Source organism: Manis javanica, chromosome 6 (assembly GCF_040802235.1).
Source record: "Manis javanica isolate MJ-LG chromosome 6, MJ_LKY, whole genome shotgun sequence".
Taxonomy (NCBI): Eukaryota; Metazoa; Chordata; class Mammalia; order Pholidota; family Manidae; genus Manis; species Manis javanica.
In genome coordinates this window covers 10,477,720-10,621,898 of record NC_133161.1, presented here as the reverse complement: position 1 = coordinate 10,621,898, position 144,179 = coordinate 10,477,720, and the positions used below count along the sequence as shown (strand labels likewise).

Genomic DNA, 144,179 nt, shown 5'->3' with positions numbered 1-144,179 from the left:
TTTTCCTGCCTTCAGATTCTAATGGAAACGGGCTCTTCCTGGGTCTTGAGTCTGTCGGTCTAAAGACTGGAATTCCGTCATCAGCTGACCTGGGTCTGCAGCTTCCCCACTCACCCTGCTGATCTTGAGACTGACCAGCCTTTATAATCACCCGAATCAGTTCCTTAAAGTAACTCTGTATTAATCAACCAATCTATACCCTATTGGTTCTGTTTCTCTGGAGAACCCTATTATGGCTCCCCACCCTGCCCTGATTACTCATTTGGAATTTGCTTCTCTCAGCTGCTCTCAGTCTCCACTGGTTTTGCTGTTGGTCACTACCCCGAACTCCTGAATACAAACCCACTCACACTGGGGCCTCTTCTTTATTTACAGATATGGAGGGGGAACACACATAGGCCTCACACCAAAGGTTTCCCTAAGCTTTCTTTCTATCTCCTCACCTCCCCTAAAAGCTATGTTGCATAACAAAGAGATTTTTGGTGGGGAAGGGGACATTTATGTACCCTGAAAGGATCTCTTCACCAATCTAGGATACAAGCCCTCAGGAAAATAAATCTACCACAGGACCTTCAGGACTGCATCCCTCTCTGGCTTTTTCTTCCTCACCTCAGCATATTTCCCTTCCTGTGGGCTTTTATAGGACGAAAATGTATTTTTTAAAAGGAATTATTACAAACGCAAATGTGAAGAAGAAAATTTTTGAGGCTTATGCTTGGAACATTTTGTGTTTGGAAATCACGTTTGCTCAGAATCTTAAGTAGGCACGGCATTGAGCAATAACTCTAATCAAAATAGGAACAGCAAGGATGGAAGAAAATGGAAGGAAAACTGATTAAGTTGGAGAATTTTTTAAAAAGAAAGGTTCATGGGGTGTGTGGTGGGGACTCAGTAATGGGGGGAATCTAGTAACCATAATGTTGCTCATGTAATTGTGTATTAATGATACCAAAAAACAAATAAGAAAGGTTCAGTCTGTCTTCTCTTTTTAGGACAATGGCTTCCTGATTTTTATTAGAGCAATGCAGTGCACGAAATAGATGGAAAGAAAGGAAGAAGGAAGGAGGATCCTACTGCACATCATATTTTTAATTTAAAAGGTATTTGTCTTAGTCACTTTGGGCTGAAAACTCAAGCTGAAGGCTGGACCAGAGGATACTGCTGTGGACAGTTGGGGATAACAGGGCCAAGGGGCTGAGAGAAGAGAAGGTAGAAGGTGCCCCATGAGGAATGTTTGCTGCTGATTGCAGGGCATGCTTGCGATAAACTTTGAGAAAATGGAACTAGGAGCCTGTGCTCATGGGTGGAGTTTGGAAAGAGGTTGAATACAAAGAAAAAAAAAGAAGTCGTTCTAAAATCTCTGTGTGGATTAGAATCTATCACATATAATTAACCTATCTCTGAGATTAGGAGCATGTGTTTGGCTGGCTAACAGGAAGGCTGCTTGTGTGGCTGTGCCCTGCCCGACGATGTTTGAATGCTGTCAGGTCATAGAACTAAGCCAAGGGCATTGCTTAACCATGGGGGCTAAAATGTTAGAAAACCAGTTTCAAGGAACCAAGCTAGACCCTGAGAAAGTGGTAATGATCACTTAAAATGTGCTCGCAAGGAGAAAGAAAATGCTGTAATCTCCATTCTAAAGATCAAATCTGTAATTTAATAGCTTCAATCACAGAGTCAGGATTATTCTGTATTATGAAAGTGACAGGGAATGGTAGTTCATAGAAGGGTGGGGAATGTGTTTTGGTGAGACCCATTCCATATCAATTAACATGTTTACGGGGATAGAAAGTAGATTATTTTTGGAGGAAGAAGTTAGATTGATAGGTGAGATGATTGTGCTAGCTGAGAAACCCTAACAGAATGGGATTCGCTGGTTTCCTTTCAGAATCCTGGGCTTTTGGATTCTGATGGGGAACAGGGCAAGCACTCACATCCATGTGGTGTGCTACCAAGGCCAGAAAGTCAAGGGTGCAGAAAAGACAGTGCAGAAGAAGGGAGAAGTTTAAACTATGGATTGAATACATTAAGAGTTTGAGAGACAAAGGACTATTATGTCAGCAGAATCTAAAGGTGGTCCTGAGTTGAAAGCTGTGAAGCCAATAGCTCAGTGCATTTTTGGGTACTGGTCTTCGAGTCCTTGGAAGGGTAGAGAGGAAATACATGCCAGATTTCTGATTATCAGGGAATGGGGGAAAAATTCTGTCTATGTAATGAGATTACAAAAGTTTTCTGTAAGGCAATAATATAGGACCTGAAAATATGGCCAGTTCAGCCAGGCACAGATAAGAGTCAGAGTCAAGAACGACGGACTGACTGATTGTATGACCAACCTGAAGGCTGCCTGGGGTTCTCTCTGATAATGGACAGCTGAGGTGGAAGGGGATGGAGGTCAAACACAAATTGGAGACTGAGGATAGAACGGCTGAGATTGCATCGTGGACCCAAGCTCAGGTCTCAGAGGATGAGGCATAAGCTGACAGGTTGAATTGATGGTGGCTCTTGTCTTCTACAGGCAGCGAACACGGAGAGGCAGCAAACCTCATTTTGGCCAAGGGAAGATGCAGGTGGAAAGGACACCTCAATTTTTGTTGCTCATGAAGACTAGACGGGCATGAGATCACAAACTTTATTCTCCTCTGGGGATTTCACTTTAATGTTGAAGTTAAACAAAATGTCTTAATGGTCAATTGGATGATTTTGATGGATAGATGTTAAACACTTAAATCAGAGTCCTGCCCTTTTCATTATTGATCACACAACCACCCTGACCTTTGGAGATGCCATTATCTCCTCTGAAGGATCGGGCAGTGTCTACTCTTTTAAATGGAATTATTGGAATGTGTGACTGGTAATACTTTTGCATGCATTTTGATGACAAAATGAAATGTATCTTTATCTGCAAATCTACTTCTATTTCATCCTGTAAGCACTTGGAGTTTCTTTACAAGAAAATATGGAAGTTTGTGAATTTTTCTTCTTATAAACACTTGCTTCATTTATAATCAATTTATACTCCACAGTCTAGTTAAATATTATTCTATGTAGATGACACTTCATTTCAGTTCATATTTTTACTAAAAATTGAATTTCAGAGCAATGTATCTGAAGGAATGTTAGCTACAATTAGGCTTCCAAATTGACTTGCCCATGTTACTATGTGAAAAACTCGACTAAGATGCAAGCCACCTTCCTGCATGATTAAATTGCCCAGGTAACCCTAACTCCAGCAGTTTGCTTCCCTGCCTAGAAGACAGCAGGTGCTTTTGCTGTTGAGTACCTCAAAATGTGGAGAAAACCAACTACCATTTTATTAGAAATGCAGAGGACAAAAGAACATGTAAAGTGGCACCAGAGGGATGCAATCAACCAATCCAAATTGTGGAAAACTATAGAAGAGCTTAAAATGCACAGAAAAAAATTTTTTTTCCCTGAACCACTTGAGAGCAAGTTGCTAATGTAATGCTCCAGTCACCCCTGAGTATTAAGGAGACTTTTTTGTATAAGCACCATACAACCATCACAATCAGAAAAATTAACACTGATGCATCACATCAGACCGCATTTAAATTTTGTTATTTCCCAGGAATGGTGTTTACAGCTATAGGATCAGGTCTAAGGGCACATGCGTTGATTTAATTGTTGTCTCTAATCCACAGTCAGGAACAGTTCACCAGTTTTTCCCTCACTTCATGAGCTTGACACTTTTGAAGACTACAGCCAGTTATGCTATATACCATCAGTTTGAATTTCTCTGATGTTTTCTCATGATTGGTTTTAGGTTATACATTTTGGCATAGAAGCGATGCTGAGTTCTTCATTCTATCCAATGTCACATGATTTTAATTTATCCTCTTACTAGTCATGTTCATGCTTATTACTTGATTAAGGTGGTATCTGCAAGCAGTTGAGAAGTTGTTTATTTAGCAAAGTCCCCCATTTAGCTCCCTTATAATACGGTCCTCTAGTGCTATTTAAATTTAACTAACCCCAATTTATAATCCCATAAAGTCACTTTTTCCAAATGTGGTATAATCAAGGCCACTGAGCTAGCTTTTTTTTTTTTCTGGTGTCTGCACAATTTTTGTGTCATATAAGCCCTCTTTATGTAATTATTTAGATATTTCTTTTACCTCTTGTCTTGGTTTGCAGTAACACGTACCCCTAATTTACATGCAAGAACACTGTTTCCCAGCATCTCACTTTGAACATACACATCAATATGCAGAAAGTATATTTCTTTAGCCTTATACAACCTTTTACATAGAAGACTAATCAGAGAAATCCTTTTATTCTGTATAAAAACAAAATAAATGATAAACACTAGAATTATATGTCCAAGTATTAGGTTGTTGGGAAATTAAATATAAAATGCAATTTTGATTTTCAAAAGAGAAGAAGGAGTTGATAGAAGGGTGAGGAGAAGGTGGGATGGCAAAAGTATGCAAGACAGCAAGAGCTGTGTCCCTATTTGCCACCAGGAGTCACACCTGCACCCAGGCCTAGGTGCCAAGCGTATGTGTGCTCAGTGGTGGATGGCCACCTTCTGTCCCCCCAACGTGGGTAACCAGTGGGTGGTGCACTCAGCTCCAGGGGCTGTGTGGCAGAAAGAACAGATGGACGGTAGAGATCTGGGGAGTTTTCCCCTTGCTCTGTCCTCAGTTTCTTGTGTGATGCTGAGCAATACTTTCTCTCTTTTGGACCTTTCAGTTTTCATATGTAGAAATGAGGAGAGAGAAAGCCCTTTCAACACAGTCACGGAGAAAGGGGGTAAGTCAGGACTGTGAAGTTCTGGGAGGAGAAATAAGGCATGGGGTGATCCAAGTGGGTTAAAACAGAAACAATCCTGCAGAAAACTTCTGCCCCCTTTGGGCTCACACAGAGTCTTTAACTTGCAGACGCTCAAGTTATGTCTCACGCATTGACCAGTTCTGCCCTTCCTACCACCTACCCCCCTTATGACTGCTTCCATCCCTGCCCCCGGCCCAGGGAACTGCCCATCTGCCTTCTCATCCTGTTGGTGATACCTGTTAAGCTAGACTCGCCTTATTCCAGAAACATTTAGAGGTAAAAACTCCTCTCTTTGTGCTATTGTTTCAGTTCAGAAAGTGCCAGAAGGAGAGTCCTCTTCAAAGTGTGAGGAGACAGATCAATAGCCTGGAGGTTAAAAAAGTAGGAAAAGGGAATGAAAAAGAGAATTATTTTCCACAGAAATCTCCTTCCTTCCTTCTGGCTTCACTGGAGGCCCGGGGGACTTTGCTGTGGAGGTGTTCCTGATTCAGTAAGATTTATAGATGAGGCTCATTTGAGAAGTATGAGCAGGAAATTCATAGAGCTGGGTGAAAAGAAATTTCAAAATCATTTAACAATGTTTTAGTCTTGTTAAAATGTGCTTTTTTCTTCTTTTGAAGGGTCACATTCTTCAGCCTTAGTTCTGCCAGCTTTCTCCCCTGAAGTGCTGCATGGCCCTGCGCAGCTGGAGGCTGCTAGTTCCAACAAGCTTTTGAACATTACGACCGAGGGACTCTCAGGTAAAGAAGCTGGAAGAGAAGGAAGGAGCTTGTTTGCATTAAAGTAAGTAAGTACCATTTAAAAATCTGAGGTCCCTTCTAGGCATGGAAAGAAGTTCCCACGGGCATGGGCTTACCCAAGACCTTAGGAGCACCTCACCATTACATACCACACAGCCTCTCCCATAGAAGCACTACTGTGAAGAATTTGCGGAAGTCATTGGTTACTAATTGTAAAGGTTTTTGAGAAGTATTTTTAAATATCAATGAACATTAAACAAGCAGTAGTAGAAAAACTCAAATGGCAAATGGGAGTTGCATCTCATTTCTTTAAAAATAAAATAGAAAACCCAAGGGCCTTCAGGACTGGAAAGAACGAGGCATGGGTGTGTGCGGGATTTTAGGAACGGCACGCCTGCACACATCCAAGGAGCTTCCCTCTGGGGTTCAGGTGGGTGGGTCAGAAAGATTGAGAGGATTGAGAGAGAGGGACCGACTAAAGATTTTCCCAGAATATAAAGGTAGCTAGGAAAGCAACCCAGTCTATTTTTTCAATTATCTCTAAATGCTTAAGCTAGGAAAATTGACCCTGGTGAGGACAGAAGACTGGCTTTGAAAACTGTCCAGAGAGGCAATTGCTGACAGACAAGTTGAAGTGCTTTTCTTGTTTATCTGTGGTGAGTCATCCTTTCACAGGGCAGAGCCCTCATCTTGGTACAAATCAAGTCAGGGCAGGAGAGTGAACTAAGTTGTACTTTTTAAGAGTTAATCTTTGTGACCATACTTCTAGTGTGGGCTCCCTGCGGTTATAGCCTGGGGCAAGTTTTAAAAGCAAAATCAGATGAGTAAGCAAAAAAGGAAACTCATTTTTTTTCCTTTTTCTGTCACGATAGTTAAACAGAAAAATGGAAAGAAGAAAAAAAGCATACATCACACCACATCTATTATTTACCAAGTTTCCATATATCACCATTAAGGGGTCATAGCTGCAAGCAAGAGATGCGAACTTTGGCTAATTTAGGCAGAAAACGCAGTTATTAAAGGCTACTGAGCAGCTCACAAAATCTCTGAGAATCCAGGTTGGAGCTGACCAGTGTCATGAAAAACAGTCGAAAATTGTGCAGACCTGGTTCAATGAGGACCTCATTGCCCTTTCCCCTGGACCTGGACCATGTAACACGTGCTGCAGATTTCCCAGTGCAGTTACCACTACCGCTTCCAGCAACTGGAATCACCACTGCCTCTACTCAGCCTCACGTTTAATTCTGGGCACTTCCTCCCCCTTTGCCTCACGAGTCCTTGTACCAAATCCTGGCTCAAAAGTACCTGAGTGATAGCCGAGGTCACAAGCTTGTGCCCCTGCTAAGGGGATGCTGAGAACATTTCAGCCTCTCCTGAGAGAGGGTACTCCAGACCTAAAAGAGAGATTCAGTCGATGGGTGAAAGAAGTTATGACAGATACATTTCACACCTTAGCTACCTCAAACCAACATATTTCCTTCTTCCTTCTGTCCTTTGAGGAGCTCTCATCTAATACAATGTGCTGCCAGAGCCCACCAACTGACTTCTGAGATGGTGTCAAGGACTCATCCATCTTGAAGACCAGAGTTCCCAGATGGACTTTATTCTTCCTGTATGAAGTCAAAATCCTGTACGAATATTCTGTAACCCGCATCTCTTTTTCTCCGGCTACCTCCAGGATTTTCACATTTTTTAAAAGCAGTTGAAATATGATCTCTATACTCATTTTTCTTTGCTCGCTTCTTTTCTTACTTATCCTGCTTGGTATCCTCTGAACTTCTTATATTTATGGCTTGATGTATTTCATTATTTATGGAAAGCCTCCTGTCACTCTGTTTAGATATTTCTTCTTTCCTATCTTATTTCTATTCTCCTTTTGGGATTCCATTTGCATATATATTAGTTTGATATTGTGTCTTTGCTCTTTCATGTTCTCTTCTTGTCTTTGTTTCCCTTTACTCTTTTTAGTCTTTGTTTTTTAGTCAGGGTGAATTTTGCTTACCTCTGTCTTCATGTTTAGTTTGGTTGTGCTGAGTCTAAGCCCGTTGAAAATATTCATCATCTATGCCATTGTGTTTTCCACTCCTAGAATCCCACTTGCTTCTTTTTGAATTAAATTTCCATCTCTGTGCTGAATTTCCCCATGTGCTTACGCACATCGTTCAGTCTTTCCACTAGAATCCTTAGCATATTTATCATGGTTATACTAAATTCCATATCTATAGTTCAAACATCTGTATCTGATTCTGGTTTTATAAATCACTTTGTCTCTTGAGAGTAATTGTATTTTCTTGCTTTTTCTGTGATGTATAATTTTTTGGTAAAATATGCACATTATGTGTAGGATAGTAGAGACTAAGATTACTTGCTTTTATTCCTTGAAATGAGCAAATACCTCCTCTGCTAGGCCTGCAGTATGTATATATGTTGGGAGTGAATCAGTGCTGTCAGGAGTTGAACTGAGTGTGGGTTTTGTTGTTTCTGTGGGCAGTCTTAGTGTGCAACCACCTTCAAATTCTAAAGTCAACTTGTACTGAAGATGGGGGTGTGGGTTATCAGACTATTTTTCCTTCATGTTGCTGTTCTACCTTAAGCTTTATGAATTTTAAGACTGCACCTCAGAGAGGATGTTTTTCTGCACACTTGTCCTCTGCCATGACATATTGCTGTTCCTTATTCAGATCTTGCTAGGTGGGTAGAGGTTTCTTCTCTGTTGTCCTGGGGCTAAGTTCTAGGCTCATCATTAGTTCTTGGGTCTCAGGGGAGGGGCTTCCTCAGTGAACCCTAGAGCCCCCTGCCAGGGTAGTGTATGGTGACTAAGCAGGGTGCCGTGGATTTCATGCTAACCAATGACGAGCCCCCTCCTGACCTCAGTGTCAGTGGAAACTATGCGGAGAGCCTACACTTGCACTCCCACCTCTTTGTAATGAAGTATCCTCCCCCTTTCAATTAGGAAAATTGAATTTATAATTTAAAACTCTCCAAAAAGAACTTTCCAGGCCCATATGGTTTCACTGGAAAATTCTACCAAATAATTAAGGAAATATTAGCACCAATTCTGCCCAATATTTTTCAGAAATAGAAGAGGAAGGAACATTTCCAAATTCATTTTATGAAGACAGTATTATCCTGATACCAAAATAAGAGAGATGGTAAACAAAAAAGAAAACCACAAACCAATATACCTTTTGCAAATGGATATAAAATTCTTAACAAAGTATTAGCAAATAGCACTCATAAATATATAAAAAGAAATATACAGCAAGATCAAAGTTGAATTTATTTCAGGAATGCCAGGCTGGTTCAATATCCGGAAATAAATCAAGGTTGCTTAGACCATATTTACAGACTAAGAAAGAAAGATTACATTATTATGTAAGCTGATTCAAAAAAAACATTTGATGAAACTCAACACATATTCATGATAAAACATCCTCAAAAAAATAGGAATAGAGGGGAACTTCCTCAACTTGACAAGAAGGATTTATACTTCTCTGCCCCCATTAGCTAACACTATACTAATGGCAAATGTTTCCCCCCTAAGACCAAGAATAGGGTGATGATACATGCTCTCAATATTTTTCCTCAACATAGTGCCTCACATTCTAGCCACGCAATAAAGGGAGGAAATAAAGGCATATGCATTAGAAAAGGTGAAATAAAGAGATCCCTGTCTGCAGATAACATGATCATCTACATAGAAAGCTCCATGAAACCCAGGAAAATCTCCTATAATTAGTGAAGCAAGACTATAGGACTCAAAATAAACATACAAAACTCCATTTTACTTCTCTATATTAGCAATGAGTGTGTGGATGCTGAAATTAAAGACATAGTACCAGTTACAAGAGGTCAAAAATGAAATAATTAGTGTAAATCTGACAAAACATACAGAATTTATATGCTTAAAATGACAAATTGCTAATGAAAAAAATAAAAATAGATTTAAATAAATGAAGAGCTATACCATGTTCATAGATTGGAAGACTATATAGTAAGATTTCAGTTTCCCACAAATTTACATACAGGTTTACCATGATTTTTATCAGAAGTCCAGCAGGCTTTTTCTGTACATATAGGCAAGATTATTTTAAAATTTATATGGAAGGACAAAGGAAGTAGAATAGCTATAAAACAATTTTCAAAAAGGACTATGAAGTGGAGGGAAATCTATCCAATTTTAAGATTTAAAATTTGTATCTACAATAATAAAGATTATATGGTAGTGACAAAGGGACAGATGCATAGATCGGCAGAACACAGTAGAGAACCCAGAAATAAACACACATATATATCCTACAAATTTTTGACAAAGGTCCAAAAACAATTCAATGGAGGACATAGACTTTTCAACAAATGGTGCTAGAGCAATTGGCCATACATAGGCGGGGGGAAAAAAGCAACTCCATTGATTTACAGATTATTAAATCATTAAACCTAAAGTGGGTTGTGAGCTTAAATATAAAATGTAAAACTATACATTTTTAGAAGAGACATAAGGAAAATACCTTGGGATCCAGGGTAGGCACAAAAATGCATGGCCCATAAAATGAAAAATAATAGGACTTCACCAATATTAAAATATTCTCTGAGAAAGACTCTTTTAAGAAGATGAGAAATCAAGCCACAGACTGGGAACATGTATTTGCAAACCATATATTCAAAGAGGGACTAATACCTAGAATACATAAAGAATTCTCAAATTTCAACAGTAGAAAGCAAAAGATCCAATTAAAGGTCTAGAGACCTTTTATAGAGCAAGACAGACAGATGGAAAATAAGCACATGGAAAGATTTTCATCATCATTAGCCTTTAAAAAAATGCAAATAAAAACCATCAGAATGGCTAAAGTTAATATAGTGAAAATACTGATGAGGATGAAGAGAAACTGGACCGTGTATATTTTGCTGTCTGTAATGGATAATCCTGTAGCTGCTTTGGAAGGTGGCTTAGTGATTTCTTAAAAAAAAAACAAAACCACAATCATAAGCCATTGCACTGTTGGGCATTTTCCTAATGAAATTAATGCTTATGCTCACACAAAAACCTATGCATGAATGTTTATAGAAGCTTTATTTTTAATAACACCATCTAGATGGAATCCAGGTTGTTCTTCAAAATTTGAATGGCTAAACAAAAGGTGATACCAACACACCATAGAATACTCATCAACAATAAAAAGAATAAACTATTAATATGTACAACCTGGATGAATCACCAGATAATTATGCTGAATGAAATAGTCAAACCTGGAGAGGATACACTATAGGATTCCATTTATACATAATTCTTGAAATGCCAGAACTATGGATAAGGAGAACAGGCAATGATTATCAGAGGTTAAGGAGAGGGTAGAGGCTGGATGGAAATGGGTGTGCCTATGGAAGGAAAACAGGAGGTGTTGTGGTGAATGGATGTTTTCGGTATTTTGACTTTATCAATGCCAATATCTTGTGATATTACATTATCACATACTAAATAATATGATTGTAATTTGTTTATACAATTACATTTGATTGTATATCATACTACCTTATGATATTGTAGAGTAGCTTTGCAAGTTGCTACCATTGAGGGAAACTGGGCAAAGGATACAAAGAGTTACTTCCATATTATTTCATCAAATATGTATAAATCCACAATTTCCATAAGATTAAGTACAAAGTTTAATAAAAGTTTGAAGAGGTGTAGAAGTTTCACCCTTCTGTGTGAAGGATTTTGAATGATTTTATTTTCCATTGTTCTTTTATAGTAGCTGCTAATATTCCCTTTTATCAACTTCTTCTAGATTTGGATTTTTAAGTCTCTCTATATGATGCTGTTATTTTTGAAGCTGAAACAGTAGCGTGAGAAACGTACCAACATGTCCATCATACTTGCAGTACTCACGGAAGTCCGTTAGACTCTGCACATACATCAAGGGAGCAAAGCCCATCTCTCCTGTCTCTACAAAGAGAAGTAAGGGCACCTGGAGCCTAAAGGGCAGAAATGCTCTTCACCCCAGATGTAGATGCAGCCCCAGTCATGTTCCCCAGACTGGGGCACTGAAGGGTGAGGTTGGTTTGGGCTGAGGAGAACATGGTAAGCTTCAGGAACCTGGCTCCTCTGAGGTTTTAGAAACCTAAGGCTCTAATGAAGATGTCAGAGGCAGAGGGAGGCAGGGGAGCAGCCTTCCACAGGGAGGAGGAGGGCAGCCCGGAGGTCCTGCGCGTGTGCATTGGGAGTGGGGGCGGTGATGAACATTCTAACGCCTGAGGCTCCTGAAGGGGCTCGTCAGCCCACGTTGCCAAAGGCAGCTGCTGCCAAAGTCCACAAGGGCTGTGCTTGGGCTGCCTTGGAGCTCTTGTCGCGTCCTCCCAGTAGTGTCCCTAACAATTGCAGTTAGTCCCAGGGGATATGGGTCCTGGAGCCCAAGAGATCTGGGGCATCTGTTCCGTGTGGCCCGTCACTGTGTTGGAGGGGAGAACTCTTTGGACCAACTGAAACCCAGCCCGCAGCAGGCACTGGTTAATATTTGAGAGGCATCAATAGCGTGTGTGTGTGTCTTTAGAAGGGACAGAAACAGACAGGATGTGACTAGTTAGGGGCTTTGGATTGGGATATGAAATGTGACTGCTGAAAGCTTCTCATCCTTTGCATTGTCGCAAGTGTAGTAAAATAACTGCTTTGCAGAAGTGCGAGGCTTGGGTGCACTTCTTCCAACAGGCTTCTCAAATCCAAGGCTTAGTCCTGATGTAGAGAGGTGAAGACATAGAGGGAAGAAGCCCAGGAGCAGAGAATTGTTAGTTCGGTATTGATAATGATGAGCAGGTTGTGGGAATATTAGTATATAACATTTCCAGACTAGATAAACTGTCAATCGCTCCAGGCCTCCGATTTCAGTTATTTTTGAAGGGTTTGGTACATAGGACATTGTGGTTTTAAAAAAAATAGCACATATGTCAAGATATAGGCCAATTAATGTCTTATTCAAAGAGCTTCAACATTGAGAGTGAACTGGAGCCAAGATTTAAGTCTCCTAAGTGATCCCGGGTGGGTTCCCCTGGAATTGGCTGTGGGGATTGCCCTCTGGAGATTTGCCAGGCCAAAGGAATTTTACTGTAAAGAAAACCCTACTCTTAGCGACCAGGGAGAAGAACTGTAAAGGTCTCACACAATGAGGCCATAATGAAATATGTCACCATAGTGAATGTCCAGTTGCACTTGCTTGAGAAACCGTGTTTCTAAAAATCGGGCTCAGATTAAGTGAATATTGTGGTGACCAAATCAGAGTACAAGAACTTAACTAGACCACTAAGAAAAAATGACTTGTTCTTCCAGGATGTCCAGGCCCTGGGTTGTGTGCCCACGCGCTGGGATGACGCCAGTATTCCTGCTCAGGACGGATGCACTAGGTGTGCACATCCACCAACTCCACAGTCACGAGTCAAAGAAATCTTTCTCTGAATGAAAGCGCACTTCCACGGACGGTTCAAGTTCATGAAGGTATGGCTGTGAGTCACACTGAGCAGCACGAGAGAAACATATCTGCAGGTGAGGGACCTCCCTTTCTGTGTTCTGCTTCGGCAGAACTTTCACTTGTCCCAGTGAAGATTGTTCAGAACCCCAAATACAGAAGGTCAAATAGGTTAAGGCATAAAGGGGCAGATTTTCTTTATTTAAATGGGAAAATTGTAACTGCCTTAAGCTGAACTTCCCAATTAGTTGTCTTACATGAAATAAAACATGTTGTGTTAGGAATCTAAAGTCTTATTTTTGATTCCTTATCTCTGTCATAGAGAAAAGGCATTTATTTCCACTTGCTGTAAGTATTAGTACCTGGATAATGGGAGAGGGCACTGGGGGCCGCTTTTAACTGGGGTCAGCATCAGCCGGAATGAACAGCGAAGAGTTGGACTTTGCTGTCTGTAAGTCATACCTGATTTTTCCTATAATTTCAATGGATTCCTCATCCCTCCCCCATTTGTAAGGGACTCAGTTTTCTTCTGTCATGCGACCTATTTTAAATGGCCACAATAAGGACAGGTAATTAATATTTTAAAATCATGTTTAGAACAATCACATTTAAAAAATTCACAAGGAGCACAATCTCAACATAAGGGCATTAATACAGACGCTCTTTATATTTTCTTAACCCACCAGGATTCCAAGAATGAAATCTGTTGAAAACACAATTATTTGGGTACTAATTAATCAAAATTTAAATGATTTTAAAATGAAAGCAAATACTTTATAAATGAAAACACTCTTTGATGGATTAAAAGTAATTAGCTGATAAATCCATGAAAGATATTTAAGTATTAGCAGGATATTATAATAGAATACTTTGCTCTAAGTCACACACATGATAGATAACAACTATACTGTTAATATAATAGAAGGGCAGTGTCTAATGTATAAGTATTAATCTCCTGTCCAGGGTGTACTTATTCTGGAAGCAATTAAAAATCATCTGTATATATATAAATGCTAGGATGAAGTTTTGAATATTAGAATATTCTGTCTGATGGGGAGTATTGGCTTGGATATGGGTTTGCAAGGGTATAGGTTTAGAGTGGGCACAGGCTGAATCATGAGATTCTAAAAGAAGTTGCACTTTGTCAGATGGAAGTTGGTAAGGTATGTATTAGGATATTAGCAACTTGAAGGAAGTCTGAGGGAGAGGTTGGAGATATGTAATAAAACAATGAAAGAAGATGACTTATCCTGTGGAGTGTTGAGGAACAGGGAAAAGTTAAACATGATATTTTGGGATAGTAGGATAACTTTAATCTATTGACAGCAATAAAGGAATCATGAGGGAATACAGTGTGTAGAGAGATGAGTTGATGGTGAGATATTTAGGAATCATTCGTTAAGCTGTTGCAGGCAGCATCTGGACATTTGGAGAGAAATTTAGGAGATAATTACAGAGTTGAGAGTGAACCATATAGAGTTGATTACAATTATTGTAGTGAAGAGATAAGTCGTCCAAGGAAAAGCTGAAAAAAGAGAAAAAAAGAGTGCAAGGTCCGAGCCCAGAATCTTAGAAAATCTTTACAGTAACCAAGCAGAAGAATCAAAAATAATTATCAAAGAATACAATAGACAAAGAAAATCAGTTTGTAAGAAAATCCAGAGTTGAGAATTTGAAGGAGCAAATAGTCAAAATGTTTAAATGATAAAGAAAGAAATGACGTAGAATACAAGTCTCTGCATCTGATGGCTGGAAAGCCAGGGATGACCTTCCGGAGTGCTGCTTCCGTGGATCGGAGAAAGTGGGAACCACATTTCATGACAGTGTGGATGGGGTGAGGACACAGACCCAGCAAGTGGGCCCCGATCACCTGAGAACTCCGGGTGTGAAAGGAGGGGCAATTAGAATGGTGACTATGTGACAAAGATCTCTCTCCCCAGATTGGGTCTGTATATTGTTACAATGAGGGGAGAAGGAATCATTCAGGAGCGAGAGAAGCCCAGAACGGTAGAGAGAGGGAATAAGTGCAGGAATAAGGTCCCGAATGTGATAAAGAGCTTGTCTTTATGAAAGGTCAATCAGTTGTCATCACGACCTGATGGACACCTGCCCTAATTCCGTCACTAAGGTAGGAGCTTTTGGCCTTCAACATATTTGAGTTCACCAGCGACCCTCTCAGTTGGCCGGTATTGCCCACATTTTACAAATTACTACATGTGACACGGAGAGAGGCTAAATATCTTGCTGTAGGCCTCCGGGAGCAGAAGAGAATAGATTCAAAGCAGGAACTGTTAGGCTGTAAAGGCCACACGTTCTCTAGGATGTGACACTGCCACCAATTGGTAATAAGACGTGGGCTGTTGTAGAGACATGCAGGGTGGGCAGGAGGAGCACAGTGGGTCCCCACAGGCACGGTCTCCGGGCAGCTTGCACAGCGCAGCAGAGGAACTGGTGATGCGACGGCCATCTGTTCTGTGTCTTTTTCTTCTGCGTGCATGTTACGAGCACAGGGAAGTATAATATTCACCCTTGAAACCCCAGCATCTAGTACGTTTGCCAAATTAATCAGAAATGAAAGGTCTACTTCTTACCCAGATCCGGTACCTAGTCAACAAACGTGAACAGATTTGTTTTCTCTTCCTCCTTTCAGACCGCAAAGCCTACGCAGCCATTTTCATACTGTTGACACCATACCCAAGGACTAGAGTTGTAGAAAAATAAAAAGAGCAAGTTAGAATGAGTAAAAAAAAAAAAGATTAAAAAAATAAAAAGAGCAAGATAAAATGACCACTCTTCTCTCTCTCTTTCCAAAGACTCAAAGTAACCAAATTCTCAAAAAGACCCATCTTTCCCTGGAGTTTCAAAGCATCCAAACCAGCTTTCAGACTTTAAATCTGTTAAAGGATTTGCTTCCTTTTTTATTTAAATGTCTGAAGAAATTGTGGTAGGGGTATGAGAGGAAAGCCCAGAATTTGTTACTGTATCTCTGCCTGGGCTGGACTCATGCTGCCGCGATACCCGTCCCACTGAAGGACTCCTACCACAGAGAGTTTATGAAGCACTTTCCCATAGTTATCTCGGTTTGGGATTAAATTATTGCAATTACATAATCTGTAAATTATGCAACACTACCCCATTTTGTATGTAAAAGTTTAAGTCTCTAACCCAATCACACATCTGGTAAGTCATACAAACAGGATTTCTCATCATGTTCTGGAAATTCCAGATTTCCATGAGATACTAGCCTTACTTGCAGCATGTATCTGCCTCTTCCAAATCTCTTTTGTTTTTATAATGTGTTTATACATTTAATCATGTTTTGTGTGGTAGATACATATAGGCTTGTCCTTGAACTTTGAACCATGTTCATTCTCATTGCTTATCATTTTGCCTCCCATTGTCATCTGCAATTTTCTCCTGCCCTGGAAATGGAGATAAGTTGGAAAGATACAGAGCTCCAAAAATTGCTCTGCATTATCTCCAGTTTCTGACTCTCTCAGACCACATATTGTCCTTATGAAGGTGCTATCCTGTCTTGCTTTCTGTAGACTAGATATAAGGCATACTAGCCTCATGATCAAGCCTGTCATCTTGGCCCATAAATGATCTGAAAAATCTAGCTAAGGCTGGCAGGATATGCATTCTTACAAGAAGTTATTCTAATGGCTCTTTAATTCAGCAGCTTCTATTATTTCTGTCTCTCTGCAGATTAATAATCTGTTCTTTAATGGACACAGATAACCAGACATGGGTGAGAGAGTTTATTCTGCTCGGCCTGTCCAGTGACTGGGACACTCAGGTCTGTCTTTTTGTCCTGTTCTTGATCACATACATGGCGACAGTGCTGGGGAACTTCCTCATTGTCCTTCTGATCAGACTGGACAGCCGACTCCACACTCCCATGTATTTCTTCCTCAGCAACCTCGCACTTGTTGATGTGTCTTACGCCACAAGCATCGTCCCTCAGATGCTGGTGCATCTTCTTGCAGAACATAAAGCTATCTCCTTTGTGAGCTGTGCAGCCCAGTTATTCTTCTCCCTGGCCTTGGGTGGGATTGAGTTTGTTCTACTGGCAGTGATGGCCTATGACCGCTATGTGGCTGTGTGTGACCCCCTGAGGTACTCAGTCATCATGCATGGAGGGCTCTGTGCCAGGTTGGCCACCACGTCCTGGGTCAGTGGGTCTGTCAACTCTGTCATGCAGACCGCCATCACCTTTCAGCTGCCCATGTGCACAAACAAGTATATTGATCAAGTATCTTGTGAAATCCTAGCTGTGCTCAGGCTGGCCTGTGTGGACACCTCCTCCAATGAGGTTGCAATCATGGTTTCTAGCATCATCCTGCTGATGACACCCTTCTGCCTGGTTCTCTTGTCCTACATCCAGATCATCTCCACCATCCTAAAGATCCAGTCCACAGAGGGGAGGAGGAAAGCCTTCCACACCTGTGCCTCCCACCTCACAGTGGTTGCCCTGTGCTATGGCATGACCATTTTCACTTATATCCAGCCCCGTTCCAGCCCTGCTGTCCTTCAGGAGAAGTTGATCTCTGTCTTCTATGCTATTTTGATGCCTGTGCTGAACCCCATGATTTATACTCTAAGGAACAAAGAGGTGAAGGGGGCCTGGCAGAAACTATTAGGAAAATTATCTGGATTAAAATCTAAACTGTCAACGTGATGAATCATGAGCATCATTTGGAGAAAAGAGCCTTGCTTGTGTGTTCTCCCACTCAGCTCAGATACAACAGGCGTCAGCTGCATTGCCCTGGCAACCAGGAAAGAGATGATGAAACATGTGCTGGTGTCGCTGAGTAGGAGGCTGAGTGGCTGGGTTGGGGGGTGGGATGTGTGGGTATTTTTATGTTACAGGAGCTGTTCTGTGGGGTTGAGCACTGTTGTAATAGAACTTCTCCTCTTTGCTCAGTCTCCATTCATCTGGCTTGAGTGTAATGAGAAAAGGACCATTTATTATTTTGATTCACACACTGTTTGTAATCACGGACCTATTCATGAATCTTACTTTGGATCCCTGGTTTTTATTCATCTAAATTTTGTACAAGGTTATCATGTTTCCATTGGGAACAAAATTATTTTCACATTTTAGACTCACTTAAAACAATGTTTGTTGGATAGTCACATCCAGTAACTGTGTGAGCCACTGTTCTGAGGAAAATGTTGATATTAAGACTGATTAAAATGTTTTTGATGTGGACCTAACATGTGTGGACATAATACGTGTGTCTGAGTGCTAGAGGTAACTCATTGGAGAAGCATCAACTAAAGGTCTAATTTTCTACTGGTAGGAATGTAAAAAAGGGACTTGTACATTATTACTGGGCAAGGAAAAGCTGTTTCAAGTTCTTGATAGTATAAAATATTTTGAGGATTTTTATTGCATACATAAAGATGCCCCATTTAAATGCAAAAATTGTTCAATTTCTAAGAGAACTATTAGCTCTTTTCCTAGACTTTAGATACAAAAGCAGCACATAAATTTAGGATAATGTAGGAAACATCAATAGAAAGAACACATCCTCACTCAGAGCCAACAAAAAATAAGATGATTTTATATGGACTTGATGGATCAGGATCGTTCAGCCAGCTCTGCAGATGTCATTCTCGATTGCCCATAGATTTTTTTTCAAGTCTCTTTCTCCCACTGCTGCTCCTACATACACAGCAGGGCCCTAATTGATCTTTGTAAACCTAGTGAGATGGAGTAGTCTGAGAAAAAGCCTAAAGAAGGAAAAGGAGGGGGGATAAATAATTGCACAAGTGATAAGGATGGGGGAAGAGGAGAAAGAGTGTGACAGCACTGCCTCTTGTCACTCCCTTGAAGAAGTCTCAGAGTCCTTTCTTTCCGTTGTATTAAGTTATTTGAAGTGTAGTCTGCCACTTGTGAATGCATTCCCACAATCCCAGTGCTGAAGCAGAGTGGAAGGCTCATATAATCCAGAGCCCATACACTAGTTTAATTCTGCCTTAAAAAAATCCTTCCTAAAATTCATGATAAAGGCAGGCATCCCAAAAGATGTCAATGCTCGTGGGCTAAATTTTGCTTGACATTAATTCAAGAAATATTAAGAGAGAGTCAGTCCACTCTGTGTGTGATAAGGAATGGTTTTAGAGACACAATGATCAGTAAGACACTGTCCTAAAGATAAGACTGTGGTATATCAGGGATGACAGATGACGAATCAACTAAAATGCAGCATTTTAAGTGTGAGCCTTTGGGGGTGACAGCAGAAGTCTTCTGTGTATGAAAGGACCAAAAAGATCCAGGTGGAGACCAGGAAGGTGAGAACAAGTGATCCAGGTGACAGCAACCCAAAGAAAGGAACAGCTTGTGAAAGGGGCAGAGCTGGAAGGGAAGAGGCGAGTTCCAAAGTGTCCTACAGCTGCACTTGCAGGGCAGAGATGACTAGGGAAGCGGTGAGGATGAGTCAGGTGGGTAAAGAAGGGTGTGGTCTCACAGGGCACTGAATGCTGCATTGTCATTTAACTTTATCTGATTGCAATGAGGAGATTTTTAAGCAGGAGTATAATTTGATAACATTCACATTTTTGAATTATTTCTTTGGCAAGTAAGCCACAGGAAAAAGAGGTTAGAGGCAAGGAGACCAGCTAGGGGGCTGCTCCAGTGATACCACTGAGACATTAGAGGATTCTGATCTAAAGTGGTAGCTATAGGGCAACAGGAAAGTCAAGTGAAGTCCCATGATTGAAAGAGATTTCAGAGGAATGTTTCATGTTCTTCCAGACTGCACTTCCTATGTTTACCCCATACCTCTTCTAAGATAATATTACAATGTTATGTGAATTGTGGAGTAAATGGCAAAATTTACCTCTATGAATACTTTCTATATAAAATGGTAGGGGAAAGAAATGAAAGAAACAGAAAATTAGCCAAAACCCCAAATATACCCAAGACACTTGAGAAAGGGAAGAGTGTGAAGATGCTGTGTCCTCCTCCACCTGGTTACAGTGTCTGTCACTCTTGTCCACCATGCAGGGCTCCATCCCTTAGCCTCTCCTGGCCTCACTCCCCTGCTCATTGCCCTTCTCCCATCTTCAAGGCCAGCAGCCTCTCTCTGCATCTTTTCCTTGGCCCCCGTTTTCACATCTTCTAGCTCGTTTCTGAGGCTGAATAGATGTAATTCATATTGGGTCCAAGCTTGGTCATTTTGTACAATGAATTATCTGAATATCTCAGCCTGGCCAGTTATATACAGCATTGCATTCATAAAAGCTTATTTGTAATGGTTCTTTGATTGAACAACTTCTGTTGTATCTGACTCTCTCTGAACATTAATATTCCTCTATTTTTTTAATGGGAATGGAAAATCAGATATGTTTTAGGGAATCGATTTCCTCATCCTGTCCAGTGAGTGGGACACTCAGGTTTCTCTTTGTCTTGTTCTTGGTCACATATCTGACGACAAGCTGGCAACTTCCTCATAGTTCTTCTGACCAGACTGGACAGCCGACTGCACACTCCCATGTATTTCTTCCTCAGCAACTTCTCCCGTGTTGATGTGCCTCATGCCACAAGCGTCGTCCCTCAGATGCTGGTGCATCTTCTCGCAGAACATAAAGCTGTCCCCTTTGTGAGCTGTGCAGCACAGCTAATTTTCTGCCCGCACTTGGGTGAGATTGAGTTTGTTTTATTGGCAGTGATGGCCTGTGACTGCTGCGTGGCTGTGTGTAACTCCCTGAGGTACTCGGTCATCACGCACAGAGGGCTCTCTGCCAGGTTGGGCACCACATCCTGGGTCACTGGTTCCAGGAACTGTTTCATGCAGGAACTCAAAAATAAAATAGTTATGTTTGAATCTAATGAAATTTATACAATTTGTATGCTGAGAATAACACCATGTGTTTTACAGTTTATGAAAATTAGTTCAATATAACCACAGATCTATAAAGCATAATAGTATGAAATTTTATAAGAAACTTATGAGAAAATATGGGATCTTGGGTAGGCAAAGTTTTCTTCATTTAGTGCAAAAAATGGGCTATTAGATGAATAATGATAAATTGGAGTCACCAACCTTATAAAATACTCCTTTAAGAAATACTCTGTTATGAAAGTTAAGGTAGAGGGTGAAGAAAATACTTACAATCCAGCTAGAACATGGACAAGAGACCTGAAGGCACATTGTACTGAAGAAGATAGATGACATATAAGCAAATAGAAATATTTTTAACATTATTAACTTCAGAAAGTATCAATGAAAACTATCAGAATAGCTAAATAAAAATAATGACAATACCCAATGCTGATGAGGATGAGGAGAAACTGAACATCCATACATTGTGGTTGGGAATGTAAAATAGGTAGACATTCTGGAAAATGCTTCATAGTTTCTTAAAAAACAAAGTAAAAATCCAAAAACACTCCATCATGCAACTACATACAGCTCAACCTTTGCATTCCTGGACATTTTTCCTTGTCAAATGAATACTATACTCACAGAGAAACCTGTAGAGGAATGTTTATAGCAACTTAATTTGTAATAGTGTCAGACCAGAAACAACTTAGATGTCCTTTAACCTGTGAATGGTTAAACAAAAGGTGATAAGAACACACCATAGAGTACTCAGAGAGTACCCATCAACAATAAAAAGAATGAACTGTCGCTATATACAACAACATGGATGAATCTCCAGAGAATGACGCTGTGAAAAGGCTAAACCCAGAAGGAACATACTGTATAATTCCATTTATATGTAATTCTTGAAATGCCAAAATTATAGTTATGGATAACTGGTAGTGGTTATCAGAGGATAAGGAGAGGGTAGGGGTTGGACAGAAGTGAGTGTACCTATGAAAGGACAGCAGGATGGTGATGGACGTGTTCTGTATTATTGTGATTTTTCAATCCCAATCTTCTGATACTCTATTATCACATATCATGTAATGTTATAATTTAACTGTTTATAAAATGATATGCTGTTATATATCATACTACTGTATGATAATTATAGTAGAGGTCTGCAAGATGGGGTAAACTGGACCAAAGGGACAAGCGATACTTGGTATTATTAAGTATAATAGCTTGTAAATCCACATGATCTTAAAATACAAAGCTTAATTAAAAATGACGTTTGAATCCCTTTACAATATATATATCTGCCAAATCACCACATTGTGCACTTTCAATATTTTACAATCGTGTTTGTCAATTATAAGTCAATAAATCTGAAAAAAAAGTTTGAGCAGGTGTAGTTTGAAGTTTAACCCTTCTGTGAGAAGGATTTTAGATGATCTTATTTTCCATTGTTTTTTTTAATACTAGCTGCTATCATTCCCTTTATCAGCTTGTTGTAGATTTGGATTTTTAGGTCTGTTTATGTGATGCTGTTACTTTTGGAGCTAAAACAGTAGCGTGAGAAACGTACCAGCATGTCCATCATACTTGCAGTACTCACGGAAGTCCGTTAGGCTGCACATACATCAAGGGAGCAAAGCCCATCTCTCCTGTCTCTACAAAGAGAAGTAAGGGCACCTGGAGCCTAAAGGGGAGAAATGCTCTTCACCAAGATGTAGATGCAGCCCCAGTCATGTTCCCCAGACTGGGGCACTGAAGGGTGAGGTTGGTTTGGGCTGAGGAGAACATGGTAAGCTTCAGGAACCTGGCTCCTCTGAGGTTTTAGAAACCTAAGGCTCTAATGAAGATGTCAGAGGCAGAGGGACGCAGGGGAGCAGCCTTCCACAGGGAGGAGGAGGGCAGCCCGGAGGTCCTGCGCATGTGCATTGGGAGTGGGGTCAGTGATGAACATTCTAACGCCTGAGGCTCCTGAAGGGGCTCGTCAGCCCGCGTTGCCAAAGGCAGCTGCTGCCAAAGCCCACAAGGGCTGTGCTTGGGCTGCCTTGGAGCTCTTGTCGCGTCCTCCCAGTAGTGTCCCTAACAATTGCAGTTAGTCCCAGGGGATATGGGTCCTGGAGCCCAAGAGATCTGGGGCATCTGTTCTGTGTGGCCCGTCACTGTGTTGGAGGGGAGAACTCTTCGGACCAACTGAAACCCAGCCCGCAGCAGGCACTGGTTAATATTTGAGAGGCATCAATAGCGTGTGTGAGTGTGTCTTTAGAAGGGACAGAAACAGACAGGATGTGACTAGTTAGGGGCTTTGGATTGGGATATGAAATGTGACTGCTGAAAGCTTCTCATCCTTTGCATTGTCGCAAGTGTAGTAAAATAACTGCTTTGCAGAAGTGCGAGGCTTGGGTGCACTTCTTCCAACAGGCTTCTCAAATCCAAGGCTTAGTCCTGATGTAGAGAGGTGAAGACATAGAGGGAAGAAGCCCAGGAACAGAGAATTGTTAGTTCGGTATTGATAATGATGAGCAGGTTGTGGGAATATTAGTATATTACATTTCCAGACTAGATAAACTGTCAATCGCTCCAGGCCTCCGATTTCAGTTATTTTTGAAGGGTTTGGTACATAGGACATTGTGGTTTTTTAAAAAATAGCACATATGTCAAGATATAGGGCAATTAATGGCTTATTCAGAGAGCTTCAACATTGAGAGTGAACTGGAGCCAAGATTTAGGTCTCCTAAGTGATCCCGGGTGGGTTCCCCTAGAATTGGCTGTGGGGATTGCCCTGGGGAGACTTGTCAGGCAGAGGGAATTTTTCTGTAAAGTAAACCCTAGTCTTAGCGACCAGGGAGAAGAACTGTAAAGGTCTCACACAATGAGACCATAATGAAATATGTCACCAAAGCGAATGTCAGGTTGCACTTGCTTGAGAAACCGAGTCTAAAAATTGGGTTCAGAGTAAGTGAATATTGAGGTAACCAAATCAGGCTACAAGAACTTAACTAGACCACTAAGAAAAAATGACTTGTTCTTCCAGGATGTCCAAGCCCTGGGTTGTGTGCCCACGCGCTGGGATGACGCCAGTATTCCTGCTCAGGACGGATGCACTAGGTGTGCACATCCACCAACTCCACACTCACAAGTCAAAGAAATCTTTCTCTGAATGAAAGCGCACTTCCTTGGACGGTTCAAGTTCATGAAGGTATGGCTGTGAGTCACACTGAGCAGCACGAGAGAAACATATCTGCAGGTGAGGGACCTCCCTTCCTGTGTTCTGCTTCGGCACTCACGACTTTCACTTGTCCCACTGAAGATTGTTCAGAACCCCAAATACAGAAGGTCAAATAGGTTAAGCCATAAAGGGGCAGATTTTCTTTATTTAAATGGGAAAATTATAACTGCCTTAAGCTGAACTTCCCAATTAGTTGTCTTACATGAAATAAAACATGTTGTGTTAGGAATCTGAAGTCTTATTTTTGTTTCCTTATCTCTGTCATAGAGAAAAGGCATTTATTTCCACTTGCTGTAAGTATTAGTACCTGGATAATGGGAGAGGGCACTGGGGGCCGCTTTTAACTGGGGTCAGCATCAGCCGGAATGAGCAGTGAAGAGTTGGTCTTTGTTGTCTGTACCTCATACCTGATTTTTCCTATAATTTCAGTGAAATTCCTCATCCTTCCCCCATTTGTGAGGGACTCAGTTTTCTGCTGTCATGTGGCCTGTTTTAAATGGCCACAGTAAGGGTAATTAATATTTTAAAATCCCATTTGGAATAATCCCATCTAAAAAGTTCACAATGAATTGAATCTCAAGATAAAAGGAGTAAGTTACTAATATTGGAGACTCAAGCCTTCTGGGTCAGGAAGAAGGAAATAATTTTGAATAGAATATTGCAGTGACACCTTCATATTATATCTCTTTTTACATTCTGTTAGTTATGGTCACAGTAATTGCTCTATATCTACCACAACTCTTAAGACATAGGCATCTGAAAATTATTCCTTCATGATATTTATATCTAAGGAGCTGAAGTACAGGGATATGTCATTTTTCAATATTATGTTCTCAACAGCCAGCCTGCATTGTTCAGTTTTGAGTAGACCAAGAAAGCTCAAAACATACAGATAGAGTAGTATGGTTTCAGGTTTTGCATATTAGGAAGAAACGACCCAGAAGATGTGAAATAGGGTGGTATTATTTATTAAAGGACCAGTAGGTACTTAGAGAAAGAGCAGCTGGAATTGGGATGAATGCTGAGAACACACACAGTCTTACACAAGAGAAAAATCTAACAGGACTGACTCCACTCCATTGCTCATACCTGACAGTGAGCAAGAGCTGTCTTCCTAGTCCTCCAGGAGAAGGATTTCGGCTTCTTATGTCTATTGAGAAAAGTGGAATAAGTATTCTCATGAGCCTGTCTTACCTGTTGACATGAATGAAAAGCACAGGTTGGGGAACAGTGTCAAACATCCCAAGTCTATTGGAAATGAGAAGACCAAGCTTTAGGTGATGCCACATGTTTAGCTATGCGGCACATTGCCCACCACTTCCTTCATTCTGTGAAATAAGACAGACTACGTTTGCAGCTCTGTTTAGCTGAAAGCTGACCTGAGGAATGTGGAGATGGTGTTTGCTGCAGGCATATAAAATCTTCCCAACCAGGTTTCCTCCTTCATTTGGTGTTTTAAAGTGCACACGCTGTATCTATTTTCTTGATCTAGAGGAGTCGAAGAAGGGACTCTATATGAGTGTAGAAAACAGAAGTATTTGAATTATCAGTTATTTTGAATTTGAATTATTTTAAAATCAAGGTAAATGCCTTTCAAAATAAATATACTCTTTGATGGGATAAAAATAATTAGATGACATATCCAGGAAGGGCACTTATATATTAGCAGGATATTTTAGTAAATTTTTTTGCTCTGAAACACAGGCATGATAATAAACACTAAAATTAATAAAATAAAAGTCATGACAGGTCCTAATTAATGAGTATTTGTACATTCCCCTGCCCCTGATGTTCTTAATTCTGTAAACAGTTAGACAACATGTATTTGTTTGTGTATGAAAGTAGTATGATTAAATTTGTGTTTTAGGGTGATCAGTCTAGGAGGAAGAAAAGCACATTTATTATTGTCTTTACCAGGGAGGGGCTCCTGTTAGTACTAATACCTTTATTGCTGAAGTACCACTTCCATTAATAAGTTATAACTAACTTCCTTGTAAGTTATTTCTACATTTGACCTTGCCATATACTTGTGAGTTATGGAATAGTATCATATTTTGTGTATAAAAGTTTACACATCTTGTATATCATAAAAACAGGATTCATATCCAGTGTATCTAATTCTGATCTATCCAGGAGATATTAGCTTTGTTTGTATTGTGCATTTGCCACTTTGGAATCTCTCTCCCTCTCTTTTTGTAATTATTTATTCATTTCATCATGTTTGGAGTAATAGGTACATGTAGGGTTGTCCTTGACTTTGAATCATGTTTATCTTCATTGTTTACCACTTTACCTCCCATTGTTACCTACCATCTTCTCTTGCCTGGAAACTAAGGTAAGTTGGAAGATATACAGCCCCTAAAACTATACTGCATTATCTCCAGACTTTAAGTGACTCCCTGAGACCATCCTGTCCTTTGAAGGCATGAGCCTGTCTCTCTTACGCAGAGAACATGAATGCATCTTAGGATCAAACTGTCATCTTGGCTCATAAATGATCCGAAACATCTGGCTAGGAGTGGCAGGTTGTGTATACAATATTCATTCTTTTTAGAAGTTATTTTAATGGCTCTTTAATTCAGCAGCTTCTATTATTTCTGTCTCTCTGCAGATTAATAATCTGTTCTTTAATGGACACGGATAACCAGACATGGGTGAGAGAGTTTATTCTGCTCGGCCTGTCCCGTGACTGGGACACTCAGGTCTGTCTTTTTGTCCTGTTCTTGATCACATACATGGCGACAGTGCTGGGGAACTTCCTCATTGTCCTTCTGATCAGACTGGACAGCCGACTCCACACTCCCATGTATTTCTTCCTCAGCAACCTCGCACTTGTTGATGTGTCTTATGCCACAAGCATCGTCCCTCAGATGCTGGTGCATCTTCTTGAAGAACATAAAGCTATCCCCTTTGTGAGCTGTGCAGCCCAGTTATTCTTCTCCCTGGCTTTGGGTGGGATTGAGTTTGTTCTACTGGCAGTGATGGCCTATGACCGCTATGTGGCTGTGTGTGACCCCCTGAGGTACTCAGTCATCATGCATGGAGGGCTCTGTGCCAGGTTGGCCACCACGTCCTGGGTCAGTGGGTCTGTCAACTCTGTCATGCAGACCGCCATCACCTTTCAGCTTCCCATGTGCACATACAAACATATTGATCACGTATCCTGTGAAATCCTAGCTGTGCTCAGGCTGGCCTGTGTGGACACCTCCTCCAATGAGGTTGCAATCATGGTTTCTAGCATCATCCTGCTGATGACACCCTTCTGCCTGGTTCTCTTGTCCTACATCCAGATCATCTCCACCATCCTAAAGATCCAGTCCACAGAGGGGAGGAGGAAAGCCTTCCACACCTGTGCCTCCCACCTCACAGTGGTTGCCCTGTGCTATGGCATGGCCATTTTCACTTACACCCAGCCCCGCTCCAGCCCTGCTGTCCTTCAGGAGAAGTTGATCTCTGTCTTCTATGCTATTTTGATGCCTGTGCTGAACCCCATGATTTATACTCTAAGGAACAAAGAGGTGAAGGGGGCCTGGCAGAAACTATTAGGAAAATTATCTGGATTAAAATCTAAACTGTCAACGTGATGAATCATGAGCATCATTTGGAGAAAAGAGCTTTGCCTGTGTGTTCTCCCACTCAGCTCAGATACGACAGGCGTCAGCTGCATTGCCCTGGCAACCAGGAAAGAGATGATGAAATGTGTGCTGATAGGAGGCTGAGTGGTTGGGTTGAGGGGTGGGATGTGAGAATACTTTTATGTCATTGCAGCATGTTCAATGGAGTTGAGCACTGATATAATAGAATTTTGCACCCTGATTCATCTCCATTCATACCGCCTGAGAGCCATGGGAAAAAAAATCATTTACTGCTTTGATGGGTCATGTTGTTTGTAATCATGGACCCATTTGTGGATCTTACTTTGGACCACTGGTTCTTGTTCATCCAAATTTTGTACAAGGTTATCATGTTTCCATTGGGAACAAAACCTTTTCACATTTTAGACTCACTTAAAATAATGCCTGTTCTATGTAGACACATCCAGTAATTGTGTGAGTCACTGTTCTGAGGAAAGTGAGCTGACCTAACGTGGTGGATGTAATGTGTTTGTCTGAATGCTGGAGGTAACTCAGTAGAGAAGCAGAAACTAAAGATCTTATTTTACTCTAATAGGAATATAACTGACTTTTGTTTGTTTATGAGGAATAACTACATTTTAAGCTCTCCTTGATAGTATACAAACAATTTGAAAGGAAGTTTCTTGCATACATAAAGGGCTACCATGTAAATGTTAAAATTGTTTAATCCCTAAAAAAATCTCTTAACTCTTTTCCTAGAGTTTAGAAACAAAATAAGCACATAAAATTTAAGATAATATATAAAATATTAAAGCTGTCATTAATCTTAGAAAAGACAAATTCTTCAGTCAAAGCCAAGGAAAGATAAGGTAAAATGAAAAATTTTGTGAATCAGGATAGTTCACCCAGCTATGCAGATATTACCCTCAATTATTCATATTAAAGGCAATGCCCCATCTGTCTTCCTACACACACACAGGGCTGTAGTTGATCTTTGCAAATCTAGTGAGCTGAAGTCTCAAGGGTAGATGCCAAGTCTGACAAAAGTCTAACTAAGGAAAAAGAGGGTGAAGAAATAATTGTATAATGGTTAAAGAAGGGGAAAGAGGAGAAAGAATATGATAGCAGCTCATCTTTTATTTCCCTCAAAGAATTCACAAATCTTCTATTCTGTCTTCTTAATTTAGTTGATTTGCAGTTCTATTTGTGATCACATTATCAACACAGTTCAGTGTTTGAGTGAGCTTAAGGTTTATGTAATCCAGAGCCCGTTTGATATTTTAATATTGCTTTAAAAATTCCCGACCTAAAATTTGAGATGTATGTAAGCCTCCTAAAAGTTGTCAATTCCAGTGGGTTAAATTTCTCTTGGTGTTAATTCAAGAATTATTAATGGAAAGTCTATGTGTGTGTAACAGTGAAGGGTTTTTGAAACAAAATGGTCAAGAAGATAAAGGCCTGACAATAATAGGATAATGAGGTCTGATAGAAAATGAAGCAATTAAAATGCAGCATGATAAGAGTCACAGTGAATAAGACTTTGGGGGTGACAGCAGAAGTCTTCCTGTATGAAAGGACCAAACAGACCCAGGTGGGAGGGTGAGAACAAGTGATCCGGATGACAGCAACCCAAAGAAAGGAACAGCTTGTGAAAGGGGCAGAGCTGGAAGGGAAGAGGCGAGCTCCAAAGTGTCCTGCAGGCTGCACTTGCAGGGCAGAGACGACTGGGGAAGCAGTGAGGATGAGTCAGGTGGGTAAAGAGGGGTGTGGTCTCACAGGGCACTGAATGCCGCATTGTCATTTAACTTTATGTGATCGCAATGGGGAGCTGGTAGAGATTTTTAAGCAGGCATATGATTTGATAAAATTTATATTTTTGTATAGTCACTGTGGCAAATAAGCCAGAGGAAGAAAAGATTATAGAGGCAAGGAGACCTGCTTTGGACTTCTCCAGTGATACTACTGAAACACTAGAGGCATCTGATCTACACTGGTGGCGATACAGAAAGAGAAAAGTCAAGTCAAGCCACTTGATTTGAAAGAGATTTCAGAATTGCTTTTAGAATGTGTTGAAACATAGGCAACTATCACTTGACAATACACTGCTGTGTATACACACACACACACACATATGGATAGATAGATAGATATGCCAATGTATACGAACCTCATGGTAACCACAAATCAAAAACCTATAGTAGACACACACAAAAAGAAAGAGAAAAGGGCCCAAACATGAGCTAGAGAAAACCATCAAACCACATGGAACGAGATCAAGAGAAGAAGAAAGGAGTAGAGACAAACTACAAACAACCAGAAAATAATCAACAAAATGTCAGTGAGTACAAACCTATCAATAATAACTTTAAATGTAAAGGGGCTAAATGCTCTAACCAAAAGACAAAGCATAACTAAATGGATTAAATGATGAGACCCATCAACATGCTGCCTGCAAGAGACACACTTCAGATATAAAGATATACAGAGGCTTCTAAGGAAAAGATATTCCATGAAATGGAAACAGAAAGAAAGCTAGTATAGCAATACTCACATCTCGTAAAATAAATTTTAAAACAAAGACCATAACAAAAGACAAAGAAGGGCATTACATAATGATAAAGGGGTCAATCCAAGAGGAGACTATTATATTCATAAATATTTATGTACCCACCATAGGAGCACCTGAATATATAAAGCAATATTAATGGACATAAAACGTGAAATTGAAAGTAATACAATAATATTATGGGACCTTAACACCTCCCCCTCTCCAACTTATATCAATGGATAGATCATCCAGTCAGAAAATCAATAAGGAAACCTTGGCTTTAAATGACACATTAGATCATGGACTTAATAGATATGTTAAGAACATTACATCAAAAAGCAGCAGAATACACATTCCTCTTATCTGCATATGAAACATTCTTCAGCACAGATCACATGTTAGGCCACAAAATTAGTCTCAGTAAATTCAAGAGAATTGAAATCACATCAAGCATCTACTCTGACCACAACCACATAAATCTAGAAATCAATTACAAGAAGAAAACTTAAAAAATTACAAACATATGGAGTTGAAATAACATGGTACTAAATAACTAATGAGTCAGTAAAGAAATGACAGAGGAAATTTAAAAGAATACCTTGAGAGAAATTAAAAACAGAGTTTTCCAAAATTTGTGGATGCAGTGCTGCCAAAGCAGTCTAAGAGGCAAGTTCGTAGCAGTACAGGCCTACCTTAATAAACAAGGAAAATCCCAAATAAATAATCTAAGTTTATACCTAAAGGAACTAGAAAAAGAACAAATTAAGCCCAGAGTTAGTAGAAAGGAGGAAATAATAAAGGTCTGAGTGGAAATAACGAAATAGGGACTAACAAAACAAAACTAAAACAATTGAAAAGATGAACAAAATTAAAAACTGGTTCTTTGAAAGAAGAACAAAATCAATAACCTCTAGAGAGATTCATCAAGAAAAAGAGTGAGATGTCCCAAATCAATAAAATCAGAAGTGAAAGAGGGGAAGTTACCACTGATAGCACAGAAATACAAACAATTACAAGACACTACTACAAACTATTAAGCCAACAAATTGAAAAACTAGAAAAAATGATAAATATCTAAAAGCAGATATTCCCAGACTAAACCACAAAGAAATAGAAAATCTGAAAAGACCTATTCCAAGTAATGAAATTGAATCAGTTATTAAAAAAACTCTCGAAAGACAAAACACCAGAATCAAATGGTTTCACACATGAATTCTACTAAACATTTAAAGAATGTTTATACCTATTCTCAAATTATTGCAAGATTCAAAGAGAAAGGAATGCTTCCAAACTCATTTTACAATGCCAGCCATACCCTGATATCAAAACCAGACACATCACAAAAAAAGAAAATTACAGGCCAATATCCCTGCTGCAAGATACAAAAATCCTCAACAAAAATTAATTAAACAAATTCTACAATCCATTGAAAGGATCGGACCCTGTGATGAAGAGGGGACTCTTCCAGGGATCCATGGATGGTTCTGCATCTGTAAATCAATCAATGTAATATACCACATTGACAAAGCAAAGATAAAATTCATGATCATCTCAATAAATACAGAGGAAACATTTGACAAAATTTAACATCCACTTATAATAAAACTCTCAACAAAGTGGATATAAAAGGAATGTACCTCAACATAATAAAGGCCATATATGACAAGCCCACAGCTAACATCATACCCAATAGTGAAAAGTTGAAAGCTTTTACTCCAAGATTAGGAGTAAGACAAGAACACCCAGTTTTATTCTTGCCACTTTTATTCAACCTAGTACTAAAAGTCGTGGCCAAGGCAATTAGGCTGGAAAAAGAAAAGAAAGGCATTTAAATTGGTAAGGAAAAAGTGAAATTATCACTATTTGCAGATGGCATGATACTATGCATAGAAAATGCTAAAGACTCCACCAAAAAAACTATTAGAACTAGTAAATGAATTCAATAACATCACAAGATACAAAATTAATATAGAGAAATCATTTTCATTTCTATACACTAATAATGAGCCTATCAGAAAGAGAAATTAAGAAACAATCCTATTTAAAAATTGCATCAAAATAATAAAGTACCTAGAAATAAATTTAACCAAGGAGGTAAAAAACCTATACTCTGAAAACTTTAAGACATTGATGAAAGAAATTGAAAACACAAGTAAATGGAAAGATACTTAGTGCCCAGGGACTAGAGGAATTAGTATTGTTATAGTGTCCATACTACCCCTAGAAATCTATACCCTGTGCACAGTGAAATAACCCAGCAAGAAGAAAAGACTGAAGGGGAGAAGATATTTGCAAATCATGTATCTGATAAGGGGTTATTTTTCCAAAATATATACAGAACTTACACAGCTTAATTAAAAAAAACTGATTAAAAATTGTCAGAGGACTTGAATAGGCAATTTTTCCAAAGAAAACTTGGATATCCAACAGACATGAAAAGATGGTCAGCATCACTAATCATCAGGGAAATGCAAATGAAAACCACAGTGAGATATCACCTCATGCCAGTCAGAATGGCTATCATCAAAAAGTCAGAAATAACGAGTGCTGGTGAGGATGTAGAGAAAAGGGAACTGTGCTACACTGTGAGTAGGAATGTAAATTGATGCAGCCACTGTGGAAAGCAGTATAGAGGTCCTCAGAAAATTCAAATAGAGCTCCTGTACAACCCAGCAATCCCACTTCTGAGGTTGTTTGAACCCCCTGTGTGATGGTGTGATGGTTCCTGTGTCCAAGTCTGTCCGATTCTGGTTAATTATTTCAGTGATACTGTAATTTTTCTTGCCTTTTCATCTGACCTTTAGTTTTGATTTGACACTCAGACCTTTTGCATGTAGGATGATGGACTGTGAGATACATCGCGTCAGGCCTCGAAATGGGCGCATCTCTTCTGTTTGTCCTGTGGTCTTGCTTGGCAAGGAGAGTGTGAGAATCAGAGCAGCTAGGACTGCAGTGGGTTTCACTTTGGTTATTGCTCTGCTTCTCCTCAGCGCACCAACAAATTCAATTTTCTCTCTTATTTCTTGTGCCTCGGGTGAGACGCTCAGGGGTGGAGGGTGTTCCCTGGTGTTGCTATTCCACCCTTGGTGTTCCGCCTTCCCTGTGAGACTGCGCATCAGAGAGCATGCCTTTCCAGTGCCGCCTGTGCCCCGTGCAAGCTGCTGCCTCCAGCTGCTCATCCCTGCTAGCCTGGAGATGGAGGGTGAGGGTTATTCTCACAAATTTTGATTCCCCAAAATTTGAGGAGTGAGTTGAGAGTCTATGGAGTCCTTGTCACAGGCTTGGCATCTGGGAGTTTATCTTTGGTGTCTGCAGATGATAAGGAGACGCAGTATTGATGTGACCTTCTGGGTACTGTGACTAGAGCCCCTTAGCCATGGAATTTTCCCAGGTTTCCTCAGAAAAACTATGCAATCGATTCTGCCAATTCTGTGTGAGTTCCGAAATTCAGGGGAGGAATGAGAAGCATCTCCGCTTCCCTCTCTATTGCGTGGAATATCTCAGGACCTCTGTCAATGTCCTCAGGTGCCGTAGTATCTGAGCCCTGGTGAAATGATGGCATACATGAGTGGGTGGGCAGGAGGATGATACACTGGGTGAATCTGGAGAACTTTGGGTATAATTTTTAATGGATTTTGGGGAAACAGGTGAGTCGGCCTGTGAATGAGCCCGTGGGTGAGTGAGTCCTGAGATAGCTCTAACAGGAAAAGTAATGGTGGTGCTGAGAATCACTGGGTGTTTGACTTGGTAGACAAATGGATAAATAATTCACTTGAAGTGTGCATGATGCTTCAGTAATACATCAGAGGTGATAATATGTCTGCATTCTGTCAATATTACATGGAATCCTAAACATTAAAAATCTGAAGAGGTGTGTACATATTTTACTTTCCTTATTAAGGATCTTAGATCCTCTTTTCCTTTTTTTCCATTGAGATCATAAAACTATTTTTATAGATTTTATTTGTGTCATAAATATTTCTATCTTGCTATTATTTTGGAACTTGAAGAGCAGCATGAGAGATGTGTTCGGATGTCCATGCACAGTTGCAATGCTTTCAGCAGCCCAGTACCCTCTGCACATATCCTAGGAGAGTGGAAACAACTCTCCTCTCGGCAGACGGAGAGGTAAGAGTGTCACGGAGCTGAGGAGGATAGTTGGTGCTATGTTTTGTTTTGTTTTTGTTTTTTTCACCAGGATTGGTGCAGGTCTACTTACTGCGCAGTACAATAGGGACACGAGTGCTGAGTGTCAGGTTGGGCTGTAGGGGACCATCCTATCCCCTCAGAAAAGGGTTTTGAATGCCCATAGGCTCCAGTGGATTGTTGCAGGTTGAAGAGAGAGACTGGAGAGACTAGCCCACCTCAGGGAGAAGAAGGGAGGCATCCAGGCCCTGCCCTTGAGAACTGGGAGCAGTGACAGCAGGTGACACTCTCCTGAATGGAGCTCCCGCGGGGATGTGTGAGCCCCGCACACCAATCCAGCCGCTGCTGCTGCACCTCATGAGGTTTGCGCTGGAGCCAATTTTGGGGCCCCTGTGAGCTTCCTCCCAGCAGTTTTCCTCACGAGCTAAACTCATCCCAGGGGCGTTCTCATCCCTGGAGTCTAAGGCATTTGGGACCGTTCATCTCTGAGGTCCATCACTGCGTTGGTGGGAAGGTCCCCTCAGAGCCCAACACAGAGCTGGAGTGAAGTAAACATGCCCTTTGTGTCAGGCACTGATCAGTGTCTGAGAGCTCAAGAAGAGGTATGAACAGAGGGTGGGTGTAAACAGGTTTTTAGGGCAGGAAAGGGAGAAGGGATCTGATCTGCCAGGGCCTTTTCAGGTGAAATCTCAGCTTGAGTAGTAAAGCAAATGTGAACGAATTCTGCTTTCTTGAAGCTGGGGGCCATGGTACCTTTCTCTTCTAAGAAATTTCAATTCCAAATTGACTACTGGAATAGATAAAGAGAAAGAAAAGAGGCGTGATAGGTGGAAGAGAATGATTAGTATTTAGAAAGTGCAAATACTATACATGAATTCTACATCATTTTTGAGCAAGACTTTTTTGTAAAGGACAAGTCCATATCTGTACAATGATAGTTTAAGGAACTAATATGCATCAACATGCAGTAGGTGTATATTCCATTTCCTAAAAGATAAATTGTTAATTATTCTGAAGTCTATCTCAATTACTGCCCTCATGGTATGTATACAGAGTATTTTGATTTTCCTTTCAGTGTTAGAAAATGAAAATGTCAAATGATTAAATGGATTGTGTCATGTGTCTCTCAGAATGTGAACCGGAAACTCCGGACTCATTTCTGGGGTATGCCCCTGAAGAATGGGCTGTTGTGGTTGCACTGTGGAAAAATGATAGATTGAGGGAATTTTATTGCAAACAAATGCCGTAGTCTTCTCTTCAGGGGGCCAGACATATAAAGAAGATGGGCGTTTACAGAATTAAATCATGAGAAAATATGTCATCATAAGTGATTTTGGGATTACACATACTGGAGAAACTGGGCTTCAGTAATCCCTGATTATGTGTAAAGCCAGGAAACCAAATCCAGATAGGAAGTAGAAAACTAATTGCATTTTAAGCATAGAAAATGAGGTTTTAGAAATGACCCACTGAAGCGGTCTTTGGGTTCTCTGTTCCAAACATTAGGTGATGCAGATATTCCTGCCCATGATGGGTGAATTCGTGTACAGCATACACATGTTCAGTCACAGGGCAGATGAATCTCTCTAAATGAAGGTGCCTTTTTCATTCACAATTCAACTATGTAAAAGTAGGGTTTTGATTTATTGTAACCAGCATGAGGTAAACCATATCTGTAGGTTGTGGGACTTACCTTTGTGTGCTCTGCTTTTGCACACTGGAGTTGTAAAATTTGTCTCACCTAAGATTGTAGATGACTCCAGAAAGGAGCCCAAACATGAGTGAGACTGAATGTGAGCTTTAGAAAAGACGAGGCACAAACTTTCCAGGGAGGAAGGGCTTTTGGCTTTTCAACCCTTAGCTATAGGGCTTCATCTCTATACAGAATGGAAGATAATTTGGGTAGTGAGCTCACCCCTAAGCTCACTGTATTTCAACTTGGCTATTTGAGGCTGATCCAAGATTTTGTGCTTTTTGAATTGGCATGAATAGTGGAAAGGAATATTATTCTAAAATATAATTCTTGGAGGTGAGATAGGGAGGAAACCCGCCATAGTGTGCCTACTTCCTGAGTTTTTCAAAATTAATACTTCTCTTTTCCTAATGTAGGGCGAGAGGGAGAAGATAATTTATTGAAATAGCCGAGAGAGTTGGAAAGTGTTAGTTTTAAATGTACAGTACACAGGCGTGGGATCATAAAATGTAGCAATGAATGTTGTAGCAAATGGAAAAGACACCCACATGTGAAGCCCTGGACACTTCCTTCCTTACAAAAGATAATGGAATATTTGGGAGTGTTTGCCCATGCAGCAGCAAAAAAAATAAATGCAATTAGAAACTGATTAATAAATGTGAACATTATCCAAAGACATTTCCAGAGAACCACAGATAATCCTGTCTGTGTAGCACCAACACAGTGAAAATTTTGCCAGTGTTCATTTGATTTTGTCCATAGGTCAGATTTCATTCCTCTTGCCGATCAGTTGCTCGTAGTTCTTCAAGGCCTCATCAACACTAAGAGCAGGAATATGGGGAGGATGTGGTAAAGGGCTGAAAGGGCACCTCATGTAGAGAAGCCATATTGTTACCTGGGCAATACCCTTCCCTCAGGCATCCTGCAGGGCTGCGGGGAGCTCAGCATGGGAGGGGTTCCCCCGGGAGGGTCTGCTGGTAGGGCTGCAGTAAGTCATACAGACCAGGTGGACATGCCTGATCTCCATGACTCCAAATCACCAGGTGTTTGCAGATTTTACTAGAAATTACTGCCTGAGAATTTACCCTTAGAAATATGTTTAACTTGCCTTAAGATCTTGACTTTACTGATATTCTTTTTAAGATGGGGAGAGGAAAGGGCTATTTTAGAGTGTGGGCCATTTCATTTGTACTGGAAGGCAGGCCTTGGTGCAGAGTCACGGAGATGGCAGGGGGCCATTTGTTCAGAGATGAAGGGTTAGAAGGCAACTCAGATAAAGGGGGAATGTGCTAAAGCGAAAGTTCATGTTTACACACCCTGCCCCTATAGACTAGTCCTGGTATTAGCATCATCTAGCATAGTCGTTTGAATTATTCAGTCTTTACTCTTTTGTTCAAGTGATATATTTTCAGATGAAGATGTTGTCATGTAGTAGGAGATTGAAACAATAGGAAAAACTATTGTGGTTGAACTTACGGAGATAAAAAAAGTTGAAAAATAACATTCAACCTGTTATAATTTCCATTAATTTTTATTATACAGAAAATATAACAGTTTCCATGGAATCAATGAATAGATTTGCTTTTTCTTTAAAGAAAGTTATAGTGATTGACTAAAATTTAACTTTTAAACTAGGCATATTGTGTCATATACAAGTGGTTTTGTGAGAAATGTGTTTATCTACCTTTTGTCTTTCTTTGTCATCGTGAGAAGAACATGTCATTCCTCATTTGTGTAGCTTGTAATTACTGGAAAATGGGATAAGGCACATGGAGGGAGTTTCAGCTATGGTCTGGAAAGGTAATACTTTGAGAAAATTTCCTCTTGCTGTCCATACGTCACTGTTGACTTTTCCTGCAATGTCAGTGTCATTACGTACAAGTTCACAGTAAAGATTAGGTACTTGATAATTTAAACCTCTATTTGATATTATTTCATATGTCAGCAGTTCACGAGGAGGACAATGGTTAACATAAAAGTAACAGACTTAGGGCTTCAGTAGAAGTACTTTAGAGAGATAATAAGCATGGTATATTTCAGTGGTGCCTTTCATATTAAGTCCCATATGAGCTCTATTCACTGTGGCCACATAATTGCCCTGCACCCTCTGTAGTTCACAAACACAGGCATGAAGTCCTGCCTTCATGGCGCCATGTCTGAGGAGATGCACCACAGGGTGATGTTCTGCAATACTGTGTTCTGAGCAGACACAACTGTTTGGTTTTGAGTAGGCAAAGAAAGCTCAAACAGAGAGAGAGGTAAGGTTTGAGACTTGTTCAGTATGAGCACATTGACCCAAAAGATGTAAAATAAGAAATGTGTCCACATTTTCATATTTACTGAAGGAGCTTTATGGCCCTGGCATTACGGTAAAGCAGCCAGAGTGTGGACAAGTCCTGGGAAGGGAACGGAAGCCCACTAGTGCAGGAGGAGGAGCTAGACGGACCTGCCTCTGAACTGTGGTCTTTGTCAACACGGACTTTAAACATCAGCGGCATGCCTAACCTGGCACGATGAGGTTTTTGTTTTCTTGTTTGTACGGACAAACGGAGCCACTATTCCGACATTTTCCCCTCAGCAATCTGACTTCCAGGAAAAACACATGATTAGGGAGAGCTACAGCCCCTACACGTTAGTTAGATCTGAGAAGACCCGGCTCTGGCTTCCCGACAGCAGTGGTGAGGTGTGAAGCATGTTGTCTGGTCCCGCGTGCACTCCCCACCTAAGCCAGGATGGGAAGCCAGCTCTGCTCACACGGAGCTGGTCCCAGAGCAGCCGGGATGGTACTCACGGTAGGGTGTGTTAAAGGCGTCTGCCGGAAACAGGTTCCCTTTGTTTGACTTTCCAGATGCTGATGCGACTTCTATTTTCTTTAATGGGCATCGCAGGTGGGACTATATGAGTGTGGACAAAAGGTATATTTGGACATTACTGATTTTGAAATGAGGCAGTGGTCCTTGGATAATAAGGAGTAGTTTGATGGGATAAAAATAATCAGGTAACATATCCATGAAAGATATAATATTGATAGTTTATTTTAATAAAATGCTTTGCTGTAAAATACACAGTTTGATAATAAATGTGAGAGATAATGAAATCAAAAGGTAGAAACAGAACAGAACCAGGTTGTGGAACGTGTGGAAATTTCTCTGTCCAGGATAAACTTACTTCTGCGTATATTTAGACATCACAGATCTGTTTGTGCATGAAAGTGATGTGGTAAATTTGTATTTTATGTTTGATTTGGAGGGAGTGTGTAGGAGGTGTGGTGTGTGGAGGTTGCATCAGGGAAATTCACAAGGAAGCCCTTGTGCTGCATAAAATGGGAATGGCGAGGGCAAGTGTAACTGGTGAACACTACAGGACTGATGAGAGACGCGTAATAAAACAAGTAAAGAAAGAGGATCTGTTCTGTGGAGAGGTGAGCCAGAGGGGAGATTCTAGCCCGAGGTGTTGGAGAGTTGGAGAATTTTAGTTCCAGTGGCGGAAATGAAGTCGGGAAGAAATAGAGTGTGTGGGGAGGTGGGTGGAGTCGTTTGTTGGGGACAGATTTATGGGATATTCAGTAACGTTGTTGGGGAAAACACCTGGACCTTGGGAGGGGGGTCTAGGAGGCAGACACAGAATTGAGAGTGAGCTAAACATAGTCAATCAGAATTATTGCAGTTAGAAATCACAAGCTGTTCATGGGAAAAAAAGAAAAAAACTATAGATAGGAGAGTACCGAGTGTGAGCACAGCACCTTACAATATTCTCCCAGTAACAGAGCCGGCGGACTTAGGAAGATTACCCAAAGGTGCAGATGAGGAATAGTTCAGAGGATAATTGGGAGTGAAAGCTGTGGTGGGGCTGAGAGTCTGAAGGAACAGATGGTTACCACTGTCAGAAGCTCAGCGGCCAGTGAGAATCCGAGGACAGTGTCGGGCAGGATGACTGGAGTCTGCAGTGACCTCACAGAATACCATGGCTGTGGATGGGTGGAGAGGAAATCTATCTTTCCATGACTGAAAGGGTGAATGTGAGGAGGAAATAACCCCAGCTAGTGGACAGCAATTATTTGAGATGTCTGGATGTGAAAGGGAAAAACAAGTGGAATGATAAATAGCAAAGATTCCTCTGCCCACACTGAGAACTGTATTTTTTATAATGAGGGCTTTGGAAACTGACTAGTCCCCCTAATAATTGGAGCCCCTGACGTGGCATTCCCTCGTATAAATAACATAAGTTTCTGACTACTCCCTCCCTCTTTCCTGCTTCTCCTGGCTTCTTCCATGGTTGAAGCCGGAGCTGGAACCGGGTGAATTGTATATCCTCCTTTAGCAGGAAACTTAGCACATGCAGTAGCATCGGTAGACCTGACTATCTTTTCTCTTCACTTAGCAGGTATCTCATCAATCCTAGGGGCTATTAACTTCATTACAACTATTATCAACATAAAACCCCCTGCAATAAACCAATACCAAACCCCACCATTCGTATGATCAGTCCTAATTATAGCCGTACTTCTGTTATTATCTCTGCCTGTACTAGCCGCCGGCATTACTATACTATTAACTGATCACAATCTAAACACAACCTTCTTTGATCCTGCTGGAGGAGGAGACCCTATTCTATATCAACACCTATTCTGATTCTTCGGGCACCCCGAAGTATACATTTAAATTCTCCCTGGCTTTGGAATAATTTCCCACATCGTAACTTACTACTCAGGAAAAAAAGAGCCTTTTGGGTACATAGGCATGGTTTGAGCGATAATATCTATTGGTTTTCTAGGCTTTATTGTATGAGCACACCATATATTTACAGTCGGAATAGATGTTGATACACGAGCCTATTTTACATCAGCCACCAGAATTATTGTAATCCCAACAGGTGTAAAAGTATTTAGCTGATTGACAACCCTGCATGGAGGAAACATCAAATGGGCCCCAGCTATATTATGAGCCCTAGGTTTTATCTTTTTATTTACAGTCGGGGGTTTAACTGGCATTGTATTAGCCAACTCATCCCTAGACATTGTCCTTCATGACACCTACTACATAGTAGCCCACTTCCACTACGTCCTCTCTATGGGAGCAGTTTTTGCTATCATAGGGGGCTTTGTTCACTGATTCCCACTATTCTCAGGATATACCCTCAACAATACATGAGCAAAAATTCATTTTACAATCATGTTTGTAGGCGTAAATATAACTTTCTTTCCTCAGCACTTCCTTGGACTATCAGGAATACCTCGACGCTACTCGGACTACCCAGATGCTTACATAATGTGAAACACTGTATCCTCTATAGGATCTTTCATCTCACTAACTTCTGTAATGCTCATAGTCTTTATAATCTGAGAAGCATTTGCCTCTAAACGAGAAGTTCTCATAGTAGAATCAACAAACACCAACCTCGAGTGACTACATGGCTGCCCACCACCCTATCACACATTCGAAGAACCTGCCTTCGTAAATTTAGTCAAAACAAGAAAGGAAGAAATCGAACCCTCAAACAATGGTTTCAAGCCAATATCATAACCTCTATGTCTCTCTCAATCACAGAAGTATTAGTAAAATTCACATAACTTTGTCAAAGTTAAGTTATAGGTTTAAGCCCTTTATGCTTCTATGGCGTATTCACTCCAATTAGGCTTTCAAGATGCCATATCTCCAATTATAGAAGAACTACTTCACTTCCATGACCACACACTAATAATCGTCTTCTTAATTAGCTCTCTAGTACTATACATCATCTCTCTCATACTAACAACCAAACTTACCCATACAAATACAATAGATGCTCAAGAAGTAGAAACTATCTGAACTATCTTACCTGCAATCATCTTAATCCTCATTGCTCTGTCCTCCTTACACATCCTTTACATAATAGACGAAATTAATAATCCTTCTTTAACCGTAAAGACAATAGGCCATCAATGATACTGAAGCTATGAATATACAGATTATGAAGACCCAAGTTTTGACTCATACATAATCCCAACTCAAGACTTGAAACCTGGTGAACTTCGACTTCTAGAGGTAGATAACTGACTTGTACTACCCATAGAAATAACTATCCGCATACTCATTTCATCTGAAGATGTCCTACACTCCTGAGTGGTCCCATCCTTAGGTCTAAAAACAGATGCTATTCCCAGACGCCTAAACCAAACAACCCTGATATCAACCCAACCAGGCCTGTTCTACGGACAATACTCAGAAATCTGCGGCTCAAATCATAGCTTCATGCCAACCGTCCTTGAACTAGTACCCCTAAAAACATTCGAAAGCTGAACTGCATCTATACTGTAAATCATTAAGAAGCTAGTAGTGCTAACCTTTTAAGTTAGAGACAGAGAACACGCCTCTCCTTAATGACATACCTCAGCTAGACACCACAACATGATCTATTACAATTATATCCATGATCCTAACTCTCTTTATTCTATTTCAATTACAAATCTCTAAACACCACTACCCCCACAATGCAGACTTCAATAAAATTACATCACAAAACACTTACTCCCTGAGAAAAAAAATGAACGAAAATCTATTTGCCTCTTTTATTACCCCAGTAATAATAGGAATTCCTATTGTCACAATTATCATTATATTCCTGATAACCCTCTCCCCAACATCAAAACGACTAATTAACAACCGCGTCGTATCCACCCAACAATGACTCTTGAAACAAACATCCAAACAAATAATAAGCATCCACAACTACAAAGGACAAACCTGGACCTTAATATTAGTAACACTAATTATTTTCATTGCATCTACAAACCTGCTAGGCCTACTACCCCATTCATTTACACCCACAACCCAATTATCAATAAACCTAAGCATAGCCGTTCCTCTATGAGCAGCTTCCATAGTTACAGGATTCTGACACAAGACAAAAACATCTCTAGCCCACTTTCTACCCCAAGGCACACCAACTCTTCTTATCCCAATACTAGTAATTATTGAAACAATCAGCCTGCTAATCCAACCCCTGCTAATCCAACTCGCAGTACGACTAACTGCCAACATTACTGCTGGCCACCTACTAATACACTTAATTGGAAGTGCAACTCTTGCTCTAATATCAATCAACCTCACTGTGGCTACAACCACTTTCATTGTCCTAGTCCTACTTACGATCCTTGAATTTGCGGACGCACTCATTCAAGCATACTTATGCACTCTCCTAGTCAGTCTTTACTTACATGATAACACATAATGACCCATCAAACCCACTCCTACCACATAGTAAATCCAAGCCCTTGACCTCTAACCGGAGCCCTATCTGCCCTTCTAATAACATCAGGTCTAGCAATATGATTTCACTTCAACTCTGTAGTACTACTGCTCCTAGGACTAACAAACTTTTTAACAATATATCAATGATGATGTGACATTGTACGAGAAAGTACCTTTCAAAGTCACCATACACCTACAGTTCAAAAAGGACTCCGATATGGCATAGTCCTATTTATCATCTCAGAAATATTTTTCATTGCTGGCTTTTTCTGAGCATTCTACCACTCAAGCCTAGCTCCCACCCCTGAATTAGGTGGATGCTGACCTGCTATGGGTATTAACCCACTAAACCCACTAGAAGTCCCTCTGCTCAACACATCTGTTCTCCTGGCCTCAGGGGTATCAATTACTTGAGCATATCACAGCTTAATAGAAGGCAATCGAAACCACATAACCCAAGCCTTACTAATCACAATCCTCCTAGGCATTTACTTTACACTATTACAAATTTCAGAGTACTATGAAGCACCATTTACAATTTCCGACGGCGTATATGGTTCCACTTTCTTTGTAGCAACTGGATTCCACGGCTTACATGTCATTATCGGCACCTCCTTCCTAATTGTATGTCTACTACGACAACTAAAATATCACTTTACATCAAACCACCACTTCGGATTTGAAGCTGCTGCTTGATACTGACACTTTGCAGACGTAGTATGATTATTCCTATATGTCTCTATTTACTGATGAGGTTCCTCTTTTCTAAGTATGTACAGTACAGTTGACTTCCAATTAACAAGCTCTGGTTACAATCCAGAAGAAAATAATAAACCTACTCTTAGTAATAGTAATGAATACCATACTAGCATCCCTACTTATTTTAATTGCCTTCTGACTTCCTCAACTAAATACATATTCAGAGAAAATCACTCCCTAAGAATGCGGGTTCGATCCCATAGGATCAGCACGACTACCATTCTCCATGAAGTTTTTCCTAATCGCTATTACATTCCTACTCTTTGATCTAGAAATTGCACTACTTCTACCACTTCCATGAGCATCACAAACAAATAACCTAAATAACATAGTTACAGTGGCTCTAATACTTATCTTACTATTAGCAATCAGCCTAGCCTACGAATGAACACAAAAAGGCCTAGAATGAACCAAATAGGATAGCTAGTTTACACAAAATAAATGATTTCGACTCATTAGATTATGATCCACTCATAGCTATCAAATGTCTCTAATCTACATCAACACAATACTGGCATTCACCATCCCCCTAGTAGGAATATTAATGTACCGATCGCACTTAATATCCGCACTATTATGCCTAGAAGGCATAATACTATCCCTATTCGTAATAATTACTGTCACAATCCTGACTAACCACTTCACGCTAGCTAACAGAGTACCCATCATCCTCCTTGTACTAGCAGCATGTGAAGCCGCCCTAGGTCTCTCTCTATTAGTACTCATATCTAACACATACGGCACAGACTACGTACAAAGCCTAAACCTACTCCAATGCTAAAACTAATTATCCCCACAACCATACTAATTCCCCTAACATGACTATCAAACAAAAACATAGTATGAATTAATGTCACGTCATATAGCATGTTAATCAGTTTAACATCCTTAAGCACCCTAGGCCAACATGACCACAATAGCATAAACTTCTCAACTACCTTCTTTTCAGATCCCCTATCAGCACCCTTAGTTGTACTAACAACATGACTTCTCCTCTTAATATTAATAACCAGTCAAGCCCATCTCTCTAATGAACCTCTAAACCAAAAAAAACTATACATCATTATACTAATCACCATTCAAGTACTACTAATTATAACATTTACCTCTTCCGAATTCATTATATTTTATATCTTATTTGAAGCAACACTCGTACCAACCCTAATCATCATCACACGATGAGGAAACCAAGCAGAATGACTAAATGCAGGATCCTATTTTCTCTTCTACACAATAGGAGGTTCACTCCCCCTTTTAGTAGTGCTTACATATACCCAAAACATAACAGGAACTCTCAATATACTAATACTACAATACTGAGCAAAACCTATAAACGACTCTTGATCGAATATACTAATTAGACTAGCATGCATAATAGCATTCATAGTAAAAATACCCCTATATGGACTACACCTCTGACTACCAAAAGCCCACGTAGAAGCTCCCATTGCAGGTTCCATAGTACTTGCAGCCGTACTACTTAAGCTAGGTGGATACGGCATATTACGCATCACTGTTATACTCGAACCATTAACAACATTCATAGCGTACCCATTTCTAATACTACCCCTATGAGGAATAATCATAACAGGCTCCATCTGTCTTCGCCAAACTGATTTAAAGTCACTAATTGCCGACTCCTCTGTAAGCCACATAGCAGTAGTAATCGTTGCAATCCTAATCCAAACCCCATGAAGTTACAAAGGAGCCACTGCTCTCATGATCGCCCATGGCCTAACATCATCCATACTATTCTGCCTAGCAAATACAAACTATGAACGAATTCACAGCCAAACTATAATACTAGCATGAGGACTGCAGACCCCCTACCCCTAATAGCTGCTTGATGACTCTTAGCAAGCTTAGCTAACCTGGCCTTACCACCTAGTATTAACTTAATCGGAGAACTATTCATAGTAATATCAACATTCTCATGATCTAATATTACCATTATTCTCACTGGAATAAACATCATCATCACAGCTATCTACCCCCTATACATACTAATAGCTACTCAACGAAGCAAGTACACCCACCATATCAACAATATCAACCCCTCCTTTACCCGAGAAAACACCCTAATAGCTCTCCACATACTACCCCTCGTAATACTATCAATTAATCCCAAAATCATCCTAGGATGCCTTTACTGTAAGTATATAAAACATTAGATTGTGAATCTGATAATAGGAGACCCTAACTTCTTACTTACCAAAGAAGTATGCAAGAACTGCTAATTCCTGCCCCCATACATAAAAATGTGACTTTTTTAAACTTTTAGGGGATGACAGACATCCGTTGGTTTCAGGAATAAAAAATTTGGTGCAACTCCAAGTAAAAGTAATTAACATTTTAACATGCTTTTCACCATAACACTAACAGTATTGACTATGCTGATTATAATCACCCCCACAAATATCTATACAAGCAAAAACTACCCCTCCCGTGTAAAAAATATGGTTGCACTAGCCTTTATCATCAGCATAATCCCTGCAATAATATTTATCTACTCAAATGAAGAGGCAACTATCTTCAACTGACACTGAATAACAATCCAAACAATAAAAGTAACAATAAGCTTCAAACTAGACTACCTCTCTATAATATTTACACCAGTAGCCCTATTTGTCACATGACCTATCATAGAATTCTCGGTGATATATAAAATCAGATCCCCATATCAATCGATTTTTCAAATATCTACTAATTTTCCTAATCACAATAATGATTCTAGTATCCGACAACAACATATTTCAACTTTTCATCAGATGAGAAGGCGTAGGCATTATATCCTTTCTCCTAATTGGTTGATGATATGGACGAACAGACGCAAACACAGCAGCTATAGAAGCCATTCTATATAATCGCATTGGAGATATTGGATTCCTTGTATCAATAGCATGATTCCTCATAAACCTAAACTCATGAGATCTTCAACAGATCTTCATACTAAACCCCGAATACACAAACATCCCCCTAATTGGTCTATTATTAGCAGCAACTGGAAAATCTGCACAATTTGGACTACATCCCTGACTTCCTTCCGCTATAGAAAGACCAACTCCAGTATCAGCCCTACTCCACTCCAGCACAATAGTAGTCGCAGGAGTGTTCCTACTAACCCGACTTCACCCTTTAATAGAGAAAAACAAAACAATTCAAATGGCAACTCTATGCCTAGGGGCCATTACAACCCTATTCACAGCTATCTGTGCTCTCACTCAAAACGATATAAAAAAGATTGTAGCCTTCTCAACCTCAAGCCAACTTGGCCTTATAATAGTCACCATCGGCATTAACCAGCCCCACTTAGCCTTCATGCACATCTGCACCCACACCTTCTTTAAGGCCATACTCTTCATATGCTCCGGATCAATCATTCACAGCCTAAATGACGAACAAGATATCCGCAAAATAGGAGGACTATTCCACACTCTTCCCACTACCACCTCTGCCCTCATCATCGGCAGTCTTGCCCTAACAGGAACCCCTTTCCTAACAGGCTTCTACTCCAAAGACCTGATTATCGAAACCGCCAACATATCCTACACAAATGCCTGAGCCCTATTTATTACACTACTAGCCACCTCTTTAACAGCTGCCTACAGTGCACGAATCATCTTCTTCGCACTCCGAGGACAACCCCGATTTAATACCCTAGCCAGCATCAATGAAAATAACCCTTCACTAATAAACCCAATCAAACGCTTAATACTAGGAAGTATTAAGCTGAATTCCTACTATCCAACAACATCCCCCCAACATCTATACCCCAAACAACTATACCACACTACCTAAAATATATCACCCTAGCTGTCACAATCCTAGGCTTCATACTAGCTCTAGAGCTATGCAGTCTATCCCTAAACCTACGCCACAAAAACCCCTCAAATGCCTTCAAATTCTCAAACCTACTAGGCTACTTCCCCACAATCATCCATCACTCCTGACCACTACGAACACTAACAACAAGCCAAAAACTAGCATCCCTTATTCTAGACAATATGACTAGAAAACATCTTACCAAAATCAACCTCATACTTCCACATAAAAGCCTCTCTAATAACATCCAATCAAAAGGGCCTAATTAAACTCTACTTCCTATCATTTGCAACAACAATCACCCTAATCCTTCTTCTATTCTATTACCTCGAGTCATCTCCATAACAATAACAACACAAATCAACAAGGACCACCCAGTTACAACCACAAACCAAACACCATAGCTATAAAGAGCAGCAACACCCGCGGTTTCCTCACTAAAAACTCAGACCCCCTAATATCATACGTTGTCCAATCACTTTGATTACTAAAATCAAAAACAACACTCAACCCCTCACCCTTCAACATATAAAGCACTAGAATTGACTCTATCACCATATCAGCAACAAAAGCACCAAACACAACTACATTAGACATCCAAATCTCAGGATACTCTTCAATAGCCATAGCCGCTGTATAACCAAAAACAACCAACATACCCCCAAGATAAATCAAGAAAACCATCAAACCTAAAAAAGACCCACCAAAATTAACTACAATCCCACAACCAACCCCACCAGCCACAACCAAACTAAATCCCCCATAAATCGGAGAAGGTTTTGAAGAAAACCCTAAAAAACTAATCACAGAAATAATCCTCAAAATAAACACAACATATGTCATTATTTCCACATGGACTCAAACCATGACCTATGACATGAAAAATCATCATTGTAATTAAACTATAGAAACCTAATGACAAACATTCGAAAAACGCATCCCCTACTCAAAAGCATTAATGACTCTTTCACTGATGTACCCACTCCCTCTAACATCTCAGCATGATGAGACTTTGGGTCCTTACTAGGAATCTGTCTAATCCTGCAAATTCTGACAGGCTTATTCTTAGCCATGCACTACACAGCAGACACATCCACTGCATTCTCATCAGTCACTCACATCTGCCGAGATGTTAACCACGGATGAATTATCCGATATATACATGCTAACGGAGCCTCCATATTCTTCATTTGCCTGTTTATACACATCGGATGAGGCTATTTCTACTACAGATCATTTGCCTACAAGGAAACATGAAACATCAGCATCTTACTTCTATTTGCAGTAACAGCAACCGCCTTCATAGGCTACGTCCTGCCATGAGGACAGATATCCTTTTGAGGTGCCACAGTAATCACAAACCTTTTATCTGCAATTCCTTATATCGGGTCTAGCCTAGTAGAGTGAATCTGAGGGGGATTCTCAGTAGACAAAGCAACTCTCACTCGATTCTTCGCCATCCACTTCATCCTCCCTTTTGTAATCCTTGGCTTAGCACTAGTACACCTGTTATTCCTACACGAAACTGGATCTAACAACCCAATGGGAATCGTATCCGATTCAGACAAAATCCCATTCCACACATACTACACAACCAAAGATATCTTAGGCCTATTTATTATAATTGTAGCATTAATAAGCCTAGCCCTATTCTTCCCCGACCTACTAGGAGACCCCAGACAACTATACACCAGCAAACCCCCTAAACACACCACCCCATATGAAGCCAGAATGATACTTCTTATTTGCATACGCAATTTTACACTCAATCCCCAACGAACTAGGACGGGTATTAGCACTAGTCCTATCCATCCTTGTATTAGCACTCATCCCACTGCTACATGCATCAAAACAACGAACTATAATATTCCAACCCCTAAGCCAAACCATCTTCTGGCTTCTAGTAGCTGACCTACTAGTCCTAACTTGAATCGGAGGACAGCCTGTAGAGCACCCTTTCATTCTAATCCGACAAGTGGCCTCTATTCTCTACTTTACACTAATCCTAGCAGCAATGCCAATCTCAGGTATCATTGAAAATAATCTTATAAAATGAAGAGTCTTCATAGTATATATCAATACCCTGGTCTTGTAAACCAGCAAAGGAACTAACCCTCCCCAAGACTCAGGAAGAAGACAAAAGCCCTACCGTCAGCACCCAAAGCTGAAATTCTTCATAAACTACTTACTGCAATATAATTAAAGCCCAACAAGCATTATACAGTATATGCTATGTAGAATCGTGCATTAATGGTTTAGCCCATGCATATAAGCAGGTACATTATATTATTATAGTACCTAGGACATATTACGTTTAATCGTGCATTAGTGATTTAGTCCATGCATATAAGCAAGTACATAATATCCTTAGAGTACATAGTACATATTATTATTGATCGGACATAGCACATCAAGTCAAATCATTTCCAGTCAACATGCGTATCCCTACCACTGAAGGCCGCCTAATCACCATGACGCGTGAAATCACCAACCCGCTCACAATCGTGTCCCTCTTCTCGCTCCGGGCCCATTAGGACTGTGGGGTAGTTATACTGAAACTATACCTGGCATCTGGTTCTTACTTCAAGGTCATACTACTCTAACCGCTCACTCGTTCCTCTTAAATAAGACATCTCGATGGATTCATGACTAATCAGCCCATGCCTAACGTAACTGTGCTGTCATGCCTTTGGTATCTTTTAATTTTCGGGGTGCGAGGTTCAACTGGGTCACCGACCTTCGAGCAGGTGGATAACTTGTAGATAGACATTCATTGAATATTATTGGTCGGACATACTAATCTTTAGGTGGTATTCAGTCAATGGTTACAGGAGATAGAGAATTTTACAACAGAATTTTGAGTTGAGCCTACAGAAATCAGAGATCACAATTGCAGACATCAACAAATACTAAAGTAATTAATTAAAATTTATAATTTTAGGTTTGATATATATGCCCACACTGAGAACTGTATTTTTTTATAATGAGGGAAAAGGAGTCATCAGGAGCAAGAGAAACCCCAGGACAGCCCGGAACCAGACCCTGAGGCAGAGCGCATGAAATCAAAGGTTACATCAATTGTCGTCGCCAAGTAACAGGAGCCCTGTTCACCCCAAGAAGAGGAAGGTCAGACCTTCAATTCTTACATTTCGCCGATGACCCTTCCCAGTGACGGGTGTTCTCCACGTTGTACAGATGAAGAATTAGGAAATGCAGGGAGGCCAGATGGCTTGCTTTTAATGTCCAGGGAGCAGAGGAGAATGGACGCAAGGCAGAAACTGTTAGTTCTGAAGCTCCCACTCGCACTGAGACGGAGCACTGTCACCCATTTGTAATAACATGGGCTGTAGTAGTAGTGGAGACACATGCGGAGTGGGTGAGAGGCACAGACTGAGTCATCACGGGCATGTTCGCCAGGCAGCTTGCCCAGGGCAGCAGGGAACATGCTGGTCTGTTCTGTGCCTTTTCCTCCATGGGTGGGTTACGTCTTTGAGCACAAGGAAGTGTAATATTCAGTTTGAAATCCAAGGACCTAGCTAAGATGGCACTTTATAGTTGTTTGCCAAGTAAGTAGAAATGCCTGGTTTCTGCTTCTGGTCTGCTATGAATTTAACAACACTTAACAGATTTTTAAGATCAGTATTTTCTTGAGGTTTCAGAATTAAATGTGAATGTATTCTTTGATGCAAGTAGATACTTTCTCAGTCTGAGCATGATTGAAGATAGGCAAAGGGAGGGCTGGTGGTGTGAGTCATGGCAGGGCTGGAGAGGAGGCCCCATGTGGGGGTCAGGTTTTGAGGAGGACACGAGGAAAGAGGCTTAAGAACTGCATGTGACTGAACATGAAAGAGGTGCACATTTCTGGACCTACCTGTTCTGTGCTGTCCTTCATCAGGGCAGCGAATAGAAGCATTCACAGTCTTCACCTTTCTGCACAGAGAGGCCAGTCTGGCCACTGTGGTTCCTGGGATGGCTGAGCAGCTCATGTCTGCCCTCAAGTCCTCTTCCCACCTCTGTGTCTTCTGTGTTATTTTGTTCCCCTTAAGACAAGAAAGCTAGTGACTAGGCAAGGAGAAATGGGGAGAGTGTCAGTCCTACACAAAGCTTTATCAAATGAAACCATTTCTGCTTAATGTTCAAAATGATCTTGCCACATCTAGTTCTACTGAAAAAGCACTTACTTGGCAACAGAAACATCATGTTCTGGTGCATATCTGCATGAATCCCTAGCTTCTTCTGCCTTAAGCATGTGTTTTCCCTTCCTCTCTTGTACTGAGAAAGTGAAGTATTTACACTCTCATTTCCTTTCTTCTGATCCCATACATAAAGGGTAGCTAGCGTCTTAGCATGTTGAAAGAGAAAAAGAGAAAGAACAAGGTAAAATTCCAGTCCCCTACCCCATCCTATCCCATTGAAGACTGAAGAGGCCAAAGTAGATGTCCCCAGGTCCCCAGGTCCTCAACATGTCCTGTCCATTCATAGGCCCTCAGTTCTAGTAAAGACTGCATCCAGTATTATTTGTGTCTGAATTTATGGAGGAGGTGCATGGGAAAAGCACATGTGCTTGTTTGTCCCAAGGCAGGGGTTGTGTTACTACAGTTCTCAGCCACTGTAGCCCTGTTACCAGTAGCAGTTCACAAAGTGCTGTCTCCACAGTTCCTATCTTTGAGCTGAACTGCACTTTTGAGCTGAGTAACATTCTCTGTTTCAGGTAAAAGTTCATCATTTAAACCAGAATCACATAGTTGCTAAATAGTGTAGGTTTGAAACCTAGGGTCTCTGATTCCAGTACTTTCCTGAGGCCCTGCCTCTTCCCAATATGTCTTTTTGTAATGGAATTGCTCATTTCATCATGATGGGTCTAGTTAACATAGTTAATGGTAGTTTTTGTAACTTTCCAACCAGGTTTTTCTTATTTGTTTGTCATTTACCTAACATAATTGGTAACCTGTCAAGCTCTCCTCACCTTGGAATCTGAGGTAAGTTGGTAAAAAAAAAAAAGAGCTCTTAAAATAGCACCAAATGATCCCCAGGCTTTAAGAGATAAGGAGACCTTATTCCTCAGGTCTTCCTAAGAATGTATCATGTCTTTATGAAGGTTCTGGCCTGTCTCTGATGTGGATTGGACATAATGTATATATGAAAGCTGTCATCTTTGTCTGTAATAGATTTGAAACCAAGCCCACCCAGTTGTATTCACAAAATGTTATTTTTATGTTTCTTTGATTCAACAGCTTCTGTTATTTCTGACTTTCTCTGCAGATTGATAGTCTTCATATTTTTAAATGGACACAGATAACTAGACATGGGTGAGAGAGTTTATCCTCCTGGGCCTGTCCCGTGACTGGGACACTCAGGTCTGTCTTTTTGTCCTGTTCTTGGTCATGTACCTGGCGACAGTGCTGGGGAACTTCCTCATTGTCCTTCTGATCAGACTGGACAGCCGACTCCACACTCCCATGTATTTCTTCCTCAGCAACCTCGCACTTGTTGATGTGTCTTATGCCACAAGCATCGTCCCTCAGATGCTGGTGCATCTTCTTGCAGAACATAAAGCTATCTCCTTTGTGAACTGTGCAGCCCAGTTATTCTTCTCCCTGGGCTTGGGTGGGATTGAGTTTGTTCTACTGGCAGTGATGGCCTATGACCGCTATGTGGCTGTGTGTGACCCCCTGAGGTACTCGGTCATCATGCACGGAGGACTCTGTGCCAGGTTGGTCACCACGTACTTGGTCAGTGGGTCTGTCAACGCCCTCGTGCAGACCGCTATCACCTTTCAGCTGCCCATGTGCATGAACAAGTATATTGATCACATATCCTGTGAACTCCTAGCTGTGCTCAGGTTGGCCTGTGTGGACACCTCCTCCAATGAGGTTGCAATCATGGTTTCTAGCGTCATCCTGCTGATGACACCCTTCTGCCTGGTTCTCTTGTCCTACATCCAGATCATCTCCACCATCCTAAAGATCCAGTCCACAGAGGGGAGGAGGAAAGCCTTCCACACCTGTGCCTCCACCTCACAGTGGTTGCCCTGTGCTATGGCATGGCCATTTTCACTTACACCCAGCCCCGCTCCAGCCCTGCTGTCCTTCAGGAGACATTGATCTCTCTCTTCTATGCTATTTTGACACCCATGCTGAACCCCATGATTTATATAGTCTAAGGAACAAGGAGATGAAGGGGGCCTGGAAGAAAGTGTTAGGGCAATTATCTGGATTAACACCTAAACTGACAAGTTGGTGAATCGTGAGCATCATTTAGAGGAAAGAGCCTTGCCTACGAGTTCTCCTCCCCAACTCAGATATGACCGGCGTCAGCTCCATCGCCCTGGCAACCAGGAACGGATGAGGATACGTGTGCTGGTGACGCTGTGCGGGAGGCTGAGTGGCTGGGTTGGGTGTGGGATGTGGGGGTGTTTGTGTGGCATGGAATCATGTTCAGAGAAATCAGGCACTGCTATAATAGACCTCACAATTACTCAATCTCTTTTCCTTTGGCTTAATATTAATAGGAAAAAATTTACTCTCTTCATTTGTCACATTGTTTGTAATCATGAAGCTATTCATGGATCTTGCTTTGGACCACTGGTTATTACTCATCCACATTTTTTCCAAGGTGATTGTGTTTTCCATTGGGAACAAAAAACATTTTCGTCTTTTAGACTCACTTAAAAAATGGCATGACACAGGTCGTCACATGGGGTAATTGTGTGCGTCAGTGTTCCAAGGGGTGTGGCTGTCAAAGCTGCTGGAGAAGTTTGGTGCCGGACCTGCGACATGTGGGTGTCATGTGTGTGTCTGAGTGCCGGAGACGACTCAGTGGAGGAGCAGCAACTGAAGGGTTATTTTACATGAAGAGAAATACAACTGAATGTTGTATATGCAGTCATTTTTGGCCAAGGAAAAGCTGTATTTCAGGCACACTGGGTAGCATACACACTGTTTGAGGAGAGTTTTACTGCATATGTAAGAGGTACCATTAAATGTTAAAAATGTTCCAATCTCTCTGAAAAACCCATAAGCTTTTTTTCTGAGGTTTTGGAGACAAATAAGCACATGAAATATTAAATAATGTTTGGAATGTAAAAGTCGCAAGTAATCTAAGAAAGGACAGATTCTTCAGCAAAATGTGAGGAACGATGGGACAACTTTAATCTGTACTGTGGGGATCAGGATAGTCCCGTCAGTTGTGCAGATGCCACCATGCTCAGGGGCCTGTTCCATCCCTCCTCCCATACACAATAGGCACTAGTTGATCTTGTAAATGACCGAGGCGGACTAGTCTGAGCGTGGACCGCGCCTCTTAGAAGAAGCATACATTAAATACGGTAACTCGGGGAAGCTTAACAGCACAGGGATAAGGGAGGGGAAAGAGCAAACGAATGTGGTAATAGCTCGTCTTCTCAGCCCCCTGAAGGCTCATGTTCTTCCTTGCTGTTGTCTCTTCTTTAAGTCAGTTGATCTGCAGTTCTTTTTTGAAACATTGTCACGGAATCTCAGCATTCAAACAGTGCTGAAGTTTCATGTACCCAAAGCTCACTTGGCGTTTTAGGTCTACCTAAACGTAATCAACCCTAAATTTTGCAATATAGGCAGTTATTCCAAAAGATGTCAATGCTAGTGGGCTAAATTTCATTTGGTGTTAATTCAGAAATATCAGTGTGCTATCTACTGTGTGTCAGTGACAATAAATGGTTCTTGAAACACAATAATCCATATAAGGATATGACAAGGATCTGGCTGCATTGTAGTGATGACAGATAGGAGAGCAAGCCTTGAGGGTGATTGTGAAGCCTTCCTTGTGAAAGGACCAGAAGAGGTCCTGGTGGAGACCAGAAAAGTGAGAACAAATAATGTAGATGACATGCGACCTGGGCATAGGAGCATCCTGTGAACTGTGCACAGCTGGGCAAGGCCATGAATTCAACCATGTCCTAAAGCCGTGCTTGCTGAGCACAGGTGACTGAGGATGAGGCAGGTGTCAGACCACGCCTAGTCTGGAGGGCATTGAATGTCAGTTTACTTTCAACTTTATCCTAACATCAACTGGGAGCCATTAAAGATTTTTCAGCTGGAGCAAAGGTTGATAAAACTTACATTTTTGAGATATCACTTAAGCAAATGAGTCAGAGGACAAAAAGATTAGAGCCAAGGATACCAGCTAGACGGCTGCTTCAGGATTATATTGAGACATTAAAGAAATCTGAGCTAAGCTAGTGGCAATAAGGAAAGAGAAAAGTCAAGTCACGGACTTAAAGAGAGATCTCAGAGGAACACTTTGGTCTTCTCCCACTTTGGAATTCCCATAAGAATCCCGTTCACCCTCTAAAATGCCACAATTCTGTCTAAATATTCTTTTAATTGTGCAGTTAACAAAAAATATGCCATCTGTACACACCTTATATAAAATGGTAGAAGAAAGAGATGAAAGAAGAAAATTAGCCCAAAATACAAATATCCACATGATGCTTCAAGGAGCAGAATAGTTGAAGATGCTGTATCCGCCTTGCTGGGACTGGTATTTGGTCACAGTGTGACTCTTTCCACCTCCCATCCCACAATTCCTTCGTTATCACCCAGCACTTCAGTTTGTTTGGCTTCATCTGGAAAGATTTCCAAATCCTCATTGCTCAGTAAGCAGAAATGTTGAGAGTAGTCTTTAGGTATTAGAAACAGCCTAGTGGAATCTTATATTCCACATGTTAAATTCCAACTTTTATCTTTTCCATTTTATAGATTTTTTTCCCCCCGAAGACTGTCTTTTCTAAGTGAGTTAAATTCTCACTCATTATATTACTTGGATACATTGAGACAGTAGACATTCTTCATTCATAATTTCTTGTGAATGACATTCCTGACATAAGGGAGGAAAGTACTGTAGATTCAGGGGCAGAATTAGATGGTATTCTGAACAATAACATCATTATATGTAACTTTTTAAGAACTTGGGCACTTACAAATGTTGGATGATTAAAATTTTGTTCATTATCTAATAACCATAATAATGTCACTGAAATGTTTTGTAAAAAAAGAAAACAAAACCCAAACCCTAATATGTATATAAAAATAAGTTTGTTCAAATAAGAATCCAAATAAGATCTTATATTGCAGTTTGCTATGTCTCTGAAGACCTGTCTAACCTACAGGTACAACCTCAATTTCCTTTTTTCCCATTGGAATTATTTGTTGAATAAAACAGGGTTGTCTTTCCCATTTGGATTTCCATGCAGTCTGGGCGTTTTGATGCCATCTCAGGGGTGCAGTTTTGTGTGATCCATTAACCCTATACTCACGTTAGAACCAGAGGCTTGATCAGATTTAAGTGTGTTTTCTTTTCTTCTGGTAAGAGTACTTTGTATGGTGGCATATATTATTAAGTGGGACACAGTGTTCTGTTTCTCTTTTCGGGCCTTATTATAGTTATTATGTTGCCCAGCCGAGGGTTTCTCAGTAGCAGGAAATGTCTATTGGCTTTTCTGGCTGCGTAATTGTTTTTCACGGGGCTATTCTGTACTTTACAGGATATTTTGCAACTTTCCTGATCTCCACCCACTACGCAGCAGTTACATACCGGCCCCCAACTCCTGCCAGTGTTGACAGTCAGCCAAGTCTCCAGACACTACCCGATGCCCCCGGAGAGGGCAAAGTTATCCCTGGTGGACAGCGACGGCCCTGGCTCCGTTGGTTTCTCGTGGGACACCAAGGTGGTGACAGTCTGTCATTCTTTTCTCTTTATTGCCCGGAACACATTTACAAACAGAAACTTCCTCCTAATCTCTCTTTTTTCTTCCTGAGTATAGGAAAGGCAGAATAAATTTTTATTTATTTTTGTTTCTTTATTATTTTTTTAATACAACCAAAAAGGTGAGGGTTTTTTTTTTTTTATCATTATGAACTCATCAATGTTAACTTACTTGCTCTATTTTAAATTCTTGCGGTCATTCTCCCATTGATGTTCAAATTGTCCCGTATTTGCTGAGTGGGAGCCTGTTTCAATTTCCTATTGGTTCTGTAACAAATCACCACAAATTCTGTGGCTTAAAACAACACAAGATTATCATCTTCCAGTTCTGGAGGTCAGGAGTCTGAAATGGGTTTCACTGGGCCAAACTCTAGGTGTCCACAAGGCTGCACTCCTTTCTGGAGGACCAGGAAAGAAGCTGATTCCCTGCTTCTCCAGCTTCCCCGGGCAGTGCCCGTTCCTGGGCTCCTGGACCCTTCTTCCACCCGCAAGCCCGGCAGGTTAGCATGTTGAGACCTCCGTGTGCCCCTGCTTCTCTGCCTCCATGCTCACGTCTCTCACTGTGCTATTATAAGGACCCTGGTGATCATATTGTCAGCACACACATTTTCCAGAATAACCTCCCTGTTTTAAAATCCTTAATAAAAACACACTTGCAGGTTGCTTTTTTATTAAGGCAGCATATTCTGAGGATTAGGACCTGGACATCTTCCGAGGATGATTACTCTGACTACCGGAAAGCCTATTCAAATTGGCTACTTGGTTCTCTTTCCACCTGATCGTCCTCATCTTCATCAGCTCCTTCACTTTCTGGTGTCCTGCAACATGATCCTCCTTTCTTTTACTTTTCCTTATAAGTGGAATTATTTCTGCTGGAGGCACTGGTTCTTTTTGGGGGAAAATGAAATTTAGAGGCTGCAATGTGAGTACTGTATTCTACAGGAGGCTTAGTGTTGGCTCTGCCCTTGGCAAGGTGGGTAGTCAGTAATGGTAGTAACTGAATTAGCCTTGGCTAGATGGACCAATCCAATATGTTGATCCCATAGGTAGTCATCATCTTTGCCACTGTGACCCCTGGTGTGCTTGGGAAATGAGGCTGACTGACTCCTAAAGTATGCCAGTGTTCCTGTCCCTGTGACAACTGAGAACCTCTTTTGTCAGGAGAAATACATGAAACACACATGAATTTACTCCTATTTGTTCCCTAAAGCTTTGTGTCCCTAATCTTCTAAACTTTATCTTTTATCTCTGGGCCAAAGGTTAAGCGTGACCTTTAAATCAGTGCATATCTTGGCTTCAGATAATTTTCCTTCCAGACAAAGTGATGGCAAATGTATTTCTCCTTTTAGAAGGGACACTTGGTCCATGACCTTTCAGGGCCATGCCTTCTCAGTTAAAGAATTGTGGGGATCACGTGGGAGACCACATAATGGGTTGAAGGCTCAGTGGCAGGTTGGCAAGAATAGACCCAATGGAAGTGTGAACCAACTGTTCATGATAATTACTTGGATCTTCAAGATCTGCTCAGGCCTAGTCTCATAGATATTACTTTATGATGTGTTCCTCAGGGTAGGCTGTGATGGACACCTCTTGGCGTGTGGTGACCTGGTTGCCCATGGCGAGGCATTCAGGGCCTACCAGGGCCTAACCATAGCAAGAGCTGTTTCTCAAAAGAACAGCTATCTTGACAAAGAGGTATTTTCCGCCCCCAAACCCTATGGACTAGAACTTTGATTCTCCAATCAATCTTCCCACAGTCCCGATACAGCATCCCAATGCACCATAGACACTTCAAGTACCAGTGGAAATGTGGGGTCATAAGGATGGAGTGGCAGAACGTTTGTACTGCAGATGGACCATCAGGAGATATTCTCTTGTTTTGGGCTGCTCTGGAAGCTGGCATCCATTCCTGCAGAGCCTGACTGGCCTTCTCACAGTAAACCAAAACGGACAAATATAGAAAACACTAGGTCTTGAGGAACAGATACAGGGGAGATGATACTGGTGTTATCATAATACACCTGTCAAGGCTGGGTACCCAGACACTAGGCCTGAAGGCACAGTGCACCGATTAGAGAAGGTATTGCCGCAGAAATGTAATGTTGTAGATATTGACCTGCTGTCCCGCTGCACAGCCCGCAGGGACTACTGTCTTGTACTGAGTTTCTGTGAAATATAACATGTTCACCACCAGCATTTAAAAAATATTCTTGTACTCCTTATTTCTTGGATCAAGAACAAACCATTTTGGAAGCATTGGATTTCCAATCTGGATCAGAATTTTTGGTGTGGCTTGTTGAGGCTGAAGACTACATTCTGCTCCTGCTTCTCCTCCAGAGAGGACACTGTGGGTTGGGGGTGCGGTGGAGGAATGATCAGGCTAGATGCTCCTCAGTGTTTAGCCATTAGCATGATTTCAGACTTCTTACTATCGAGGGCTTTCTTCTATGGGGTTTGAATATTCTAAAGATCCCTCTTCAGTTATACAGGTCTGAATAAATACATGACTTCAATGGAGCCAGACTGAGTCAAAGTCAAGTGCATGCGGCCGAGACTGGCTAATTGCTCATAAAATGCATTTTCTCTTCTTCTTGGTGCACAGATAGGCTAAATGTAAGCCTCCCATGCACTGAGGTGTAACCATGAGACCAAGTTCTAACTTCTGGAATGTGGATGCAAAGAAAATATGCCATCTCCAGACGTGGCCTGTTGGGTTCTCTCAAGCACCAGCCTCTGGTGTTTGCTGTCTTGCTCTGGAGTCGCCCAGCACAGAGTCCTGGGGGCTTCCTAGTGGAGGAAGCCCAGGCCCTGAGACCCTGAGAACTACGCAGAACAGTCATCTCCACCAGGGTCACCCACATGGGTTGTAAATGAGAGATAAATTTTTATTGTGTTAAGCCATGGTTATTTGGGGACTGTTCATTTCAGCTAGCCTATTTTGGATAACACAATGAGCTTATTATTTTAATATGATCATTTCATAAATATCCTTTGCACATCTAATTAACACTCTTGTTACTTACAACTAACAAATGATCTTTACCTTCAAGGAGCTCACAACCCAGTCAAATTCCAATAATTTGGACTTATTCATAATTATTACAAATGTGTTTAAGATTGCTGTAGCTTTTTAAGTTTAAAGTAGGTACCAAGTTATAAAATGTGATAATCAAAAAGATTCATGTTTTTACCATAAAAACTCATGTTCAGCCAACCCTCCAAATTCCTTACTGCTTGATTTTTACGCCGAAATGTTAAGATAAGATTAACAAATAATAAAGTCCAATTCCTTATTTTATTTTTAATTGATTTACATACAGTAAAGTTTACCCTTTTTTGTGCAGAGTTCTATAGGTTTTGAAAAATGCGTACAATCATATAAGCACCACCACAATGAAGACAGAAAAGTTTCATTATCCAGGCATATTTATGTGCCTTTTTTTGTCAATCCATTTTTCTGAACACCAGCTACTGTCAACCATCAGATTTCTCTATTGGTCTTTTGCAAAAGAGCATATAAATGGAATCATGTAGGATGTAGTCTTTGAGTCTGACTTCCCTCCCTTAGCATAAAGCATTTGAAATGCATTCACGTTTTTACACGTTATAGGATTCCACTCTTTTTTTTTGTTAGGGAATATTTCAGTTGTATGGATGTACCTGAATTTGTTGATTAACTTTTTAAAGTACATTTGGATTGTTTCTGATTTGGGAGAATTGTGGACAAAACTATTATAAACATTCTAGTACAGATTTTTCGGTGAACGGAAATGCATTTAATTTGGTGAAAGGAAATTCCACATAGGAGTTCGACTGCTGGGTTTGTTAGGACAGGAGTACGTTTTATCTCCTAAGGAACTGCCGAACTTTTTAAAAGCGGTCATGCCATTTGCATCTGTAATATATGAAAGTTGTAGTTACTCCTGTTATTGCTAATGTCGCTTATCACTTCTTGAAGGCTAGCAGTTCTAATAGATGGGTAGCTACATTTCATTGTGGCTTTAATTTGCATTTCTTTAAGGACTAATGATGCTGAATGTTTTTCCTGGGCTTTTCAGCCATGTGCATGTTTTTGGTGGGGGGGTGTTTAAATTTTTTGGTCCAGTTTTCATTGCGTTGTTTATTTTCTTACTATTTAGTTTTGAGGATTTGTTAAAATATTCTAGATGCAAGTCTTGTATAAGATATGTGTTTTGCCAGCATGTTTTCCTGGACCGTGGCTTGTTTTTTCATTCTCTTAAGCATGTCTTATAAAAAATAACATTTAATTTTAAAGAAGTCAAATTTATCCATTTGTCTCATTTATACATGTTTTTGGTGTCCTAGCTAAGAAATCTTTGCCTAGTCCAAGGTAACAAAGATTTTGATCAATATTTAAGTTTCTTACCTAGTTGAGTTATTTTTGTATATAGTTAAGCTTCTGGATCCAAGTTTCTTTCTTTGCATATGGATGTCTGGTTGTCTCATCATTTGTTGAAAATGTGATGTTTTCCCCATTGTATATATATGTTTGGAATCTTTTCCAGAAATAATTGACCAATTATGTGTGGATCTATTTCTGGACTCTTCTGTTCCTTTGAACTTTTCTGTAGCACGCTTGCAATCAGTAGTGTAAGTTGTCCAACTTTGTTCTTCTTTTCCAAAATTGTTTCAGTTACTCTAGACCCTTTGTTTTGCCACAAAATTTAGAATCAGGTTGTTAATTCTTACAAAAATTCCTGCTGAGGTTTTGATTGGTCCTGCATTGTATCTATAGATCAGTTTGGAGAGAATTAATATTTTAAAAATATGATCTTTCACTCCATGAACATGGTGAATATTTCTCCGTGGATGGCGATGTTCTTAGATTTCTTTCATTGGTGTTTTGTAGTTTTCAGCGTGCAGACCTAGCTTATATTTGTTAGATTTATGTCTAATTCTTTCATGTTTTTATGTACTGTAATACATAGCACCCTGACTTTTAAATTTCAGTTTCTGATTTTTAATGCTAGTAATTACAAGTACAGTTGGTTTCTGTGTATTGGCATCATATCCAGTGAATTCACTAATCTCATTCATTTTAGTAGCTTTCTTATAGGTCATTTGTACTGTCCACGTAGATAATTGTGTCATCTGTAAATAGAGACAGCATTATTTCCTCCTTTCCAGTCTGAATGCCCTTTATTTGTTTCTGTTGTCTTATAAAACTGGTGAGGACCCTTCATATAGCATTAACACAGGTGTGGAAGGGCATCTTTGCCCTATTCCTGATCTTAGGGGAAAAGGTTTAATCTTTTAAATTCAGTAAAAGTTTATCAGGTTGAGGAAGCTCTCTTTTCCTAGTTTGCTAACAGTGTTTATCATAAGTGTTGAATTTTGTCAAATACTCTTTCTACTTTTATTGAGAGGATAGTATGATTTTACTTCTTCAGATTGGATGTGTCATGAAATATATTAATTTTTGAAAAATGAATTTAGCTTTGCATTCCAAGACTAAACCCAACTTGTCCATGAAGCATTATCACTTGTAATATTCCTTGATTCAGTAAGTATTGTCACAGATTTTTGTGTCTATCTTGATGAGAGAGAGTGATGTGTGGCTTTTCTTTCCTTGTAATATTTTGGTAAGTGCTGAGCTCTATATTCACAGTTTCTAATTCATTAAGTTTGAGGAATGAAGCCTATCACACATTGAAAGACACTGAGTTATTTGGCATTTAGGTAAAAATGCTAAATAGCAGTCAGCAGTATTGATAATGGAAAGGAAGGATCCATGTGACTGTTTCAGAGTAAGAGTTGCTGTGGCTGCTGAATGATGGAGGGTGAGTAGGAAGGAAGATTTTGCAAGGTTCTGAGCAGGAGTGACTGAGTGTCCTGTGGAGCCTTTATCACAAGCTTTGAATTTGGGAGTCTACCTTTGATGTCTGCAGATGGGTGGGAGAAAAACAGTAATGATGTGACCTTCTGTACTGTGACTACAGCCCTCACAGCCATGGGATTTTTCCAACTTTCCTGAAAGAAAATACCAACCAATTCTGCCCATTCTATGGGAGTTCAGAAATTCAGGTGAGGTGTTAAAAGCATCTCTACTTCATTTTCTATTGCCTAGAATATCTCAGGACCTTTGTCCAAGTCCCTGGGTGATGTACTATCAGAGCCCTGGTGACATGATGGAGTACATGAGTGGGTGGGCACATGGATGATACACTGGGTGAATATAGATTTGGTAGATGATTAATGGATGTTAGGGAAATAGGTGAGACGGCAGGTAGATGGCAGAATACATAAATGGGTGGGTGGGCAGGTAAATAAGTGGACGATTGAATATTGAGAAGGTGGTAAGACAGTTGGGTAAATGAGTAGATACGTAAATGGTGGTGCTGAGAGCTACTGGTATTTGCCTGGGAGATGGATGCACAAATGGTTTACTTAAAGGGTACATGAGGCATAATGAGTGGTCAGAGTGTGACATGAGATTGTTTTCTGTTAAAATTATATTGAATATGTTCATAAACACTAAAGGTTTGTAAAGCTGTAGAAAGTTAACACTTGTTTACTTCTGTGTTGAGGATTTCAGGCGACCTTTTCTTCCCCCACCACATGAACCATAAGATCATAACATCATGATTTCCTACATCTCCCTTTGGGGGTTTATTTGGAATCTTAAATTTTCCATGCAGTGTTATTATTTTCAAAACTTCAGTAGTACCATGAGAAATGTCCTCCAGTGTCCTCCATCCTTACTGTGTTCACAGCAGCCCGGGGGGCTTTTTGCACATACAGGGGAGTGAAGCAGGCTCCTGTGTTCAGGAGAGGTGAGGGCATGCTGGAGCTGAAGAGAGAATTTTTTTTCACCAGGATTGGATTCAGGCCAGGTCACCATTCACTGGAATAGGGACACAAGTGCTTAATGTCAGGTTGGCTGCAGGAGACCAACCTAACCCCTCAGAAAACGTTTTTGAATGCCTGTAGGCTCTGGTGGATTGTTGCAAGTTAAGGAGGGCAGATGGAGAGACTAGCCCACCACAGGGAGAAGAAGGGAGGCATCCAGGCCCTGCCCTTGAGAATTGGGAGCAGTGACAGCAGGTCACACTGTCCTGCATGGAGTTCCTGCCGGGATGTGTGAGCCCCACACATTAATCCAGCCGCTGATGCACCTCATGAGGTTTGTGCTGGAGCCAATCTGGGGGCGCCTGTGAGCTTCCTCCCAGCAGTTTTCCTCACAAGCTAACCTCATCCCAGGGGGGTACTCAGCCCTGGAGCTTGAGGCATTTGGGACTGTTCCTCTCTGAGGTCCATCGCTGTGTTGGTGGGAAGGTCCCCTCAGAGCCCAACACAGCGCTGGAGTGAAGTAGACATGCCCTGTGAGTCAGGCACTGATCAGTGTCTGAGAGCTCAAGAAGAGGCCTCAACAGAGGGTGGGTGTAAACAGGTTTTTAGGGCAGGGAAGGGAGAAGGGATCTGATCTGTCAGGCCCTTTGGATCAGATACATGAGCCATGGGTGTTGGAATATTTTCAGCCTGAACAGTACAGCAAATGTGAATGAATTTTGCTTTCCTGAAGCTGAGGTCTTAGGTGCATTTCTGTTTTAAGGGTTCTCAACTCCAAATTTGAGTACTGGCAGAGGGTAAGGGCAAGATGAAATGGAGGGGGATGCAGGGAAGCAACTGATTATTAATTTAAAGTTGGAGTCCTATATATGAATCCTGCATCCACTCTGGGAAAAGCACTAAGGTAATAAGCCCAGATCTATAAAATGATTAGTTGGGTATTGATATTTCTTAAAATGTAGTAGGAGTATATCACATATATAGCATTTCCAGATAAGATAAATTGTCAATTGCTTTAAAATATCTTTTCTTAATCATTGCCCTAAGAGTCTATATACAAAGTATTTGTAGTTTCCTTTAGGTGATAGAAATTTGAGACGTAAAATGATTAAATTGGTAGCTCAAATACATAGACATTCAGAATGTGAACTAGGACTAGAAATGAAGTCTCCTGACTCTGATTTCCAGGCTGGGTCCTTCAGAATGGGCTGTAGGGATTGCACTGTGCAGACCTGCCAGACTAAGGGAGTTATACTGCAGAAGAATACTCTAGTATTCCTACAGGGGAGAAGACATATAAAGAGGGTGAGCATTTACAGATTGAAATAATTCAATATATCACCAAAAATGAATATCAGAATTGCACATATAGGGGAAACTGGGTCTCAAAATTAGGAGTCATTATATATGATAAGTCAGGCAACAAAGTCCAAATATGAAATAACAAGAACCCACAAAGAAAAACTAACTGCTCTCTGAGTATAATCATTTTGGAGACATGGCCTGCCCAGATGGCCCTGGGATCTTCTGTTTCCAAATACTAGGATGATGCAAATATACCTGTACATGACGGATGTATTCAGTGTGTGTGACAACCAAGTATTCAGCTGCAGATCAGATAAGTCCTTCTCTAAATCAAAGTACCATCTTTATTCACAACTCAGTTGTGTAAAGGTATGGTTCCTGTTTATTTTGACCAGCATGAAAGAACATATCTGTGGGTTGTGGGACGTACCTTCACGTGCTCCTCTTCTATATTCAGGACTTCTCTCTATCTCTGCTAAGAAGGTAGATGACTCCAGTAAGCAGGCCAAATAAAAGTGAGACTCAGTGCAGTGTTACAGAGGTGAGGCATGGACAAACTTGCAGGGGAGAAAACTTCTGGCTTTTTACTCCTTAGTGGTAGGGCTTCAAATCTGTAATGAATGGGGAAAAATAACATAAAGTGGGCTCAGCCCTAAGCCTCACTGCTTCAGATTGGGTGCTCAAGGCTGATCCGAAGTTTTGTCCCCATCCATGCACTCTTTGGTCTAAATAGGGAAAAGGATTATTGTTCTGAAATAAAATAGAATTCTGGAAGGTGAGATACTGAGGAACCCTATAGTATACTTACCTCCCGAACAGATCAGTACTTCTCTGTTCCCAAAGTGGGGGAAAAGGAGAAGATAATTTACAAAGCAGTCAGTTAGTCAAAGTGGAAAATACTGTTTAATGGTCTAAATGTGTAATATGCTCACTGGGGTAGGATATTAAAATGTGGCAATGAGTGTTGAAAACTTTAAGGTACCCATGTGTCAAGGCCTGGACACATCCTTGCAAAGGAATATTGAGTATTTGGGAGTGTTTGTCTGTAGAGTAGCAATGGAAACTAAATGCAATTAGAAACTGATTAATAAATGTGAAAAGCAGTATCTGAAGATCTCCCCAGAGGACCACAGGGAATGATCCTGTTTGCGGGAACCAGCATGTGAAAAGTTCTGTCATCTTGGTTTATTTGTCTAAGGTATGGGTTAGGCTATTTCTCTTTTTTCTGATGATCAGTTGCTTGTAGTTCTTCAAGGCCTCATCAACAGTATTAGAGCAGGAATAGGGGGAGGATGTGGTAAGGGGCTGAAAGGACACTTCATGTAGAGAAGCCATATTGTTACCTGGGCAATACCCTTCCCTCAGGCATCCTGCAGGGCTGCGGGGAGCTCAGCATGGGAGGGGTTCCCCCCGGGAGGGTCTGCTGGTAGGGCTGCAGTAAGTCATACAGACCAGGTGGACATGCCTGATCTCCATGACGCCAAATCACCAGGTGTTTACAAATTTTACTAGAAATTACTGCCTGACAATTTGTCCTTAGAAATGTATTTAACTTGCCTTAAGATCTTGACTTCGCTGATATTCTATTTAAGATGGAGAGAGGAAAATTTAGAGTGTGGGCCATTTCATTTGTACTGGAAGGCAGGCCTTGGTGCAGAGTTATGGAGATGGCAGGGGGCCATTTGTTCCCAGATGAAGCGGGTGGGAAAGTGCTAAAGCAAACGTTTATCTGTTTACACACCCCGCCCCTGTAGACTAGTCCTGGCTTTAACATCATCTAACACAGTCATCTGAATTTTTCACTCTTTATTATTTTGTTCAAGTGATACATTTTCAGATGAAGATGTTGTCATGTAGTAGGAGATTGAAACAATAGGAAAAAATATTGTGGTTGAATTTATGGTAAATAAGTAAAATAAGTTGAAAATTAATATTTAACCTCACAGTTTTCACTAATTTTTATAATACAGAAAATATAACAGTTTCCATGGAATCAAAGAAAAAATACGCTGTTTTTAAAAAAAATTACAGTGATGGACTAAAACTTAGCTCTAAGTTAGGTATATTGTGTCATGTAAAAAGTATTGTTTTTTGAGCAACAAAACATGATTTTTGATTTTATTTCTTCCTCATTGAGAGAAGAACATTTCAGGTGCGATAGCTGCCTTAGCTACTAATGGCTGAATATTAGGAGAAAGTACCCTGCGTCCTTCTCTGCATTGGACCATGAGGAAAGGTCTTCACACATGTGCTTTCCTTCCTCTCTTGTATCAAGTCATCTTTGCTTGCTTTTATGCCCATATACAAGGGGTGGATATTCATAGCAGTAAGTTGAAAAGAGAAAAAGAGAAAGAACAAGATACACTTGCAATCCCCTTCTGATCCACTCACGGCTGGGACACCAAAGGCTGACAAAAAGACCAGAAAGGTCAAAGGCTATCAAAGGAGGAGAGTTCTCCAAGCCTCCCGTCTACTGCCGAGCCCTCAGCAATACCGGACATTGCCTCCAATTTTACATAGGCTTGAATTTGTGGAGGAGATGCACAGAGCACGTCAAACTGGTCACCTGACCTCGCCCGAGGCAAAGGTGACACTACTATTAGCACTCCGACTGCTCTTAGACTTCTCCAGGCAGCAGCAGTTCACAAGGCACGTTCCCCACAAAGTACCTACGTCTGTGCTTACATGTACTGTGAGTTGTGCAGTATTATCTGTTTCATATAAAAAAGTTTGTCACTAAACCAAAATCACACCACTGTAAATAAATAATAAATCAGGCGTGAAACCTAGGTTCTCTGATTCCAGATCTTTCCACAAGACCCAGCCTTTTCCCAAGATTTCCTTTTGTAATGAATCTACCCATTTTATTACTGAGGGTCTAGTTCTTTTATCTTTCCAACTGAGTTCTTCATTGTTTATCATTTACCTACCACTGTCACCTGGCATCCTCTCCTTTCCCTAGGTACTGAGATAATTTGGTAAAGACACACACAGTTCCTAAAATTTTACTACATTAACCTCAAAGATTTCACTGTGGTCTCCCTGACACCACAGCAAGCCCTTAGGAAGGGGCTGGCCCATCTCTGATGCAGAGTAGATATGATGTCTGTCAGGAGAAAGCCTGTCGTCATTGTCCATAAATGGTCTGAAACATCTGGTTAAACCTGCCCAGTTGTATCCAGTATGTATTCATAAAGTTATTTTATGGATATTTGATTCAACAGCTTCTGTTATTTCTGACTTTCTCTGCAGATTGATAATCTTCATATTTTTAAATGGACACAGATAACCAGACATGGGTGAGAGAGTTTATCCTCCTGGGCCTGTCCCGTGACTGGGACACTCAGGTCTGTCTTTTTGTCCTGTTCTTGGTCATGTACCTGGCGACAGTGCTGGGGAACTTCCTCATTGTCCTTCTGATCAGACTGGACAGCCGACTCCACACTCCCATGTATTTCTTCCTCAGCAACCTCGCACTTGTTGATGTGTCTTATGCCACAAGCATCGTCCCTCAGATCCTGGTGCATCTTCTTGCAGAACATAAAGCTATCTCCTTTGTGAACTGTGCAGCCCAATTATTCTTCTCCCTGGCCTTGGGTGGGATTGAGTTTGTTCTACTGGCAATGATGGCCTATGACCGCTATGTGGCTGTGTGTGACCCCCTGAGGTACTCGGTCATGATGCACGGAGGACTCTGTGCCAGGTTGGTCACCGTGTCCTTGGTCAGTGGGTCTGTCAACGCCCTCATGCAGACCGCCATCACCTTTCAGCTGCCCATGTGCATGAACAAGTATATTGATCACATATCCTGTGAACTCCTAGCTGTGGTCAGACTGGCCTGTGTGGACACCTCCTCCAATGAGGTTGCAATCATGGTTTCTAGCGTCATCCTGCTGATGACACCCTTCTGCCTGGTTCTCTTGTCCTACATCCAGATCATCTCCACCATCCTAAAGATCCAGTCCACAGAGGGGAGGAGGAAAGCCTTCCACACCTGTGCCTCCCACCTCACAGTGGTTGCCCTGTGCTATGGCATGGCCATTTTCACTTACACCCAGCCCCGCTCCAGCCCTGCTGTCCTTCAGGAGACATTGATCTCTCTCTTCTATGCTATTTTGACACCCATGCTGAACCCCATGATTTATAGTCTAAGGAGCAAGGAGATGAAGGCGGCCTGGAAGAAACTTTTAGGGGAATTATCTGGATTAATGTCAAAACTGGCAACCTGGTGGATCCCGAGCATCATTTGGAGAAAAGAGCTTTGCCTGTGTGTTCTCCCACTCAACTCTGATGAGACAGGCATCAGCTGCATTGCCCCGGCAACCAGGAGCGGAATGAGAAAATGTGTGCTGGTGACGCAGGGCAGGAGGCTGAGTGGTTGGGTCGGAGTGTGGGAAGTAGGTGCATTTGTATGTTTCAGGAGCTGTGCGGTGGGCTTGTACACTGCTGTAATCGAACTGCCCAGCTGACCTTCATTCTATGACCTGAAGGTAATTGAAGAAAATACCATTTACTGTTTTCATTCACCACACTGTTTGTAGTCATGGACTTTTTCATAAATCTTACCTTGAAACATTGGTTTTTACTCATCCACATTTTGTAGAAAGTTATATTTTCATTGGGAACAAAATTAATTTCATATTTGCAGACTCACTTAAAATAATGTGTGGCACATGCAGCCACACCCAGTAATTGTGTGAGTCGCTACTCGGAGAAGGGTGTTGCCTCAAGGTCCATTAAGATGTTTTTGAGCCAGACCTACTGTGTGTAGATTTGTAGATTCTGTCTGAGAAATGAAAATAATCAAGCAGAGAAATGTGAACTAAAGTTCTTTTTTTTACCCTGATAAGGTTATAACCAAGGGTTGTTTGTACACAGTGACATTTTGGCTAAGGAAAATCTGAGATTCAGTTATGCTAAATAGTGTATGAATAATTTGGCAAGAAAAACTATTGTGTATATATATGGGTCTTAGTCACAAAACTAAAGTGACTTTAGTTTTCTCTGAAACTTAGAAAACAGTATAAGCAATGAGATATATGGACAAAATATCAAAGCCATAGTCTAAGAATAGCAGTTTCCTTAGGCAAGCCAGTGAAAGATAATAGAGCTTTAGTATGGATTTGGGATTATCAAGATAGTCCTGCTGTGCAGATGTTACACTCAAGTGTCTACATGAAAAGCCTTTTTGTACCTGCCCCCCATCCTAAAGGCCCACCTACACCTTTGTAAATCTAGTGAGCTGGTATCATTTCCGGAGTGCATCTTGCCTCTGATGATAAACCTAAACAATGTGTAAAAGGGGGAAGAAATGATTCAACAAGGTTTAGGTGAGGGGAGGAAGAGAAAGAATATGATAATTGTGGATCTTACTAGTTTCTTCAAGAGACTCAGAGAAGGATCCTCCTTTCTCTGTCTCTTCATTTAGTGAGTTGATTTAAACTTGTTTGATGTGCATTTGGGAGTTGGTGATCAAAAGTTAAAGGGTTTCCATTGACCCCTGTTTTCTCTGTGAAACAAGATGGGGTGCCCACTGCTGAGAGTTCAGAGAAGGAGATAAGGAGTAAGTGGTTTGTGAGCAGTTACATGCCCACGTGGTGTATAGGGTAATATGTCCCCTTTGGCTGTGGACTCCACTCTGTGCCCAAAGTATCTCTGAATTTCAGCCCAGGATCTTCAATTACAAGGGCACAGTGATCAAATTCTTCCTCAGATATGAGCAACTTTATTCTCAGCCTTCTCTAAATGAGGCTACATTTTGTGGACATCATTTTGTTGAAGACACGGCTGCAGGCATTGTGGGTTATCAAATTTAGTCTCCTAGGGCAGGGGTTGGGAACCTGTTTCAACCAGATGGTAAGTATTTTAGGCTTTATTGGCCAAACAGTCTATGCCACACCTACTCAACTCTGCCTTTACAGCCCTAAAACAGCCCAGACAACACACAAAAGAATTAGTGTAGTTATAGCACCAATAAATCTTAATTTATGGACACTGCAATGTGAATTTTACATAATTTTCACATCATAAAATATTACTCATCTTTTGATTTTTTTAATCATTTAAAAATATTTTAGAAATACTTTTTTTTTGCAAACCATACAAAAACAGGCAGTGGGCCAAATCTGGCCTCTGGGCTGCAGTTTGCTACACCGTTTTAGGAGAAATAGGACAAAAATGCAAAATTATAGCCCAAGGTATGCACAGAAAGAACTCCAGAAATTCAAAAGAAAAAGGCATTTTTTTCCTGTATGTGGGCAGAGGGTCATATAGGTGAAGGCTTCTAAGAGAAGATGAAGTGGTTCTTACTTCAGTTTGCAATTCAGGAAGCATCTCATTTCTCATAGTCATTTAGGTTCAATTTCCAAAGATCTAAGGACTCATACTAATGGGTGAGTGGAGGAGATGAATCATGCATTGAACACTAAATCAGATATGTGTTCAATACTAACTGGATGGTTTGTGTTATTTCTTAGTCATTGCAGAATTTAACTATAGGAACAGGTCTTTTGGGAGCACATTCCCTGGTACATTAGCTAAAGCTTTCATTCTGTACTGACACTTATCCTCACATCTGGGACCATCAGATGCTCCTCCATCCATCCCATTGAAATCCAGTGTTTTGAAACCTAAACCTGCCCCTATAAAAAATGGGTGCACATTACCAGCAGTTGTCTGTTTTGTGGGAGTGCTGTGATTAGTTGTCCTTCTAGTTCCATTATGGGGTGAGGCTACTTGGTGGTATCTGGCCCTCCGTATCGTGTTTTATCTCCCATCCCATGGAAAATTTCTTTTATCACTTGTATGCACGCTAACACCTCACTCCGTTGAACCTTTTACATCTTCATCAAAGTATAGCAGGATAGTAAAACAGTAAGTGCAATCCCGGACAAGCTACAAAAACTATATAAGACTCAGCTTTATTGTTGAAAATTTATATAATAAATTTTCTGAGCATTTGAGAATATCAAATGAAATATTATATGTAAAGCACTTAGTAGAACGTCTGACACAAAAGCCACTTGGTAACTGTTAGCTATTATTATTGCTTTTTTTCTAGTAGAGCATCCTTCCCATTTCTTCTCCACCCTCTGTGCTCTCTGACCCTCTGGACAGTGTTTTAGACCAGTTAGCTAGTAACTCAAAACAATCTAGGGGGCCTGACAGAAGAGTAGATGCTACAAAAATATCTAGAAAATAGACCTCTGATGTTTGGCCAGAAAGAACAAATTCTGTCTTTTGCATTCTTTACAGGGGAGATATCATCCCCGGGGGGGGGGTCAAAATTGGTCCTTGCAGAGGGGATGACAATATCCTGGATATTGCAATGATTATAGTCCTTCCAAGGGCCTTGGTACATAAACAGCTATATAGTATATCTGTGATATTAAAATTTCATGGGGTGGATGGTTAAGAAAAAGATATTTAAAAAGTTTCCTCAGGACAATAATGAATAATAGTTTGAGAAACCCGTGCTCTATGTGTAGAGAACAATTTCCTCTTTGAGCACCCATATCACAAGTGAATCATGAGCTCAAAGGACAGAAGACAAATAGTCTAGTATTAATTAATTATGGACTTGAGGCTTGCACCATCTGTTTTCATTTGCCTGCTTGACCTACTCCATCTAAGCAAATCCTTCTGCCCAGTTGGTTCCTATACCTATTTTTGGCCTTTATAACCACATGGGTATGGACAACAGATGTTGTTTAGTGTGTTCATCCTGCTGTGAAGCCTGTGTCACTGGGGACGCTGTGCTGTGTTTCGGCCATGTGCATGGTGACAAGTGCTGTGGTAGCTTCTTCACCAACCCTCTCTGAGCAGTCTAGACCCCTGTCCAGCTGACTATTTCATATATATTTTTTTACTTAATGGCTGTGTTTTGTGTGGTTTAATTATGTGATAGCACTGTTTGACGCAGGCATATTCACTCTTTGGGAGCTGAGAGATCTAGGAAGTTTTTGATGGGGTATTGGAATTCCTCTCAGTTATATAATATAACTGGGATTTAATAACATATAAATATAAGTGGATTTACATAAAGAAAATAGGACTTAAATCAGATTTATAAAAATCTGAAAGAACAGAGCAGTCTTAGCTACTCTGTGCTGCACTTAAAAATCTTAAACTTTAGGGGCCCCTAAATATGTAAGTTTGTGTTGATGCTTCTCCTCAAAATAGGGCTGTTATTCACATTGTGCTGAGGAAGAATTTGAATTTCAAGTGTGTGTAACTTATGTAAGCTCACACAGCTGGTAATCTATGCTTAGAGCCTAGATTCAGTTCAGGCTTGACTTGTCTGATCCCAAAGGCATCATAAGTCACAACAGGGGCACCCCTATTGGGATATTGCAGGTGCCTGCTTGTGTGGATCCACATTTAGCAGAAGATGTGAAAACCCCACAAAGCCGTAATGTTACCACTACAATTGGGATGGTTACAGTTCCAAATGATAAGAACCAAACAGACTGATGCAAGCACAATTAACAACTAAATAAATTGAATGCCATAACTGTGGGATGTGGTAATGAACTGGTATCTGAATAACTGAATCTAAAGTCCATAACATTTTCTTGAAGTGTATCTTTCTATTCTTTCCTGTCTCTTGGCTTTGCTTCTCTCTGTGGGCTTCATTATATTATATTGTTCATAGATTTCCTCCATGAGGTGGAAAACTAACACTTCGAGGCCCTAGGTATAAATCATGACACGAGAGACAAAATCCTGACTTGTCTGCCAGCTCTAACAGAAGTCTCAGACGTGGGTCCACATTGGCTGAGCCCCGGCCACGTGGTCTTCCCTCAGTCAAGCTCTCTGTTAGAGTTATGAGGCATTTTGATTGGGCATTAACTTGTTAATTTTGTTGATTTGAATCATTTTGATTTGTAGAAACTTGAGAGCATATCCCTCATCATATGCTCTATCTTGGTAAATGTTACATGTATTACTGAAAAAAATATATTTTCTGTTATTGTTGATTGTAATATTCTGTAAATGTCAGTTAGGTCAAGATTGATAGTATTCAAGTTTCTTATTTCCTAATCGATTCCATACTATTCACTGCCTTCTACTTGCTCTATCAACTTAAAAAAGTTTTAAAAATTGAAGGATGGTTGACTTACATCATGATTCAACAATTATATGCCTTATAAAATACTCACTATTATGTGTAGTTACCATATGTCACCCTACAAAGTTATTATGGTATTATTGACTATATTCCCTATGCTGCACTTTTCATCCCCATGACTTGTTTACTTTATAATTGGAAGTTTGTACTTCTTTATTCCCTTTCCTATTTTTCCCATTCCACCACCCCCCTTCCCTATGGCAACTACCAGTTTGTTCTTTGTATTTATGAGTTTATTTCTGTTTTGTTTGTTTGCTTATTTGTTTTATTTTTTTGATTATGCATATAAGTGAACTCATGCGGTATTTGTCTTTCTCTGACATACTTAGCATAATACCCTCAAGGTCCATCCATGTTGTTGCAATTGATTTCATACTGTTTTACGGCTGAGTAATGCTCCATTATATATATATATCTATCTATCTATGTGTCCCACATCTTCTTTGTCCATTCATTTATTGATGGACACATAGGTTGCTTCCATATCTTGGCTAGTATAAATAATGCTGCAATGAGCATAGGGGTGCATGTATCTTTTCAAGTTAATGTTTTTGTTTTATTCAGGTAAACACCCAGAAGTGGAATTACTGGGATGCATGGTTTTTCTATTTTTAATTATCTGAGAAACGTCCATAATGTCTTCCTTAGTGGCTGCACCATTTTATATTCCCACCAATAGTGCACAAGGGTTTCCTTTTCACCACAACCTTGCCAACACTTGTTATTTCTTGTCTTTTTGATAATAGCCATTCTGTCTGCGGTTTTCATTGCATTTCCCTGATGATTAGTGATGCAGAGCATCTTTTCAGGTACCTGTTAGCCATCTGTATGTCTGTTTTGGAAAATGTCTATTCAGGTCCTTTGCCCATTTTCTAATTTGTTTTTTTGGTGTTGGGTTGTATGAGTATGTTGTAAATTTTGGATATTAACCCCTTGTTGGATATAGCATTTGCAAATATATTCACCCATACAGTAGGTTACCTTTTCATTGTGTTGATGGTCTCCTTTGCTGTGCAGAAGGGTTTTAGTTTGACGTAGTCCCGCTTGTTTAATTTTGCTTTGTCCCTTGCCTGGGGAGACCTAACTAGAAAATAATGGCTAATGCCAGTGTCCAGGAGTTTACCACCTATTTTCTTTAAGGGGTTTATTGACTTAAAGTGTTACATTTAAGTCTTCAATCCATTTTGAGTTTATTTTTGGTTACGGAAGACAGTGATCCAGTTTCATTCTCTTGCATGTGACTGTCCAGTTTTCCCAACAGCATTTATTGATGAGATTGTCTTTTTTCCATTGTACAGTCTCGCCTCCTTTGTCATATAGATTCATTGACCATATAAGTGTGGGTTTATTTCTGGTCTTTCTATTCTGTTACATTGGCCTATGGGTCTGTTTTTGTGCCAGTACCGTACTGTCTTGATTACTGTAGCTTTGTAGTACAGTTTGAATTTGAAGAGCATGATACCACCAGCTTTCTTCTTCTTTTTCAAGATTGCTTTGGCTATTCTGGGTCTTTTGTGATTTCATAAAAATTTCAGGATTATTTCCTCCAGGTCTATGAAAATTTCCAATAGTATTTTGATAGAGATTGATTGAATCTGTAGATTTCTTTGGCTAGTATGGACATTTTAACAATATTAATTCTTCCATACCATGAGCACAGTAAATCTTTCCATTTATTTGGGTCATCTTCAATTTCTTTAATTAATGTCTTATAATATCTTACAGTTTTCAGAGTACAGGTCTTTCAACTCCTAGTGAATAAAGAGATAGGAAATAAATAATTATTTGTATATAATAAATGAATTATTATAGAAAATAATAAAATTATTCCTAGGTATTTTATTCTTTTTAATGCAATTGTAGATGTGATTATTTTCTTAATTTCTCTTTCTGCTAGTTTGCTGTTAGTATACAGGAATGCAACAGATTTCTGTGTATTAATTTGTATTCTATAACTTTGCTGAATCCAACTATTAGTTCTAATAGCTTTTTGGTGGAGTCTGTAGGGTTTTCTATATATATAATATCATGTCATCTTCAAATAGTGATAATTTTTCTTCTTCTTTTTACCCTTATTGCCATGATTGTTACAGCCCTGTTCCTTTTTCAGTAAGATAAGGAGAGCTGGCAAAATATGAGGAACCACTGTCAGAAGAAAATTTAGAAAGGTTTAAAAGAGTTTAATTTATTTGATATTTTATTTTCTTTAAAATTACTGAGACATATTGTAAGGTAAGAAAAGGTTTCAAAATAAATTCTCATTTCAGACAACTTTACAGAGATGTAATTTTGCTAAGGGTTATCACAAGTACTAAGCGTATCTAACTATTACTTAGGTATGGTAGGAGTATGTTGTAAGATTTCCTAATGTGCATTCACAAAATGCTAAGTGCTATTTAAATACAACTGCTAGGGTTCAAGTGAAAGCCAAACTTGTGATAATTTGTGAGAATGTAGAGATCTGTAAGAAGACACAGGAGAGGAAGAAGACAGTGTGGCTTTGAATAATCCCTTGTACTTTTCTTAGTTTTTCCTTTTTTTTTTATTTTGCAGACACATGTTTTAATGTCCCTTAGGCACTGGGTATACAAGAGTAGAATTACTGGTTAGAGATTAGACATATATTTAATTTTTATTTTTTATTTTTTTATTTTTTATTTTTTGAGAGAGCATCTCTCATATTTATTGATCAAATGGTTGTTAACAACAATAAAATTCTGTACAGGGGACTCAATGCTCAATGTACAATCATTAATCTACATGTTTTTTGAATTAAAAAGACATGATTGTATGGCACATACATCTAGAAATCAGGAAGAAAAGCCTATGAATTCTACGAAATATATGAGGAGGAAATGACACCAGTCATCCACAGAAGTCATTTCATGTATACAGATTTAATGTATAAAAGCCAATTATGTTTTTATATAATTTAAAAGATACTATTTGAAGCAGCATTTTAAAGCATCAGACTTGGGGGAGAAATATCGAATGAGAAATAACACTTCTACGTAGAAAAAAATAGACAGATATTAAATAAATGGAAGAATATGTTTTTTATGGGTTGGTTCCTTAACATCACAGAAATGTCACTTCTCCCCAAGTTTTTTTAGCTTTATATTTGGATATATCTCAATACAATTGGATATCCACATAGGAAAAAATGAATGCGGGCTCTTGTCTCATATCATACATAGAAATAAATTTCTGACACAATGTTGATCTGAATGTGAAAAGTAAAACATTAAAGCTCCTGGAAGACAGCATTGAAGAATAACTTTGTATCATACAAAAGACAGATTAGATATGTTTAGGATAGATAAAGAAATCTCACTCAAGACACAAAAAGGCAGTAACTGTATGCAAAATAACGGATAATATTTTGCATAATAATTTACTGGTGACACCATAAGAGGATGAAAAAGTAAGCCACAATGTGGGAGAAAATACTTGTGACAAATAAATGATAAATGATGCATGTTCAAAATATATAAAGTACTAAAATCAACAAGAAAAAGAGAGAATCCAATAGAAAAGTGGACAAGAAATTGAACACGCTCCTCAGAAAATGGGATAATCCAAATGTACATTAAATATTTTTAAATATGTACAACTTCATTAGTCATCAGAGAAATGTAAATGTAATCACAATGAGATACCCCCTCTATCCTCACCAGAATGGCTAAAATGAACAAGATGGACAACTCAAGGATAGAAAAACGCTGGATCAAAAGAAATCCCCACACCTGGTGGTGAGAATGTAACTGAAACAATTGTTTTGACAATGTTAGCTAAAGCTGGACATGCACATAATTTGTGATGCAGCAGTGCCATTACTAGGTAACAGTGATTATATATATGCACACATATGTATGACAAAAGGTGAGTATGTGTGTGTGAACATTCTTAGCAGTATTGTTTTTAATAGCACAAACTAGAAACAATCTAAGTATCTATCCATAGAATACATGTATAATTTGAAATGCTTACAGTGGGTAGTTAATTTCTGTAGTATTTGTAGAATATGAAAGCAGATATTTATATACAAAAATAGTTAAATAATTTCACAATGTCCAGTTAAAATGAGCCTGTCACTGGTGAGACAAAATGGGGAAAAGTCTTACAAAATAGTTACATCCTTTGCGAAATGAATATGTGATCAAAGCTTATGCGTAGCCCAGAATCAAGTTATGGGAAGAACTGCTCAAAGGGCCCACAGGTGGTCCATGAACAACTGCGCACTTTGGGTCGAAGTCTCAATCCTGCCTATGTGGACAGAAAGTCATGGGCATGTTGTAACTTCCTCCAAGTGAAACTTCAACAACGACTTAGGAGAACATCTCTAGGGGAACCAGGGCTTTGGATTTCCTTCTCAGGTTGCTGGGTCAGGAAAAATGAACTTCTCATTTGTAAATTCTTTTAATGGCAGATGAGAGTTAAGGTGAGGGAACCACCACTCAGGGAAGGTGAAGAAATGATAGAAGCTGAATCGCCCGGTATAATTGGCCTGTAGAGATTTTATCTCCGAGGGAAAAGAAATGTACTTCTTGCAGATCCGGCAGCTTGCCCAGCCCCCCTCCTCTGGGGCAGTGCCGGCCCCTGAACTGGAGCCGAGGCAGTCATGCCCAGGGGCTCTGCAGTGAGAGTCGGGAAGCCAGGGTCTCCTAACACACAGCTTCTTCCCAGGCTCATGTGGCAAGCGGATTGAGTTTGCTTACTGGAGAGAAAAATGTCTCATTTTGGCAATTGGTTTTCAGAAAACACATTTGGGGTAGCCAAACTGAGGAGAAAGTTCTTTTGTATACTTCTGAGAAATGAAGCATTTGGCCCAGGGCTTTGCCTGCATTCACAGGAATCACTGAGCTTCGGCACTACAGGTCATGTTCCCTCCACCACGGTGCCCCCCTTGGCCCCTGCCCACCCTTGGAAATCCGGACCAGAGTGCTGACTGGCTCATTCTTAAAGGATGGTGGTCAGAAGGTGACTTTATCCAGCTATATACTTTCTGTCACTCCATGCAGTGTAGGCATGCGTAAGGAAGTGCAGATTGGATGGGGAGAGAAATTTATCCAATTAACAGTTTGGGGATATCTCAAGCTTTCTAGGTGGCATCTTTTTTGAGAAGGACACTCATGATGTGTAGCTTTAGGAAGCTTGAATCACGATTTCAGCAAGAAACAGTGGTGCAGGAATGCTGTTCAATCACTGGTATCATCTGTTAGAACCTTCACCTTACTTTGGAAAATCTGTTTTAAACTTTAATTTACACATCAAAATTCCAAAAATATTTAAATATTTTACTTTTTAACCCTTTTTTGTTAAAGTAATTCTTTTTTATTATTTGTGTTATATCCTTTCTCCATTATACTCTCTACTTCCCTCCTCCCAGTGAATTAGGATAGATTTAAATGTCTGTTCCCTTTAGACAGAAAAAGAAATTAGTTAATGAGAGCTGAACTTGGAAATGCAAGTTAGTTGATAAAGCAGTTTATTCACTCCCAGAGAGAGGCAGTGTGAAATACATGCAGATGATAGAGTCATGATAGGCTAATCATGGGTGTTTCTATTTGCAATGAATACTTTCTGGGGTCTTTAAGGGGACTTACTGACCTAAGGTCAGGGATTACTACATTTTTTTTGTTGAGCTGTTAACTAACTATTATTAGTTTTTAAGAAGTGAAAGCCTCAAAACTCTGAGATTATCATCAGATTTTTCCCCACTCTCCTAATTTAATACTGAGAATACCTTAAATAATCATCACCTACCCTCTGTACTTTGTTTTTCTCTTTCAGCCCTCTACTGGTGTATTGTTTAATATATTATAGCAGAATAAGAGAAACCCTATTCACTTTGCTAGGACTAGCTTATAAGTGTAACATTATCTGAAGATGGTCAAGTTCCACTGATGGTCCCAGGCACTGATTTTTCCCCTTTGATGCCTGTCATTTGTCTTTCTTTTGCACCTGAGGATCTGGGCCATGGTATTTTTGTATTCCAACTTTTCCTTTTTCATTAGGGATGAAAAGGTAGGTTTCCTTCTTCTTTGATAGAAATATTACATGGTGACTTACTAACCTTTTGAAGCTCTAGAATAAATTCTAAAGAATTAAGAACATTTTATACTTTCGGTCTCCCTTTATTGTAACTTACATAAATCATCTCTTGGTGTGGGACTGGTTTATTAAGCTTGATTATTCATAGATAAAGGGAATATTATCATATACAAATACCCATAGACCCTGGTATCTAATCCAAGAGTCTCTGGCACCCTATTAATCTTAGGTAACTGCCCTTACTGTCATGGTACCTTCAACACAAAGTATGCTTTCATCACATATTCGACGGCACTGTCTGATCACAGACAGCAAGCAGGTAATATCTCTTTGGGACAGCTGTGTATGAGTTTCACTTTCTGTACCTGAAGGGCAGAGTAATTAGAATGAAATTAAGAGTGGACTTTATTTAGTCTGTGATGTTTCTGGAAATCACTTGTGATTTGAATAAGGTGAAACAAGATTAGTAAGAGTTCCAAAGATGATTTTTTAATACCAGAACCCTTGAGCTTTCTGAAATACTAATATATTTACAGGATTAGAAAGTTAGGAGGTGTTACTGAGCAGACTACAGTATTAAGTTTCTAGTTTGTGTAAGTCTCAAAAAAGCAAGCACAGCACAAGGTTGAGAGAAGACAAAGGTTCCTGAAGGGGGCAAATGGTCAAATACTTCTGATGAGGATAAAAGTCAGGGGATGTTAAAGGAAAGGGATGCCCGACAGTCATTTCACTGAGTTCATTCCATGTGGTTATTTTCTTCACAATATAGTCTCCAAACCATAACTGTCACTATTCAGGATACAAGTAGAATCAGCAGGAATGTGGAACCAGTTTTCTATTATCTCTTAGTTAATAGGTTAATCTGTGTGGCAGGTAGTTAAGCTCTTATCAATTATTAGGGAAGATAGTTAATGCATCTCGACTTTGATCTGTTCCCTGACAGTCATACCCAGTTGCTGACCCAGGCTCTGTGCTTCTTCCAAAGAGGAGGCAGACCCCAGGGCAGATCTCTCCTCCTGCCGTGTCCCCCAGATGAACAGCAGGTGAAGATTCTTCAAAACTGAGGCTGATCGTCCAGGTCTTCAGTTTTTATTTCACTGACTCTGAAATGTAATTTTGACATTGTGACCCCAAATTTCTGATTTTAAAAGGATGAAAAGTGAGTATTTCATTTTTATAGAGACTCCGAAAGTAAAAGAGTAAATTAACAAAGCAACTTTTCCTACCAGTTAGATTTCATTCAATATGGATTCTGAGATAGTGGGGAGGAAAAAACTGGTATCCAGCAAAGAAATAAACTCTGTAATCAGGAATTTGCCCTAAAAAAGAGAGTCACGTTTTATGTTTAATCTTTTTGACTCAAATGTCTAAGCATTTCAGTAAAAACCTTTCCCATACAATGAAGAAGAGAAGAGTTTCCTCCTTGACTCTGAGCCACATCAGTGGTTTCTACTGTGGTCCGAAACTCTGAAGGAGGCGTATCTGGGAAACCACACAGTTTAATGCTAGATGGCTGTTTGGTCTGAATGACCTTATCAGACCCTCTGCCTCCTTCAGTATCTGGTATTTATTGATGTACCACTTGGATTTGGTTCTCCGAGGCTCATGAGCAGGGAAAACCAGACATGGGTGAGTGAGTTCACGCTGCTGGGGCTGTCCAGCTGCTGGGAGACGCAGGCCTCCCTCTTCATCCTCTTCCTGGCCATGTATCTGATGACTCTGCTGGGGAACTCCCTCATCATCCTCCTTACCAGACTGGACAGCAGGCTCCATACGCCCATGTACTTTTTCCTCAGTGTCCTGTCCTTTGTGGACATCTGTTATACCAACAGCACTGTCCCTCAGATGCTTGTTCACTTCCTGTCAGCCCAGAAGTCCATCCCATTCCACAGCTGCGTGTGCCAGCTCTACGTGTCCCTGGCTTTGGGCAGCTCAGAGTTCTTCCTGCTGGGAGCCATGGCCTATGACCGCTACGTGGCGGTGTGCCACCCGCTTCACTACACGGTCATCATGCATGGAGGGCGCTGCCTGGGGCTGGCTGCCGGCTGCTTGGTGGCTGGTTTCACGAATTCACTGATGCAGACAACGACCATCTTTCAGCTACCGTTTTGCCGTCATGTTATTAGTCACTTTGCCTGTGAGATGCTGGCTGTGCTGAGGCTGACCTGTGTGGACATCTCCTTCAACAAGGTCATGGTGGCCATCTCAGGATTCCTGGTCATCATGCTTCCCTGTTTTCTGGTCGTATTCTCCTATGGCCGTATAGTCGCTGCCATCCTGCACATTCGCTCTGCGCAGGGACGCCGCAAAGCCTTTGGGACCTGTGCCTCCCACCTCGCTGTGGTTTCTATGTGCTTCGGAACAGCCATCTTCACGTACATGAGGCCCACGGCCGGCCCCTCAACAGAACAGGAGAAGATGGAGAAGATGGTCGCTCTGTTCTACGCTGTGGTGGCCCCCATGCTGAACCCCTTAATCTACAGCTTGAGGAACAAAGAGGTGGCGAGTGCCCTAAGGAGAGTGCTGAGAAAATTTAATGAAAAAAGGTAAAGATTTGAAGAATTTTCCTTCCCGCTAGCAGACCAAAGATCAACATTCCAAACAAGGAAGAAATGATTGGCGTGCCCTGGGCTCCCCAGATTTGCTGACCAGGCGCGTCATGGCAGCACGTTTCTGTAGTCTGACTCTCCACATTAGCTCACGTTTGGACCATGTATCAATACCCTACGGTCAAAACAAAATTTTTCGCTTATCAAACTGGCGTTTGCTGGATAATCAGTCCTCCCAGACTTCAAATTCCCACTGTCCCTTTCATGTTCTTCCTGCACATTTCTGCAGGAAATGTCATGAGAACAGTGAAAAGTTTCAGGGTGAGAACAGCCACCCTTCCTATCTTGACTCCACCCTTCACCAGTAATATGGCACTGAAGAAATGTACTTGGTATCTCTGAGCTCCAGTGTCCTCAACTATAAAAAGAAATAATATTCAGCATGTATGATTATTTTGAGGATTATAGATAATTATGTAAGATTCCTAATAGAGTGGTAGTATAGAGTAGCATAATTTTAACAATAATCTTTAGGACACAATTACAGGGCAAACGGTTAGGCAGCCTTCTCTCCATATACACTTATGCAAATTTCTTTCCTCCTGCCATAGCTGTCATGGATCACTGCTCTGCGCCCACTCCAGAGCCATGGCATCTATCTGTGGATTATCTCTGTCTCTGCATCTCTGTCTATCTCTTACATATATGTGTTTTTAGCTCCAAGCCGGGCGAGACCTTTCTCATCAAGCTCGTATACCCAATCGGTTAGCCAGCTTGTATCCTAAGAGTTTGTTTCTCACAATTAAGTCGCCTCTTTTCTCCCAGGCTACTTTTTTCCTCTTGCCCCACACATCTTCACTATCTTAGCAAAAGGAACCATATGCACTCGGAATAATTCTTGATTCCTTTCTCCTAGTCCCTCAGTAGATTCCATTTGCTTTATCAACAAAACGTGGGATCCAACTGGCCTCTCTGTTTCTACCTCTGCTTTCTACACTTAATTTTTTGCACAACAGCTTTTCTTTCAAAATTACTTGTTTTTGTACTTTATGTTGTAAAATACAACAGAGACAAAGCCACACTAAGCTTAGTATAGCTTAGTGAGTTATTGTAAGACAAACACCTTGCACAGACCACTCGAGCCAAAAAACAGAGATGCCAGGGGCAGCAGAAACCTCTGTGCAAGCCCCACCCTGATCACAATGTCTCTTCCACAGCTAACTGCTGGCCTGGTCTTCATAGCCATCACTCCCTTGTCTTTCTTTATGGCTTTATTACCCAAGCGAGCATCCCTCAGTCACTGCGCTTTGCTTATGCCCATGTTTTTCAACTTGCTACGTCTTTGAAGTCTCTTTAATCTATAGGTCTCCTCCAACTCTTTCTTTTCCCTACAGTTTACTTGAGTAGCCTGGGCCATTTGACCTTCAGAGGGCAAAATACCTTAGAAAATAAATCAGGTCACGTCTTTATCCTGCTTAGAGTAAAATGCAAACTCTATACAGGCAGACACAATGTGGCCAGGCGTGTCTGCTGCTCCATCTGCAGTTCCATCCCTTCCTGATCTCTTACTAAACTTAGGCACACTGGTTGTTTATCAAGGGTTGGAAGAAGACAGATAAATCTCTATTAAGGGAAAATTATTTTTTTAGAAGTCATACACATCTATGGAGAAAATGAAATCTGAGACTTATCCAACATATTAACAACTTACTAATAAGTACTAATAAAATTAGTAACAAATACAGCCTTTCACTGGATATTCTGAATCCCATCCATTAGCATCATGAATAATTGTACTAAAATTTCTGAGTAAAATCTCAAAAGTAAAGGTGTTTTGATCTCCCACTTTTTAAAAGAAAATCTGAGTTTCTGCCTTGGAAAGGGCAAAGTGTTGTATTCAACCTTCCTGAGAGCAGGACTGTTCCTTTGATCATATTTGTATTCCAGGTGCCTTAGCTTATAAATTCCTGCTGATTGAATAGCTTATGGATTGAAACTTTCTTTACTATTTTAGGAGTTGCCTTTTGTGAAAAATATAAAGATCATATATATTGGAATTTCAGATAATAGTAAATAAGGTTTTAAAATCTCAGGTGCAGAGTTAATTGGTTAATAATACTCAGTAGATGAAACATTGCCTGCATAAGGCCTTTTTTATTAATTAAAACAATTAATTCTCTCTCATTTTTTCCTATTGTGTGGACAAACTTCTAATGGGTTTAATACATATAATTATGTTTGGGAGTACATTTATGTATTTTTTTAAACATATTATGTTAACTACTCCTACTATGTCTTAGTTCTTTTCACTCAACACTATCTTTAAAATCCATATGTGCTGCTAATCCATCACTTCTGACTGTTTATAGCAATCCATAGTGCCCAACACATTGTAGCCATCACTCTTTGTTATGGCCCCCACCTCCCAAATGCCACCTCGGGCCCTACGGTGGACATCATAACATATGCACACTTCAGGACCTGTGTGAGAATTTATTTAGGGAACATACCCAGGGGCCAAGTTGCTAGATTATGGATAATGCTCCCCAGAATGGCTTCATAAACCTATACATCTCCTTCTGTGCAGGAGGATTCTTGTCTATGCACAGCCTGCATATTTTGAGTATTTTTATAAGCTAAAAGATATGAAATCATTTTACTTTTCATTACTCTGGTAAGTAATCAATATGAACATGTGCTCATTTGCTGAGCTCCTGATTCCCATCTATCTCCAGTCTACTGCGCTCCATCTAGGCCTTCCCACCACAGTTGGTGGCACCTCCCGCATGGCAATGATCAGGCCATTCTCTTTTTCTCACATCCGATTCAAATCTGCAAGAATATCCTCTTGTCTCTACTTTCAAAATATATACAGAACAGGATCCCACCCCATCCTGCCCTCTCCCACACCATGGAGTGAGCCTCTGTCTCCCAGGTGGGTTATAACAATAGCCTGCAACCAATTTCTCTGCTTCTACTTTTGTGTCCCAGCACTGGGTGTGACTCCTTTGAAAACATAACTAAACACATCATTCCTCTTTGTAACTCTGCAACTGCTCAGAATAAACCCCAAAGTCTTTATTCTGGATTATAACTGTTTTCTAACTACCTTCTCCCCTTGCCCCTACACCTATTCCCTCTTACCTTGTTATTTATTTTTTCCAGAGGGCTTATCCTTTCTAACGTATTTGCAATTAACTCATTTTTTAATGTCTGTCTCCCACTCTGCCACTGCCCCAGAATAAAAGCACTTTGAGAGCAAGGCTCTTTGTTCTGTTCCCTTACATACATCCAATGTCCAGAAGAGAGTCTGTCTCATTATGGTTACACAATATATATTTTCTGGAAGAATCGTATTGTCAGCCTTTTGGGTTTCTACTGCTGTACACTGCATGTTCATTTTCTTTGCTCATTGTTCCTTTGGGTTTTCTGCCATTTCCTTGTTGGTGTGTATATTAATCGATAAAATCCTTTTCTGTTAAGTAGCCATTGCAAATACATACCTCCAATCTGTCATCTCTCTGTTACTTTATTCATGGAGTTCTTTGTTGAACAGACAACCTTCATTTTGATATAATCCAACTCATCACATTTTTGTCCTACAATTTTTGAAGTTTTGTCTTTCTAAAAAAAGAGTCCTGCATCTAGGTCATAAAATATTCTGTTTTTAATATGATCAAATTTTCTACTTTTACCTCTCACAGTCATTTCTTTAGTTCATCTGACATTCACTTTTGTATACGTTGTTAAATAAAGATTGTGTTATTTTTTTTCCATGTTGTTCATTTATTTAACAAGCCAGTCTTTACTCATTTATTGTAGGAACCTTAATGTACATTGTTTCCCTATATATGAGTCTGTCTTTGAACTCTACTCTTTTCTCTCTCTTCATTTGTTTGCTTGTGCACATGCAATTCTGTTATTCTATTTTTAAAAATCGTTTTGGCTTGTTGTTAGTCTTCATTTGTCATGTTTTCTATATCAAATAAGATGGACAAACCCATCTTCTTTTTTAAAGTTATTAAATATATAATTGAAATGGTCAGATACTCTATTATATTTACTTATTAATATTTGTTTATAGTCAGTCTGTAAATAGTCAGATATTTATGGAGTGATTTATTCCATATACATTTTTTGGTAATTTTATTAAGTTCTCCAAAAAGTTCAGCTGAAATTTTGATTTGGTTTGCACTGAATTTGTAGAGTCATTCACATCTTTATAATATTAAACTGTCCCACTCAAAGCATGAAATGTTTTTAGAGTTATTCAGATAATCTTTAATGTCCTATTTAGAGGTTTAATATTTTCTCCATATTTGTTTCACAAATATTTGTTAAACTATTGCATGCCAGACACCATTCTAGATGTTGTAGATATAACAGTGAAAAACAAACAAAAATCTCTGCCTTCATGAAGATTACATTCTACTCAAGGGAAATAGGCAATAAATGTAAGAAATAAATAATGCATCTAGTATGTTATATGATGTCAATTACTGTGGAGAAAAGCAAAATGAGAAAAGTAGATAAAGGATAGGGGGCAATGACAGGCATCTGAGCAGAAGATAAGAGCAGCCTGGCCACTCTCACATGGGCAAAGCATACAAGTGTCAATATCCACTCCTGCTTTTGGGGAGGGGAAAGGGAACACACTGGGCCTCTACAGTGTTCACCCCACAATGCTTAACATTCTCCTAGAGTTCACACAAGATAGCTGTACTTTGTGTGTGGGGAGGTGGGGCTACATGCAGTAAAATGCACAAATTGTACTGTACAGGTTGATGAATTTTAACATGTGTATACACTTATGTAACCATCACTCTGATCAAGATATCAAACATTCTCACTAATTTTTTTCCCTTTCATCTATCTCTCCTTTGGTAACCACCGGTCTGTTCTCTGTGTTTATAAGTCTATTTCAGTTTTGTTTGTTTGCTCATCTGTTTTGTTTTTTAGATTCCACATATAAGTGAAATCAAATGGTATTTGTCTTTCTCCATCTGATATATTTAACTTAGCATAATACCTTCTAGGTCTATCCATGTTGTTGCAAATGACACAATTTCATTCTTTGTTATGGCCGACTAATATTCCATTTCATATATGTACCACATCTTTTTTACCCATTCAGCTATCAATGGAAATTTAGATTGCTTCCATATTTTGGACAATGTAAATAATTCCGCAGTGGACATAGGAGTGCATATGTCTTTTTGGATCAGTGATTTTGTTTTCTTCAGGTAAATTCCTAGAAGTAGAATTTCTGGGTCATATGAGATTTCCAGTTTTAGTTTTTTGAGAAACCTCCCTACTGTTTTCCACAGTGGCTGCAACAATATGCAATCCTACTGGGAGTGTACAAGGGTTCCCTTTTCTCCACACCCTCCCCAATATTTGTTATTTCTTGTTTTGTTGACATTAGCCATTCTGACTGAAGTGAAATGATATCTCAGCATTGTTTTGATTTGCATTTCCCTAATGATCAGTGATGCTAAGCACCTTTTTGTGTGTCTGATGGCCATCTGTATATCTTTGGAAAAATGTCTGTTCAGGTCATCCGCCTGTTTTGTAATCAGATTGTTTTTTGAGTTGTATAAATTCTTTATGTATTTTAGATCTTTATGTATTTTCTTTCCTGTTCAGAAGCTTTTTAGTTTGATGTAGTCCCACTTGTTTATTTTTGCTTTTGTTTCCATTGCCTGGGGAGACATAGCATGGCTGTACTTTTATTAAAGGTTCAGAACACTGAATATCTGTAAGAACAAACCACAGTATGGAGATCATTATTCTTAAAGCTAAAGGAAAAGCAAAAGTTCCAAGGACCTCACCAGATATGGTGGTAGAATTTGAAACCTGGACAGCAGCCCAATAATATACAGCCTCTGTCTAGAGACTGGCATAGGGAAGTCTCCCTGCCTAGATAACACGACGTGCCTGAACATCCCACTGGCCCTGACTCCCTGAGTTGCCTGGCCTAGGAGCTGCTGTGCAAAGGAATGTGGAAATGGGTGAACTGGAATCAGGAAGTGGAGATTTAGTCACATCTTCATAAAGCAGGATAAAAATTTCCACCATTTTTCCCAATCTCCAGGAGATGAAAGTTTGGCAAGCTCTTCTCTATGCTCCAGAGACAAGGCAGCAAAACTTTGATTTGTAAAGTTCTAAGGGAGGTTAGGGTGTTAGTTGCAGAAGTAACCAGACAGAGGGAGAGGGAAAATGAGAGAAATCTAATAAACAAAGCATAATTGGCCCCTTGAGATTTCAGCAATAAAGTTAGAGAAAGTTACCTGGTCCAATGGCACTTGTTTAAAACTTCACAATTTCCCCAGCTCTGCCATCTTTCCGAGGCACAGGATGGTCTCCTCCACTCCCCTGAGGTGAGTCAGGCACTTCTGATCTTTTGCCAACATTTATTTAGGAACGTGAATTATGAAACCAGATTCCTATAATCCATAGGCCCTCCTGTGTTCTTCAAGCCTAAGAGAATCATGGCTTGATGTAGTTGTCCTCTAGTAGAAATTCTCCTAAGAAATTATGTTTTGGCTATTCAAAGTAGGAAGCCAGAACTTCCAAGTGATTTAAGGATTCCCCGCCTGTGATGGTCCTGGGTCTACTAGTAAGTCAGCACCAGGTTTACAGTCTGACTTCTGCTTTTCTTTGATTCCTGGAAATAGGAGTTGGGTGGTAGGTCAGTGCTGATGGGCCTTTTCTTCGCTGACACTTGGAGCAGGATTATGCCCTCAGATACTAGCTCTTTCCTCCCCATATAGGACTTTTGTTTGGGGAACAAGTCTAGAAAGTGACATCTTTGTCTGAAACTCTCCCACACCTGCCCATAAAGGGAAGGTCATGAATAGCTTGTAGATTCTCTGGTCCTGCTGTCCGTACTTGCATGCTAAGTAGGCTGCTTAGCCAGTGCATGTTTTCAAAATAGTCTTACATTTTCAAGTTCATTTCCATTTGTGTACTAATTTAATAAATCATTTTTGTTATTTTTATTTTTGCTAGATAACTATATGCATATCTGTCTGCGAGAGGATCACTTATGCCATTATCTAGGACTTTAGGAGGATATATTCTTTTCCATCCATAAAGCATCAATCCAATGGACAGGGTTTTTCAAAATGAAAACAAAATTTTCTAGTTGCAAGAAGATGATACAAAGACACAGAGATGTTGTTGGTAATGATAAGTGCAGGTATTCTACTTGAAATAAAAATTGTGTGGGGTACTCGCTCTGGCTGGCTCTGGCTTGATGCTCATTCTCTTAAGTCCTCTGGGTGAGAAGGGCAAACAATTTGGCGATGGCAAAGGGCCAGACAGGAGCCAAGCGGGAGGAAGGCGGTGCCCCATGCCCACTGGGGGCAGACGGACCTGGGGATCCCAGCTTCCTTTCCAGCTCATGTCTGTGCCCTCTCCCCCTCTTCCTTGCTGCTTTCTGCATTTTGCTTAGCCTTCTTTTCTTCATCCCATATCTATTGCATTTCCCAACTATTCTAAAAGCTCAGAGTAAAGGGATGTGGATTTATGATCATCTCCAGTGTGCTTTGACAATGCAGAGATGGTTCTGTGATGTATTTGTTCCTCTTTACAAAGCAGATTATTGTAATGTGGCTCAAGAACAGGAATTAAGCTTGTGTGGAAATAATTAAATAATTCCAAATATACATACCTTAACTAAGTGTTTTTGAGTCTTCTATTTTGAGGGGGAATTTTGGGATTTTCAATAATGTAACTGAAGAAACATTTGTCCTGAAGATTTGCATATGGAAGAATGGGGGGAGAGTTATCCTAAAAGTTCTCACTGTTCATGTTTTTGGAGAATTCATCAGTTTCCCTGGTAAATGTATGTTGAGCAGAGTTTCCATCATAATGGAACCAAATTCTAGAAATTTCACTGCAAAGAAGGACTAAACATAGCACTCTGGAACTACACACCAAGATAAATGAAATAATGGAAGCCCTAGTGTATAAAATATTAGGTAACTTCAGCAGCATATAAATTGATTAAATGTCAAGAAAATGGCATCTATAAATATTTCAATTTTCTTTTCTCTCATTTTCATTGCTTCCACTTCTTCCTCATTTGGTTTCATTTTTATTTCCTTGGCTTTTTAATTGTGCTCTTTTTTTTTCCTTTGTCTTCCTTTCTGACCATTGATTCTCTCTTTTAACTTTTTCCATAAAGTGCTTATTAATAACATCCCTTAAGAAAAATAAATCCTCATTCATTTATTTTTATTTATATATCTCAGTATCCTCTTCTCCCACCCATTTAGCATAACTTTTTCTTTTAGATATTTATTTATCTACTGTTTATTTACTTAAATTTGGGCTAATTTTGATCTTTTTGAGAAAGACATTGAATGACTATATACCACCAGTCTTTGAAGATGTTTTAAGTTGAGGTGACACATCATATGACAGCAACCATATTTAGTGTACAGTTCAGTGGCACTTAGTGCATTCACAGGGTTGTGGTGGTTTTATGTTTGTGAGTTTATAGCTAAGTACGTCTGTGTTTGTGAACAGCTTGGGCAGGAGTGAGAGTATTTGTGTGTGGGACCCAAAGGGGGCGCTCTAGAGAGCATATCCTAGGCCTGGAAAGAACTCTTGGCCTGTGTAATGATTTCAGCTTCTCTACCGGGCCACTCAGCATTTTACCCCTGCTTTTGGTGTGACTGCCGAGTGACCTGGAAATGTAGCCCCTTCTGTCTGTGAGTGTGACGGCAGCATTGCACAAACAGTGGGGATATGTCGGCACTCTCCGCTACAGAAACTAGGTGCCGAGCTCTCCAGGGCAGGCAGCTCAGGAGGGACAAATCTTGCCAAGGTGGTAAAAATCACACCTCAGTCCAGGATTCTTTGTCCTGCCTCACCAGGTGCTTGTAGGGATTTTTTTGGCCCAATGAAACTGTATTTAGGTTCAAATCTTCTTTTGAAAGCTGATTTTATAAAGTAAGCACACACCGTTATCTATTTCTGATATTATATTATTTTTGTTTCTCTTCTTGTCCATACTCAAAGCCTTTCATCATTTTTTAGGGGAGGAAGAAGGGACTCCCTGCTGCGGATGTGCCATGCACCGCTGCAGTCATCACCGTGGCAGAAACAACGCAGACGCATGATCACCGTTCCAAGTTTACGGAAGAGGCCAGTTAATTACATACTACATGCACACAGTCCCTAATGTGGACGTGTGCTGGCTTTCTCCTCTTTGTCCCATTGTCCACGTGGCTTGAAGGCCAGACTTCAAGTTCATGGGTAAGTGAGAGGAGCCTACTCTGGTCCACCACAGCCCTGCCGTCAGGGGGGTCCAAAGCTGGAACCCAGTTAGTCCTCTTGATATGTCTCCTGATTTTTATATTTGCTGAATCCATAGCCTTAAAACAGTGACGCTCACGGTGCTGTGTCAGGGTCCTGCTGTATGCAAAGTGGCATAATGGACGTGCCTGTGGGTCATCAGGTCATCCTGTTTACCAGCTGACTCCACGGTTTGGTTACTTCACCTCTTTCTTTTTCATCTGCAAAATAGAAGTAATCAGCCAAAGTTCAGAGTGTTGTTGTGACGATTATTATATTAACAGGTACATAAAGTACTTAGTATAATGCCTGGCACAGAGTGTTCAGCAATAGAGTGTTGATTTATATCAACTTGATTACACATAAATGCAGTTTTGGTTTTTAATTCTTTTCTTAACATTCTTCCTACTCCAGTGAATGTTTGCATTTCGGCTGGGAGCTTGTTTGCTTGCTTTCTTCCCACCATCTGCTACCAAAATGATAGGCAAGATCAAGATTTTCTAAAACCAAACCTGACCATTCAGTGATTCACAGGGAAATTGACTTGGGTAAGTTATTTGAAACAATTTTACAAAGAAACAGGTTTTACTTTGACTTTAACACATCACTTTTTAAAAACTATCAAATGTATTTTATTAAAAAAAAACCAAAATTGCTTACACAAATAATGTGTCCCTTAGAAATAATGCAGGCCTGACTACATTACTGAGCAAAAGCAACGTGGCTTTTAACACAAATGACATCCATTCGGATATGTTTCTGCAGATAGGTAGGAAAACACTACCTGTTTTGTTGTTTGTTTGATTTCTTTAAAACTGACATTTCTTGAAGTCCTGGTTATAAAATTTTAAACAGCATAAATGGACCTCCCACTAACCATCACCTTCACATCCATGCTACATATGTGCACATACATTCCTGCTGATATACCTGGAAGAGTGGCTTCATTACAGTTACATTGGAGCCCTTGGCAGACAGGCCTGAAGAAAGGTTATGTGGAATAAGTCGAACATGCAATGTGGGGCAAAGCATGGGTATTCCCTTAAAGAAGAGCTGTCACAACAGAAACACTTCTTGGAAACAATTCATACAACTTTGGAGTGTTAGGTTTTATTAAATGTGATTTGTGTAGTTGTTACATTTATTTGATAAAATCCTAACACAAGGTAGTAAGCAAAAAATGAATTTTGTCAACATACATTTTCAGCAATTCTTGGACACACATATAAAAAGAATGAGAGAGGGATACTCATACTCTGTTCTAAAACTGCAGATTTACAGACCAGAGAGAGGAAGAGATTCTCTTTTAAAATTGCAAGTATCAATTTAGGTGGGAAGGAGAAAAAGTAAATGAAGGGGAAAGGCAAATACTTCCATGTGGGGAAAACATAGTTTCAATATTTAGATTTAAAATAACCTCCCTAGAGAAAGTGGTTATAATGGATTTTCTAGAAAACTCCCTTGCCTATAAAAATAGACTTGATGACCCACCTCAATCCAAATTTCCACAGTCTACAAGTGTAGGAAGCTATGAGCTGGAGCAAATCAGTTAGATGGGGAAGGATGGATGGATCTTGCATTTAGCTGTATTTCTAGTGTGGCTTCTTTAGGTATTGATGAATCTCTAAAAAGCATTGGAATCCTAAGAGTAGACTTACATTGGGATAGAAAAGTATTGTAAACATTACTAGATGTATTTTAATCAGGGCTTTTATGACTCATAAATTTTCTAACCATATAATGACAGTACTTTTCATTCCAGTGTAAAATGTGGCAGAACAGAAAGAAATTGATGTACAAATAGATGTAGTGTAACAGAAAATTACAGGTAAGAGAACACAAGACCTAAGACTATGCTACTAGTTTTTAGCCATGAAGCTAAACAAGCTGTTAATTTTGACCATTCTAGAAAAATATTCTTGATTAAAAAAAATCTTCTATTTGTCATTAGGATTTTTTGTCCTTTTTTCACAGTGTAACATCTTATTTACACCTTTAAGCATTGTGCATTTCTTTACCAACTTTAGTTGAGCGTCTTGTTTCAATTAATTTTGGTGCAACTGAAAGCTTCCAGCACAAGGCCTTTAATGGGTTTCTAACATCATTTGATCATTTTCACTACTATCTGTGTGACATTCAATTTCTGAAAGCTCTGTTTTTAATAAATTCCTTGGCACTTTGGACCTTACTCAAAACAATACTACATCTGAATATTTTATGACTGAATATTGCTATCTTTACAATAATGCACTTTCATCTAAAATCCCCATCTTCCTGTGTTAGGCTGTGTGATCTTAAAAATTATTCTAAGTTTTTAGGCTGAAAACTGGAAACTTTCAATTTGTGCAATTGTAGTCTGCTGTTCATCTACAGTTATAATGTGAATAATGTAGAAGCCATTGGAATAATAATGTTTCATGTAGAGCGTGTACTGTCACAGGACTGTCTCCAAGACTTCAGACTCCCATCTGTATATATTAATAATGGGCTACTTCTTTCCTTCTATAAGTGAGCAAATGTGAAAGAAATTTTGTTTTGGGGTCAAAAAACTATTACCGCCTGTTACCATGTTGTATAACTAAGACCTGATCTTCTATACTTTCCCCTTTGTGGGTGAGGACTAATCAGTGTTACACGAGAACATTTCATATCAGAAACGAATTCACTGTCCCTTCCTTGAGAAAGCAGCATTATTAAGTAATGACCTGATGCTATTAAACACTTCATTAAATTCTCCTTGCTGGTCGTAGGAGATGAAGTTTAGCAGCTAGGTATACCTTCTCTTCATGCGACACCTAATTCTTCACATTGGCCCCTGTGGGTTGATCTCACCCAGCAGGGCCACTGGTGTGAGGGGTGGAGAGGTCTCCCACTTGACACTCTCAAAATGAAAGGGCAAGTTACAGAAAATAAATTCAAGATCACTTAGTAATAAAAAGTATAAGAATATTGTTTAAAACATTCAGGATTTCATGGATACATTCCACTGAGGAGGGGTGTGTCTAAGATGTCTACAGGGAGAATCCAGTAGACAAAATAGGTAAATGGGACTGAACATAATCAGAATTCAGAAAAATATTTTTCGTGTGCACCAAAAAACTTTCTCACCAGGAAGACATGAATTCCCTATAATAACTACCAAATTGAGTAGGATTTTGAGTCAAAACATTTCAGTTCGCCCATTTAAGAGCAGAAGTTTGGGTGAAGAAATTATGTTCCAATAAGGCGAACGTCAAGAATGTAATGCCCTTTCTCCTTGACTTCCAGCCGTGCGGCTGGATCCCGCTGTGACCCTCACGTCTGGTTATGCGCACGCAGTTGGATGATGGCTTAGCTGAGATGTTCTAGGAACACTTTAAGTTCAGATGAGTAGGCTCTTCGTATGATCTAAAAGCCACCATTCCAATCCTGAGTTTTCATGATTTGTTGTTTCAACATCTTTATAGTTTGGTTCCCAGAAATTCATGCGCCAAGGAAATAACACCCAGACACGGGTGAGTGAGTTCATTCTGCTGGGACTGTCCAGTGACTGGGGGACTCAGGTTTCCCTCTTTATCCTGATCCTTACCATGTACTTGGTGACTGTTGTGGGAAATTTCCTCATTATTCTTCTGATCAGACTGGACAGCAGGCTTCATACCCCCATGTACTTTTTTCTTAGTGTTTTATCCTTGGTGGACCTTTGTTATGCAAACAGTATTGCCCCACAAATGCTGGCCCACCTGCTGTCAGCCCAGAAGTCCATCCCATTCCACAACTGCGTGTGCCAGCACTATGTGTTCCTGGCATCGGGCGGATCTGAGTTCTTCCTGCTGGGAGCCATGGCCTACGACCGCTATGTGGCGGTGTGCCACCCGCTTCACTACACGGTCATCATGCATGGAGGGCGCTGCCTGGGGCTGGCTGCCGGCTGCTTGGTGGCTGGTTTCACGAATTCACTGATGGAAACAATCATCACCTTCCAGCTTCCCTTGTGCCACAGTGTTATTAATCACTTTGCCTGTGAGACCCTAGCGGTGCTGCGGCTAGCCTGTGTGGACATCTCCTTCAACAAGGTCATGGTGGCCATCTCAGGATTCCTGGTCATCATGCTTCCCTGTATCCTGGTCCTATTCTCCTATGGCCGTATAGTCGCTGCCATCCTGCACATTCGCTCTGCGCAGGGACGCCGCAAAGCCTTTGGGACCTGTGCCTCCCACCTCGCTGTGGTGTGCATGTGCTTTGGGGCGACCATCTTCACCTACCTGGGGCCGCGCTCAGCCTCCTCAGTGGAGGAGGAGAAGATGGTCGCTGTGTTCTATGCTGTGGTGGCACCTATGCTGAACCCCTTGATCTACAGCTTGAGGAATAAGGAAGTTATGGCTGCTCTCCAGAAAGTTTTAGAGAAATTGAGATGAAGGGTAAAGATGTAAGAACTTCTTGTTATCTGTCATCAAAACCACGAAGGAGATCAGATAAGTGTAGATGGAACTCCCACACTAGACTAAGGAGAGCTATTATGGTGAGGTTTTTGAGTGTTGATAAAGTGTTCCTCCGCCTGATTAATGAATTTCCTTCTATAGGCCAGTACCAGATGATTTATGGCAGTGATCCTCAGGCAGCCTCTTGTTAGATCATCTTCTCTCAGGTATCCAGTGATATTTAGACTTCATCTGCCCATTTAAAAATTGTATTAGTGTTTCCATATACAAAGGAATGATGCATGGCTTTGTCCAGTAGATCTTATTTGTGGAATGAATAGATAGGTGAACTCTGCCACTCAGGTCTGCTTTTACCTTGTGGAACAGAGTGGAGAATGTCTGTTTTTCTTTCTACATGATAATACTCCAATTAATCATAGAAAACTTCATTTCCTTCAGGATAATCACACATAGCTTCTTAAACTCTTTCTGAAATGCTGGCAGTTTTAGAACTTTCAACACTATTTTTTACCTAAATCTAGACTGTAATATGGTATCTTGAAATAAATAACATGTGGTACAATATTTGTTCAGACCAGAAGATTGGATTTCATTTGCTTTTCAAGAATGAAATTTGCTTTTAATATACAAAATATCTGTGGCTTTACTGTTCTTTTTTATTGTTTTGTTTATTGCTTGCTATTTTATTATTTATTTTATTATTTATTATTCATATAATTTTATTAATATTCCTTTTTTATTGTGGTAAAATATATAAAATATGAAATTTGCCATTTTAGTTATTTTTAAGTGTACAGTCCAGCAGCATTAATTACATTTGCAATGTTGTGCAAGTATCACCACTATTTCCAAAATTATTCATCATCATAGTCTTTTATTCAACTAATTTCTCAAGACCGATTTCCTATAAACTGGTTATAGTTTCCACAACCTCTATACTCATTTTTTTTAGTTTAAATAAAAGTATGTATATTTAGCTCTGCTAATTAATTTTCACACATGACACCAACCCACCAAGATTATTTTGTATTTTGAGTCTCTAATTTATTCTATTAGTTTACTTTCTCTTTCTGCTTTATAGATAATAAACTGAAAAGCTTATAAAAAGAAATACCAAATAATAGTACATCAGTTAGAGATCACTGTGAACCTACCTCAACGCTGATTGAAACGTCTATTGAACAGATTTTGTGTATGCTTTTAAACCTTCTTTTAAATAGATTATTCAAACATACTTTAATCATTTTAAAAGGAAGGATATAATAGGAATTTGTCAGCTACCTTTTAGTTTATATTCTACTCTTTGCTGTTGTATATAAGTATGCTAAATTTAAATGATAACAGTTGTTGATGCTCTGAGCTCCATCCAATTATTATCTAGAAATCTCGTCTATTCTTGTACTTCTATGCCCAGATCTTTAGAATCCACAGGGATGTTAATATATAACTTGAAGGTCTGTCAGTTGCACTGCTTCCAAGTCCTCCAGATCCCCTTCAAGGATGGGTGTCAGGCAAAGTAGAATATGACCCCAATGATAAAGATCAGTGCAGAAATAAATAAAATAGACAAAAATAAAACAATAGAAAAAGATCAATGAAACCAGGAGCTGGTTCTTTGAGAAAATAATCAAAATAGACAAACCTGTAGCCAGACTTATCAAGAAAAAAAGAATTTACACACATAAACAGAATCAGAAATGAAGAAGGAATAATCACAATGGATACCACAGAAATATAAAGAATTATTAGAGAATACTATGAAAAACTATATGCCAGTTAATTGGACAACCTACAAGAAATATACAACTTCCTAGAAAAATACAACCTTCCTCGATCGACCCAGGAAAAAACAGAAAATCTGATAAGGGTTTAACATATAGAATATATAAAGAACTCATATGCCTCAACACCTGAAAAACAAATAACCCAGTTAAAAAATGGTGTGGGACCTTAACAGACACTTTTCCAAAGAGGAAATACAAATAGCCAACAGGCACATGAAAAGATGCTCCACATCACTAATCATCAGTGAAATGCAAATTAAAACCACAATGAGGCATCACCTCCCACCAGTTATAATGGCCAACTTCCGAAAGACAAGAAACAAGTGCTGGCAAGGATGCAGAGAAAGGGGAGCCCTCCCACACTGTTGGTGGGAGTGTAAATTGGTGTGACCACTGTGAAAAGCATTATGGTGGTTTCTTAAAAAATTAAAACTGAAAATAACATTTGACCCAGGAATTCCACTCCTAGGAATTTACTCATAGAAAACAAAATCCCTGATTCAAAAAGATGTATGCACCCTTTTGTGTATTGCTGCATTATTTGTAGTAGCCAAGATATGGAAGCAACCTAAATAGATGAATGGATAAAGAAGAAGTGGTACATCTACACCGTGGAATATTATTCAGTCACAAAAGAGAAAAATCCTGCCATTTGCAACATCATGAATGGATCTAGAGCATATTATGCTCAGTGAAATAAGCCAGGCAGAGAAAGACAAATACCATATGATTTCACTTATTTTTGGAATATAAAAACAAAGCAGAACAGAAGGAACAAAACAGCAGTAGACTCATAAACACTAAGAAGTGACTAGTGATTACCAAGGAAGAGGGGTTGGAGCAGATGGGGGGGGGAGGAAGGGGAATAAAGGGGCACAATAATTCACAATCACAGTATAGGTTGATCAGAGGGACTGTTGAACCACTGTGATGTACATCTGAAGCCAACATAAGATTGTATATTAATGATACTTTAATTAAAAAAAGAGTATTACCCCAATGCTTATGACTGTAAAATTCCTCTACACTTGTCTTTTAGTAACAAATTCCTTCAGATCTCAGGACTATATTCTTCAAAGCAGAACTGTAAGATCGCCAGTGACTCTAGGTCTTTCTCGGAGACTAGAGCCGTGTGTGTTATTAGAGTGTAGGATGAAGGGACAGAGGTAAGAAAGGAGGGACAGACTGGCGGAGCGAGTAGAGCCTTAAGTGGTTAGTGTGAAATTAGTTTAATCTAAGTCAACTATAGTGAAATTGTTTACCAGAGAAAGTGCAAAGACTGTTTGATTATTTGTTTCTGTGGCTATGAACACTCCATAGCAATAAGGAAGTCCCTCCCACATTTTTTGACAGTTAGAGACTGGTCTGTCCCTCCTCTGAAGACATCTAGTGAACAATAAATGCTGCATTAGTTTGCTAGGGCTGCCAGAACAAAATAACATAGGCCAAGTGACTTAAACAACAGAAATGTATTTTCCCACAGTTCTGGACTCTGGAAGTGTAAGATCAAGGCATTGGTTGGGCTGATTTCTTCTGAGGTGTCTCTTTGGCTTACAGATGGTTGCCTTGTGTTTTCACAGGACCGTTCTTCTGGGCCTGTGCGTGTCTGTCCTAATTCCTCCTCTTACAGAGACACCCTTCATATTGCACTAGGGTCCACTCAGATGATCTCATTTTACCTGAAAAATCTTTTTAAAAGGCCCTATCTCCAAATATGGTCACATTCTGAGGTACTGGGGATTAGGACTTCAACATATGGATTTTGACAGGATACAATTCAGGTCATAAAAAATGCTAATCCCACATTCTGAACTATCAGAATATCAGCTCTCACTTAACCAAAGCTACCTATACATTGTGTTGTGAGAAAAAAATTGTTTTAGTATCAACCTACCAACCTATCAATACAGAAAGCAAAGCTGGTATGAAATTTGTTCTCAGTGCACTCCAGTTGTTTCCTAGTGGGCACTAACAACAGGTCACCAAGTGCTCACAAGCAATGCTGGACAATCCATCCTAGAAGTTTGCCATGCCAATATGCCTGTGTTTCCAGATCCATCCTCCTGATAATTTTGAAAATTTAAGCAAAAATACTCTACATTTGTTTGTCTTTAAATTTTCTCTCTGGTTCTTCACAGATTATGAAAGGGGGCTATGAGATAGCACTTGCTAGTTCTAGAATCCTGGGATAAAATTCAGGATCTGGAAGGATGCAATTAATTTTTAATAGCTACTTTGTTTTTGTGTGTGTGTCATAGAAATAAATCATTTTTCTATGTTGCTTTTCCTTTTATCATGTAACAATCATTTCATTTGTTGTTAACTTAACCTTTGGCCTCACCCCTACCTATGTATTAACATCAGATTATCTCCTTTAAAGGTAGGCTTGGTTTTTAAAACAATATCACTAGCTATTCAAATTCTTCACTTTGTCTTTAGCGCTTTAAGTCACACTTTGCTTGAACACTTAGTTCTTCTGTTATTTTTTGCAAGCCATGTTTATCCTTTGCATCCAGCCATGGCCATAAATTCAACCTTTGAAAATCTTTTCTATGATATCTGAAATTGGCTGAAAATAGATTAGTGATTGACTACTGTGGTTGTCTAAGACATGTCTTTCTTTTTTTATTAAATGGTAGAATCAGGATTTTTTTTTAGCCATTCAGATCTTAGAAGACAATTTCATGCAGAAACACGTTAGAGACCTCAGGCAAAGAGTGTTTTAATAAAAAGCATCTAGATACCCTTCTAGCCTCCATCTAAGAAACCACTAACATATCCAAAGAAAAACAAAAAATAAGAAAACATTTTCACTTATACTGCAAGTTGGAAATACACCTAACCAAAAACTTTGAATAACTCCTTCCAGAAATTGTCTGGATTGTGCTAAATTGAAGGAAGACATCAAAGCAGACACAAAAATTATTCCTAAAATGGAAGTAGTGTTGTGACAAAATTAGTATAGAGAATTCTGGAAAATTCCATTCGTTTTCTCTAATCATGAGGGAAGAGACTGGACATGTGGGCAGGCTTTTGGTGAGACTGAACCCATGGCACTGGGAATCACTTTCGGAACAGATGCAGTATTCTAAGGCCACAACAGAAGGGATGGAAGAGAAACATTTGCTTATCTCATTAATTTGGCTCCCTGATTGCAGCAGGAGCTTACTCAGATGTGAGAAAAAGCCACTCTAACCTATGCGGTAAAAGTAAAAATAACTGTGGCCATGAAGAGACATGGAGCAATCTAATAGATTTTGTTTTTACTGCGTTGGCTCAGGAGCAGTAGTAGTTACTACACAGGGACAATATGGACCCATTCTATTCAGATGGCATGGATTTTCCCTGCTCTTCATAACTAATTAGTTAGCTGCCAGTTAGCAGTAACAGGAGTGCACTTTGTGGAAGGAAAACGACTCACATAATGAAGTAAGACACTTTCCTAACTCCATGGCCAGAAATACAGGTAAAAGTCCAATATATTACAGGGTTGCATTACTGACTATACAATAAGCCAGTTGTGGAATGACTCACTTTTGTGGATCAGCTTTGGCAACACAGGAAAATCAGACAGAGCTCATTTCCTCTGCTGAGAATTTTCTTCCTCCTTCCCTCACTTGACAAGCTTCTGAATGACTTAATGAATTATATGCACATCAGTCATCCAGAGATTCAGGTTCAATTCTTAGTGTCTGATAGTACCCAGATAAATAACAGTATGCATGCAGGGGAGGACTCATAGGCTGGGAAGCAACTTTTTATTTGGTGCCAGTTGAAAGATGTTCCTCAGAAAACAAACAAATAAAAAGTCTAGGCAACAATAATAAATGCACTTTTATTAGTGGGATCATGTTAGACTGTGAGAGACATGAGGCCTTTCTCCTTTGCGTATAAGTTTTGAATAAAATGGAAGTTTATTTAGACTTAGGTAAAGCATGGCTGCCTAACTTGCAAACTGCAGGAGCTGAGGTTCCTTCTGTCTTTCTGACCCACCAGTCTAGGATATGGTTTCTACCTCATGGTCTAAGATATGGTTTGAGTTCCAGCCAACATATTCACATTATGGCCATAAAAAATTAAGAAAAGAGGGAAGGGCATGCCCATTTCCTTTTGAGACCCCTTTAAAATTTGCATACAACACTGCTGCTTAGGTTCTACTGACTAGAACTTAGTCATTCAGCCACACATATATATATCTATATATACTCAGAAGTGAAAAATGTGATCTTCTGTAGTCATGTTCCCAGCTAAAAATGAATTGGAGCTTCTGGCACCAAAAAGAAAAAGACTGATAATAAGAAAGAAGTGGAAAATGAATATTGTAGGATCTTGTAATTCCTGACTACTGTTCTCCCAAGAACATTAAAAACAATTCAACTCAATAAAAGATGAGGTAGGAGAACAGATCAAGATGCAAAAGGTGCTAGAAGAATTATAGGAAGGGCAGGAATATATAATAACCTATTTCAGAATGTATTTAAAGTGTTCTAAAGGGTAAAGAGCAAAATTAACAATATAGAAAAGTTCATTTCTTATTTGGAATCAAAAGGAAGATCAGAGATATTAATACAGTCAAAAAAGGTACAACATATGGATAATTGGTAATCCTGAGGAAGAGAACTCAGTAAAAAGAATTTCTACTCCCAACTATAATTAATGAAAATTTCACTTAAAGGAGGAATCAATTCTGTAGATTAAAGGGTCTTGCTAAATACCTGCAGATTAAGGAAAAGTGAAAAAAAGGTCTATAAATATGTTGGTGAGATGGCTGAATTTCAAGTATAATGGAAGTTTGTAAATATCCAGAAAATTAAAAAACCCAAAAAGGTCACTTATGAAAATGTTAAGCTAGTCTATTAGTGTTCTATTGCTATGTAACAAATCATTACAAATTTATCAGCTTAACACAACAAATTGATCACTTCAGAGTTTCTGTTTGTCAGAAGCATAGCGTAACTGGGTTCTCAGGATCTCACAAGGCTCAGATCAAGGTGTCAGCTGGAGATATGATCTCATCTGAGATTCAGGGTTCTTGTCCAAGCTCATTGGTTGTTGGAAGAATTCATTTCCTTGAAGCTCTATGACTGAGTCATACATTACCTTGCTTATTGTTAGCTGGGAACTTCTGTAATAAGCTCCAAAAGGCCACCCTCAGGTCCTTGCCACATGGACTTCTCCACTCACAACACAGCAGTTGGCTTCCTTAAGACCTATAGGAGAATCTATGCTATTTTTAGTTTCTCTGACTTTTGGGAAAGCCTGGATACTTGCCAAGGGCACATCTGATTAGGTAAGGCTAACTGTGATCTTCCTTTTGAGTAAATATAATCAACTGATTAGATAGCTTAAATATATCTTCAAAATCCCTTTTTCCATGTAGTGAAACATTGTCGTAAGAGTGAAATCTCTCTGTATTCACGAGTCATACTTCTACGCCAGGGGAGAGGACTGTACAGGCATGTACATCAAGAGGTGGGAATCCTGGAGGCCAACTCAGAACCCTGCCTATGACAGCTAGAATCAGTCTTTGCAATATTACATGACAGAAGATAAAAGAATAATGTCTTTTTACAGAATCCTGAGAGCAAATGTTAATAAAGAAAAATTCTATACCAAGTTAATGTATTATTCACTGTTTTATAATATACATTTTTTTAGAGCATTTTTAGGTTCACAGTAATTTGTAGCAGAAGATACAGGGGATTTTCCATACACTCACTACACCAGCCACCTTTCCCCCTCCCCCCACCCATGCATAGCCTCCCTCATTATCAACGCCTTCCACCAGAGCAGTACATTTGTTACAGTTGATGAAGGTACACTGATACATCATTGTCCAAAATCCATAGTTTACAATCCGGTAAACCCTTGGTACTGTACACTAGAGGTTTGGACAGATTTCGATGACATGTATGCACCATTATAGTATCATGCAGAGTAGCTCTCTGCTCTGCAAATGCTCTGGGCTCCACCCATTCATCCCTCTCTCCCCTGAAAACCACCGAATTTTTATTGTTTCCATAGCTTCAGCTTTTCAGAAAGTCGTAGTTGGGATCATACAGTGTGCAGCCTTTTCAGGCTGGCTTCTTTTACGTGGTAATATACATTTGAGTTTCTTCCATGTCTTTTCATGGCTTAATAGCTCATTTCTCTTTGGAACTGAGTAACAGTCCATTGTCTGTATGGATGGTTTATCATTCACCTACTGAAAAGCATCTTGTTTGATTTCAGGTTTTAACAATTATGGATAAAGTTTCTGTAAACATTTGTGTGCAGGTTTTCGTGTGGACGTACATTTTCAACTCCTCTGGGTAAATACCAAGAAGCACGACTGCTGGATCATATGGTAAAAGTATCTTTACTTTTGTAAGAAACTGCCCAACTCTCTTCCAGAGTGGGTGTGCCATTTGGCATTCCCACCAGCAATGAATGAGCATTCCTGTGGCTCCTGTGGCAGTTGGCGTTTTCAGTGTTCTGGATTTTGGAAATTCTAGTAGGTGTGTAGTGGTATCTCATTGTTGTTTCCCTGATGATATATGATGTTGAGAATCTTTTCATATGCTTATTTGCTATCCATATATCTTATTTGGTGAGGTGTATGTTATAAAGTCTTGGGCCATTTTAAATTTTTTTTCTTATTTTTGAGTTTTAAGAATTCTTTGTACATTTTGGATAACAATCCTCCATCAGATAAGTCTTTTGCAAAAATTCCTCCTAGTCCATGGCTTGTCTTTTCATTTTCTTGATATCATTTACCTTTAAATAGTGACATAAATACATATTTGCATGTGCAAGAACTCAAAATTATTACTCCTACATCCTTCATTGAGACTATAACAACTACAACAAAAAATGTCAAAACCATTGCAGGTCACAGGAGATGACTTAAAGGGCTGCTGGTCATGAACATGCAATTGTGGTAGGACAGGCCACGAGCTACAACCAAGTGTAAAATTTAAATTTCAGTATGTTGAAAGTGAAGAAATAAATGCCAGAGTGGTAAGTGCAAAATGAAGCTGTTGTCCCCTCAGGGAATGAGGACTTAGATAGAGCCCAGTGTCTAGAAAGAGCTTTTAATCAGCTCTGATTAACCACTTTCTCTTAAGAGACTTTCCCAAGCAATTCTTTCATGCCTCACAGGTCTGTTTATTTGAGGCTTTGCAGAAATCCACACGTTAATGGTTGTCCTTCATCACCTCGCTTTTATCTCAACTGACCTGCACATCTGAACAAAACACTCATCTCCTCTGATAGCACAGTCCTTCCCAGCTGTTCTCTGAAAGTCGTGGTCCATTATTGGAAAAATGCTCTATATTCCGAGTGTCTTTTTTGAATGTATTCTTTTTCTTGATCTAACTTTAACCTGACAGCCCACTGAGAACTCTTGTTTCCCCTCGGCCCTCTCAAATGCAGACTTGTTTTCTCCCACATTTTCTCTCATACTGGGTAGGAAGGGGAAAAGGTATCTTTCTTGATCTTCTGGCATTCCCAGACCATTGCTCTTTACTTTTCCCCATGTAACTCCAGCTCCTCTGGAGCATATGCTGTCACACCATAGCACCATTGTGTCCCCTTTTTTCTTCATTTACCATCCATCTGCGTCATTTTACACTGGTTTTCCCCTAAAGCTCTCATACATGTGTAAATGTCTACACCTGTGCAGAAGATCATTTGGCATCCAGGCTTCTCAGTTACTTGACTTCCTATCTCCTTCCAATGTTTGGTCCCCTAACTTGTGTTCAGTCACCCACTTCCTGATCATACCCTGGACTCTCCCAATGCCCCAAATTGCATTCCGTCCAACATCTCCATATCTATTACCCTACTTTCTGACCACTTGCTCCTATTTTCATTTTTCAAGTTCATACCATACAGTGTAATTCCAACAAATTTTGACCATACTGTGAACCCTATGACAGCACAGTATCCCCATCCATTACACCCCATCCCTCCACACACACACTTTATCTTATCACCCCTCTTTTCCAGTGTAGGTTCCATACCCACTGGCACGATCACTCCTTTCATATGATCTGTGGTCGTCTCAAGGTCATTGCATTCGCAGTTAGCTCTCCCCTTACATCCGGAAGTGGTTTCACCATGAAGCTAAAGTTCAGGGCCCCATACTGAACGGGGTCCTTCCAGGTACATGGTCATGTTTTTGTATGTTTCTCTTTTGTAAAATATGCTTTATGAAATTTCAGGATTAGGAATAAACTGCAATTTGCTGAACTGATGTCACTTTCCATTCTCCTTTTCTGTTTTTCACATTTATGCTGGTGGTGAGTGATACTGGGGTGGCTATGATCATTTTGGAGATCCAGCTAAGTTGAAATTGAGTTGGGGTGCTGTATTCATTATTTAAGGGGTGCTGTATTCATTGTTTAAGGCAGCCATAACAAGGTGGCTTGAAACTACAGAAATTTATTTTCAGTTCTGCAGTCTAGAAGTTCAAAATCAAGACGTCAGGAGGAGCATCCATGCTCCCTCCGCACACGCCAGGACAGCATCCTTCCTCACGTCCTCCAGGTGCCGGTGGTCTGCGTGCTCCTTGGCTTGTGGCGGCCTCACTCCAATCTTCACTCACCTCTGTCTTCACATGACTTTCTTCTCCGTGTGTCTTTTGTGTCTTCAACTCTTGTAAAGACACCGGTCATTCCATTTAGGGCCCACTCCAAATCCTGCATGATTTCATCTCAAGATCCTAAACTGATTACATCTGCAAGCATCCTGTTTCCAAATAACGATGCTTTCTGAAGTTCTGGGTGGACATCTGTATTGGGGGGGGGATACTCATCAAACTAGTATAGGTACACTTAGATTGAATTCAGTGGATACAATTTGATATTCACAGTTAGTCCAGTTTATAATTAAGTTATTGCTAGCCACACAGGCTGGCTTTCAGGAATGGCTTCCAAGAATATTCCTACTGTCACTCAGTGTCATTTGCAGAGAGAGGCTGTGGAAAGTTCTTACAAATCATATTGCTCACTTGACATGGGTTTAATTAATAAGCCAATTGGTGTAGAATAAAATAATTAATGTGAAAAGGCAGAGAGTCAGAAAAGGGAAACAAATAACAAAGGACACAAAAATAGAAGGCAAATGGAAAGTTGATAGATTTAAATGCGGATTTACCAACAGTAAGTGAAAATAGTTTCAACCAGTAATTAAAAGACAGAAGGCATCATGTAGGATAAAGTAGAAGATCCAACTATGTGCCACTGCAGTCAATCCATTTTTAATATAAAGACTTAGATTACAAGATTCTTTGAAAAGTTTAATCACATTGAAAAATTTCTAGCCAGATTGGTCAGGAAACCAAGAGAAAAAATGCAAATAACTGTTTCAAGAATTAAAGAGGGCACATCTCTACATATTCTACAGAATTTAAAATAATAAAAAGCAATATATCTAATAGATTTATACCAATCATTTCCCAAACACAGGTGAAACATTAAATTCCTGGAAAATTAAAAAACTAGTGAAGTCTTAAGAAGATAGAGGTAACCTGTAAACTTTTTATGAAGGAAATTGAATATATAGTTAAAAATCTTCCCACAGAGGAAACTTCAGCTCCAGATGGCTCCACTAGTGACTTTTACCAAACATAAAAGGAACACATAATATGAGTTCTACACCAACTCTTCCAGAATATAGAATAGGCGGAAACCTCCTCCACATTATTATTATTATTATTATTATTATTATTATTTTGAGTATAAGATGTTTAATAATCGTCCACTTTCACAAGTAACAGGAATAAAATGAAACAGCACTTTTCAGCAAAACAGCAAAAAATGAGATAATACATATAAATATATCATTCAAAATGTTTATGTTGGTCAATAAGTTCACTCTGTAATGCAATTAAGCATTATAATGGCTATTCAAATTTAACTTCAAAACTTTGTACCTTCCATCATTTTTGAGAAGATATAAGAGCAAAGTGGCTAAAAATATGCAAAGGAATAATAGATGAAAACTACTTGGTGTATACACAAACTGTGTATTAATAAATGAAATTTTAAACCACATAAAATGTAGCCCTTATATTTAATTGGTTAAAGACATTTCAATCTCAATTTCAAGTCTACTTATAAGTAATGGTACTTAAGATGTTACATCAATTTGTACTGTAACCCTTATGAAATTTCTCTGAGCGCTGAGACCAAATCTTGCATGTCTTCATACATACAACGAAACTAGCACACTGCTTGAATATAGTAAGTTGTCAGTAGTTTTTTGTTCTATGTTCTATGCTGCATACATTAAGCCTTCTTACTCTCTCTTCCATTTATCTTAACATTTCTTTAATATTTTCATCCCATAATCTCTCTGTGCTGAATAATAGATACATACTTTAAATCTTTCTTTCAGTTCACCAATTCTTTTATAAACTACTCAACTTAATTCACTGAGTTTTCATTTCAGTTGTATTTTTCAATACATTTTTCTACAATAACAATTTTTCTTTTTCCTTCAAATCTGTGTGCTAATTTTTTTAATTTTAATATTAATTTTTTTTGAAGAACATTATGTTTACTAGGCTCTCCCCTACCCCAGTCCCCCCCACAAACCCCATTACAGTCACTGTCCATCAGCATAATAAGATGTTGTAGAATCACTACTTGTCTTCTCTGTGTTGCAAAGCCCTCCCCTTACCCCCACCCCCCACATTATACATGCTAATCATAATACCCCCTTTCTTCTTCTCCACCCTTATCCCTCCCTACCCTTCCATTCTCCCCAGTCTCTTTCCCTTTGGTAACTGTTAGTCCATTCTTGCATTCTGTGATTCTGCTGCTGTTTTGTTCCTTCAGTTTTTCTTTTGTTCTTATACTCCACAGATGAGTGAAATCATTTGGTATTTGTTTTTCTCTGCTTAGCTTATTTCACTGAGCATAATACCCTCTAGGTCCAACCATGTTGTTGCAAATGGTAGGATTTGTTTTCTTCTTATGGCTGAATAATATTCCATTGTGTATATGTACCACATCTTCTTTATCCATTCATCTACTGATGGACACTTAGGTTGCTTCCATTTCTTGGCTATTGTAAATAGTGCTGCAATAAACATAGGGGTGCATCTGTCTTTTTCAAACTGGGCTGCTGCATCCTTAGGGTAAATTCCTAGAAGTGTAATTCCTGGGTGAAATGGGAAGTCTATTTTGAGCATTTTGAGGAACCTCCATACTGCTTTCCATAATGGGTGAACTAATTTACATTCCCACCAGCAGTGTAGTGGGTTCCTTTTTCTCCACAACCTTGCCAACATTTGTTGTTGTTTGTCTTTTGGATGGTGGCCATCCTTACTGGTGTGAGGTGATATCTCAGTGTGGTTTTAATTTGAATTTCTCTGATAACTAGTGATGTGGAGCATCTTTTCATGTGTCTGTTGGCCATCTGAATTTCTTCTTTGCAGAACTGTCTGTTCAGCTCCTCTGCCCATTTTTTAATTGGATTATTTGCTTTTTGTTTGTTGAGGAGCATGAGCTCTTTATATATTTTGGATGTCAAACCATTATTGGATCTGTCATTTATGAAAATATTCTCCCATACTGTAGGGTACCTTTTTGTTCTATTGATGGTGTCCTTTGCTGTACAGAAGCTTTTCAGCTTGATATAGTCCCACTTGTTCATTTTTGCTTTTGTTTTCCTTGCTCAGGGAGATATATTCATGAAGAAGTTACTAATGTTCACATCCAAGAGATTTTTGCCTATGTTTTTTACTAAGAGTTTTATGGTTTCATGACTTACATTCAGGTCTTTGATCCATTTTGAATTTACTTTTATGTATGGGGTTAGACAGGGATCCAGCTTCATTCTCTTACATGTAGCTGTCCAGTTCTGCCAGCACCAACTGCTGAAGAGACTGTCATTTCTCCATTGTATGTCCATGGCTCCTTTATCTAATATTAATTGATCATATATGTTTGGGTTAATGTTTAGAGTCTCTGTTCTGTTCCATTGGTCTGTGGCTCTGTTCTTGTGCCAGTACCAAATTGTCTTGATTACTATGGCTTTGTAGTAGAGCTTGAAGTTGGGGAGTTAGATTCCCACCATTTTATTCTTCTTTCTCAGGATTGCTTTGGCTATTCGGGGTCTTTGGTGTTTCCATATGAATTGTAGAACTATTTGTTCCAGTTCATTGAAGAATGCTGTTAGTAATTTGATAGGGATTGCATCAAATGTGCATATTGCTTTGGGCAGGATGGCCATTTTGACGATATTAATTCTTCCTAGCCAAGAGCATGGGATCAGTTTCCATTTGTTAGTGTCCCCTTTAGTTTCTCTTAAGAGTGACTTGTAGTTTTCAGGGTATAGGTCTTTCACTTCCTTGGTTAGGTTTATTCCTAGATATTTGATTCTTTTTGATGCAGTTGTGAATGGAATTGTTTTCCTGATTTCTCTTTCTATTGGTTCATTGTTAGTGTATAGGAAAGCCACAGATTTCTGTGTGTTAATTTTGTATCCTGCAACTTTGCTGTATTTTGATATCAGTTCCAGTAGTTTTGGAGTGGAGTCTTTAGGGTTTTTTATGTACAATATCATGTCATCTGCAAATAGTAACAGTTTAACTTCTTCTTTACCAATCTGGATTCCTTGTATTTCTTTGTTTTGTCTGATTGCCGTGGCTAGGACCTCCAGTACTATGTTAAATAGCAGTGGGGAGAGTGGGCATCCCTCTCTTGTTCCTAATCGCAGAGGAAAAGCTTGCAGCTTCTCACTGTTCAGTATAATGTTGGCTGTGGGTTTATCATATATGGCCTTTATTATGTTGAGGTACTTGCCCTCTATACCCATTTTGCTGAGAGTTTTCATCAAGAATGGATGTTGAATTTTGTTGAATGCTTTTTCAGCATCTATGGAGATGATCATGTGGTTTTTGTCTTTCTTTTTGTTGATGTGGTAGATGATGTTGATGGATTTCCAAATGTTGTACCATCCTTGCATCCGTGGGATGAATCCCACTTGCTCATAGTGTATGATCCTTTTGATGTATTTTTGAATTCACTTTGCTAATATTTTGTTGAGTATTTTTGCATCTACGTTCATCAGGGATATTGGTATTGGTGTGTAATTTTCTTTTTTGGTGGGGTCTTTGCCTGGTTTTGGTATTAGGGTGATGTTGGCATCATAGAATGAGTTTGGGAGTATTCCCTCCTCTTCTAGTTTTTGGAAAACTTTAAGGAGAATGGGTATTATATCTTCTCTGTATGTCTGATAAAATTCTGAGGTAAATCCATCTGGCCCAGGGGTTTTTTTCTTGGGTAGTTTTTTGATTACCTCTTCAATTTCTTTGCTGGTAATTGGTTTATTTAGGTTTTGTGTTTCTTCCTCGGTCGGTCTTGGAAGGTTGTATTTTTCTAGGAAGTTGTCCATTTCTTCTAGGTTTTCCAGCTTGTTAGCATATAGGTTTTCATAGTACTCTCTAATAATTCTTTGTATTTCTGTTGGGTCTGTCATGATATTTCCTTTCTCATTTCTGGTTCTGTTGATATGTGTTGATTCTCTTTTTCTCTTAATAAGTCTGGCTAGAGGCTAATCTATTTTGTTTATTTTCTCAAAGTACCAGCTCTTGGTTTCATTGATTTTTTCTACTGTTTTATTCTTCTCAATTTTGTTTATTTCTTCTCTGATCTTTATTATGTCCCTCCTTCTGCTGACTTTAGGCCTCATTTGTTCTTCTTTTTCCAATTTTGATAACTGTGACATTAGACTATTCATTTGGGTTTGTTCTTCCTTCTTTAAATATGCCTGGATTGCTGTATACTTTCCTCTTAAGACTGCTTTCGCTGCGTCCCATGGAAGTTGGGGCTTTGTGTTGTTTTTGTCATTTATTTCCATATATTGCTGAATCTCCATTTTAATTTATCATTAATCCATTGACTATTTAGAAGTGTGTTTTTAATCCTCCATGTATTTGTGAGCCTTTTTGCTTTCTTTGTACAATTTATTTCTAGTATTATGCCTTTGTGGTCTGAAAAGTTGGTTGGTAGGATTTCAATCATTTTAATTTACTGAGGCTCTTTTTGTGAGCTAGTATGTGGTCTATTCTGGAGAATGTTCCATGTGCACTTGAGAAGAATGTGTATTCTGTTGCTTTTGGATGTAGAGTTCTGTAGATGTGTGTTAGGTCCATCTGTTCTAGTGCGCTGTTCAGTGCCTCTGTGTCCTTACTTATTTTCTGTCTGGTGGATCTGTCCTTTGGAGTGAGTGGTGTGTTGAAGTCTCCCAGAATGAATGCATTACATTCTATTTCCTCCTTTAATTCTGTTAGTATTTGTTTCACATATGCTGGTGCTCCTGTATTGGGTGCATATATATGTATAATGGTTATATCCTCTTGTTGGACTGAGCCCTTTATCATTATGTAATGTCCTTCTTTATCTCTTGTTACTTTCTTTGTTTTGAAGTCTATTTTGTCTGATACTAGTACTGCAACTCCTGCTTTTTTCTCCATGTTGTTTGCATGAAATATCTTTTTCCATCCCTTGACTTTTAGTCTGTGCATGTCTTTGGGTTTGAGGTGAGTCTCTTGTAAGCAGCATATAGATGGGTCTTGTTTTTTTTATCTATTCAGTGACTCTATGTCTTTTGATTGGTGCATTCAGTCCATTTACATTTAGGGTGATTTTCGATAGTTATGTACTTACTGCCATTTCAGGCTTTAGATTCGTGGTTACCGAAGGTTCCAGTGTAATTTCCTTGCTATCTAAGAGTCTAACTTAACTCACTTAGTATGCTGTTACAAACACAATATAAAGGTTCTTTTCTATTTCTCCTCCTTTTTCTTCCTCCTTCATTCTTTATATATTAGGTATCAGTTTCTATACTTTTTCTCTATCACTTGATTGGCTTTGGGGATAGTCAATTTAATTTTGCATTTGCCTCATAATCAGCTGCTCCACCCTCTCTACCATGATTTTACTACCTCTGGTGACAGCTATCCAACCCTAGGAACACTTTCATCTATAGCAGTCCCTCCAAAATAGACTGCAGAGATGGTTTGTGGGAGGTAAACTGTCTCAGCTTTTGCTCATCTGGAAATTGTTTAATCCCTCCTTCAAATTTAAATGATTGTCTCACCGGATAAAGTAATCTTGGTTCCTGGCCCTTCTGCTTCATGGCATTAAATACATCCTGCCACTCCCTTCTGGCCTGTAAGGTTTCTGCTGAGAAGTCTGTTGTTAGTCTGATGGGCTTTCCTTTGTATGTGATCTTATTTCTGCCTCTGGCTGCTTTTAACAGTCTGTCCTTATCCTTGATCTTTCCCATTGTAATTACTATGTGTCTTGGTGTTATCTTCCTTGGGTTCCTTGTGTAGGGGGATCTGTGGATCTCCACGGCCTGAGAGACTATCTCCTTTCCCAGATTGGGGAAATTTTCAGCAACTACCTCCTCAAAGACATTTTCTATCCCTTTTTCTCTCTCTTCGTCTTCTGGTATCCCTATAATGCGAATATTGTTCTGCGTGGATTGGTCACACAGTTCTCTCAATATTCTTTCATTTTTAGAGATCCTTTTTTCTCTGTGCCTCAGCGTCTTTGTATTCTTCTTCTCTAGTTTCTATTTCATTTATTGTCTCCTCCACCGTATCCAACCTGCTTTTAATACCCTCCATAGTGCTCTTTAATGATTGGATCTATGACCTGAATTCATTCCAAGTTCTTGGATGTCTTTCCGTACCTCCATTAGGATGCTGATTATTTTTATTTTGAACTCCTTTTCAGGAATAGTCACTAGGTCCATATCAATTAAATCTTTCTTGGGAGTTGTATTAACAATTTTACTCTGGACAAGGTTCCTTTGGCGTTTCATGTTTGTATATGGTGCCCTGTAGTGTCCAGAAGCACTAATCTGGAGCTGCTGAGCCCCTGAAGCAATGTCGGGGGTTGCAGGGGAGCAGTACTGGGGGGAGGAAAGAGCTGTTCCCTGCCTCCTGGCTCCTGTGCCTTTCTCCACTACCTGAGCCAGTGGGCCGGGCACACAGGTATAAGTTTTTGTCCCAGAGCAGCCAGATATGTATCCCTGCTTTCCACAAGCAGCCGGAATCCCCGTCTCCCCAGGAACTGTGCCTATATTAACTTTCCAACCCAGTAGTCGTGCGAGTCTCATGAAAGTACTGTGAAATGTAGGTTTGTGCTCCCAGAGCAGATCTCCGGAGCTAGGTATTCAGCAGTCCCAGGCCTTCCACTCCCTCCCTGCTCCATTTCTCTTCCTCCTGCTGGTGAGCTGGGGTGAGGGAGGTGCTCAGGTCCTGTGGAGCCACAGCTCTGGTATGTTACCCCGTTCACTGAGGTCTGCTCTTTTCTCCAGTGGTGAGCAGTCTGATGCCGTCCTCTTTCCTGTTGCTCTCTCAGGATTAGTTGCGCCAATTAAATTTTCTAATTGTATCCAGTTTTAGGAGGAAGCCTCTGTCTCTCCTCTCACACCGCCATCTTTAATCGAATCTCCTCCATGGTATTTTATGAAGCCAGGATTACCTTCATACCAAAACCAAACCAAGACATGACAAGAAAAGAAAACCAGAGACAGACAATCTTCATGAACAGATACACAAAAATTCTAATAAAATATTACTAAATAAAATTTAGTAGTTTACAAAAATATAATGGATCATGACCTTGGGGGGTTTATGCAAGGAATATGAATTGGCTTCAGCATCCAAAAATGAATCCATGTGTTACTATATCAGTAGACTAAAAGGCAAAACGAATTGATCATCTAAACAGAAGCAAAAAAGGTAAATATAATTCAACATTAACTCATGATAAAGATCTCTAAGAACTAGGTATGGAAGAGAAACTCTGAACCTAGTAAAGATTTTGGGAAGAGGTTGGGGAAGGACATACCCGGAGAATAAGTGCTTTGGAAACACAGGTCTACACTGAGAATTGAGAAAGCTGTGTACATATGAGGGCTGGCCATATGCTAAGCAAAGTCTGAGAAGACCTCAAGCTCTCCCCGCCGGGTGATATTCGGGCTCTGAATGAAGTTAGGACAGTTGTGAAAGGCCTGGTAAATACTGAAGGAGATCCCCAAACAGCCAAATGTCCAGCAAGTGGTGAATACATAACAAAATGTGGTAGCATCCATACATTGGAATACTTCTCAGCGATTAACAATAAGATCTGTGTTTATGATTAAAAGCCCTGGATATAACACAGCATGTAGAAGAAGACTGAAAAAAGAAGCCAGCCAGCCTAGGGACCTCAGGCCTTGAAGAACAACCTGGCAGTGATCCCCTTAGTCGGCCTTATTGCTTCCCCTGTATCCCGAGAGCTGACGCAGGGTGAGATAGTGTCAATATGGTGGAGGATACAGCTGGTTTGTATCTGCTGAATATTCCCAACCTACTTGGGATTATTTAATAATCCTTGTACAAAGTAATTACAAAGTATAAAGTTTCAGCAATTCATAGCACCCTGTCACAATAGAAGGGCAGTCCCTGCTTTTGGAGAAGTATGCTCCACTTTTTGTCACACTGCCACTACTGCAGTTGACCAGAATGTGGTTAGCACAACTATTGTTTGGTGGATACTCTGTCATTTCGATTTCTATTAGTGGCCACTGCACCACAATGTATTTAAAATTCATATTGGATAATACAAATTATGCATTTTAGAGGATGCCAGAGTTCTTCCAAGACTGAGATAAATTGAAGTCAGAGATTTGAAAGAAGTGCCTTATTTTTATTTGCTGCAATAATTTGCTTTTCATTCTTCAGTCCTATATGAGAAACTATATTACAGGCTGCTTAATTACCCTCAACACATGTGGCAGACTTAATTGCTTATAATTGTCAGTATCTCCATTTGCCTTTTCCAATTCACTGAAACAACAGTGAAGTTGACGGCTTTTCTTTATGTGAGGGCTACTTAAGAGTGCAGCAGGTTACAGAAAAGGGATGTTTAGTAAACTAGGGTTTTGCCCCAGAGTGTAGAATACTGATCAAGCGGTTTCCAAAACCAGTTGACAAAGTGGTGATGATCTTATCATGAGAAATTTATTTAGCACCCAATTAGGGCACAATCACTTAAAACAAAAACTTTTATTTAAAATTTTACTGACGTGTAACCATGTAAGTCTACTTTGGGTGGAGCACTGCCATGCTCATCCTGTTTCAAGTAAGATGAAGAGTGAATAATAATTGAAAATCTGTGAATAGGTCTTCAACTAGTCATTTTTTTTCTTCATATTTCAAAAAAGAATAAGTTTGAATGTGGGTCTTTTCAAAAGCATGTGGCCATAAGTGGGTCTTGCCCCCTAAGGAACTAATACCATATGGAACCAATAAGGTTCCCGCAGGAGGCAAGTGGAAATGTCTCATGGCTCCTGGGGAGACCAGAACCGTCACAGCTTTTCTCCTGGGGCTCGGTAGAGACGTGCGGAAAGTCTTGATCCCATGTAAGCTTCTCAGAAGCCCAAGGTCTCGCAGTGCGGTGTGCCTGCGACCACGGCCCTGCCACCAGGAGGGTGATGGGTGCTCTGGCCCCAGGGTCCTGGGAAAGCCAGCCTGGTGGCACATCAGGCACAGATGTGGCCCTGGTACCCAGGGCTAACCTCGTGTCTAGTCCTGGCTATCGGTTTGGAAGCTGTTGGCTAATCTGTGCCCATTCACATCTTCTAAGTACAGAGAGTGTGCTCCTTTCTTCCATGCAATACCTGACTCTTTCTTTTCTATTTCTTCCCATTTTAGAATCAGTGAAGAATTTCTTTTCACAGTCCACCCCAGCAGAGGCTGCTGAGCCAAGGTAAGTGTCCCCTCTTAGAGCATCACATTCTAACTAAGTTTTTATGGCACACGATGTTTAAATCCTAAGTGTTTATACTGTTGTCATACCTCCCCCTTCTACCCACCCTCAGTTCCTGGCAATCGGTGAGGGTGATAGTGTCATCTTTTGAACTTCAAATACAGCCAGGATGTAGTGAGCAGAGGGACCCCCCCCTACTTTTGAGGGGCATCTCCTGGTGTTGGATCAGAAGTATGTGCCCCAGACTCTGACCCCAGCCAGCAGGTTCCTGCCCTCTTTCTGGCGTCCCCGTGCTGCAGGCTGCTGTCTCTTCCCATTAATTGGTTTGTGATGGCAGTTGCCAAACTGCTGTTGTCTTGGCAGGGATGGAGGTTACATCTGCATCAAACTTTAATTGCTTGAAACCTACATTTGTACAGAATCCAAATAAAATTGAGGGAAAGTGCATACATAGGAGGTATCAGAATGAAGAGAAAGAACTATTATATTTGATTCTAAATCAATGGTAAAAATCTGCTATGAAGGTAACAAATTTGAATATGCTATAATGGAATAGGAACTATTACGATTGAAAAGATGACACATTTTATGGTAAATTTACACATTGACAATAAATATGTCAGTTCCTCCTGTCAGTACGCAATAATTAGTGCCTATGCACTGTTCATTTAGTTGATGACAAGTAAGGAAATCTCTTTTTGGTCTAGCTACCTCTAGGAATGCTAAGTTACCTGTGTACTTTGTGAACAAGTATATTTATATTTATCTTTGTTCCTTTAACAAACCTTGGAATGGGGTGATTTTTCTCCCTTCATGTCTTTAAGTGTCTGCTCTTAGGGTGCCTTCCACCTGGGGTCTCGATTTCTGGTTTGGCAGTCCTGTCCTGTCCAAATCCACCTCCCCACATCAAAAGCCAGAGTGAAATATGAAGATGTTATCAGCGACTGAAAAGCATTTAGTGGTCACTTAGTGCCTATACGACAGGATGAGTCTTAAATGCCTTAATATTTCATATGAAGGTCTCCATGGTCTGGCCCTTGACACTAATTTTTAGCAGTCTTTCTCTCTGTCTCTCTCTCCATCCCTTTTCTACTAATTTATTCCCCTACAGTTTGTCCACTCACTCAGCAGGTTTGTCTTAATGAGGGGCTGCCCTGAAAATGCCGAGATGGTTCATGCTTCTATGCCTTTGTTCACTGATTCATCTGCCTAAAATGTCCCATCCTCTCACTTATTTATATTCAAGACTCAGCTCAATAATTATCTCTCTTCTGATACATTTGAGCATTTCTATATGTTCATTTCTGCTTTATGTGTGTGATTGAATATGTATCTGTGTCATACCGCTATTTTTTAAAAAAATTTTGGGCTCATTTCTAATAGCCAGTGCCTATAATGAAATTTCAGTTGAATTAGAGAACATTTCCTAAAATAGTCAAACATTTTAAATGTAAAAAGTGGCAATGAGTCCAAAATCAGTTATTCCTCATCTGTATATGAGTCGACCTAATGGTTAGGGGGCCCTGCCTTTGCAGTCAGACCTCGGCTGCTGTAAACGTGATTTTATCAGTCTCTGACTTGGAAATGTTACTTAATCTAAGACACAGTATCTTCTGTGAAGTTAAAGTAACTCTACTCATTAGTATTGTTTTGTGTATTAAAGGCAATATTGTATGAAGAGTACTTAGCAAACTCCCTAGCATCTAGTAAGTGCTCAATAAATTGTTATTAGAGAATATTCTGGACTGATTGCTCAGGCCTCATGTTAAAAGTGATCAAAATGTAACCCTGCCAAATTTTTGCCTATTGCCATACTCTTCAGTTTGAGGGGAATGCATGTAAACAGCTCATTTTCTTTATCTTAATAAATGGCATCTCTTCCACATAATAAGCCATGTATCTGAGATTCCTCTTTGATTTCTCTTTCTCTCACTTCCCTGTTCAGTTCATCAATTATCACTGAAGAGTCTTCTAAAATCCATCTGAAATCCACCCATTTCTCTGAAATCACTGTATTCTGGATTACTGTCAGCTTCTCTGAATAGCCTCTCTCCAATCTCACAACACCCACCCCTGCTTCTGCAGCATCTTTTGCATAGCATAAATCATGCCATGTGCCCCCACTCAGCTGGAATCCTTCCTTGCTTCCCATTGCAGCTAGAACACTGTTCAGAGCTCTGATTGTGACCCATGGGCCCTGCAGCTTCTGGCCTCGCCTGCCTTCCCCTCGCTGTTCTGCTCGTACCATCAGGTATCGCCAGGGTGGCCCATTTCAGCACTGCTGCCTCTGTCTGCAGCTCTTCCAAGGGCTGGGCCCTGGGACCCTTCTCTGCCTAAATGTTACCTCCTCAGAGGTCAGAAGGAACTTCCTTGATCACACTAGTATGAATTTCTATTTTTTAACCTTCATAGAAATTATCTTAGACTTTACTATGCATTTCTTTTTTGTTTGCTTATTTAAAAAAATCTCCCAGAAACTCTCAGCTCCACTCTCAAGTACTTAAAGCTTCCGGGTAGTGAAGCCCATGTTTATTGCTCACCACTGTGCTTGCTTGTCTCCTCCCTCCTATAAACCCACACCTACATGTGTAATGTCCTAATATGGAGTAAGAGTCCCTTTCACACTTACTGTCATTTATAGCTCATATGCAATTTCATTTACTTTATTCTGAATGAATATTAATGTTCACATTTACAGAAGAGGACACTGGATTTCAGAAAGGAGAAGATGTCAGGGTCATATAGAGAATGAGGGGCAGACCTGGTACTTGACTGAGGTCCAGGGCTTTGATACTGACAAGCCTGACGCTTGGTCTGGCCTCTCATGCGCCGCACAGACAGCGACAGCCACGCTCCCATCTCCATGCTTGGGAGAGAGAAAGAAAGTAATGGTGTGTGAGGGGAAGTGAGTTACAAGGAAGAACTTCCAGAACTCTGGGTAGATGGGCCAGTGAGACTAGTATTGTTTTGTGGATTACAACCTGGGGATTGGCAATGGTAACCTGGAATATGGAGGTTGATACTGTTTAATTTTGGGGTAGTTGTGAGGGTGGTATAGAATATTAGATAGAGCATGGGCTTTAGACTCAGACTTGAATGTGATTCCTGCCCTGCTACCAGTGGGAACTTGGTAAGTTACTCAATACCACCCCAAGGTTCAGTTTCTTCACTACTAAAATGGGCATAATAACATATGGAAAGGGGCTATGTGAGAATTAAATTATGTATGTAATGTACTCAGCGTATAGTCTAGCCTATACTTAATTATTAATAAGTGATATCTGCTACTATTATTGCTAGTCAGAGAAGGCAAAGGGTGGAAGATTCTAACTGGACCATGGAGTCTGACCACGTCATTTTTCCTCCCAGGGGAGCTAAGCCCTGTGTCTCTGATATGGAAGCAGAGAACCAGACACAAGTCACCGAATTCATTCTGGTGGGGTTCCCCGGGAACTGGGGCGTGCGTGTAGCCCTGTTTCTGATGTTCCTTGGTGCCTATGTTCTGACAGTGGTGGAAAACGTTGTCATCATCCTGTTGGTGCAGCAGAGCCGGACACTGCACAAGCCCATGTACTTCTTCCTGGCCAACCTGTCCTTCCTGGAGACCTGGTACATCTCCGTGACTGCACCCAAGTTGCTGTTTAGTTTTTGGTCTGCGAGCAGCAGCATTCCCTTTACTCACTGTATGATCCAGCTTTACTTCTTCATCGCGCTCATGTGCACTGAATGTGTGCTCCTCGCTGCCATGGCCTATGACCGGTATGTGGCCATCTGCCGTCCGCTCCACTACCCGACTGTCATGAGCCACCGGCTCTGCTGCTGTCTGGCTCTTGGTTGCTGGGCCACTGGCTTTGGTATCTCCTTGGCTAAGATCTACTTCATCTCTCACCTCAGCTTCTGTGGTCCCAATGTCATCAACCACTTCTTTTGTGACATCTCTCCGGTCCTCAATCTCTCCTGTACAGACATGTCCAAGGCTGAGTTGGTGGACTTTGTCCTGGCACTGCTCATTTTCCTCTTCCCCCTCTCCATCACTGTGCTGTCTTACGGATGCATTCTGGCCACTGTTCTACGCATGCCCACGGGAAAGCAGAAAGCATTCTCTACTTGCGCCTCCCACCTCGTGGTGGTCACCATCTTCTATTCAGCCACTATTTTCATGTATGCCCGTCCCCGAGCCATCCATGCCTTCAACATGAACAAAGTTATTTCCATCTTCTATGCCATTGTCACCCCTGCTGTCAACCCTTTCATTTATTGCCTACGGAACCGAGAGGTCAAAGAAGCTCTGAAGAAACTGGCCTATTGCCAGGCCATCTGATTGGACTAGTCTATTACGAGTTATCAGAAAAAAATACTTTGATCTGGTACCTGTTCTTCCATACTCCATCCATTCTCCTTTAATGCCTCAGCCAGGTGTTACTCATGTCAGTATGACATCACCACATCTGCACCAACCACAGGCTCTTGGTTGTTCCGTGAGGTCTGCACCTGCACATGTGGTCTGTGCTCTCAGGGCATGCTGCCTGCGTAGAGAATGCTCTTTGGCTCTGACCTAAAGGGGGGTTTCTAAGACAGTGAGTAAATATCTGAGTTACATGCAGAGAGATGGCAGTGTATGAGTGAACTATTTTAGGATTTAGCAAGCATTAAAGCTTTGGGGCCAACAGATTTTATGATGGCTTCCTGACTTCCCGGCTTCCTGGATTCCCGGTTCCCTGACTGAGGCAGCACCCTCCGCAATACCGTCCTGGATGTTGTGTTGGAGTCAGTCTTGATAACAGAGGCTAAAGACATCTCCTCTACTTCTTCCAACACCTTTTGTAAGCACCTGGTTCCCTGTATTAAATTCCTTTCTGCTTCAAACAGCTAAAGTGCTTTCAGTTAGCTATACATGACCTGTACCGAATACAGTTATATTTGTCTTCTGACATAACATATAGTTACTTTGTACTGAATTTTGTATTTCCCTTCTGTGCATTGTAACATGCTTTTATCCTCTAGGGATGAGCACAGAATAGATGATAAATAAATATCATCAAGCATAGACTTTGCTGAATGAAAGCGCCCTCATCAGCCATCTTTGCTCCTGATCCCCGTGTCCTCTGACCCCTACTCATTTTTCCTTTCCTTCCTTGCCATCACTCTCTCATCACAAGTCCAACATAAAAGTAGCCCAATTTTGGGATTTGACAGATTTTCATTGTGTGCCACAGTGACTCTCAACTCATTGATCAGATGCTCTGTGCATGTATGCCAGACCTTTTTGATCAAATGAGCTCACACACCCACACAAGGATACATAGATATGCCCCCGCTTGGTTCATAGTTTTGTCAGTATCCAAGGAAGCTATACTTTAAGCTGTGTTCAATATAACATGCCAGTGCCAGGAGGAATTTAAATCTTCCATTAGAACAGTTTAAAATAGGATGGCTATTAGCTTTTGCCACCTCTTTCATCTAAGAATAAATAACTCTTCGAAGAACATTTTCTCTTTCTTTTGAAGTAAGAGGCAGTAGGTGGGATGCTTTGCTACATTTTATAAATTTCTAGAATAGAAACTTAAGGAAGTAAATACCCTAACCACAGACAGTGGGGAGCTGAGGTCAGAGCCGAGGTCTCTTGAGTCTGAGCCCTGGGTTTCTTTCCTTGGTTCACATACTCTCCCTAGAGGGAATACATGCTTCTTCAGCTGAGTGTGGAAGCCATGCGTGTGGCATTCTGTTGGAATCATTAATTGCTATACCTGATGAATTTGTTAATAAAATAAAAATGGACAAATGTGAAGTATATTCCTCAGGAAGTTAAAAAAACAATGATAAAATACAAGCCTACCTTATTTAGGGAATAAATACAAAAGGAAATGAGTTTTATAATAGAAATGATTTAATATTTGCTCCTAGAACATATTTGGTCCTTTGATGCAATAAAAAAGTGGTTATGACTGTATTTCCATTTGAAACCAAAGATGTAAAGAAAAATGATAATTTTCTGAGATAATTCAGATGAATCAAAACATAATGGCATAGTCATATTGGGGTATGAAATATAGACATTCAGGCAAAGACAACTTCAGCAAGAATTGATAAATGAGGGATAAAAACAACCAACTGCCTGGCTGCTGACAATCGGTTTCAGTCTCAGATATATTTGCATCATGTGACCTGAGACACTATCTAAACTCTCTGAAATACTGATTCTTCATGTGTTAAATAGGAATAATAATTCTTTCTTTGCTTCTCTTACACAATGGTTATTAGGATCAATTGCATGATATAAAATAGCTTGATAGGTAAAGATCTGAGCCAGAATAAGATCTAGCTAGGCAGGTTGAAACTTTTTTAGGGTTTCCATGGGGAAACTAGCTGGGGAGTTTCTCTAGACCAATCTGAATCCACCCACACTGACCGAGCTCCACATACCTTAGTCTGGGAGGCTCCGTATGTTTCATTTCTCATAACTGGCTAGGTGAGGGAGAGTGGGGAAGTAGGGTTGCTTTGTAGATGCTATTGTGTCTCAGAGAGCAGAGGGAATCAGTAATGTAGCCTTGACCTCTTTGTGAGACGAATACCGAAATGCATGGAATAAGCAAAGTAGAGAGTACAGATCAGATCCATGTAGGAATCAGCCTCAACCAAGAGAAGATGATGGATAGCAGGGTAATGGATCCATGCGGCCGGAAGGTGAGACGCACAGAGCAAGTTAGACTCTTTGAGCCAGTCTACCTGCATAGGGTAAGCCTGCTCTAGAGTCTGGTGCTCAGCGGTAGCAGCTTATCCAGAGACCAAACCTAGGATTCAGTTATCACCAACCAAACCCATAAGGGAATTCATTAAATCAAATCAAATATATTAGTTATACCTGCAGTATACATTTTTTTCTCTTTTTATTCAGGTATCATTGATATGTAATCTTATAACAGTTTCACATGAGGAACACTGTGGTCACTGCATTCACCCATCAAGTCCCCACTCACACCCATTACAGTCACTGTCCATCAGCATAGTAAGAGGCCCTAGAGTCACTACTTGTCTTTGTGCTATACTGCCGTCCCTGTGCCCCCCCCACATTATGTGTGCTAATCACAATGGCCTTTAATCTCCTTCTCCCTTCTTCCCCACCTGCCCTCCCCCACCCCTCCCCTTTGGTAAATGCTAGTCCCTTATCTGAGTCTGTGAGTCTACTACTACTTGTTTTTTTTCAGTTTTTCTTTGTTATCCTTCACAAATGAGTAGAATCATTTGGTATTTGTCTTTCTCTGCCTGTCTTATTTCACTGACCATAATACCCTCTAGCTCCATCCATGTTGTTGCAAATGGTAGGATTTGTTTTCTTCTAATGGCTGAATAATATTCCATTGTGTATATGTACCACATCTTCTTTATCGATTCATCTACTGTTGGACACTTAGGTTGTTTTCATTTTTTGGCTATTATAATTAGTGCTGCGATAAACATAGGGGTGCATATGTCTTTTTGAAGCAGGGGTCCTATATTCTTAGGATAAATTCCTAGGAGTGGAATTCCTGGGTCAAATGGTATTTCTATTTTTAGTTTTTTGAAGAACCTTCATATTGCTTTCCACAGTGCTTGAACTAACTTACCTTCTCACAAACAGTGTAGGAGGGTTCCCCTTTCTCCATATCCTGACCAGCATTTCTTGTTCCTGGTCTTTTGGATACTGGCCATCCTAACTGCTGTGAGGTGATATCTCATTGTGGTTTTCATTTGCATTTCCCTCATAATTAGTGATGTGGAGCATCTTTTCATGTGCCTGTTGGCCATCTGAATTTCTTCTTTGTAAAAGTGTCTGTGCAGATCCTCTGTCCATTTTTTAATTGTGTTATTTGCTTTTTGGGTGTTGAGGTATGTGAAATCTTTATGTATTTTGGATGTTAACCCCTTATTGGATGTCTCATTTATTAATATATTCACCCATACTGTAGGATGCCTTTTTGTTCTGCTGATGGTGTCCTTTGCTGTACAGAAACGTTTTAGTTTGATATAGTCCCATTTGTTCATTTTTGCTTTTGTTTCCCTTGCTGAAGGAGATGTGTTCAGAAAAAAGTTGCAAATGTTTATATTCAAGAGATTTTTGCTTATGTTTTCTTCTATGAGTTTTATGATTTCATGACTTAGATTCAGGTCTTTGATCCATTTTGAGTTTACTTTTGTGTACACACTTAGACAATAATCCAGTTTCATTCTCTTACACTTAGCTGTCCAGTTTTGTTAACACCAGTTGTTGAAGAGGCTGTCATGTTCTCATTGTATATCCATGGGTCCTTTATCATATATTAATTGACCATGTATGCTTGGGTTTATATTTGGGCTCTCTGTTCTGTTGCATTGATCTATGGGTCTGTTCCTGTGCCATTACCAAATTGTCTTGATTACTGTGGCTTTGTAGTAGAGCTTGAAACTGGAAGTGTAATCCCCTCAGTTTTATTTTTCTTTCTCAGGATTGCTTTGGCTATTCGGGGTCTTTTGTGGTTCCATATGAATTTTAGAACTATTTGTTCTAGTTCATTGAAGAATGCTGTCAATGTTTTGATAGGGATTGCATTGAATCTGTAGATTGTTTTAGGCAGGATGGCCATTTTGACAATATTAATTCTTCCTATCCATGAGTATGGGATGTATTTCCATTTATTGGTGTCTTCTTTAATTTCTCTCATGAGTATCTTGTAGTTTTCAGGATATAGGTCTTTTACTTCCTTGATTAGGTTTATTCTTTTGGATGCAATTGTGAATGGAATTGTTTTATAGATTTCTCTTCCTGCTAGTTCATCATTAATATATAGGAATGGCACATATTTCTGTGTATTCATTTTGTATCTGCAACTTTGCTGAATTCAATTATTAGTTCTAGTAGTTTTGGGGTGGATTCTTTAGGATTTTTTATGTATAACATCATATCATCTTCAGTGGGAGTTTAACTTGTACCTTACCAATCTGGATGCATATTATTTATTTGTGTTGTCTGATTGTCATGGCTAGGGCCTCCAAAACTATGATGAATAAAAGTGGGGAGAGTGGGCATGCTTGACTTGTTCCCAAACTTAGAGGAAAAGCTTTCAGCTTTTTGCTGTTAAATATGATGTTGGCTGTGGGTTGGTCATATATGGCCTTTATTATGTTGAGGTACTTGCCCTCTATACCCATTTTGTTGAGTTTTTATCATGAATTGATGTTGAACTTTGTTGAATGCTTTTTCAAAATGTATCGAGATGACCATGTGGTTTTCATCCTTCTTTTTGTTGATGTGGTGGATGATGATGATGGATTTTTGAATGTTGTACCATCCTTGCATCCCTGGAATAAATCTCACTTGATCATGATGGATGACATTTTTGATGTATTTTTGAATTTGGTTTGCTAATATTTTGTTGGGTATATTTTCATCTTTGTTCATCAGGGCTATTGGTCTGTAATTTTCCTTTTTTTTGTGGTGTCTTTGCCTGGTTTTGGTATTAGAGTGATGCTGGCCTCACAGAATGAGTGTGGAAGTATTCTCTCCTCTTCTACTTTTTGGAAAACTGTAAGGAGGATGGGTTTAAGGTCTTCTCTAAATGTTTGATAAAATTCAGTGGTGAAGCCATCTTGTACAGGCATTTCGTTCTTAAGTAGTGTTTTGATTACCAATTAAATTTTATCACTGGTAATTGGTCTATTCAGATTTTCTGTTTCTTCTTGGGTCAGTCTTGGAAGGTTGTATTTTTTTAGAAAGTTGTCCACTTCTTCTATGTTATCCAATTTGTTAGCATATAATTTTTCATAGTGTTCTCTAATAATTCTTTGTATTTCTGTGGGGTCCGTCGTGATTTATCCTTTCCCATTTCTGATTCTGTTGATGTGTGTTGATTCTCTTTTTATCTTAATAAGTCTGGCTAGACGCTTCTCTATTTTGTTTATTTTCTCAAAGAACCGGCTCTTGGTTTCATTGATTTTTTTCTATTGTTTTATTCTTCTCAATTTTATTTATTCCTTCTCTGATCTTCATTATGTCCTTCCTTCTGCTGACTTTGGCCCTCATTTGTTCTTCCTTTTCCAGTTTCAATAATTGTGACTTTAGACTATTCATTTGGGATTGTTCTTCCTTCTTTAAATAGGCCTGTATTGCTATATACTTTCCTCTTAGAACTTCCTTCGCTGCGTCCCATAGGAGTTGGGGCTTTGTGTTGTTGTCATTTGTCTCCATATATTACTTGACCTCTATTTTAATTTGGTCATTAATCCATTGATTGTTTAGGAGCATGTTGTTAAGCCTCCATGTGTTTGTGAGCCTTTTTGTTTTATTTGTAGAATTTATTTCTAGTTTTATGCGTTTGTGGTCTGAGAAGTTTGTTGATATAATTTCAATCTGTTTGAATTTAGTGAATCTTTTTTTGTGGCCTAGTATGTGGTCTATTCTGGAAAATGTTTCATGTGCACTTGAGAAGAATGTGTATCCTGTTGCTTTTGGATGTAGAGTTCTGTAGATGTCTGTTAGGTCCATCTGTTCTAATGTGTTGTTCAGTGCCTGTGTGTCCTTACTTATTTTCTGTCTGGTGGATCTGTCCCTTGGAGTGAGTGGAATGTTGAAGTCTCCCAGAATGAATGCATTGCAGTCTATTTCCTCCTTTAATTCTGTTAGTATTTGTTTCACATATGTTGGTGCTCCTGTGTTGGGTGCATATATATTTATAATGGTTATATCTTCTTGTTGGACTGAGTCCTTTATCATTATGTAATGTCCTTCTTTATCTCATTACTTTCTTTGTTTTGAAGTCCATTTTGTCTGATACTAGTTCTGCAACACCTGCTTTTTTCTCCGTATTGTTTGCATGAATTATCTTTTCCATCCCTTGACTTTTAGTCTGTGTATGTCTTTGGGTTTGAGGTGTGTCTCTTGTAAGCAGTATATAGAGGGGTCTTGCTTTTTTTACCATTGTATTACTCTGTGTCTTTTGATTGGTGCATTCAGTCCATTTACATTTAGGGTGATTATTGAAAGATATGTACTTATTGCCATTGCAGGCTTTAGATTCTTTACTATCTAACCATCTAACTTAACTCTCTTATTAAGCTATTATAAGCACAGTCTTATGATTCTTTATTTCTCTCCCTTATTATTCCTCCTCCTCCATTCTTTATATGTTAGGTGTTTTGTTCTGTACTCTTTTTGTGTTTCGTTTAACTGCTTTAGTGAATAGTTGATTTTATTTTTTGCCTTTAGTTAGTATTTGGTTGGTCTGCTTTCTTTGCTGTGATTTCACTTTCTCTGGTGACATCTATTTAGCCTTAGGGGTACTTCCATCTAGGGCAGTCCTTTTAAAATATCCTGTAGAGGTGGTCTGTGGGAGGCAAATTACCTCAACTTTTGCTTGTCTGGGAATTGTTTAATCCCTTCTTCATATTTAAATGATTATCGTACTGGATACAGTACTCTTGGTTCAAGGCCCTTCTGTTTCATTGCATTAAATATATCATGCCATTCTCTTCTGGCCTGTAAGGTTTCTGTTGGGAAGTCTAATGATAGCCTGATGGATTTTCCTTTGTAGGTGACCTTTTTTCTCTCTCTGGCTACCTTTAATACTCTGTCCTTGTCTTTGATCTTTGCCATTTTAATTATTATATGTCTTGGTGTTGTCCTCCTTGGGTTCCTTGTGTTGGGAGATCTGTGGGCTTCCATAGTCTGAGAGACTATTTCCTCCCCCAGCTTGGGGAAGTTTTCAGCAATTATTTCTTCAAATATACTTTCTATCCCTTTTTCTCTCTCTTCTTCTTCTGCTACTCCTATAATCTGAATATTTTCCCCTTTGAGTTGGTCACACAGTTCTCTTAATATTCTTTCATTCCTGAAGGTCCTTTTATCTCTCTCTGCCTCAGCTTCTCTCTATTCTTGTTCTCTGATTTCTATTCCATTACCAGTCTCTTGAACCTCATCCAGTCTGCTCTAAGTCCTTCCAGAGATTGTTTTATTTCTGTTTTCTCCCTCCTGACTTCATCCCTTCGCTCCTGCATACTTCTCTGCAGGTCCATCAGCATGGTTATGACCTTTATTTTGATTTATTTTTAAGGAATATTGTTTAAATCTATCTCCCCAGGCCCTCTCTTAGGGGTTGTCTGGGTAATTCTGGACTGGACCAAATTTTTCTGCCTCTTCATGGCAATGGAGGTAGCTGTAGGCAGGTGGCGTGTGTGTCAGCTGGGGGAACAAAGTCCCTTCCTGCTTGCTGTTCACCTTGCCCTTCTCCACTGCCTGTGCCAGGTACCTGCATACCGGGAGTATCCTCCTGTTTAGTCCCTGAGTTGCCATGTGCAGGGCCACCATCAGGGAAGCCCAGAGCCCTGTGGGCAGTGGCAGGTGCACCGGGTGTGTTCTCCTATGATAACGGCACCCCTTCATACCTTGCCCCAACTTCCTCTGCCTGCACCGGGCAGCTGCATGCCAGCAGCTGCCTCTGAGTCTTGCCCGAGTAGCTGCATACCTGGAGGAGACCTTGGGTGGCTGCTGTGGGCATGGCTGCTCTCTGGTTGCTCAGCCGCTGTGGCAGGGTCATGCCTGCTGGTGGGGGAATAAATAGCAGGCTGTTTATTGCCATGAGCGGCTTCAGAGCTGCATTGCCACCCAGGAGGCTTGGGTGCCTGAAGATCCTCAGGATTCCCAGCCTGCTGGGCTGAGTGTGCCAGGACAATTACATCCAGCTGTGAGGCTCTTGTCCCTTTAAGAGTTTCAAAAAGCACTCAATTTTCTTTCGTTCTGGGGAGCCAGATGTGGGAACCCACTCGCAGAATTTTACTTTTCCTCTTCCCTAACATTCAGTACACCATGCAGTGTGTGTCTGCCCTCCAGTGCAGATGACTAGGGCTGGGTGTTTAGCAGTCCTGGGCTCCCACTCCCTCCCCACTCTGACTCCTCTCCTCCCACCGGTAAGCTGGGGTGGGGGAAGTGCTCAGGTCCCACTGGGCCACGGCTTGTATCTTACCCCCTTCGTGAAATGCTGAGTTCTCCAGATGTAGATGTAGCCTGGCTGTTTGTTGTACTGTATCCTCTGGTCTCTCTTTTAGGAATAGTTGTATCTGTTGTATTTTCAAAAATATGTATGGTGTTGGGAAGAGATTTCCACTGCCCTATTCACACCACCATCATGGCTCCTCCCTCCAGGTATTGTTTTTTTATCCATTCTGTAACTCTATGTCTTTTGATTGGTGGATTCAGTCCTTTTGCATTTAGGGTTATTGACAGATATGTACTTATTGCCATTGCAGGGTTTAGATTTGTGGTTACCAAAGACTCAAGGGCAGGTTCTTTACTATCTAACTACCTAACTTAACTTGCTTATTACACTATTAGAAACACATTGTAAAGGTTTTTGTTGTTGTTGTTGTTTTGTTTTTCTCCCTTCTTTTTCTTCCCCTTTCACTCTTTATATGTTAGGTGTCGTATTCTGTACTCTTTGTGTATCCCTTGACTGACTTTGTGGGTAGCTGATTTAATTTTGCATTTGATTATTAATTAATTGGTCTGCTTCCTTTACTGGGGTTTTATTTTCTCTGGTGACAGCTCTTTAGCCTTAGGAACACTTTCATCTAGAGCAGTCCCTTCAAAATACACTGTAGAGATGGTTTGTGAGAAGTAAATTCCTCAACTTTTGCTTATCTGGAAATTGTTTAATTCTTGCTTCAAATTTTAATGATAATCTTGCTGGGTAGAGTATTCTTGGTTTGAGGCCTTTTCTTCATCATTGCATAAATACATCATGCCACTCCCTTCTGGCCTGTAAGGTTTCTACTGAGAAGTCTGATGATAGCCTGATGGGTTTTCCTTTGTAGGTGATCTTTTATCTCTCTCTGGCTGCTTTTAATACTCTGTCCTTATCCTTGATATTTTCCACTTTAATTATTCTATGTCTTGGTGTTGTCTTTCTTGGGTCCCTTGTGTTGGGAGATCTGTGCACTTCCATGGCCTGAAAGACTATTTCTGTTTGCTGATTGGGGAACTTTTCAGCAATTATTTCCTCAAAGAACTTTCTATCCCTTTTTCTCTCTCTTCTTCTTCTGGTAGCCCTATAATGTGAATATTGTTCTGTTTGGATTGGTCATACAATTCTCTTATTACTCTTTCATTCCTAGAGATCCCTTTTTCTCTCTGTGCTTCTGCTTCTTTATATTCCTGTTCTCTAATTTCTATTTCACTTACTCTCTCCTCTATCTCATCTAATCTGTTTTTAAATCCTTCCATTGTATGTTTCTTTTCAGATACTGTATTATTCAAAGTTTCTATCTCTTTCTTGGAGTCCTCCCTGAGATCTTAAATATTTTTCTGTAGGTCTGTGAGCATGTTTATGATTTTTACTTTGAAATCTTCATCAAGACAATAGGTGATTTCCGTTACTTTTAGCCCTCTTTCTGGTGTTTGAGGGATTTTGGGTTGTACAAGGTTCTTTTGCCATTTCATATTTGTAATGATTACTATGGAGTAATAACTTTGTAGGTGGCATCCTCTCTTGACCAGAAGCTCTACTCTCTGGAACTGCCCAGCACCTGGAGAGATGGCAGGGTTGCAGGTGAGCAGTGCTGGTGCCTGCCAGGAGGAAAGAGCTCTTTCTTGCTTCCTGGATGTGATGCCTGCCTCCACTGCCAGGGCCAGTGGGCCGAGCACATAGGGAGGAGTCTCTGTTTTCTACCTCTGTAGCTGCCATAGGTGGGGCCACCCTCTGGCTGGCCTGGCACAGTAGTGGGGGCAGCAGGTTTGTGAACCAGTGCTAGCTGGGAGGAAGGAGTAGCAGGCTGCATATCACAGTGGGGGGGCCTTAGCACTGCATTACCAACCATGGGGATGGAGCACCTGAAGTTCCTGAATGTTCCCAACCTGCTGGGCTGAGTGCACCGGGATGATTTTCTCCACTTGTCCTTTCTCCTGAGCAGCTAGCTCTGTGTAATCCTTACCCTTTAGTCCCCCTTTTGCTGTTGGGAAGTTTTTGAAGTGCCCATCTTCTTTTGTCCCAGAGCAGCTGGTTGTGCGCAGCTGTTCTCCACAAGCACCATGTAATCTGGGTTCATGCTCTTGGAGTACATCTCCAGGCATGGATGTTTAGCAGTCCTGGGCTCTTCTCCTCCCGCCTGTGATTTGGGGTTGAGGGGAGGGCTTGGGTCCCACCAGATCACAGCTTTGCTACTTTACCCTTTTCCATGAGGTTTTCTCTTTTCCCCAGATGTGGGTCATCTGTTGCAGTCTTCTTTCCAATTGTTCTTTCAGGATTAGTTGTATTTGCTGTATTTTTGTGTTCTATGTGACTTAGGGAGGAGGTTTCTGCCTCACTCTCAAGCCACCATCATTTTCTGCCTCTCACATATGGTATGCTTTTTAAGTGACTCTTATTCATTCACTCAAGTAACATTTATTGAATATTAAGCAGTATTTTAAGTGATAGGGATACAGTAATAACAAAACACAAAATTTCATCACCCTCATAGATGGGAACAGATAGCAGACAATGTATTTGTATATATGTAATGCATGCATACATACGTAATGTAGTGGGTAGAATGGTGCCTCCCAAAATGATATGTCCACATCCTCAACTTAGAACTTCTAATCTTGAACTTATTTGGAGAAAGGGTCTTTGAAACATAATTAAGTTACAGATCTTGAAATGAGATCATCCTGAATTATCTATGTTGGCTCTAAATCCAGTGACAAGTTCTCTTTAAGAGAGAGAAGGGGAGAAGTCAGAGAACACTATGGGAAGATGGAGGTGGAGTTTGGACTTAAGCTGCTGCAAGCCAAGAAATGCCTGGAGGCACCAAAAACACTGGAAGAGGCAAGGAGAATCTCCACAAGAACTTTCAAAGGAAGTGCAGTTCTGCTCACACCTTGACTTTGGACTTCTGGCCTCCAGAGTTGTTAGAAAATAAATTTGTTTTTTAAGTCATTAAGTTTGTTATAATTTGTTAACAGCTGCTCTAGGTAAACAGCTCATCCCAGTTCAGGTGACAATAGGCACTATGAGGGAGGAAAGCATTGAAGAATAATAGAAAGGGCTGCTGAGGATTTGAAACCTTAATTAGGATGGTTACAGAAGCTCTTGCTGAGAAAGTGGCATTGAATGACTATGTGAGGAAGCTGAGGGGGCATGACATGTGGCTACTTGGGCAAAGAACATTCTAGATGTGAAATTGGATTATATTACCAAGAGAGTCATTTGAGCTTGGTTGCTCAAAACTGCAAATGACCTCTACCTACTCCACGTTGGTTGCCTGCAACCCCATGTGCCTCATTTTCCAAGATGCATTTTCTAAAATGGCCATGCTGACAAAAAGAAATCCTCCCCTGTCATCCCCTACTATCACTAAATGGAGACGACCCAGTTCTCACTGGACACTGTCAAGCTCCAGGTCCAAGATGATGAAGTATTACACAATCCTTTCTCTATGTGCAGCGACGGCTCTTGTTTAAAAAATGATCTCAGACTTGGAAAAAGGCAAAATGATAATTTCTCGAATTTTTTAATATTATGCAGAGACTTTTCTAATAAGCCTCCTTGATCCTGTGGAATCTTGACATATGTTAGAATAACATTTACAACTGACAAAGATGCAGAGTATAGAGCCCTATGCTGTTAGATGTCAACCTGTAGACTTTAAGATAAAATTTTGCAGCCTAGTCAGAGAAATTGAACCAAAGTTGATATGGCTTATTGAACTGTAAAAAGTTCAGTGCGATTATATCTAATTTTGTAATCTTATTTTGGTATTCCTTTCCTGAATGACTATAAATTTCTGTTCTTCAGTGCTGTTGGGACAAACCCCTTTGTCTTCCTGTTGTATCTCTCACTAGAAGGTTAAATTGGTATTGGCATGTATTCATTATTTATTTGTCAAAGAGTAGATTTGGGGCAGTGGGGCAGGGAGGGCAAGTGGCAAATAAGCAGGATGGTGATGTGCGACTGGCAAATGCCTTAGAAACCACGGTCTAGGCAGGCTAGGAGAAGGCAGCATTTTATACACACACACCCTGAATGATGAGAGGGGCCCCTCATGACAGGCAGAGTGTATGGCTGAAACACAAGCTCTGGGACTGCACAGCCTGGTTTGGAGCTAGTCCCTGCTGGGCAAACATTGGAGAATTGAAACCTTCCTGTGCCTCAGTTTCCTCATGTGCAGTGAGGCTGCTAAAACTGCATCTACTCCACTGCATCACTTAGGAAGATTAAATAAATAAATGAGGTAAAGTACTTAGTTTAGTGGTTGGCAAAAAGTAAGTGTTCAAAGTTTTATAGGCAGAACAAAATTGAGTGCAGAAGCCTGTAGTGAGAATAAGAGGATCGTGGTCCATGAAGAAAGCTAGTAATGCTGGGAGTAAAGCAAAACTTGTAGTTTAGACATTTATGCTAAGGAAATGCATATGTTTGGAAATAACTAATGGGGTGCTTATTACAATGCTGTTTGTAGCAGAAAAATTGAAAAAAGAGAACCCCAGGGTGTTAAAATACCGAGTCGGGTGAAGTGAAGTATGGTATAGCCTTATGATGGGAAATCGTGTGGCTGAAACAAAAAGCAAATGACATGGATCATGGCTTATCATATATTATTGAGTGAAAAAGCAGTTTACAAATAAGTAATTACAAAGGTGGTGTGCAGTATGATCCCATTAAAATACATGCACGAGGCATATGCGTACTTCTGTGATGAGGAGGAAGTATTGACAGGTCTCAGGATGCCCAGACAAGGGTAGATGGGTCACTATTAACCAAACAAAGGCTTAGCCGTCTAGCAGTTTGCGGGGACTAAGGCTGCTGCGTCTTCAACCTGTTTCTTCTCACATGCTGTCTGGCATCATCAGAGCGGATGACGAGGACTGGAAACCACTTGCAGAATGATCTTCCTTTTTTTCCTGTTGTTCATTGCCAGATTCTTCTGATGTCTAGAAGCGTCTGTGGATTGGGCCAATTATGAGCCCATAAGCATATACATAGGGGAATGTTATATTGAAATACGCCATTTAGGTAATTTAAGATTTCTGACGTATGAATTACTGTGCATGAAGGTTGGCTGTGGTTTATTTGATATAAAAAATTATGAAGCCTCAAACAGCCATGCAAAGCTTCTGGATCAGAGCAACTTCATCGACCTTTCCTTTTGCTCTGAAGGTTGTCATGGTAACAAGCTCAGAATTGAGAGCCGGCTAGCACAGCTATTGTTAACTGCATAAAACATATTTAACATTTGGAATGTGTGCCTTTTTACTCATGTTTAGACTGAGACACTGAAAATTCCATGTTGTGCTGAGACCATGTGGTCAATAATAATGTAGTGAAAAATCTGTTGGTATAGATGCAGAATTTAAGAAATGTTTGCCTAGGAGTGGATGGCTTGCAAATTTTTGTATTTCTTCCTCCTTTACCTGCCCCTCCTCTGTTTTTATTTACCTTGCATTTTCTACTTACTAAATGCCGTATTGCTTGCTTCTAAGATGAAATAATTCCTCCCAAATTAAAATGCTGCTGTGGTCCTTTAAAATGCTGCTGTGGGTCTTTAAAATGCTGCTGTGGGTCTTTAAAATGCTGCTGTGGGTCTTTAAAATGCTGCTGTGGGTCTCCACCGCCTGCAGAGATGAAGCCCTCAGCTTCATGACAAGGCTCCCTGGGATGTCTTCCTGCAGGTGCGCCCACCTCTCAGCCACTTCTCCAGCATCACTGCCTTGTAGTTCTGCTCTTTCTCTTCTCAGACTTCTTGTACTTCCTACAACACAAGTGCTGTTTCAGGCCTCCTTGTCTTTGTCTTTCAGGTTATTTCCTGGGCTTAAAACGTCCTTCTTTTTCCAGTTACGTGATTAGGTTTTTTTCCCCCATTCTTCTAATTCAACTTAGTCACCGCCTCCTTCGGGAAGCTTACCAACTAGTGCCTCCCCTTCCTGCCCAAGGCAAAATCAGTGTCCTATATTCTCTTCTCTGAGCTCACCTTTGTCTTATTCACCTTTGTGTCCCTAGACTCTACCACAGCACCTGGCATATAGCTGCTGTGCAATTAATAGTCAAGATGAACTGAATTCAGGGAGAGTTCGTACTTCTGAGCAAAAGCAAAGGAGCTAAGGATTTTCCTGGGATGATGCAAGGTGTTTCTCTTCTTCTAAATACCCTGCAAAGATTTCTTAAGAGAAGAATCCAAAAAATCTCTACAGTTCTGTAGCTATTGCTAACAGACTCAAGGAAGGCCCAGCTGTGAGCTGTTTGCTTGGGTGGTGCCACAATCATAACACTTACTCAGCAGGCCTGGCAGCTTTTTCAGTGATCAGCAAACATGGAGCTTGCTACAAAACAGAAACTGGGACCCGACTGCTGCTGTTGCTGAGCAGAAAAATTAGATTTGTGGTGAGAGAAGCTATATCGTATCAGCTTCTAAAACTCAAAATGTTTAAATTCAACTTTTAAAATTCCTTCACAATTCACAAAAATAAAACTGAGTCCAGTTTGCTCCGGTTAGTATCGGTATTATCTTTGTTCTTCCCTTGCTCTCTCCACTTCAACCCACTGCACGCTCTGTTCCCCGACGCCGGTACCCTCCATCACTGCCGCCACCCTTCATCTCCGACACGTAGCAATCACTCAGTGAACAGGCTGTCGTATCCCTTCAACCAGTGGCTCTGTTACCTTCCTCTTACTCTCATCAAAGATCCACACCACCAGCAGATAGGTTTTTCTAAAAATCACTTTATTGAGGTATAACTGACATGTAAAAAGCTGTACATGTTTACTGTACACAACTTGATGAGTTTGGGGATGAGAATCCTCCAGTAAGTATATCACCACCATCAAGGCCATAGACATACCTGTTGCCTCCCAAAGTTGGCTCCTACCCGCTTTGTTATTGTTATTATTACTAATTATTGGTATTTTTATGGTGAGAACACTTAGCATCTGTCCTCTTAGAAAATTTTAAGTATACAATGTAGGATTGTTGCTATAGGCGCATGCTGTGCAGTAGCACGCCAGAATTATTTTTCTTGCATAAATGAAACTTAATACCCTGTGACTCCCACCATCCCATTCCCCCATCCCCATCACCAGTCATTCACCATTCAACTCTCTGCCTTTCTATGAGTCTGACTACTTTAGATTCCATATGTAAGTGAGATCATACAGTGTTCTTGTGAGCAGACATAACTTTTTAAAGCACAGCTGCAATCATGAAACTCTGTGTGGAAAAGTCTTGAATTTTGTCCATTATCTACTGAATGGAATCCAAAAGCCTTAGTTTGATATTCAGAATTCTCCACTATCTGCTTCAACATGCTTTCCTTTTTTTTATCCGACTCAACCAATTGAACTCATAACCCAAAATTAACTTAAAATACCCCAGTTCCCATGAAGTTCCATGCTGATTTCTGCAGCTGAAACTACCATCCACACGCTCTGTTGTGGTCTTATTTTTTACTTGTATTATGGTTTTTAAAATTTTCCTCTTATTTTCCTTATAGGTACATCCATACATGATTTCTCTTTGTCAAACAGCTATCATGTTGTGCACAGAGTAGGCACACAGTAAATATTTAACAAGGTATTTTGGGTTGATTTCACAAACATTACTCCAAATAGTGTTTGGGGGGACACTCATTAAGTTATTTATTGTCAAATATTTTAACTGTCCAGTTAAAAATGTAGAAAAAATATCTGATTCTATATCATTTATTTCACAAGTTATTACTCTTGTATGAAATAGGTACTCATTCTGATTTTTCATTTCTACCACTCACTAAAAAAATCATCAATTTTCTCAGGTAGTGTTTTTTTTTTTTTGGTGTTGGTACCATCTAGTGGGAAATATGAGTCAATGCTCACACAACAAAGTGGGCATTGGAGAGTTAGCCTTGAGACAGGCCTTGAGGATCATGTGGTCTAACACTCTTCATACAAATTAATAAACTTAGATTTTGAAAATTAAATACATTTCTCCTGGTCTGCAGGAGGCCAAGCACCTATTATGTGAAATCAACTTTGATGGGATACTAAGAATCATAAAGCCTGGTTCATAACCTCACATAATTCACCAGCATTCACAGGAACATATGGCATTTTATGCAAAAGATAACAGTAAAAGATTTCAAATATTCAGTGTGAATGAAAGCTGCTTGATAAAATATAACAAATTGCTGTGAAAATTTTCAGAAGAATAAAACATACATGAATAAATGTGCGGTGAATTAAAACAAGTTTTTAGAGGAGGTAGAATTTGTGTGGAATCTTGAAAACTGGGTAGGCTGTGGACAACTCGAGGAGCAGGGAAGGAGCACTTACCGCAGGGAGAGGGCAGCCCAGACACGTGCTTGGGGGACAGCGGCCATGAGGGCAGGTGAGATAGTACGAGTGCACTGACCAAGTGCAATGGAGGCTGGTGCAAATGAAACATAAAGGAGCATTTTAACCAGTTTGGTGTGAGAAGGTAAACGATAAATCATAACCTTGAATCACTAAATTGAGTCAGCATTGTGACTATGCTCAAAGGCAAAATGTTGGAGTTTGTACTTTAAATTCTTTTAAATAATAGTGGTTAGATTCAAAAATTACAAATAGATATATAAAGAATACAAAATGTTGAAGTTTGTAGTTTAAATTCTTTTAAATAATAGTGGTTAGATTCAAAAATTACCAATAGATATATAAAGAATACAAAATGTTGAAGTTTGTAGTTTAAATTCTTTTAAATAATAGTGGTTAGATTAAAAAATTACAAATAGATATATAAAGAATACAAAATGTTGAAGTTTATAGTTTAAATTCTTTTAAATAATAGTGGTTAGATTCAAAAATTACCAATAGATATATGAAGAATACATTAAAGAGACAGATATCCTAACATTATATGGAAAACCACTTGTAGCTTAGGATGAGATTCACTAAAGGATAATACATTGATCCAAAAGGTGGTGTATTTCAAATAACTTAAGGAAGGTAAAAATGTTTCCTTCAGAAAATTGTTAGATGATTCAAAAAGTAGCTACGATATTAAAGACACGGGTGAAGAGTTAGAATAAAATTGGGACATGAAATGGAGTTGAAAAACAATTGTGTCTACAACATTTACTATTATTGAATATTATATGTGATTTAAATAAGTGTAATTAAAATAAATGAATAAAAAAGAAGCATAAAATGAATATATAGAAACATATAAAATGAGTAAATAGAAGGAGGAGATAATTAGGCTGTCAGCTTTCTTTTTCACATTATTGATACTACTTTTTATTTTGTCTTGGTCATTTCCTAAATGTTCTATACTCCTCACATTTCTGCAGCATATATTCCTTTTATAATCAGAAAAACAAACTATTTCAAAACTATATAGTAAAAAAGGATCATTACATTAATTTTTTTTAAGTTTATACATATACATGGTTTAAAATTGAAGAGTATATAGTGAAAACATTGCTTTGTTTCCCCATGTCTTGGGAATGAATTTAGATTTCTGGGAGATATAATAATATAAAGTGAGAGACATAAATACAGTTTTATCATTTTTCTCATACATTTAGAAGTTTCAGTACATTTATTGTGTAAGCCATCTGTGCATGACTGATTTGAGATACCATTTTCACTGAAAATGGAATTCCAATATGTATTTGTCTACTTACAGTCTTTTTATTCTAATCCATTGACATATTTCTCTGGTCATACACCAGTAACAGTTTAAATACTCTAGTTTTATTAAGTTTGAAAACACAGAAAGATTAGTTTTCCTCATAAATCTTCCTTTGTAGAACTTTCCTGGTTGTTCAAGCTTTTTACTTTTCCATATGATTTTAGCATCATCCTATCTAATTAAAAAATAAATCCTATTGCTACTTTGGGATTGTGTTATATTTATTGAATTGCTTAGGGGAATTGGCATATTTGCAATGCTCAGTCTTCCTTCAAGAAAATGATCAGTTTTTCCATTTGATCAGGTTTGTTGCATCTCTAAGCAGTGTTTTAAATCTCCTTTCACAGTGTTAAACTGTGTTAAAATTTACTGTGTTAATTTTAAACACTGTGTTTTAAAACTGTGTTAAAAGATACTGTGTAATTTGAATTTTCTTATTTTATTAGTATTTTCTATTGTATAAATTGTTAGAAAATTAACTCCTATATTCTACTTTTTTACTGAGATAAATTTTGTGTATAGCATTTTATTTCAGGAATACAACACAATTTAATATTTATATACAGTACAAAGTGATCATGCATTACCATACAATTGACCTCCTTTACCCTTTCACCACCCCTCCAGGCCTCTTCCTGTCGCATAACCACCAATCTGTTCTCGGTATCCATGAGTTCTGTTTAATTTTGTTTTGTTCTTTAGATTCCACATATAAGTAAAATCATATGGTATCTGATTTTCATACCTTCAAAGTCCATCCATGTTGTCACAAATGGCATGATTTCCTCCTTTATGGTTGATGGATATCTCAGTTGTTTCCACATCTTGACTATTGTAATAATGCTGCAATAAACATAGGTTGCATATATCTTTTTGAATTAGTGTTTTTATTTTCTTCAGATAAATATCCAGAAATGAAATAGCTGGATCATATATGGCAGATCTATTTTTAATTTTTTGAGGTACCTCCATTCTGTTTTCCATAGTGGCTGTACCAATTTACATTCCCATCAACAGTGTACAAGGGTCCCCCTTTTCTCTGCAACCTTTCCAAAACTTGTTATTTTTTGTCTTTGTGATAACAGCTGTTCTGACAGGGATGAAGTGATCTCTCATTGTGGTTTTGATTTGCATTTTCCTGGTTATTCATGATGTCAAACGTCCTTCCATGTGCTGTTGGACTTCTATATCTTCTACGGAAAAATGTTTTCTTTAGATAGTCTGCTCATTTTTTAATCAAATTGTTTCATTATTTATATGGGTTCTGTATGTATTTTGGATATTAATCCCTTATTGGATACATGATTTGCAAATATTTTTTCCCACTCAGTAGGTTGCATTTTCATTTTGCTGACATTTCCTTTGCTGTGGAGAAACTTTTTAATCTGATGTAGTTACATTCATTTGTTTCTCCTTTTGTTGCCATTGCTTTTGGAGTCATTGTTTGTTCTAGTTCTCTGAAAAATGCCATTGGAATTTTGATGGAGATTACATTGAAACGATAGATTGCTTTGGGTACTATGGACATTTTAAATATTACCTCTTTCAATCTATGAGCATGGTATACCTTTCAACTTATTTCTGTCTACTCTTCTTTCTTTCATCAATGTCTTCTAGTTTTTAAGGTACAAGTCTTTCATCTTCTTGGTGAAATTTATTCCTAGGTGTTTTATTCCTTTTGATGGAATAAAAAATAGTATTATTTTCTTAATTTCTCTTTCTGATAGCTCATTGCTAATGTACAGAAGTACAACCGATTTCTGTATATCGATTTTTGTGTCCCACAAGTTTACTGAATTCATTCATTAGTTCTAACAGTTTTTGGTGGAGTCATTAGAGTTTCTATATACAGTATGTCATTTGCAAATAGTGACAGTTTTACTGATTCCTTTCCAATTTGGATGGCTTTCACATTTATTTCTTGCCTAATTGCTGTGGCTAGGACCTCCAATCCTTTGTTGAATGAAAGTAGGAGAATGGGCATCCTTATCTTGTTCCTGATTTTAGAAGAATAGCTTTCAGCTTTTCACTGTTGAGTATGATGCTAGATGTGGGTATGTCACATATGGCCTTTATTATGTTGAGGTACGTTCTCTGTATACCCACTTTTTTGATGTTTATATCATGATTGGATGCTGAATTCTGTCAAGTGCTTTTTCTGCATTTATTGAGATCATCATATGATTCTCATCCTTCATTTTGTTAATGTTGTGTATCACATTGATTTGCAGATGTTGGAACATCTTTGCATCACTGGAACAAATCCCATGTGATCGTGGTGTATGATCCTTTTGACATATTTTTGAGTTTAGTTTGCTAATATTTTGTTGGGAATTTTTGCATCTATGTTCTTCAGGGATATTGGTCTGTAATTTTTTTTTGTGGTGTCCTAATCTGGCTTTAGTATTAATGCAATGCTATTCTCATAAAATGGATTTGGAAGCATTCCTCCTCTTCAACTTCTGGAAGAGTTTGAGAAGGACAGGTAGTCAGACTTCTTCTTTCAATGTTCCATAGAATTCACCAATGATGCCATCAGTTTTGGACTGATGTTTGTTGAAAGGTTTTGATTACTGATTTAATGTCTGTACTAGAACAATCAGTCTATTCAGACTTTGTATTTTTTCATGATACCATCTTGGAAAATGACATGTTTCTAGGAATTTTTCCATTTCTTGCATGTTGTCCAGTTTGTTGACATATTTTTCACAGTGATCTCTTATGATTCTTTGTATTTCTGTGGTATCAGCTGTAACTTCTCTTCCATTTCTGATTTTATTTATTTGAACCTTTTCTCTTTTTCTCCTGGTAAATCTAGCAGAAAATTTGTTGCTTTTGTTTATCTTTTCAAAGAATCAGCTTTTAGTTTCATTTGTCTTTTATATTGTTTGGTTAATCTCTACTTTATTTCCCCTGTGATATTCACTGTTTCTTTCCTTTTACTAACTTTGGGTTTCACTTGTTCTCTTTTTCTAGTACCTTTTAGTTATAAATTGTTTATTTGAAATTGTTCTTATGTTTTGAGGTAGGCCTGTATCATTGTGAACTTCGCTTTTGTAACTGCTTTTGCTGTATCCCAAAGATGTTAAATGATTATATTTCCAAATTTATTTGTTTCAAGGTATTTTTAAATTTCCTATGTGATTTTTTCGTTGACTCATTGGTTGTTCAGTAACGTGTTGTTTAATATCCACATATTTGTGATTTTTCTAGTTGTCTTCTTGCAGTTGATTTCTAGTTTCATACTATTTATGGTCAGTAAAGATGCTTGATGTGATTTTAATCTTCTTAAATTTATTGAGACTTGTTTTGTGGCCTAACATGTGACCTACCCTTGAGAATGTTCCATGTGCTCCTGAGAAGAATGTGTATTCTGCTACTTTTGGGTGGGAAGTTCTGTATGTGTCTATTAAATCCATCTAGTCTCTCATGTCATTTAAGGCTGACAGTTCCTTGTTGATTTTCTGTCTGGATGACCTATCCATTGACGCAAGTGTGTTGTTAAAGGCCCCTACTATGATCGTATTGCTGTCAAGTTCTCCCTTTAAGTCTGTTAATATTTGCGTTAACATATTTAGGTGATCCTATGTTGAGTGCATTAATATTTACAAGTGCTATATCCTCTTGTTTGATTGATCCCTTTATTATTATGTAATTCCCTTCTTTGGCTTTTGTTACAGTCTTTGTTTTAAAGTCTATTTTTATGATATAAGTACAGCTATATCAGCTTTCTTTTCATCCCATTTGCATGAAATATCTTCTTATATCCCTGGATGTTAGATGGATGTCTGTTTCCTTCCCCATGTTATGTAATTTTTCAGGCATTATTTCTTCAAATAATTTATTTGTCCCATTGTCTCCCTCTCTCTCCTTCTCC

General features: G+C 39.7%; 6 protein-coding genes, 1 long non-coding RNA gene and 1 pseudogene across 9 annotated transcripts; 7 read left to right on the top strand and 1 right to left on the bottom strand.

The window, feature by feature from the left end:
- Window positions 1–12,888: 12,888 nt before the first annotated feature.
- Window positions 12,889–21,822, top strand: LOC108388223 (olfactory receptor-like protein OLF3). 2 transcript variants are annotated; one of them, XM_073238302.1, is made up of 2 exons: window positions 12,889–13,017; window positions 16,697–21,822. In XM_073238302.1, exon 2 carries the CDS (start codon window positions 16,716–16,718, stop codon window positions 17,667–17,669), a length of 954 nt encoding a protein of 317 aa, XP_073094403.1. In that variant the 5' UTR covers window positions 12,889–13,017; window positions 16,697–16,715; the 3' UTR covers window positions 17,670–21,822. The 2 variants fall into 2 exon arrangements, with proteins under 2 accessions (XP_073094403.1, XP_073094401.1); XM_073238300.1 differs by having other exon boundaries at window positions 12,962–13,065.
- A 2,070-nt stretch (window positions 21,823–23,892) lies between these two features.
- On the top strand, window positions 23,893–97,523 carry LOC118971351 (olfactory receptor-like protein OLF3). The gene is made up of 2 exons (XM_073238303.1): window positions 23,893–24,016; window positions 92,456–97,523. Exon 2 carries the CDS (start codon window positions 96,178–96,180, stop codon window positions 97,108–97,110), a length of 933 nt encoding a protein of 310 aa, XP_073094404.1. The 5' UTR covers window positions 23,893–24,016; window positions 92,456–96,177; the 3' UTR covers window positions 97,111–97,523.
- LOC108386865 (olfactory receptor-like protein OLF3) lies at window positions 23,915–38,814 on the top strand. Of its 2 annotated transcripts, none has more exons than XM_073238299.1 (2): window positions 23,915–24,016; window positions 26,658–38,814. In XM_073238299.1, exon 2 carries the CDS (start codon window positions 26,677–26,679, stop codon window positions 27,628–27,630), a length of 954 nt encoding a protein of 317 aa, XP_073094400.1. In that variant the 5' UTR covers window positions 23,915–24,016; window positions 26,658–26,676; the 3' UTR covers window positions 27,631–38,814. The 2 variants fall into 2 exon arrangements, with proteins under 2 accessions (XP_073094400.1, XP_036850429.2); XM_036994534.2 differs by having other exon boundaries at window positions 23,945–24,064.
- LOC140849834 (uncharacterized) lies at window positions 25,425–53,103 on the bottom strand. The gene is made up of 3 exons (XR_012132071.1): window positions 50,965–53,103; window positions 38,800–38,902; window positions 25,425–25,557 (listed from the first exon to the last, which is right to left on the bottom strand). It is a non-coding gene; the product is annotated as an uncharacterized lncRNA (long non-coding RNA).
- LOC118971350 (olfactory receptor-like protein OLF3) lies at window positions 53,104–61,491 on the top strand (annotated as a pseudogene).
- On the top strand, window positions 67,713–72,848 carry LOC118971343 (olfactory receptor-like protein OLF3). The gene has a single exon (XM_073239863.1). It carries the CDS (start codon window positions 68,950–68,952, stop codon window positions 70,141–70,143), a length of 1,194 nt encoding a protein of 397 aa, XP_073095964.1. The 5' UTR covers window positions 67,713–68,949; the 3' UTR covers window positions 70,144–72,848.
- Window positions 80,157–83,638, top strand: LOC108389123 (olfactory receptor 2F1-like). Its single transcript, XM_073239862.1, has one exon. The coding sequence runs from the start codon at window positions 82,464–82,466 to the stop codon at window positions 83,406–83,408; it is 945 nt and encodes a 314-aa protein (XP_073095963.1). The 5' UTR covers window positions 80,157–82,463; the 3' UTR covers window positions 83,409–83,638.
- Window positions 97,524–121,073: 23,550 nt separating the features above from the next.
- On the top strand, window positions 121,074–122,000 carry OR6B1 (olfactory receptor family 6 subfamily B member 1). Its single transcript, XM_017647463.3, has one exon. The coding sequence runs from the start codon at window positions 121,074–121,076 to the stop codon at window positions 121,998–122,000; it is 927 nt and encodes a 308-aa protein (XP_017502952.2).
- Window positions 122,001–144,179: the final 22,179 nt, after the last annotated feature.

Excerpts from the sequence above, each read along its gene's own strand:
- OR6B1 (XM_017647463.3), top strand. The coding sequence starts at position 121,074 with ATGGAAGCAGAGAACCAGACACAAGTCACCGAATTCATTCTGGTGGGG.
- LOC118971351 (XM_073238303.1), top strand. The coding sequence starts at position 96,178 with ATGCGCCAAGGAAATAACACCCAGACACGGGTGAGTGAGTTCATTCTG.
- LOC108386865 (XM_073238299.1), top strand. The coding sequence starts at position 26,677 with ATGGACACGGATAACCAGACATGGGTGAGAGAGTTTATTCTGCTCGGC.
- LOC118971343 (XM_073239863.1), top strand. The coding sequence starts at position 68,950 with ATGGACACAGATAACCAGACATGGGTGAGAGAGTTTATCCTCCTGGGC.
- LOC108389123 (XM_073239862.1), top strand. The coding sequence starts at position 82,464 with ATGAGCAGGGAAAACCAGACATGGGTGAGTGAGTTCACGCTGCTGGGG.
- LOC108388223 (XM_073238302.1), top strand. The coding sequence starts at position 16,716 with ATGGACACAGATAACCAGACATGGGTGAGAGAGTTTATTCTGCTCGGC.